This window comes from Ranitomeya variabilis, chromosome 1 (genome assembly GCF_051348905.1).
Source record: "Ranitomeya variabilis isolate aRanVar5 chromosome 1, aRanVar5.hap1, whole genome shotgun sequence".
Lineage (NCBI taxonomy): Eukaryota > Metazoa > Chordata > Amphibia > Anura > Dendrobatidae > Ranitomeya > Ranitomeya variabilis.
Window position 1 is genome coordinate 98,872,522 of NC_135232.1, and position 144,179 is coordinate 99,016,700.

Below are 144,179 nucleotides of genomic sequence, written 5' to 3' on the forward strand. Positions count from 1 at the left end.
TTTAGGCCTGGGAAGTCTGTCTGAGGTCCCTCCTTCCAATTGTCCTCCACTGACCACACCAATGCTGCCTGTGTACCTCTGTTACCAATTTAAAACTGCATAGAGCCTATTTTATTATTTTAGGCCTAGGAAGTATGTCTGCGGTCCCTCCTTCCAATTGTCCTCCACTGACCACACCAATGCTGCCTGTGTACCCCTGCCACCTAATGGAAGCTGCATAGAGCCTATTTTAATACTTTAGGCCTAGGAAGTCTGTCTGCGGTCCGTCCTTCCAATTGTCCTCCACTGACCACACCAATGCTGCCTGTGTACCCCTGCCACCTAATGGAAGCTGCATAGAGCCTATTTTATTATTTTAGGCCTAGGAAGTCTGTCTGCGGTCCCTCCTTCCGATTGTCCTCCACTGACCACACCAATGCTGCCTGTGTACCTCGGTTACCAATTTAAAATTGCATAGAGCCTATTTTATTATTTTAGGCCTAGGAAGTCTGTCTGCGGTCCCTCCTTCCAATTGTCCTCCACTGACCACACCAATGCTGCCTGTGTACCTCTGTTACCAATTTAAAACTGCATAGAGCCTATTTTATTATTTTAGGCCTAGGAAGTCTGTCTGTGGTCCCTCCTTCCAATTGTCCTCCACTGACCACACCAATGCTGCCTGTGTACCTCTGTTACCAATTTAAAACTGCATAGAGCCTATTTTATTATTTTAGGCCTAGGAAGTCTGTCTGCGGTCCCTCCTTCCATTTGTCCTCCACTGACCACACCAATGCTGCCTGTGTACCCCTGTTGCCAAATTTAAGCTGCATAGAGCCTATTTTATTATTTTAGGCCTAGGAAGTCTGTCTGCGGTCCCTCCTTCCAATTGTCCTCCACTGACCACACCAATGCTGCCTGTGTACCCCTGTAGTCAAATTAAAGCTGCATAGAGCGTATTTTAATATTTTGGGCCTAGAAAGTCTGTCTGCCGTCCCTCCTTCCAATTATCCTCCACTGACCACACCAATGCTGCCTGTGTACCCCTGCCACCTAATGGAAGCTGCATAGAGCCTATTTTATTATTTTAGGCCTAGGAAGTCTGTCTGCGGTCCCTCCTTCCAATTGTCCTCCACTGACCTCACCAATGCTGCCTGTGTACCCCTGTAACCAATTTAATACTGCATAGAGCCAACTTTTTTAGTTAGCACATACTACCATTGTCTGTCTGCGCCACTAAATCCCGCTGTCCTCCACTGAAAAAGCTGAGCTTCAACCTTCAGGCTCTCATTAAGTATTTTTAACTGTAACAATTTTGTTGCCCTACTACTTGGGTTGGGGCCTAGTAACAGTGTCTGCCTCTCCTTGGTGTTCTCCTCCTCCTTGGTGTTCTCCTCCAGGTTTCCTTGTCTGAGCTTCAACCTTCTGGCTCTCATTAAGTATTTTTAACTGTAACACTTTTGTTGCCCTACTACTTGGGTTGGGGCCTAGTAACGGTGTCTGCTGCTGCTTGGTGTTCACCTCCACTGAACAAAGCAGTGCCACCTGTTTCCTACTGTTAGCAATTTAGAACTGCATTTAGCCTAGTTACTTATTTGGCCCTACTCACTGTGTCAGCCTCTCATTACAGTTATCCTCCACTGAACAAAGCAATGCCGCCTAGTTAGTCCTGTTACCAATTTTGAACTGCATTTAGGCCACTTTATTATTTGGGCCTAGATCTGTGTTTCCTCCTCATCCTGCCCATTGCCCAGCCACTGCTAGATTAGCCCGCTGGTACATTGACCCAGACCACTACATTCCCCTTGCACTCTACACAGCCTGAATCTGACCCTGCTGAAAGTCTGGTTCCTGTTCCCGCATACTATACCACCTTACACGGGGACAAAGAGGAAGGTGCAGGTGAAAGTGCAGGTTACTTCATCAGGTGGGGGGGCCCACTCGTTGGCAACATCACTGGCACAGGGCCCCTCATAGTACGCAAAAGTGTCGCTGCCGGTGGGAGGCGCCCCGCCGTGCAAACACACCGCCGTACTGTGAGGGGCCCTGTGCCAGTGCCAATGCGAACGAGTGGGACCCCCTGCTTGCTCAGGATCACAGCACTTGCAACGTTGCAATACTTACCTCTAACTGCTCCACCGCCGTGACGTAGTCCACGTTTCCTGGGCCCACTAAAAACTTGAACCAGCCCTACCCCCCACAACTTTTACCAAATGACCCCCTAATTTTCAATGGCTACCTATTATTGTAAGGTAAATTAAGATTGACAAGCTTAAGTAACAAGAATTTATGTTTTTGGCATTAAAATGGGCACTGTAGGTGTTTTCCTGGCCTCCACTCACTGCCGACTATGCTTCCCCATTGACTTGCATTGGGTTTCATGTTTCGGCCGAACAACGACCCCGACTTTTCAAGAAGATCGGCCGATTTCACTCGACTCGACTTTTGACAAAGTCGGGTTTCGCAAAACCCGACTCGACCCCAAAAAAGTAAAAGTCGCTCAACCCTATCACCCACTCCTGGTTTTGGCTTACAAATACTGATGTAAAATACTGACCAAATACTGCTAGTGTGACGGCAGCCTCAGGGTTGGCGGATTGTGCTAAATAAATAAATAATAAAGCGCAATCGCAACCCGGGGTCCACCATGCAGAGATCGAAAACTGCTGCTAGAGAATAATGACGTAATACACATTGAGCGATTATCTGTACACACTGGGTTGAATGTCACTCAGTGTGAACAGCACTTAAACTGAACTCACACACAAATTAAAGAGATGCTCTGAAACTGAGCTGTGTCACTCACACACAGAAAAGAAAGAGATGCTCGGCAACAGAGCTGTGTCATTCACACACAGAAATGAAGGCGATGCTCTGCAACTGGGCTGTGTCACTCGCATGCAAAAAACAAAAGAGCTGCTCTGAAACTGAGCTGTGTCACTCGCACACAGAAATGGAACATGTGCTCAGTACAATACCATGACTAGGGTTGTGCTTGCTCTGGAACTCTACTGTGCTAACCGCGCACATGTAGGAACCAGATGCTAAGCCAACGGCTAATTGCCTCCACAGATGCTAGCTGCCTGCCTGTCTACAATCCCAAGGCTAAACAGACACACAACACATGCAGGCAGAGCGGTAGAGTATCTACTGGCAACAACCACACATAAATGACACTAGCACACCGGTGTGCACCTCTGAGAACCTTTTATACACAAGGTTCATGTCCAGTCGGACAGGACCTTGTCCGTGGTCCAATCCGGACCTGCCACCTCACCAGAGCAGCTGACGTCCGACCACCAATGGGGAGATGCCACATCATGGACAAGCTCAGTATGGGAATTTCTGGACTTAGCCTCCCAAGTACCAGGGTGCACCTGAATATTACTGGCTACAAAGGAGTTAGCTGGAAAGTCAGCAGAAACCAACCGAACACCACGAGCCTGAGCAAGATGCTGAGACCTACGTCTTTGCTGAGCAGCACCAGCAGCGCATGAACCTGAATGGGAGACCGCAGGGACAGATGAGGTCTGGGTGCTATCCCATGCAGGAGAAGAATCCCGTTGCCTAGCATAGAGATAGCTTGAATTAAAAATTAAAACTAATTTTAAAAGGCCCAAATTAAATTATGAATAAGGCGCAACTCACTATAAGACTACAGTCACACAATTGTTTTTCTCTCCATCAGAGAGATATAATTCGATTATTCTGTTCAGACTTTGATCAGGGCGGGATAAGTTTTTCTTGGATGTTGATAGAAAATAAAGAAAAAAATTTCGATCTTCTTCATTATGTCAATCTAGGAAAATTGGACCACACTCAGATGTCATTGATTGTGATCTGGTATTTTCCACTGATCCATAGACTTGGTTTGACAATTTTGATCTGACACGCGAATCAAAAAGAGACATGTGCACAGGCAGTAGAATAACAAGTGCTGTCCGTGAAAACCATGGATAGCGCTCATCTGCTTTAAATGGTCTTGTGCACCTGCCCGTAGAACCATTTTTATTCTTGAAAAAGAAGCAAGGAAAATCATGAATTGGGGCCTAAGTGTTAAAAAAAAAAACTAATCCAAACTGGTGGTGTGATAACTAAAGATGTCAAAAGGTATAATGTTCCTAGACAGAAAGCCGTGTTCCCAAACAATGCACTCCAATACGCATTCCACTTTCCTCACCCCATTTTAGAGACGTGATATTGACAATCTTAGGACGCTGTATCATTTTATTTACCTTCTGTCACGAACGTAATGACAGTGTTTTGAGAACATGTAGTTATTGAATGTACTAATGTAATGACGAAAGAACAAGTCTAAAAGGACAAGTTAACTTTTAACTTCTTATAATCTTTTTATGGTGCATTGAGTGCCCAGACGTAATAATATACAGAGAGGACGAGGGGCCTCAAAGTAACTTAAAAATCACTTTAAAAGCACTTTTCAAATGTTACTTGATTTAAGCAGATACAATGCAAATTCACAATACCCCCATCTCATTTCACTGACTTAAGAAAGTTTCCTTGTCTTCTACCATACCTGTGGATCATTTATGGGATTTCCCCAGCCATGAGATAAGACCATCCTGGAATGGGTGCTCTCCAGGTGCCCCAAAGTAGTCACATAGGTTGCCTTTTCTCAATGGAACTCACTATAACACCAAAGTTGCAAAGTTTTGGCTCAACCTCAAGTTGTGCAAACATTTTGTGACTTACTAAAGTCTTAAGAATGAGGGACAAAGTGCCATACAAGAGCTGAAATTTTGTAAGCAGTGCTACATGTTTATAGCAAAAAGGTGTATTAATTCATCATGTGAAATTTCAACTACAACATTAGCCTTTCTCAAGCATGACAGATAAAGGATAGGTGCACATAAATATATCAAATGATGACATGACATCATATGTCACAGACCGTGGCATCATTAAAAGATGTGCCATATGTCAGTATTTCACCCTAAATGTAAAAAAAATTGATACATTGCAATCCAGAATATGAAAAAGGGACTCTTCTGGTCCATTAGGCACATTGGTGTATACGGCGCTTTGAAAAAGTATTCATGAACTTTTCCACATTTTTTCACATTAGACCCACAAACTTAAATACATATTATTGGGATTCTATATGGTGCAAAAAGGAAATGATACATGGTTATCTAATTATTTAAAAAATATGAATCTGAAAATTGTGACGTGCATTTGTAATCAGCCCCCTGTAGTCTGATACCCCTAAATAAAATCCTGGCAACCAATTTTACTTTATACTTTGCAAATACTCTCTACTTTGTGTTGGTATATCACATCAAATCCCAATTAAAAAAAACATTTAAGTTTGTGGGTGTAACGTGAAAAAATGGGGAAAAGGTTACAGGCAATGAATAGTTTTTAAGGTACTGTACATCAGAGAGTTTTTCTCTTGCTTTAAGTCAAGTATTAGAGGCTAAAGCAACCTGTGCACTTCACATCCTGCAGAAAGGAGACACAACCCTGGGTTTAATAGTAATGTTTCTATTTTAGTTCCACTGAGTTTTATTTTGCTGACTTGTAATTGTAATTTGTAGCCCAATCATCTACCAGTGATTGCTGTCACTAGTAATCACCATGGAGTATGGGTTTGGTGTATTATATTGAGAAATAAACAGTGTCATGAAATGGTACTGTTATAGAGAATGACTATATATGTAGCCCACACACGCCTTCATATTTTGTTCTCTTTCTCCACCTTCCCTTTCTTTTCCTTTCCCATAGTGTGTCCACTTCCTTCTACTGTTATAAGTCTGTTAGTCTGCAGTATCATCTTGGCTCTTACTTAATACGATCGGCTCTCCCCACGTTTGTCTTTAAATATACTAGTCCTATAACAATTTTGGAGCATCTTTTCTTTTTACTGTGTATTTCCCCTGTTATTCTTTCTTGACATAGTTGAATAAATTGAAAATTGGGAGTTATCATTCTCAATGTCAATAGGGTGTGTTGCTTGACATAATAGCTTAGAACAAACACACTTAACGTGGAATCAGCTCACCGCCTGTGTTGCATCATGCTGTCCTTAGAAGCCGGCTGCTGACTATGTGCTTGGGTAGAAGTGCTGAGCTGATGAACATACACTGATATCGATAATGGTCTCTTGGTCAAGAAAATTGCCAAACTGTGTAATGTGAGCGCCATGACTGTTGGAATAATATTACATGAAGTCCATTCATCCATTCAAAAGCCATGAGGTTGTCACCCAGGCAAAATATCAGAGTCAACAAGTCTGCTCATCCCTAGGTCTATCAGTTCTGGCGCAACAAATATGGCAGTGGAGGTGGCACATCTGCTTCATAATAGTGAGATCACAGGTGTTCATGTAACATGTTCACACATACACCTGTGATCTCATTAAGTCTGGAATGGTGGCCCAAAAAAAAGGGAAGAAGACTCGACTTCAATATTGTCACATAAAGTGTTCAATCGAGTTTGCAAAAAAGTACAAACGGTGGACAGTAGAAGATTGGAAATGTTTGATATGGAGCAATGAGTCACAAGTCAGAGTAGTCACGCATGGGTGCAAATGAGTCTGGAAAAAACAAGGGAAAAAGAGGCTATCGGATCGAGAAATTGAAGGAACTGTGAACTTTGGTGGAGGAAGCCTGATGATATGAGGTTGTTTCAAAGCCAAAGGCATTGAATACTTGATCAGGATCGATGGTGGACTCAATGCTGAGCTACATGTGAGTTTCCTACAAGATGAGTTACTTCGTACACTCAAGTACTATGGGTATGAAAAAGACATCATAGTGTTCCAGCAGGATAATGACCTGAAGCATACGTCAAGATTGGTGAAGAAATGGTTCAATGACAATGGAGTAGACTTACTGGTTTTACCCCTTCAGACCTCAACCTAATTGAACACTTGTGGGTAGAGTTGAAGAAAAAGCTTTGTATATATCCAAATGAACCGACCAGCACCAACTTTGGGAACATGTTGAAGAGACCTGGGATCAGATTTCGGTTGAGACATGCTTGAATCTGATTGAGAGCTGCCCAGAATGATTTAGGCAGTGATGAAAGCCAAAGGTGGATTTACAAAATACTAACAAAATAATAAAAATTTAAATTTAAATTTTTAGGAGTAAAACAGTAAAAATGCAGTGACATGACAAGAATCTGCAAAACTAATCATAAGCTCAAAATTCAAATTTATGTATGAAATAGCCAAGATGATTGTCTATATAATGATGGTAGTCTCCTGTTCGAAGCAGAAGTGGATGGCGAGATATGGAGTCTGAAAGTCAAAAGTACAAAACATCTTTACAAGTGACAAGTAAACGTGCTCAGATATATAACATGTTATCTGAGCATGCTCCGGTGTTATCTGAATATCATGGGCGTGCTTGGATAATATGTTTGAGTCCCTGTGGCTGCATATTTTGCAGCTGTTAGACAGCCGCAACACATGTGGGGATTAACTAACAAACAGTCTACTAAATATAGTGAAAGAGACAGGAACAGACACACAAATTGAGATGGTATCTAGCAAGTATTTTATCTAACCTCAGAGAAGGATTTAGAGCTGCACAGCTGAGTACTGCTATATAATGTCTTCCATTCTGCTGATGATTCTGAAAGAATGCTACCTATAACCAAGACAGCAGTAATCCCTCCTGATTCTGTACACTGTGTAAAGAAGACACCATAGCAGCTAGTCTCCACTTGCTGCCTCAGAGACAAATAAAAATTAAGAGATAGAGCTTCTGCAGCACCCCAGAGTCCTGGTTGTTGCAGTACTGTGGCTCCGCCACTATGGGGAGCTATGGTACGTCTGATTGCACTAAGGAGTTTCTCTGACCAGGTACACTCACACCACACTTCACACTCCGGCCACCAGGGGGGGGTGGTCCTATCTAGTAGGCCACTCCTCACAACTCTGGTAAAACTGGGGGTTGGACAGGAAGACAGGGAGAAGTAGCTGGGAAGAGCTAGTGAGAGGACCTGTCAGGGATGGGATCCTGGCAGACTCCTCAGAGCAGAACTAACCAGTGCACAACGGGAATACAGTAAAGAAGTATTGGGACCAGAAGGAGTCATGCTGTTAGACCGAGGCAACATCCTTCTGAGGCGCAAACAGTCGGTGGCCGGAACGCCGAGCAAGTAAGAGACTTTAAGTACACTGCAAACCACGGCCGGACAGCTAATTACAGGTTGGCTGTCTCACTTAACACCTAAGCAGACAACGGAGGCAGCTGTGGGAGAGGGGCGACTCTAGGGTCCCGGAAGAACTCCAGGCCTACCCCGTCATACGGGTGCGTCCTACCATATCACCTGGAGGACGAAGAGAACGAACCATAGAGACAGACAGAAACAGTTGTGAGGACTATCCCGGGAGCTCAGCAGGGAAGAACTACAACACCCAGCGCTAGCAGGTAGACACTGATTCCCACCTGTAAAGGGAACTCCTGATGTGCCTTTGGACCGGCCGGTCTCTGACAACCCAGTTAACAGCGCTCTGGACTGAGGTCTCCAAAAACCTTCAGTAAAGAGGTAAAGAGACTGCAACCTGGTGTCCTTGTTATTTACCGCGACCTGCACCTCACAACTGCACCGTTACAACACCACTTATTGCACCGGACGTCCCCCACTGACAGGCAGGGCCACGGACCGGGTCTAGCCACCGTGACAACCCCAGGACTGAGACCCAGAGGCCCGGCTCCGGGTACCCCTCGGCCCTGCGGCAGTGTGGGGGCGCTCCACTTCCAGATGGGAAAACTGGTGAAAATACAGGATATAAGTCATATAATATCCAAATAAAGTGATATTCCTCATGTACTTAGGAGTATGGAGTGTACATCCATGATGTTTCACTTACGTTTTTGTACTAACCAATGGTTTCTAGCCCATAGCTATAAAAAAAAGAAGCATGAATTGCTTAGAAATGCATAAATGATTCTTCATGGCTGATTCACTTAGTGAAGTGAATATAAATATGCAATACATGACTCAATATTCAATTGAATGGCTGGCATGTAATAATGATACACTCTGGCAGATGCAGGTGATATAATCTTTAGACTCAACTCCCATGATAAATAGCAGATAGACTGTCATTATCTAACTGCTAAAGGTACCTTCACACTAAACGACTTTGCAGCGATAACGATAGCGATCCGTGACGTTGCAGCGTCCTGGATAGCGATCTCGTTGTGTTTGACACGCAGCAGCGATCTGGATCCTGCTGTGATATCGCTGGTCGTTGCTGAAAGTTCAGAACTTTATTTGGTCGTTAGATCGGCGTGTATCGTTGTGTTTGACAGCCAAAGCAACGATGCCAGCGATGTTTTACAGTGGTAACCAGGGTAAATATCGGGTTACTAAGCGCAGGGCCGCGCTTAGTAACCCGATGTTTACCCTGGTTACCATTGTAAATGTAAAAAAAACAAACACTACATACTCACCTTCTGCTGTCTGTCACACGTCCCCCGCCGTCTGCTTCCCGCACTGACTGTGAGCGCTGGCCGTAAAGTGAAAGCAGAGCACAGCAGTGACGTCAACGCTGTGCCCTGCTTTCCGGCCGGCACTCACAGTCAGTGCGGGAAGCAGACGGCGAGGGACGTGTGACAGACATCAGAGGGTGAGTATGTACTGTTTGTTTTTTTTACATTTACAATGGTAACCAGGGTAAACATCGGGTTACTAAGCGCGGCCCTGCGCTTAGTAACCCGATGTTTACCCTGGTTACCCGGGGACCTCGGCATCGTTGGTCGCTGGAGAACTGTCTGTGTGACAGCTCCCCAGCAACCAAACAGCGACGCTGCAGCGATCGGCATCGTTGTCGATATCGCTGCAGCGTCGTTTAGTGTGAAGGTACCTTAAGTGAGAAAGACTTTGACAAAATGAGATAACCCTTTTAAAGATAAACCTGCACTTTAATGATGTAGGGAAGAACTGGAAAGATGAGGCAGAGTAAGAGGTCATTTAGAGCTCCACTAGTGGAATAGACATAATTTATGGATTACCTTTGAACCTCTTTGAATAATCAAGGGCATAGTAATCATTAGAAGGTTGATTGTCCAAGTGAAGGTTATTATCCTTTAACTCAGGGACTGAGAGGGATGCGACACATTCTAAAATGTCTACCCCGGCCACCAAGAGACCTTTTCTCACTCATGTTGTCCCATGATACAGTGTGACATATGATATTTGTAGTAATGTCACCTGATATTACACAAGTGCATTGTTTTTAGCCTGTTTTTTCCATTACTGTGGTAACTCATCAAACTTCCCATTTGTAGCTCTATACGTCCAACAGTTACATTCAGGCTTCAATGGCAGATGGCAAAAATATGACCCATAAATTGGAGCCAGCCACAACTTTACAAACATTACTGGAGAATATGCATTAGTCACTTGCTGGAAAAAGGGCTGCATAGTCATTTGATCAGTCTCAGACCCAGTCACATGAACGTGACACTGTGATGCTTAGCACATGGTACTTTGTGATTAGTGATAGATCCTCTGCCATCATTCATCAAGTGTTTATCGGTGTGAGAACGTAAACCCATCACTAGAAATAGTAATTGTACGCATTTATTTATATTGTCCTTTACATTTGTGCTTTTCTTTGCATATTATTGGACATAATAGCCCAGATTCATCAAAGTAATTCTGGCGTAAATTGCTTTGAAAAGTTGCAAAATTTTAGTTCAAATTTTGACTTTTGGCATATTCATGCGAGTTTCCTGAGCTCTGCCGAAATGGGCAGAAATGGGGTGGGACATGGGTGTTACACTACAGCTTGTCTAATTCATAATGAGCGGTGGCATTCCTTACTCCAAAAATATTACTATAGTCTCAGACTGTACTAAGATTTGTGGGGAGGCGCACCCCACTCCTCAGATGTGCCGGATTCATTAAGAGTGAGAAAATTTAACTGGGAGCATAGATCGAAAATGGAATCTTAACCAAAGGAAGCATGCTGATTCGTGTTCATTAACTTTTGTAATTTTGCTTTTATTATTATTGCTTTTACTTTACTTCAAAAAGTCTTTTGAGTTACCCTTTTGTTTGAGTCTTTTTTTTTGGGGGGGGGGTTAGAAATGGCTATGAAAATGACTTTTATTTGTGCTTTATTCATTATTTAATTTACACTTTTTTTAAGTTAACTTTCCCTTGGTTTTGTCTGGGTTTTTTGTATGACAATATTGATGTGTTTTTTTGCAGCGCCCCAGAGTCCTGGTCGTTGCAGTAATGTCGCTCTTCCACCAGGGGGAGTGATGTTACGTCTGATGGTACTAAAGGAGTTCACCTTGCCAGGTATCACAGTCACACACTACACTTTACACTCCAGTCCACCAGGGGGAGCAAAGCTTCTATCTACTAGGGCACTCCTCACACACGGGTAAAACTGGTGGGTTGGATAGGAAGTTAGGAGAGAAGCAGACTGGGCTTCGACCAGATAACAACGAGGGAGAAGCAGCCTGGGATTGACCCAGAGTGGTCCTGTAGGGGTAGGATCCTGACAGAGGCCTAGCAAGAGATAGAACGTTACGTAGCTGCGCCTGCACATCATTGCGGCGGCATCCTAAGAAAGGACATGAAGCGAAGTAATATTGTGGAGAGTGAGAACCGAAGTCACAGCACAAGGAGATAATACCGGGAGGAGTCCTGCCCCGAGATCGACAGCCTCCTTCCGAGGCGCGTAGCCGGAGGCCGGAACACCGAGGGAGTACTGACTCTATGCATTACTCCAGACAACGGCAGGACAGTCAATTCCAAGTTGGCTGCCCAACCTAAATACCTAAGAAGACACGGAGGCAACTGTGGGAGAGGGGCGTCTCTAGGGTCCCTATAAATTAACTCCAGGCCTACCCCATCATACGGGTTGTCCTATCCATATCATCTGGGGGACAGAGAGAGAGAACATCAGAAACATCTACAAAGGTTGTGAGGACTTTCCCGTGGTGCTCAGCAGGGAGGTACTACAACACACAGGCGCTAGTAGGAAGGCTACTGATTTCCTCCTGGCTAAGGGAACTCTGGATGTGCCTTCGGACTGGCCGGATTCAGCCAGCCCCGTGAGCGGTACTCTGGACTGCGGACGCTGAAGTCTACAGTAAAAGGTAAAGAGACTGCAACCTTTGTGTCCTCGTTATTCATCGCGCCTTACAACGTCCACTATCATCATCCACAAACTTTGGGAAGCACTGGGGACATACTTCACCTGTGGGAAGGTATACCATCTGGCTGCCATTCCATCACCCCAGCGGACCCCCAGCAGCGTCGGTCACCCTGACCGAATACCACAGGTGGCGTCACGAACACCAGACAAACTTACACCTTTAATTGGGCGCCCCTCAGCAGGGCCACTGACCGGGTCGGGCCACCATGACATCCCCAGAACCGAGACCGAGGGATCCGATGCCGAGTACTCCATTGCCCTGCGCCTGGGGGCGATCCAACTTCTTGACCATATGTTTTACCCTAACTCATCAATTGTGACTTTTCAAAATGTCACAATAAAAATTCTCAATTGTAATCCAGTAGAGTACAAAATCTAATTTTATTTTGTGAAGTTGAAGATTCATTTGTGTCATTTTAAAGGATCAGAAGACTTTTTTCTCTAAAAATGGTGCATAAAAGGTAAAAGGTAGAAAGAGCATATGCTTTTGCAAAGAGTTCATCATCCTGAAGAATTAGGAGCATAAAACCGGCAACTAATACCAAAAGTGATAAAAGTCATTTTAAAAAAAATGCTTTCCACTGTCTGCTCAACACAGTCAAGCTACTAGCATAAGTCCACCACTGTTCAACACTCCCTACATTAAGGATTAGCAAAGGATAGGTGATAATTTTAAGATCAATGCGGTCCCAACTGCTGAGATATCCTCCAATCCTAAAATCGAGTTTTGAAATGCCATATGAGAATGAATCTCTGGTCAAATCGCATGCAAGCCATTGCTCCATTTATTGTCTATGGGTCTGACAGAAAAAGCAGACTGCTTTACTAGACTCTAGTGAACCTGGAAATTATAGACCAGTAAGTCTAACCTCTATTGTTGGTAAAATATGAAGAGGTTCTGAGGGATGTTATTCTGGATTATCTCAAAGAGACTAACTGTTTAACTCCATATCAGCATGGGTTTATGAGGAATCGCTCCTGCCCAACCAATCTAATCAGTTTTTATGAAGAGGTAACCTATAGACTGGACCAAGGTGAGTCTGGATGGGGAACTACAATACCAGAGAGATTAGCAAAATTAGGATTAGAAAAAAGACGACTGAGGGGCGATCTAATAACCATGTATAACTATATGGGACAATACAAATATCTCTCCGAGGATCTGTTTATACCAAGGAAGGTGACAGTCACAAGGGGGCATTCTCTGCGTCTGGAGAAGGAGAGAAGGTTTTTCCACCAACATAGAAGAGAATTCTTTACTGTTAGGGCAGTGATAACCTGGAATTTCTTGCCTGAGGAGGTGGTGATGGCGAACTCAGTCGAGGGGTTCAAGAGAGACCTAGATGTCTTCCTGGAGCGTAACAATATTGAATCTTACAGTGTGGTGCGGTCACCCACGTTACAGCCAGGGGGCGCTGTGTGTGTGCTTCAAGAGGCGCTTGGAGGCATAAATGTGATGAGACTAAGTTCGGCAGGAGTGTTAATGGCCGGTGTGTGTGTTGCAGAGGAAGACACTCTGTGCTGTCAATCTGAAGTTTGGTTGGTGTGCTGGGACCTGTAGTTCCACAAGTAGTTGTGTAATGCTAATGGGAGATTGGCAGGGCTAGTTATGAGAGATGGGAGGGTCAGACTAGCCACACACACCCACACTCCCACCCAGGGGAGTAGTTACAGGTATGTAATATGACCAGGGTGTGGGTCACATGTGCCTGTGTGGTTCCTGTGTATGGATCCGTTTGGTCCATGTGCAAGGTCCTGGACAGTCGGTGTTGGAGACTCCTGGTATTGGAGAAGTCCTGCAAGCACCTAAGACCGTGGACCTGATGTACGGTCAGTGTTGGATTGTCCTGGTATGGGCTGGAGTCCTGGAGGCACTGAGACCGTGAGTCCTGCAATAGCCTGGGTGTTGGATTGTCCTGAAGTGGGCTGGAGTCCTGGAAGCACTGCTGAGGCTATGGACTGAATGCTCAAGGGTGTTGGATTGTCCTGGTATGGGCTGGAGTCCTGCAAACACCTGGGAAGAGTGAGTCCTGCAATAGCCCGTGTGTTGGATTGTCCTGGGATGGACTGGAGTCCTGGAAGCACTGCTGAGGCTATGGACTGAATGCTTGAGGTGTTGGATTGTCCTTGTATGGGCTGGAGTCCTGGAAGCACCTGGTATGAGTGTGAGTCCTGGAATGGTCAGAGTGTTGGATTGTCCGCGGATGGACTGGAGTCCTGTAAGCACTTGGTAGATCATGGACTGATGGCCTGTGTGTTGGAAGTGCCTGTGATTGGTGTTCCTGTAAGCGCATGGAAAGGCTGCATCTACAGAGCCTGAGACGGTTTCTGTGTTGGGGAAGCTACAGTTCCTACTGTGGGTCTGGACTATCTGAGGTGCCCTGGTCACAAGGACGGTGATCCCAGTGAGGCAGTTTCCCTGTGAACCAGCACTGGCAGGAGTCAGTATATGAAGCCGAAGTTCCTGTGAGGTAATCCCTGGTGTGGGAAAAACCTGTGATATACGGCAGAGACGTATCTGCCATTGGAACAGACTGTCGGGGTTTAATATGTTCCGTTGATGCATGTAATGAACTGTAATGGAGAGAGATACCAGTGTGACCACTGAAGGCAATGTAAAACCGTATGTGATATGCTGATATGGCGGTATAATGAACTGTTTGTGTTATAGTTTATGACGTTTAATAAACCGGAATAGACTGTTTAAGTGGAGAAATCGTGCCTGAGTGCTTAAATCCCATGCCAAGCGAGTGTCCCCCAACACACTCAGGTAGCGTTTCGCCACACAGTTATTAGGTTCTTTAGAAGGACGTAGATCTGGGAATTTATTCTGAAGGAATATAGGCCTTGCTAGCTATGTTACTATGTTACTATGTAGACTATCACCGAGTGTACCATAGACACAATGACTGGAGACGTAGCGCAGATGTACAATCACAGTTCCATTGTGATTAAACATTTCATAGCCCCATTCTTGGGATTGGTGAGAATCTCAGTGGTGAGACTCCAACTGATCCAACTGATCCACAGGTAATAACTAGCCCCTTGTAGGTGTATTCTACTACTATTATATTCATGACAAGTCATCAATATTAGACCAGTGAGAGTCCAGCATTCCAATGAACAGGAGCTGATCTACAGTACCCAGGAGCAGACACCAAACAGCTTGATAGTGCGTTGGTGTTTCGCTACGTACACTATATGCATCCAGGCGCTACCTTAACTGGAAACAACTGATCGGTGCTATTGTCAGACTCTGACAATGTGATTCAAATGACGATTCAGGAAAACGCTGGTGATATATGTTCTGAAGCATCATACTACTTTTTTTTCCTTTATTTTAATATATAAGATAGTGGCAACTTTCAAGTGGAAGTCGCCAAAAGAATGGTCAAGTGACTTCTTTTAGCTGCTTGGCAGCTAAATGTTACAGAAAACAGAACATGTGCACAGCAAGTTGTTTTAACATTGCAGTGGATACAGTCATTGCGCTTTCTTTTTAAAAGCTTTTTTCAGGGGAGTTTCAGGCAGAATCCTCCTAAAAAAGATGTAGTGCACACACACTCCAAATTATCAGAATATGACTCCCATTTTGGTAGAGATCTGAGACACACATACATTAGAGCCAAAATTATAAGAAGCCAAGAAACAAACGTGTATGACGATATAGACCGAAAGTAATGGGGTGGGGGATGGTCAGAGACATTCATGGTCCTTACAAAGTCTGGAGCATTTATCCTACAGAGACAGTCTGCTATAAACTAGCTTGTAGACTGTCAGCTGCAGGAAAACATTTAGGACAAAATGTGTAATTAGCTAAGTTTTGTGATCCTCCTGCTCTACAATTAATGTAATAATCTTGCAATAAAAGAGCAACTTAATTACTGGGTTAATATAACAAAAAAAAAAGGCTTTTCAGTGGCAGACTTGTGCTAGTAACCCAATTACCATAGTGGAAACTCACAAGATAAAGGCAAACTACAAAATAAGCAGAAATGTTTGTAATTAGAGAAATGAACCCTCGAGTTTTAGTTTTTACTTGGAAGTCCAGTTGAATTTTAAATGATAAGTCTTTAAAATGAAGAGTTGTAGATAAATCATCCGTTATTTTAATAAGGACTCTTTTTACTATAGAACTCAGTTAAGAAATTTTAGGTTAAGGTCCCAACTAGTGATGAGCAAGCACTAAAATGCTCGGGTGCTCGTTGCTCGGGTCGAGCAAATTAGAATACTCGGGTACTTGGACAGAACAACAAGCCCAATGTAAGTCTATGGGAGACCTGAGCATTTTTACCACGATCCCCCCGGGGATCCTTTTAAGATCTAAAAACATCTGAAAATCATGGAAACACTGCTCAAATGACACGGGAACATCATGGGGATCGCCCCTGGAAGCATTTCTGACTCCTAGGTCACAGCTGTAAACAATGTTGTCAGAGTTTCATGCCGTTTTTGCAGGTGCACCAAAAAACATACAAAAACGAAACCAAAATGGATTTTGCTGGGAAATATGGTACATCCTTTCCAGGGTAATGACTTGTATATAAGGCAAAATAATTAACCCCAGACCAAAATGTTCCTCCACCACTTGGGCTATGTTCAAACGCAGCGTTTTTCAACTTTAACCCCTTAGTGACAGAGCCAATTTGGTACTTAATGACCGAGCCAATTTTTACAATTCTGACCAGTGTCACTTTATGAGGTTATAACTCTGGAACGCTTTATCGGATCCCGCTGATTCTGAGATTGTTTTTTCGTGACATGTTGTACTTCAAGTTAGTGGTAACATTTCTTCGATATTACTTGCGATTATTTATGAAAAAAATGGAAATATGGCGAAAATTTTTAAAATTTTGCAATTTTCAAACTTTGTATTTTTATGCCCTTAAATCAGAGAGATATGTCACAAAAAATAGTTAATAAATAACATTTCTCACATGTCTACTTTACATCAGCACAATTTTGGAATCAATTTTTTTTTTTGTTAGGGAGTTATAAGGGTTAAAAGTTGACCAGCAATTTCTCATTTTTACAACACCATGTTTTTTTTAGGGACCACATCACCTTTGAAGTGATTTTGAGGGGTCTATATGATAGAAAATAACCAAGTGTGACACCATTCTAAAAACTGCACCCCTCAAGCTGCTCAAAACCACATTCAAGAAGTTTATTAACCCTTTACGTACTTCACAGGAACTAAAACAATGTGGAAGAAAAAAATTAACATTTTACTTTTTTTTGCAAACATTTTACTTCAGAACCATTTTTTTTAATTTTCACAAGTGTAAAAACAGAAATTTAACCACAAATTTTGTTGTGCAATTTTTCCTGAGTACGCCGATACCCCATATGTGGAGGTAAACCACTGTTTGGGCGCACCGCAGAGCTTGGAAGTGAAGGAGCACCGTTTGACTGTTTCAATGCAGAATTGGCTGGAATTGAGATCGGACGCCATGTCGCGTTTGGAGAGCCCCTAATGTGCCTAAACAGTGGAAACCCCCCACAAGTGACACCATTTTGGAAACTAGACCCCCCAAGGAACTTATCTAGATGTGTGGTGAGCACTTTGAACCCCCAAGTGCTTCACAGAAGTTTATAACGTAGAGCCGTGAAAATAAAAAATCGCATTTGTTTTCACAAAAATGATTTTTTCGCCCACAAATTCTTATTTTCACAAGGGTAACAGGAGAAATTAGACCACAAAAGTTGTTGTGCAATTTCTCCTGAGTACGTCGATACCCCATATGTGGAGGTAAACCACTGTTTGGGCGCACCGCAGAGCTTGGAAGTGAAGGAGCACCGTTTGACTTTTTCAATGCAGAATTGGCTGGAATTGAGATCGGATGCCATGTCGCGTTTGGAGAGTCCCTGATGTGCCTAAACAGTGGAAACCCCCCACAAGTGATACCATTTTGGAAACTAGACCCCCCAAGGAACTTATCTAGATGTGTGGTGAGCACTTTGAACCCCCAAGTGCTTCACAGAAGTTTATAACGTAGAGCCGTGAAAATAAAAAATCTCATTTTTTCTACAAAAATGATCTTTTTGCCCCCAAATTTTTATTTTCACAGGGGTAACAGGAGAAATTAGACCACAAAAGTTGTTGTGCAATTTCTCCTGAGTACGTCGATACCCCATATATGGGGGTAAACCACTGTTTGGGCGCACCGCAGAGCTTGGAAGAGAAGGAGTGTCGTTTTACTTTTTCAATGTAGAATTGGCTGGAATTGAGATCGGACGCCATGTCACGTTTGGAGAGCCGCTGATGTGCCTAAACAGTAGAGACCCCCCACATATGACACCATTTTGGAAACTAGACCCCTTAAGGAACTTATCTAGATGTGTGGTGAGCACTTTAAACCCCCAGGTGCTTCACAGAAGTTTATAACGTAGAGCCGTGAAAATAAAAAAATCGCATTTTTTCTACAAAAATGATCTTTTTGCCTCCAAATTTTTATTTTACCAAGGGTAACAGGAGAAAATGGACCCCAGAAGCTGTTGTACAATTTGTCTTGAGTACGCCGACACCCCATATGTGGGGGTAAACCACTGTTTGGGCGCATGGCTGAGCTCGGAAGCAAAGGAGCGCCATTTGACTTTTCAATGCAAAATTGACTGGAATTGAGATCGGACGCCATGTCGCGTTTGGAGAGCCCCTGATGTGCCTAAACAGCAGAAACCCCCCAAAAGTGACCCCATTTTGGAAACTAGACCCCCCATGGAACTTATCTAGATGTGTAGTGAGAACTTTGAATGCCCAAGTGCATCACAGAAGTTTATAATGCAGAGTCGTGAAAATAAAAAATATATATTTTTTAACAATAAAGATTTTTTAGCCCCCAAGTTTTTATTTTCACAAGGGTAACAAGAGAAATTGGACCCCAAAAGTTGTTGTCCAATTTGTCCTGAGTATGCTGGTACCCCATATGTGGGGGTAAACCACTGTTTGGGCGCATGGCAGAGCTCGGAAGGGAAGGAGTGCCATTTTGGAATGCAGACTTTGATAGAATTGTCTGCGGGCGTTATGTTGCCTTTGCAGACCCCTAATGTACCTAAACAGTAGAAACCCCCAACAAGTGACCCCATTTTGGAAAATAGACCCCCCAAGGAACTTATCTAGATATGTGGTGAGAACTTTGAATGCCCAAGTGCTTCACAGAAGTTTATAATGCAGAGTAGTGAAAATAAAAAATATTTTTTTTCCCACAAAAAAGATTTTTTTAGCCCCCAAATTTTTATTTTCACAAGGGTAACAAGAGAAATTGGACCCCAAAAGTTGTTGTCCAATTTGTCCTGAGTATGCTGGTACCCCATATGTGGGGGTAAACCACTGTTTGGGCGCACGGCAGAGCTCGGAAGGGAAGGAGCGCCATTTTGCAATGCAGACTTTGATAGAATTGTCTGCGGGCGTTATGTTGCGTTTGCAGACCCCTAATGTACCTAAACAGTAGAAACCCCCACAAGTGACCAAATTTTGGAAACTAGACCCCCTAAGGAACTTATCTAGATATGTGGTGAGAACTTTGAAAGCTCAAGTGCTTCACAGAAATTTATAATGCAGAGTAGTGAAAATAAAAAAATATATTTTTTTCCAACAAAAAAGATTTTTAGCCCCCAAGTTTTTATTTTCACAAGGGTAACAGGAGAAATTGGACCCCAAAAGTTGTTGTCCAATTTATCCCGAGTACGCTGATGCCCCATATGTGGGGGTAAACCACTGTTTGGGCGCACGGCAGAGCTCAGAAGGGAGGGAGTACCATTTGACTTTTTTAGCGCAAAATTGGCTGTCGTGTTTGGAGACCCCCTGATGTACCTAAACAGTGGAAACCCCCCAATTCTAACTCCAACCCTAACCCCAACACAGCCCTAACCCTAATCTCAACCCGATCCATAATCCTAATCACAACCCTAACGATAATCACAACCCTAACCCCAAAACAGCCCTAATCTCAACCCTAACCATAACCCTAATCAAAACCCTAAATCCAACACACCCCTAACCCTAATCCCAACCCTAACCCTAATCCCAACCCTAATCCCAAACGTAACACTAATCCCAACCCTAATCCAAACCCTAACCCTAATCCCAACTCTAACCCTAACTTTAGCCCCAACCCTAACTTTAGCCCCAACCCTAACCATAACTTTAGCCCCCGTCGTCACAAAAAAGTTCAATGTAACCTTTTTTTTGTACGTCGCGTCCGCCATTTCCGCGGATGCGTGGCCGTTAGGGTTGAGCGAAACGGGTCGATCATTTTCAAAAGTCGCCGACTTTTGGCTAAGTCGGCGTCTCATGAAACCCGATCCGACCCCTGTGCTTGTCGGCCATGCGGTACGCGACTTTCGCGCCAAAGTCGCGTTTCAATGACGCGAAAAGCGCCATTTCTCAGCCAATGAAGGTGAACGCAGAGTGTGGGCAGCGTGATGACATAGATCCTGGTCCCCACCATCTTAGAGAAGGGCATTGCAGTGATTGGCTTGCTGTCTGCGGCGTCACAGGGGCTATAAAGGGGCGTTCCCGCCGACCGCCATCTTACTGCTGCTGATCTGAGCTTAGGGACAGGTTGCTGCCGCTTCATCAGAAGCAGGGAGAGCGTTAGGCAGGGTCCACTAACCACCAAACCGCTTGTGCTGCAGCGATTTCCACTGTCCAACACCACCTTCGGTGTGCAGGAACAGTGGAAGCTATTTTTTTTTTTTTTTCCCCTCAGCGCTGTAGCTCATTGGGCTGCCCTAGAAGGCTCCGTGATAGCTGTATTGCTGTGTGTACGCCACTGTGGAAACCAACTGCTTTTTTCAAAGCACATATCCTCTTGTTCCTTCCTTTCTGCACAGCTATCTTTTTTGTTTGTCCACACTTTTTATTTAATTTGTGCATCAGTCCACTCCTATTGCTGCCTGCCATACCTGGCTTACATTACTGCAGGGAGATAGTAATTGTAGGACAGTTTTTTTTTTTTTTTTGTTTTTTTTTTGTGGGAGATTAAGATTGGCATTTCTGCTACAGTGCCATCCCTGTGTGTGCCATCTCTCACTGAGTGGGCCATAGAAAGCCTATTTATTTTTTCCGTGATTTGTGTTCTAAAATCTACCTCAACACAGAAACACTACATCAATCAGTGGGAGAAAAATATTGGCCTCAGTCAGGGCTTGTGTGCCACTGCTGTGTGTGCGCTATCTCTCATTCAGTGGGCTATAGCAAGCCTATATTTTTTTTTTTTTTTTTTTTTTAATATTATTTGGTTTCAAAAGTCTCCCTGAAAAAAAAAAAAAACCTAAAAAAACAGTGGGAGAGTAATATTGCCCTTTCAGCTTGTGTGCCAGTCTTGACTCCTGGGTGTGCCACCTCTCTCCCTCTCATTCAGTGGGCCATAGAAAGCCTATTTATTTTTTTTTTTAAATATTATTGGGTTTCTAAAGTCTCCCTGAAAAAAACAAAAAATACATAAAAAAACAGTGGGAGAGTAATATTGCCCTTTCAGCTTGTGTGCCAGTCTTGACTCCTGGGTGTGCCACCTCTCTCCCTCTCATTCAGTGGGCCATAGAAAGCCTTTTTTTTTTTTGCTTTTTTTAATATTATTTGGTTTCTAAAGTCTCCCTGAAAAAAACAAAAAAAACATAAAAAACAGTGGGAGAGTAATATTGCCCTTTCAGCTTGTGCGCCAGTCTTGACTCCTGGTTGTGCCACCTCTCTCTCTCTAATTGTGGGCCATAGAAAGCCTTTTTTTTTTTTTAAAATATTATTGGGTTTCTAAAGTCTCCCTGAAAAAACAAAAAATACATAAAAAAACAGTGGGAGAGTAATATTGCCCTTTCAGCTTGTGTGCCAGTCTTGACTCCTGGGTGTGCCACCTCTCTCCCTTTCATTCAGTGGGCCATAGAAAGCCTATTTTTTTTTTTTTTAATATTATTTGGTTTCTAATTCTCCCTGAAAAAAAAAAAAAAACCTAAAAAAACAGTGGGAGAGTAATATTGCCCTTTCAGCTTGTGTGCCAGTCTTGACTCCTGGGTGTGCCACCTCTCTCCCTCTCATTCAGTGGGCCATAGAAAGCCTATTTATTTTTTTTTTTAAATATTATTGGGTTTCTAAAGTCTCCCTGAAAAAAAAAAAAAAACCTAAAAAAACAGTGGGAGAGTAATATTGCCCTTTCAGCTTGTGTGCCAGTCTTGACTCCTGGGTGTGCCACCTCTCTCCCTCTCATTCAGTGGGCCATAGAAAGCCTATTTATTTTTTTTTTAAAATATTATTGGGTTTCTAAAGTCTCCCTGAAAAAAACAAAAAATACATAAAAAAACAGTGGGAGAGTAATATTGCCCTTTCAGCTTGTGTGCCAGTCTTGACTCCTGGGTGTGCCACCTCTCTCCCTTTCATTCAGTGGGCCATAGAAAGCCTATTTATTTTTTTTTTTAAATATTATTGGGTTTCTAAAGTCTCCCTGAAAAAACAAAAAAAACCTAAAAAAACAGTGGGAGAGTAATATTGCCCTTTCAGCTTGTGTGCCAGTCTTGACTCCTGGGTGTGCCACCTCTCTCCCTCTCATTCAGTGGGCCATAGAAAGCCTATTTATTTTTTTTTTTAAATATTATTGGGTTTCTAAAGTCTCCCTGAAAAAAACAAAAAATACATAAAAAAACAGTGGGAGAGTAATATTGCCCTTTCAGCTTGTGTGCCAGTCTTGACTCCTGGGTGTGCCACCTCTCTCCCTCTCATTCAGTGGGCCATAGAAAGCCTTTTTTTTTTTTGGTTTTTTTAATATTATTTGGTTTCTAAAGTCTCCCTGAAAAAAACAAAAAAAACATAAAAAACAGTGGGAGAGTAATATTGCCCTTTCAGCTTGTGCGCCAGTCTTGACTCCTGGTTGTGCCACCTCTCTCTCTCTAATTGTGGGCCATAGAAAGCCTTTTTTTTTTTTTAAAATATTATTGGGTTTCTAAAGTCTCCCTGAAAAAACAAAAAATACATAAAAAAACAGTGGGAGAGTAATATTGCCCTTTCAGCTTGTGTGCCAGTCTTGACTCCTGGGTGTGCCACCTCTCTCCCTCTCATTCAGTGGGCCATAGAAAGCCTTTTTTTTTTTGGTTTTTTTAATATTATTTGGTTTCTAAAGTCTCCCTGAAAAAAACAAAAAAAACATAAAAAACAGTGGGAGAGTAATATTGCCCTTTCAGCTTGTGCGCCAGTCTTGACTCCTGGTTGTGCCACCTCTCTCTCTCTAATTGTGGGCCATAGAAAGCCTTTTTTTTTTTTTTTTTTAATATTATTTGGTTTCTAAAGTCTCCCTGAGAAAAAAAAATAAATAAATTAGGTGGGAGATTAATATTGACATTAGTGCTTGAGTGACAGTCCTGCGTGTGTGTCATCTCTGTGATTTTGTGCCACAGAAAACAGAGTGTGTAACATTGTGCCTGATTTTCCTTGTGGTCTCACCAACCTGTTAAGGGATATTGAAATCATACTGAAGTTATAGCTCACCGTGTAAGTTGTTTGATAGGAACAAATAAAGTTACTTTGGTTAAGATTTTAAAACAATGAGGAAGTCTGGTGCAAGAGGTCGTCGTGGGCGTTCATTGTCAGCTGGTAATGATGGTAGTGGTAGTGGAGCATCAGGTGGTCGTGGGGATAAAAATATTCCACCTAAGTCTGGAGCTGTGGAGCCAGTTTCGTCGTCAGGCTACACAAGGCCTCGAACGCTCTCTTTTCTGGGAGTAGGAAAACCGCTTTTAAAGGCGGAGCAGCAACAGCAAGTTTTGGCTTACATTGCAGACTCAGCCTCTAGCTCTTTTGCCTCCTCTTCCGAAACTGGTAAATGTAAAAGCAGCGCGTCGCTTGTGGATGTTCACGGTCAGGGACAAGTCGCTTCCTTGTCCTCCTCAGCAAAAACTACAACAAGAGAGAAGGATGCAGCAGGCGACACAACGGGTCACTCCATGGAGCTCTTTACACATACCGTCCCTGGCTTAGAAAGTGAAACATTTAACAGGCCATGCCCATTACAAGTATATTCTGACATGGAGTGCACTGATGCACAGCCACAGCCAGAGTACTATGCTGCTCCTTTGACTCAGACCACCACATTGCCCTCTCAGGGTACAGATCCACAATCAGACCCTGATGAGACTATGTTGCCCCGCCACGAACGCTATACCACCGACCGACACAGTGACACAGACGAAGTTGCACACGAGCTCGAAGAGGAGGTAATAGATGACCCAGTTATTGACCCCGATTGGCAGCCATTGGGGGAACAGGGTGCAGGCGGCAGTAGTTCAGAAGCGGAGGTGGAGGAGGGGCCGCAGCAGGCATCAACATCGCAACAGGTTCCATCTGCCGGGCCCGTATCTGGACCAAAACGCGTGTCAAAGCCAAAACCTGTTGGAGCACAGCGTTGCCATCCGGTTAAAGCTCAGTCTGCAATCCCTGAAAAGGGATCAGAGTCTAGGAAGAGTGCAGTCTGGCATTTTTTTAAACAACATCCAACTGATCAGCGCAAAGTCATCTGTCAAAAATGTTCAACTAGCTTAAGCAGAGGTCAGAATCTGAAAAGTCTAAATACTAGTTGCATGCATAGACACTTAACCACCATGCATTCTCAAGCCTGGACTAACTACCAAACGTCCCTCAAGGTTGTAGCACCCTCGGCCAATGAAGCTAGTCAGCAACGCAACATCCCTTCCGTCACTGTAAGGCCACCATTTTCCGCACCACCGGCAGTATCTGTGCAGGTTTCTTTGCCAGCCAAAAGCAGTCAGGGTCAGGGAATCACCAGTTTTGTAGGAGGAAATATTGCATGTAGGGCACCGGCGGAAACAATACCGTCTCCAACCGTCTCTCAGTCTGCCATGTCCACCGGCACACCCGAAAGTTCCACGATCTACAGCTCTCCAGTCCAGCTCACCCTACATGAGACTCTGGTTAGAAAAAGGAAGTACTTATCCTCGCATCCGCGTACACAGGGTTTTAACGCCCACATAGCTAGACTAATCTCGTTAGAGATGATGCCCTACCGGTTAGTTGAAAGCGAAGCTTTCAAAGCCCTGATGGAGTACGCTGAACCACGATACGAGCTACCCAGTCGACACTTTTTTTCCAGAAAAGCCATCCCAGCCCTGCACCAGCATGTTAAACAGCGCATCGTCCATGCACTCAGGCAATCTGTGAGTACAAAGGTGCACCTGACTACAGATGCATGGACCAGTAGGCATGGCCAGGGACGTTATGTGTCCATCACGGCACACTGGGTGAATGTGGTGGATGCAGGGTCCACAGGCGACATCAATTTAGGGACAGTTGTGCCTAGCCCACGGTCTAGGAAACAGTTGGCTGTAGGCGTTCGCACCCCCTCCTCCTCCTCCTCGTCCTCCTGCAGAAGCTACAGCTCTTCCACAGAACGCAGTCGGCCAACCACTCCATCGGCAGATGACACTGTTGCACACCAGTTGTCCCATTATGGGCCAGCTACTGCCAAGCGTCAGCAGGCTGTATTGGCTATGAAGTGTTTGGGCGACAACAGACACACCGCGGAAGTTCTGTCCGAGTTCTTGCAACAAGAAACGCAGTCGTGGCTGGGCACAGTAGATCTTGAGGCAGGCAAGGTAGTGAGTGATAACGGAAGGAATTTCATGGCTGCCATCTCCCTTTCCCAACTGAAACACATTCCTTGCCTGGCTCACACCTTAAACCTGGTGGTGCAGTGCTTATTGAAAACTTATCCTGGGTTCTCCGACCTGCTCCTCAAAGTGCGTGCACTTTGCTCACATATCCGACGTTCGCCTGTACACGCCAGCCGTATGCAGACCTATCAGCGGTCTTTGAACCTTCCCCAGCATCGCCTAATCATAGACGTTGCAACAAGGTGGAACTCAACACTGCACATGCTTCAGAGACTGTGCGAACAGAGGCGTGCTGTTATTTATTTGTGGGAGGATACACGGGCAGGCAGTAGGATGGCAGACATGGAGTTGTCAGGTGTGCAGTGGTCGAAGATACAAGACATGTGTCAAGTCCTTCAGTGTTTTGAGGAATGCACACGGCTGGTTAGTGCAGACAACGCCGTAATAAGCATGAGCATCCCCCTAATGCGTCTGCTGATGCAAAGTTTGACGCACATAAAGGAGCAGGCGTCTGCACCAGAGGAAGAGGGAAGCCTTGATGACAGTCAGCCATTGTCTGGTCAGGGCAGTGTACAGGACGAGGTAGCGGGCGAAGAGGAGGTGGAGGACGAGGAGGATGATGGGGATGAGTATATTTTTAATGCGGAAACTTTCACGGGGGCACAGGAAATTGGTTGCGTGTCACGGCCGGGTTCTGGTTTTTTGAGGGACACAAGTGACGTAGATTTGCCTGCAACTGCCCCTCAACCAATCACAACCGGAGATTTGACAAGTGGAACTTTGGCCCACATGGCGGATTATGCCTTACGTATCCTACAAAGGGACACACGCATTACGAAAATGATGAACGATGACGATTACTGGTTGGCCTGCCTCCTTGATCCACGCTATAAAGGCAAATTGCAAAATATTATGCCACATGAGAACTTGGAACTAATATTAGCAACCAAACAATCAACTCTTGTTGACCGTTTGCTTCAGGCATTCCCAGCACACAGCGCACGTGATCGTTCTCACACGAGCTCCAGGGGGCAGCAGACTAGGAGTGTTAGGGGTGCACACATCAGAAGTGGCGTTGGACAGAGGGGTTTTCTGACCAGGTTGTGGAGTGATTTTGCTATGACCGCAGACAGGACAGGTACTGCTGCATCAATTGAAAGTGACAGGAGACAACATTTGTCCAGTATGGTTACTAACTATTTTTCATCCCTTATCGATGTTCTCCCTCAACCGTCATTCCCATTTGATTACTGGGCCTCCAAATTAGACACCTGGCCAGAATTGGCAGAATATGCATTGCAGGAGCTTGCTTGCCCGGCAGCAAGTGTCCTATCAGAAAGAGTATTCAGTGCTGCAGGGTCAATATTAACCGAAAAAAGGACTCGTCTGGCTACCCAAAATGTTGACGATCTAACATTCATTAAAATGAACCACAACTGGATTTCAAAATCTTTTGCCCCACCTTGCCCGGCCGACACCTAGCTTTCCTATGAAAAGCTCTTGCCTGTGAATTACTTTTCTAATGTCTAATTTGCTGCTGCAGATTGTACAGCATACGACATGTTTACACCTCCCTAAATGGCCAAACTCCCCACACGGGGCCGTGGTATCGCGACTTGGCGCAAGCACCCGTGAGACTGCTGTTTGTCTGAAGAGGTGGGTGTGCTCGCTTTTGGTTGACGGCATTGCTACTGGGTCCCTCATAGTACAATGTAGTGTCTCTGGCGGTGGTGGTGCGCACCCAACGTCAGACACACCGTTGTAACATGAGTGGCCCTGGGGCGGTCCCGCCGGCCTCAAGAGAGTTCCCCCCTACCCCAGCTCAAACTGGGCTCTACTACGTGCAAAATTATGTCGCACAGCTCCACCAATCTTTAGTCTATTCGCTGACATCATTCAATGTCTGGCACTGACAATACAAATTTGTAGACATCTATGATGCAACTTAAAGTAGTCTGTGTCTGTGTCCTATATTGGCACCATTAAATAGTTACTGCCAAATTACTATGTCAGAAACACAGCAGATGAGCCCACCCCTGTACCTAAGTATGCCATCTTTTTTTTTGTTTTGGTTGTTTTGCGAGACATTAACATCTATTTATATTTTGGGAGTACTGGGACAGACACTCCTTGCACTACTCCTCCACTCAGCACCAAGCTGCCTGCCCGTGTATCCATGTAACCGCTGTAAAACTGCCATGAGCCTATTGTTTGTTATTTTAGGCCTTTGATAGCCTGTCTGCGGTCCCTACTCCTCCACTGACCACCAAGCTGCCTGCCCGTGTATCCATGTAACCGCTGTAAAACTGCCATGAGCCTATTGTTTGTTATTTTAGGCCTTTGAAGCCTTTCTGCGCTCCCTCCTTCCACTAGTCCTCCACTGACCAGACCACTGCTGCCCGTGTACCCCTGGAACCAATTTTAAAGTGCCTACAGCCAGCCCATTTTATTGTGTTAGGCCTTCGAAGCCTGTCTGCGGTCCCTCCTTCCACTAGGCCTCCACTGACCAGACCACTGCTGCCCGTGTACCCCTGGAACCAATTTTAAAGTGCCTACAGCCAGCCCATTTTATTGTGTTAGGCCTTCGAAGCCTGTCTGCGGTCCATACTTCCACTAGTCCTCCACTGACCAGACCACTGCTGCCCGTGTACCCCTGGAACCAATTTTAAAGTGCCTACAGCCAGCCCATTTTATTGTGTTAGGCCTTCGAAGCCTGTCTGCGGTCCATACTTCCACTAGGCCTCCACTGACCAGACCACTGCTGCCCGTGTACCCCTGGAACCAATTTTAAAGTGCCTACAGCCAGCCCATTTTATTGTGTTAGGCCTTCGAAGCCTGTCTGCGGTCCATACTTCCACTAGGCCTCCACTGACCAGACCACTGCTGCCCGTGTACCCCTGGAACCAATTTTAAAGTGCCTACAGCCAGCCCATTTTATTGTGTTAGGCCTTCGAAGCCTGTCTGCGGTCCATACTTTAAATACTCCTCCACTCACCACCAAGCTGCCTGCCCGTGTATCCATGTAACCGCTGTAAAACTGCCATGAGCCTATTGTTTGTTATGTTAGGCCTTTGATAGCCTGTCTGCGGTCCTTACTTTAAATACTCCTCCACTCACCACCTAGCTGCCTGTGTATCCATGTAACCGATGTAAAACTGCCATGACTGCCTACTGTTTGTTATTTTAGGCCTTTGATAGCCTGTCTGCGGCCCCTACTTGCAATACTCCTCCACTGACCACAATGCTGCCTGGAGTGCCTGCCTGTGTATCCATGTAACCGATGTAAAACTGCCATGACTGCCTACTGTTTGTTATTTTAGGCCTTTGATAGCCTGTCTGCGGCCCCTACTTGCAATACTCCTCCACTGAGCACAATGCTGCCTGGAGTGCCTGCCTGTGTATCCATGTAACCGATGTAAAACTGCCATGACTGCCTACTGTTTGTTATTTTAGGCCTTTGATAGCCTGTCTGCAGCCCCTACTTGCAATACTCCTCCACTGACCACACCAATGCTGCCCGTGTACCCCTGGAACCTATTTAAAAGTTCATAGAGCCTAGTTATATATTTTATTTACTATTAATAAGGCCATGATGGACTACGCTGTACCACGCTACAAGCTAACCAGTCGACACTTCTTTTGCGAGAAAAGCCATCCCAACCCTCCACCAGCATGTAGAAGACCGCATTGTCCATGCACTCTGGCAATCTGTGAGTACAAAGGTGCACCTGACAACAGACGCATGGACCTGTAGGCATGGCCACGGAAGATTACGTGTCCATTACGGCGCAATGGGTTAATGTGGTGGATGCATGGTCCACAGGGGACAGCCTACTAAGTCTGTCTGCAGTCCCTAATTCAAATTGTCCTCCACTGTCTAAATCGGAACTTCCACCTTCTGGCTTTCGGCCTATAGTATCAGAAATTAAACTGCATTTGGCCTTCAACTTTGGTTAGGGCCTACTAACGGCTTCTGCCCCTCCCTGGTGTTGCCCTCAACTAAATAAAGCTGAGCTTCAACCTTCCGGCTCTCATTATGTGGTTTTAAAAAAAAAAATGGTGGTTAGGGCCTACTAACGGCTTCTGCCCCTCCCTGGTGTTGTCCTCAACTAAATAAAGCTGAGCTTCAACCTTCCGGCTCTCATTATATGGTTTAAAAAAAAAAAATGGTGGTTAGGGCCTACTAACGGCTTCTGCCCCTCCCTGGTGTTGTCCTCAACTAAATAAAGCTGAGCTTCAACCTTCCGGCTCTCATTAAGTGGTTTTAAAAAAAAAATGGTGGTTAGGGCCTACTAACGGCTTCTGCCCCTCCCTGGTGTTGTCCTCAACTAAATAAAGCTGAGCTTCAACCTTCCGGCTCTCATTATGTGGTTTAAAAAAAAAAAATGGTGGTTAGGGCCTACTAACGGCTTCTGCCCCTCCCTGGTGTTGTCCTCAACTAAATAAAGCTGAGCTTCAACCTTCCGGCTCTCATTAAGTGGTTTTAAAAAAAAAATGGTGGTTAGGGCCTACTAACGGCTTCTGCCCCTCCCTGGTGTTGTCCTCAACTAAATAAAGCTGAGCTTCAACCTTCCGGCTCTCATTATGTGGTTTTAAAAAAAAAAATGGTGGTTAGGGCCTACTAACGGCTTCTGCCCCTCCCTGGTGTTGTCCTCAACTAAATAAAGCTGAGCTTCAACCTTCCGGCTCTCATTAAGTGGTTTTAAAAAAAAAATGGTGGTTAGGGCCTACTAACGGCTTCTGCCCCTCCCTGGTGTTGTCCTCAACTAAATAAAGCTGAGCTTCAACCTTCCGGCTCTCATTAAGTGGTTTTAAAAAAAAAAAAAATGGTGGTTAGGGCCTACTAACGGCTTCTGCCCCTCCCTGGTGTTGTCCTCAACTAAATAAAGCTGAGCTTCAACCTTCCGGCTCTCATTAAGTGGTTTTAAAAAAAAAATGGTGGTTAGGGCCTACTAACGGCTTCTGCCCCTCCCTGGTGTTGTCCTCAACTAAATAAAGCTGAGCTTCAACCTTCCGGCTCTCATTATGTGGTTTTAAAAAAAAAAAATGGTGGTTAGGGCCTACTAACGGCTTCTGCCCCTCCCTGGTGTTGTCCTCAACTAAATAAAGCTGAGCTTCAACCTTCCGGCTCTCATTAAGTGGTTTTAAAAAAAAAAAAAATGGTGGTTTGGGCCTACTAACGGCTTCTGCCCCTCCCTGGTGTTGTCCTCAACTAAATAAAGCTGAGCTTCAACCTTCCGGCTCTCATTAAGTGGTTTTAAAAAAAAAATGGTGGTTAGGGCCTACTAACGGCTTCTGCCCCTCCCTGGTGTTGTCCTCAACTAAATAAAGCTGAGCTTCAACCTTCCGGCTCTCATTAAGTGGTTTTAAAAAAAAAATGGTGGTTAGGGCCTACTAACGGCTTCTGCCCCTCCCTGGTGTTGTCCTCAACTAAATAAAGCTGAGCTTCAACCTTCCGGCTCTCATTAAGTGGTTTTAAAAAAAAAAAAAATGGTGGTTAGGGCCTACTAACGGCTTCTGCCCCTCCCTGGTGTTGCCCTCAACTAAATAAAGCTGAGCTTCAACCTTCTGCTCCAAATTACCATTTTAAAAAATGCAATAGGCTTTTCCGGCCTACTAAAGGTGTCTGCCCCTCCCTGGTGTTGTCCTCAACTGAACAAAGCTGAGCTTCCACATTCTGGCTTTCGCCCTATACTATCAGATATTAAACTGCATTTGGCCTACTAGTGTGGTTAGGCCCTTGAAACAGTGTCTGCTGCTCTTGGGTTTGCTACTCCACTGAACAAAGCAATGCCGCCTGTTTAGTCCTGTTACCAATTTTGAACTGCATGTAGCCTACTTTATTCTTTGGCCCTATATCTGTTTCCTCCTCATCCTGCCCATTGCCCAGCCACTGCTAAATGAGTCTGCTGGTACATTGACCTAGACCACTACATTCCCCTTGTACTCTACACAGCCAGAATCTGTCCCTGCTGAAAGTAAGGTTCCCCTTCCCGCATGTTATACCACCTTACACAGGGACAAAGAGGAAGGTGCAGATGAAAGTGCAGGTTCCTTCATCAGGTGGGGGGGCATACTCGTTGGCGACGTCACTGGCACAGGGCCCCTCAGAGTACGCAAAAGTGTCGCTGCTGGTGGGAGGCGCCCCCGCCATGCAAACACACCGCCGTACTTTGAGGGGCCCTGTGCCAGTGGCAATGCGAACGAGTGGGCCCCCCCTGCTTGCTCAGGATCACAGCACTTGCAACTTTTAAATACTTACCTTTCCCTGCAACACCGCCGTGACGTAGTCCGCATTTCCTGGGCCCACGAAAAACTTGAGCCAGCCCTACTCCCCCCACAACTTTCCCCCAATTCCCTATGCCCAACTATTATTATACAGTTAATTAAGATTGGCAAGCTTCAGAAACAAGAATGGATGTTTTTGGCATTAAAATGGGCACTGTAGGTGTTTTCCTGGCCTCCACTCACTGCCGACTATGCTTCCCCATTGACTTGCATTGGGTTTCGTGTTTCGGTCGATCCCCGACTTTTAGCGATAATCGGCCGACTGCACTCGACTCGACTCTGGACAAAATCGGGTTTCCCAAAACCCTACTCGATCTTAAAAAAATGAAAGTCGCTCAACCCTAGTGGCCGTAACTCTGCCCCCTCCTCCCCAGGACATAGACTGGGCAGCGGATGCGTTGAAAAACTGCATCCGCTGCCCACGTTGTGCACAATTTTCACAACGTGCGTCGGTACATCGGGCCGACGCATTGCGACCGCCCCGTACCGACGCAAGTGTGAAAGAAGCCTTAGGCTACTTTCAGACATAGCGCATTTTTGAGCGCTATTTTGCGGGCGCTTTTCAAAAATGCGCAATGTCATTTTCGTCTGCCGGCAAAGTGAATGAGAAATTCACTTTGCCGTTCAGACACACCGCAAAAAAACGTGGCGCTTTTGTCTGCAAACACGCCGGCGTAAAAAGAATTGACATGTCAATTCTTTACGCAGCGGCGTGTCTGCGTATCCCCCTAGGGCCCCATATTACCTTCCACACACAGCGCCTTTGTCCTGGGTGTCGGCGTCTTTGTACGGAGGGGTTGACACCCAGGACCGGACGTGACGTCGGACAGGAAGAGGGAAGCCCCCGCCCCCCAGTGAAGCAGCATGGAGTCCTTCTGTGTGCGTGTGTGTGCGTGTGTGTGCGTGTGTGTGCGTGTGTGTGTCCCCATGCGACGCTAGTGCCACCATTGTGCTAAGTCGCCGTATGGGACTACTACTCCCATCCGGTATTAGGATGGGAGAGTTGTCCCTGTGTCCGGCGACTTAGCACAATTGTAAAGTTACACAAAACACCTACACACAATACACATACATGACACACAGTACATACAACATATAACACAGAGTATATACTCACCAACAGCACACTTGTAGGCGAAGCCCTCGATCCTCCAGGAAAAAATCCAAAAATAATAAACCAAATTCATACTCCCTGTCCGCAGAATCCATAAAACGAGTGTCCCATGCCGATCGGCTGCTCTCCGGCGATACACTGCCAGGAGCGAAGCTCCTAGCAGTGTATCGCGTACTGTTCCGGAGTTCAATGACTCCGGCGTCTCGGTTAACAGCAGTACAGCTGCGTTGAACTTTCCCACGCAGCACTGCCGTTAAGCGAGAGTGCCGGGGTCAATAACCGCCGGTAAACTCGCTCGCGCATGCGCAGTGACACACCGACAGGAACTATGGCTCCTGTCAGTGTGTTGCTGCAGCCGTGGAGAGCAGACATATCTCTGGATGTGTCTGTTCTCCATGGAAAATCTTGATACGTGGCACTTAAATATGTGGCAATTAAATACGTGACACGTGGCACTTATATGTGATACGTGTCACTTAAATACGTGGCACTGAAATACGTGATACGTGGCACTTTGATACGTGGCACGTGTGTTGTGAATTTGGATTCTGGGCTCCCCCGGTGGCTACTGGTGGAATTGAACTGGTGTCTTCATCTTCTCTGTTCACCTGTTCCCATCAAGATGTGGGAGTCGCTATATAACCTTGCTGCTCTGTTAGTTGCTTGCCGGTCAACAATGTTATCAGAAGCCTCTCTGTGCTTGTTCCTGCTCCTAGACAACTACTAGATAAGTTGGACTCTTGTCCATGTTTGTTTTTGCATTTTTGTTCCAGTTCACAGCTGTAGTTTCGTTACTGTGTCTGGAAAGCTCTTGTGAACAGGAATTGCCACTCTGGTGTTATGAGTTAATGCCAGAGTTTTAAAGTAATTTCTGGATGGTGTTTTGATAGGGTTTTTAGTTGACCATGAAAGTGTCCTTTCTGTCTTCTGCTATGTAGTAAGTGGACCTCAAATTTGCTAAACCTATTTTCATACTACGTTTGTTATTTTCTCTTAATTCACCGCCAATACATGTGGGGGGCCTCTGTCTCCTTTCGGGGTATTTCTCTAGAGGTGAGCTAGGACTAATATTTTCCTCTGCTAGCATTATTTAGTCCTCCGGCTGGTGCTGGGCATCTAGAATCAACGTAGGCATGCTACCCGGCCACTGCTAGTTGTGTGTTAGGTTTAGTTCATGGTCAGCTCAGTTCCCATCTTCCAAGAGCTAGTTCCTATATATGCTGATGCTATGTTCTCTTGCCATTGAGAACATGACAGTTTGACCGGACCACTAAAGGGTTAAAATCCTTGGCTAGAAAGGAGAGAAATAAGAAGTCTGCTGAGATTTTTTTTTTTTTTTTTCTCCTTCTAATCTTTGAATGGCTCTGTGTCCACCTGTTTGTAATGGATCTTCAGAGTGTAACTGCAGGTTTGAATAATCTCGCCACGAAGGTACAAAATTTGCAAGACTTTGTTTGTCATGCACCTGTATCTGAGCCGAGAATTCCTTTGCCGGAATTTTTCTCGGGGAATAGATCTGGGTTTCAGAATTTTCGAAATAATTGCAAATTATTTTTGTCCCTGAAATTTCGCTCTGCCGGAGACCCTGCACAGCAGGTCAGGATTGTGATTTCCTTGCTCCGGGGCGACCCTCAAGACTGGGCTTTCTCATTGACACCAGGGGATCCTGCGTTGCTCAATGTGGATGCGTTTTTTCTGGCCTTGGGGTTGCTTTATGACGAACCTCATTTGGAGCTTCAGGCAGAAAAAACTTTGATGTCCCTATCTCAGGGGCAAGATGAAGCGGAAATTTACTGCCAAAGATTCCGTAAATGGTCTGTGCTTACTCAGTGGAATGAGTGCGCCTTGGCGGCGACTTTCAGAGAGGGTCTCTCTGATGCCATTAAGGATGTTATGGTGGGGTTCCCTGTGCCTGCGGGTCTGAATGAGTCCATGACAATGGCTATTCAGATCGATAGGCGTTTGCGGGAGCGCAAACCAGTGCACCATCTGGCGGTGTCCACTGAGAAGTCGCCAGAGAGTATGCAGTGTGATAGAATTCTGTCCCGAAGCGAGCGGCAGAATTTTAGACGGAAAAATGGGTTGTGTTTCTATTGTGGTGATTCTACTCATGTTATATCAGCATGCTCTAAGCGCACTAAAAAGCTTGATAAATCTGTTTCCATTTGCACCTTACCGTCTAAGTTTATTCTATCTGTGACCCTGATTTGCTCTTTGTCATCTATTACCACGGACGCCTATGTCGACTCTGGCGCCGCTTTGAGTCTTATGGATTGGTCCTTTGCCAAACACTGTGGGTATGATTTAGAGCCTTTGGAGACTCCTATTCCTCTGAAGGGGATTGACTCCACCCCATTGGCTAATAATAAACCACAATACTGGACACAAGTAACTATGCGTATTAATCCGGATCACCAGGAGATTGTTCGCTTTCTGGTGCTGTATAATCTATATGATGATTTGGTGCTAGGATTGCCTTGGCTGCAATCTCACAACCCAGTCCTCGACTGGAGAGCTATGTCTGTGTTGAGCTGGGGATGTAAGGGGGCTCATGGGGATGTACCTGTGGTTTCCATTTCATCATCTACTCCCTCTGAAATTCCTGAGTTCCTGTCTGATTATCGTGACGTCTTTGAAGAATCCAAGCTTGGTTCGTTACCTCCGCACCGAGAGTGCGATTGTGCCATAGATTTAATCCCGGGTAGTAAATACCCAAAGGGTCGTTTGTTTAATCTGTCTGTGCCTGAACATGCTGCTATGCGAGAATATATAAAGGAGTCCTTGGAAAAGGGACATATTCGTCCATCGTCATCTCCCTTAGGAGCCGGTTTTTTCTTTGTGTCAAAAAAAGACGGCTCTTTGAGACCATGTATCGATTATCGGCTTTTGAACAAAATCACTGTTAAATATCAATACCCATTGCCGTTGCTGACTGATTTGTTTGCTCGCATAAAGGGGGCCAAGTGGTTCTCTAAGATTGACCTTCGTGGGGCGTATAATTTGGTGCGAATCAGGCAGGGGGATGAGTGGAAGACCGCATTTAATACGCCCGAGGGCCACTTTGAGTATTTAGTGATGCCTTTTGGTCTTTCAAATGCTCCGTCAGTTTTCCAGTCCTTTATGCATGATATTTTTCGCGATTATTTGGATAAATTTATGATTGTGTATCTGGATGATATTCTGATTTTTTCGGATGACTGGGACTCTCATGTCCAGCAAGTCAGGAGGGTTTTCCAGGTTTTGCGGTCTAATACTTTGTGTGTGAAGGGTTCTAAGTGTGTTTTTGGGGTACAGAGAATTTCCTTTTTGGGATATATTTTTTCTCCCTCTTCCATTGAAATCGATCCTGTCAAGGTTCAAGCTATTTGTGATTGGACGCAGCCCTCTTCTCTTAAGAGTCTTCAGAAATTTTTGGGCTTTGCTAACTTTTATCGTCGATTTATTGCTGGTTTTTCGGATATTGCTAAGCCATTGACCGATTTGACTAAGAAGGGTGCTGATGTTGCTGATTGGTCCCCTGACGCTGTGGAGGCCTTTCGGGAGCTTAAGCGCCGTTTTTCCTCTGCCCCTGTGTTGCGTCAGCCTGATGTTGCTCTACCTTTTCAGGTTGAGGTCGACGCTTCTGAGATCGGAGCTGGGGCAGTGTTGTCGCAGAAAAGTTCTGACTGCTCCGTGATGAGGCCTTGTGCCTTCTTTTCCCGTAAATTTTCGCCCGCTGAGCGGAATTATGATGTTGGGAATCGGGAGCTTTTGGCCATGAAGTGGGCTTTTGAGGAGTGGCGCCATTGGCTTGAGGGGGCCAGACATCAGGTGGTGGTATTGACTGACCACAAAAATTTGATTTATCTTGAGACCGCCAGGCGCCTGAATCCTAGACAGGCGCGCTGGTCATTATTTTTCTCTCGGTTTAATTTTGTGGTGTCATACCTACCGGGTTCTAAGAATGTTAAGGCGGATGCCCTTTCTAGGAGTTTTGAGCCTGACTCGCCTGGTAACTCTGAGCCCACAGGTATCCTTAAGGATGGAGTGGTATTGTCAGCCGTTTCTCCAGACCTGCGGCGGGCCTTGCAGGAGTTTCAGGCGGATAGACCGGATCGTTGCCCACCTGATAAACTGTTTGTTCCTGATGATTGGACCAGTAGAGTCATCTCTGAGGTTCATTCCTCTGCGTTGGCAGGTCATCCTGGCATTTTTGGTACCAGGGATTTGGTGGCAAGGTCCTTCTGGTGGCCTTCCCTGTCACGAGATGTGCGAGGCTTTGTGCAGTCTTGTGACGTTTGTGCTCGGGCCAAGCCTTGTTGTTCTCGGGCTAGTGGATTATTGTTGCCCTTGCCTATTCCTAAGAGGCCTTGGACGCACATCTCGATGGATTTTATTTCAGATCTGCCTGTTTCTCAGAAGATGTCTGTCATCTGGGTGGTGTGTGACCGTTTCTCTAAGATGGTCCATTTGGTTCCTCTGCCCAAGTTGCCTTCTTCTTCCGAGTTGGTTCCTCTGTTTTTTCAAAATGTTGTTCGTTTGCATGGTATTCCTGAGAATATCATTTCTGACAGAGGGACCCAATTCGTGTCTAGATTTTGGCGGGCATTCTGTGCTAGGATGGGCATAGATTTATCTTTTTCGTCCGCTTTCCATCCTCAGACGAATGGCCAGACCGAGCGGACTAATCAGACCCTGGAGACATATCTGAGGTGTTTTGTGTCTGCTGACCAGGATGATTGGGTTGCTTTTTTGCCATTGGCAGAGTTCGCTCTCAATAATCGGGCCAGCTCTGCCACTTTGGTGTCCCCGTTTTTCTGTAATTCGGGGTTTCATCCTCGATTTTCCTCTGGTCAGGTGGAATCTTCGGATTGTCCTGGAGTGGATGCTGTGGTGGAGAGATTGCATCAGATCTGGGGGCAGGTGGTGGACAATTTGAGGTTGTCCCAGGAGAAGACTCAGCTTTTTGCCAACCGCCACCGTCGTGTTGGTCCTCGGCTTTGTGTTGGGGATTTGGTGTGGTTGTCTTCTCGTTTTGTCCCTATGAGGGTCTCTTCTCCTAAGTTTAAGCCTCGGTTCATCGGCCCGTATAAGATATTGGAGATTCTTAACCCTGTTTCCTTCCGTTTGGACCTCCCTGCATCCTTTTCTATTCATAACGTTTTTCATCGGTCATTATTGCGCAGGTATGAGGTACCGGTTGTGCCTTCCGTTGAGCCTCCTGCTCCGGTGTTGGTTGAGGGTGAGTTGGAGTACGTTGTGGAGAAAATCTTAGACTCTCGTGTTTCCAGACGGAGACTCCAGTATCTGGTCAAGTGGAAGGGATACGGCCAGGAGGATAATTCTTGGGTGAATGCATCTGATGTTCATGCCTCTGATTTGGTTCGTGCCTTTCATAGGGCCCATCCTGATCGCCCTGGTGGTTCTGGTGAGGGTTCGGTGCCTCCTCCTTGAGGGGGGGGTACTGTTGTGAATTTGGATTCTGGGCTCCCCCGGTGGCTACTGGTGGAATTGAACTGGTGTCTTCATCTTCTCTGTTCACCTGTTCCCATCAAGATGTGGGAGTCGCTATATAACCTTGCTGCTCTGTTAGTTGCTTGCCGGTCAACAATGTTATCAGAAGCCTCTCTGTGCTTGTTCCTGCTCCTAGACAACTACTAGATAAGTTGGACTCTTGTCCATGTTTGTTTTTGCATTTTTGTTCCAGTTCACAGCTGTAGTTTCGTTACTGTGTCTGGAAAGCTCTTGTGAACAGGAATTGCCACTCTGGTGTTATGAGTTAATGCCAGAGTTTTAAAGTAATTTCTGGATGGTGTTTTGATAGGGTTTTTAGTTGACCATGAAAGTGTCCTTTCTGTCTTCTGCTATGTAGTAAGTGGACCTCAAATTTGCTAAACCTATTTTCATACTACGTTTGTTATTTTCTCTTAATTCACCGCCAATACATGTGGGGGGCCTCTGTCTCCTTTCGGAGTATTTCTCTAGAGGTGAGCTAGGACTAATATTTTCCTCTGCTAGCATTATTTAGTCCTCCGGCTGGTGCTGGGCATCTAGAATCAACGTAGGCATGCTACCCGGCCACTGCTAGTTGTGTGTTAGGTTTAGTTCATGGTCAGCTCAGTTCCCATCTTCCAAGAGCTAGTTCCTATATATGCTGATGCTATGTTCTCTTGCCATTGAGAACATGACACACGTGGCACTTTGATACGTGGCACGTGGCACTGAAATATGTGGCACTTTGATACGTGGCACGTGGCACTTTGATACGTGGCACGTGGCACTTTGATACGTGGCACGTGGCACTTTGATACGTGGCACTGAAATATGTGGCACGTGGCACTTTGATACGTGGCACGTGTCACTTAAATACGTGGCACGTGGCACTGAAATATGTGGCACGTGGCACTTTGATACGTGGCACGTGTCTCTTAAATACGTGGCACGTGGCACTGAAAGATGTGGCACGTGGCACTTTGATACGTGGCACGTGGCACTTTGATACGTGGCACGTGGCACTGAAATATGTGGCACGTGGCACTTTGATACGTGGCACGTGGCACTTTGATACGTGGCACGTGGCACTTTGATACGTGGCACTGAAATATGTGGCACGTGGCACTTTGATACGTGGCACGTGTCACTTAAATACGTGGCACGTGGCACTGAAATATGTGGGACACGTCGCACAAAAAAGTTACATGTAGTTTTTTTTGTGTCGACGGTCCGCCGAAGCACGACGCATCCGTCGCACGACGGATGCGACATGTGGCAATCCGTCGCAATGCGTCGCTAATGCAAGCCAATGGAGAAAAAACGCATCCTGCAAGCACTTTTGCAGGATGCGTTTTTTCTCCAACGACGCATTGCGACGGAAGCAAAAAAATGCTAGTGTGAAATTAGCCTAACCCTAACCCTAGCCCTAACCCTAAATTTAGCCCCAACCCTAACCCTAACCCTAACCCTAACCTAACCCTAATTTTAGCCCCAACTTGTCTTCTCCTGCCGGCCGGCAGATGGCAGCAGATGGCGGGCGCACTGCGCATGCGCCCGCCATGATGAAAAAGCCGGCTGGCAGGAGAAGACAGAAGAGGACCCAGGGACCCCGGGTGAGTATGATAGGGTCCCCGAATCCCCCTATTTCTCTGTCCTCTGATGTGCGATCACATCAGAGGACAGAGAAATAACTGATCGCTTTTTTTTTTTTTTTTTTTGCGGTCGCCGGTAAACTGTTAATTACCGGCGATCGCAAAGCAGGGGTCGGTGCAAATCGACCCCGATCATGTTCTTTGGGGTCTCGGCTACCCCCGGCAGCCGAGACCCCAAAGAACATCCGGGTGCCGGGCGGCGGGCGCACTGCGCGTGCGCCCGCCATTTTTTCCCGGAAAAAAGATGGCGGCGCCCATGGGGAGACACGAGGAGCACCGGGGGAGGTAGGTAAGTATTGGGGGGCTATTGGGGGCCATCGGGGACCACATTTCTCTGTCCTCCGATGTGCGATCACATCGGAGGACAGAGAAATTAAACGGCAAATCGCGTTTTTTTTTTTTTTGTTGCGACCGCCGGTAAACGGTTAATTACCGGCGATCGCAACTCGGGGGTCGGTAAAAACCCCCCGAATCATGTTCTCTGGGGTCTCGGCTACCCTCGGCAACCGAGACCCCAGAGAAAATCCGACTCTGGGGGGCGCTATTCACTTTTTCCACAGCGCCGTTAATTAACGGCGCTGTGGTTTAAGTACCCTTAGCGGCCGCCGTTAAAAGGCGTATCGGCGGTCGTTAAGGGGTTAACTTTGCTTTCAACCAATACAAATGCATTCACTGGGAAATGTCATTGTAAAATTTAACAACCCTAGCTGGCCATGTGGTGTGTGACACATAAGCAGACCCATCTTGTTTCATTTTTGAAGAAGGGACTCTTAAAGTCACAAAGCCTATTTTTAAAGGGGCATCAGGCGGCATTAATATTCTTAAAGGGCCATTATTAAACAGTGGGTCTCCTATGCTGTTATTGCTTATGCAGTGAGTGGCTGGGCAGCCAAGAATTATGATGCACCCCAATACCCCTTTCATGAGAGGTACAGGAGGGCTTCCTGAAAAAATGTTGCATTGAATGCATGGCCTGCCCTGCTATCAAGTCATATGCACCCCAAGAAATCTTTGAACCCAGGTACTGGATGGCCACAGGGTAACCCACTTCACATTATTCTTTTTTTACTCCCATACTGTTTTCTTATGCATTGACTGCAAGGCCTGCCCTGCTACCAAGTCATATGCTCCCCAATAAGCCTTTGAACCCAGGTACTGGATGGTCGCAGGAAAATCCACTTCACTTTATTCATTTTGTACTCTCATACTGTTTTCTAATGCATTGACTGCAAGGCTTGCCCTGATGCCAAGTCATATGCATCTCAATAAGCCTTTGAAACCACATGCTGGATGGCCACAGGAAAATCCACTTCACATTATTCATTTTGTACTCCCATGCTGTTTTCTAATGTATTGACTGCAAGGCCTGCCCAGCTACAAAGTCATATGCACCCCAAGAATCCTTTGAACCCAGGTACTGGATGGCCACAGGAAACCCACTTCACATTCTTCAGTTGGTCCTGTCATACTGTTTCTTTTTGCATTGAATGCAAGGGCCGCCTTGACCCAAATTTGCACAAAACCCCAATCCCCTTTTGGAAGAAACATGGATGAGGGCCTCATAAAAGAACCTGTCCCATTACAAAGGAGCAGGTCTCTTAGACTTGTAATGCCCGTATGGACTTACAAACATTTTCTCCTGGGGGGACACATCAACATACTGTCTAAATATTTTTATTACAGGCATCATAAACACCCTTGCAAAAACTATAGTGGCTGTAGCAGCACGGAACACGTTAACCCTGATGATCTAGTGGCAGTGGATGATGAGACTTGGAGGAAGGCCTCATTAAAAACTAGGCCCAATTTAAAGGAGCGGGTCTCCTAGACATGTAATGCCCATACACTAAGTGCATAGGCTGAAAAACATTTTCCCCTGGGGGGACACATCAACCTACTGTGTAAATAATTGTTGTTACGGACATCCTAAACACCCTTGCAAAATGATGTAGTGGCTGTTTCATCATGGAACACGGTCACCCTGGTGATCTAGGGGTGGTGATGGAAGAGACGTGGAGTATGGCCTGTGAAAAAAGTCTTCCCAGTTTAAAGGAGCTGGTCTCCTATACTTGTAAGGCCCATACACTAAGTGCATTGGCTGACAAACATTTCCCGATGGGGGGTACAGTACATTTTTTAAAAAATTTCTATGGGGATCATAGACATCCTTGCCAAGAAATTGACTGGCTGTAGCAGCATAGAACACGTTCACCCTGGTGTTCTAGTGGTGGTGGATGACAAGGATGAGGACAAGGAGGAGGAGCACATCAAATAGCCAAAATCAGGAAGCGTATACCTATGTGTGGGTGTGAAGAGGTGCATGGGAATACACCTCCCAAAAAGACACTGTATTGGTGGTTATGTTTCGCTGTCATTTGGTGATGTGGAGAAGTCTGGCCCAATCCAGCCCTTGTTCATTTTTGTAAGAATCAGCCTGTCTGCATTTTCCACTAACAGGCGAATGCACTTATCTTTGATAATTCCACCAGCGGCACTAAGAACCCACTCTGACAAAATTCTAGCGGCAGGGCAGGCCAGGACCTCTAAGGTATAGAGAGACAGTTCATGCCACATGTCCAGCTTGGATACCCAATAATTAAAAGCACAGAGGACGTTGGTACGGTCAGCAAGGTACTCCCTCAGCATCTTAGAAAACATTCCATTCCTTGTGACATTACCCCTGCCTCAGGGCCAGGGCGATGGGCGGGTCTGAGTAAACTGTCCCAGAACTTTGCCAGTGTTCCTCTGCCTCTGCTGGATTGGAGTTGTGTTTCTCTAGCCTGTACTCCTTGGTTGTCCAATGAACTTTTATGTCTGCCGCCAGCGTTTTGAGATGGGATTTTTTTACTAATTCTGCAACAATAGCCCTCTGGTAATGCACCATTTTAGTACACCTGTCTGCCTCTGGAAGAAGAGATTGAAAGTTCTCCTTGTAGCATGGGTCTAAAAGTGTCACTACCCAGTAATGACTGTCACCCAAAATTTTTACAATATGAGGGTCACGGGAAAGGCAGGGCAACATAAAGTCAGCCATGCGTGCCAGACTGCTAACAGGCAAGCCTTCTGTGTCCTCACCAACAGGACGACTGACCAAGATGTCCTCCTCCTCCGCCTCTTCCTCCCTGTCCTCATGCCATCCACGCTGAACAGACGGTATGACAGTTGTGCTTGTAGTACTGTCTACAGCACATGAAAGTAGCTCCTGTTCTTCCTCCTCTTCCTCATTGTCAAACAATCCACATTGGGATGACATGAGGCTGGGCTGAGCTGTGTGTAATCACCCTGTATGGTTCCTTGCTCCATGTCCTCCTGCTCCGCCTGCAATGCATCCTCTTTCATTGTGAGCAAAGAGCTTTTCAGAATGCAGAGAAGCGGGATGGTGACGCTAATTATGGCGTCATCGTCGTTCACCATCTTGGTGGACTCCTCAACGTTTTGGAGGATGTTACATATCTCTGACCTCCATGTCAACTCCTGTGATCTTGTGTGGAGTCTGACCTGAATAATGATGGCCTTGTTGATGCTGGTATTCAACAACTGCCCTCTTCTGTTCACAAATAATTTCCAACATCTATAGTGTAGAGTTCCAATGCGTGTGGACATCACATACCAGTCTGTGAGCTGGAAGCTGCAAACACTGCTGAAGCATGGCAAGGGCGGCTGAAGCTGTAGCTGACTTTCTAAAATGGGCACACAGGCAGCATACTTTCACAAGCAGATCCGGCAGCTCCGGGTAGCTTTTTAGAAACCGTTAAACAACGAGGTTAAGCACATGGGCCAGGCATGTTACGTGTGTCAGTTCACCTCGCCTCAGAGCTGCCACCAAGTTCCTACCATTGTCACACACAACTATGACTGGCTGGAGGTTCAGCGGTGTCAGCCACAGATCTGCCTGCTGTTTCAGAGCTGTCCACAACTCTTCAGCATTGTGCAGTTTATCACCTAAGCATGTTTGCTTCAGCATAGCCTGTTGCTGCTTGGATTTGGCAGTGCTGCAGTGCTTCCAGTTTCGGACTGATGTGCTCATTTCAGAGATGGAGGCTGAAGAGGAGGAGGTGCAGGAGCTGTAGACTGTGGGGGCAACCCTGATTGACGTAGGGCCTGCAATCCTTGGCGTCGGGAGGACGTGTTCTGTCCCAAGGTCCTACTGGGTCCCAGTTTCCACTATGTTAACCCAGCGTGCTGTCAGCGAGATGTACCATCCCTGGCCACAAGCACTTGTCCACGTGTCCGTGGATAGGTGTATTTTCCCAGTAACTGCATTGTTGAGGGCATGGGTAATGCTGTGGGACAGGTGCTTCTGTAATGCCGAGACGGCACAGTGGGAGAAATAGTGGTGGCTGGGGACCGAGTACCTTGGGACAGCCGCAGTCATTACCTTGCGGAAAGATTCCATCTCCATGAGCTTAAAAGCCAACATTTCCAGTGCAAGTAGACGAGAAATGTGTGAATTTAGTACTGTGGCCTGTGGGGCATTGGCTGCGTAATTCCACTTGCGTTCCAATGACTGAGGTATGGACAACTGAAGGCTGCGCTGGAACAAGGATGTGGACGTGCTTGATGATGGTGCTATTTGAGTGTGGGCAAAGGCAGGTGCAGGGGCAGGAGTCATCTTCGCATGCACTATGAAAAGGGTATTGGCTTGCACGCACAAAAGTGGAAGAAGCAGTGGTGTCACCCGCAGACACTGTTCCTGGAGCCTGGGGTTGGGGCTTTGCTGCCATGTGCCTGATCATGCTGGTGGTGGTAAGGCTGGTAGTTTTGCTACCCCTGCTGATGCTGGCGCGACAGGTGTTGCAAATGGCCTGCTTTGGGTTATCGGCATGGTCTTTAAAAAATAACCAGACTTGGGAAGACCTAACAGATGGACTGGCAACGTCCGTCATGTTGGTGTTACGGGGAACGGTTGCCAACCTTCTGTCTGCAGCCACCACACTGCCTGAAGGGGTGCTACGCCTCCCTCCCCCTGTGTGCTGCTGTCCTCTCTCTGCAAGTCCTCCTGCCAGGTTGGGTCATCCACCACCTGATCTTCCACTTCCACACCCTGGTCCTCCTCCTGACTTTCTGGCAATTGTGTCTCATCATCTTCCACCTCTTGTGAGGCTGCTCAAATATTTGGTCATCACTACATGGAATCTCATCTTGCCCCGCTTCAAGTGTACTGGGTGAGAGGCCCGAATCTATAAATGGAAAAGTTAACAGCTCTTTGGAGTGTCCAAGTGTGGGATCAGTTGTCTCAGGGCACTCAGCATGGTGGGAGGAAGGAGTATCAGGGTGAGTAATATGTGTTCCAGATTCACGGCTACTCAGACTTGACTGTGTGGAAGACAGGGTGCTGGTGGTGGCCAAGTAACTGGAAGTATTATCCGCTATCCAACCAACAACCTTTTCACACTGCTCTGGCTTCAATAGTGCTGTCTTGCTGTGGTCCCCTAGGACTTCGGACACTAAGGTCCAGCGAGAAGATGTGGGTGTTTTTTGTGCCCCAATTTCAGCTTGCCCACGGCCTCAGCCTCAGCATGCACCATCATCATCACGTCCACTTCCCCATCCCTGCCACGGGTCTTGCCCATTGTAAATGGACTAGAATATTTTACACGTTCACTACAATTGGCTGAATTGGGAGTGAACTTGTATGTGATACGTGTGCAGAAAAACACACTTTAAACTATCTGGACTGTAGTTAAAAATGTTTTTTTTGGTTATCAAATTGGTGTCAATAAGTAGGGTAACAGACAGCAAAAACACTAGAATACGTGTGCCCAAATTTTTAGCACACATATATGAGGCCTGTCACGGAGATACCACATTGCCAAATATGTTGCCTGTATTTTTTGGTAGGTCTGCTAAATAGTGCTGTATAGAACTAGAGTAACAGACAGGAAAACGACTGGCATACCAGCCTAAAATGCCCAAACTTGGAGCACACAGATATATGAAGCCTGTCTTGGAGATACCACACTGCCAAATATGTGGCCTGTATTTTTTGGTAGGTCTGCTAAATAGTACTGTATATAACTAAAGTAATAGACAGGAAAAACACTGGAATACCGGCCTAAAATGCCCAAACTTGGAGCACACAGATATAAGAGACATGTCACAGAGATTCCACACTGCCAAATATGTGGCCTGTATTTTTTATTTTTTTTAAATGCAAAATAGTGCTGTATATAACTACAGTAACAGACAGTTAAAACACTGGAAAACCGGCCTGAAATGCCTAAACTTGGAGCACGCAGATATATGAGGCTTGTCACGGAGATACCACACTGCCAAATATGTTGCCTGTATTTTTTGGTAGGTCTGCTAAATAGTGCTGTATAGAACTAGAGTAACAGACAGGAAAACGACTGGCATACCAGCCTAAAATGCCCAAACTTGGAGCACACAGATATATGAAGCCCGTCTTGGAGATACCACACTGCCAAATGTGTGGCCTGTATTTTTAGTTTTTTATTGCAAAATAGTGCTGTATATAACTAGAGTAACAGACAGGAAAAAGGCTAGAATACCGGCCTAAAATGCCCAAACTTGGAGCACACAGATATATGAGGCCTGTCATGGACATACCACACTGCCAAATATGTGGCCTGTATTTATTTTTTTTTTTTTATGCAAAATAGTGCTGTGTATAACTAGAGTAACAGACAGGAAAAAGAATGGAATACCGGCCTTAAAATGCCCAAACTTGGAGCACTTAGATATGAGGTCTGTGACGGAGATACCACACTGCTAAATATGTGGCCTGTATTTTTGGGGGGGTCTGCTAAATAGTGCTGTATAGAACTAGAGTAACAGACAGGAAAAACACTGGAATACCAGCCTAAAATGCCCAAACTTGGAGCACACAGATACCGCACTGCCAAATATGTGGCCTGTATTTTTTATTTTTTTAATGCAAAATAGTGTTGTATATAATTAGAGTAACAGACAGGAAAAAGAATGGAATACCGGACTAAAATTCCCAAACTTGGAACACACAGATATATGAGGCCTGTCACAGAGATGCCACACTTCCAAATATGTGGCCTGCATTTTTTGAGGGGTCTGCAAAATAGTGCTGTATATAATTTTTTTTTTGGGGGGGGGGGTTCTGCAAAATGGTGTCTAGAAATTGTGTAAGACACTCAAAAAAAATTCTATTCTACCGTACCACAAAAAAAATGAAAAAAATTTCTGCGCACACATAAGTGATTTTTGTGACCCCTTTAAAATTGCTGGATTTTCACACTGTGCTAGGAAAAGGATCTGGCTGTATTGTGCAGTGTCAAAAAGCAAATGGAGAAAAAAATGGGCTCTTGATTGCTTGGCAATAAAATAATCTCTATTAACCCGGCAAAAAAATTTTTCCTAGCCAATTATACCTGGGGTCAGGCTCGGACTGGCCCACAGGGTAACAGGTGAATCCCCCAGTTGGCCCCTGTGCAGACCTGGGCCCCCAACCCCACTGTATGGGCATTACATGGCATAATTCACTTGATTCACCCTGTACGGAAAAAAGCATCATCTCATCATTCATTAACCAAACTACCCAGTTTATTTTTGTATAGAGACAGAGGCAAATTTGTGAATGAGGGAAATGTAATATTTGTATGCAGGTGAAAAGTGACCCCCCCCCCCCCCCAAAGTCAATGATACTGGTGGGCCCTTGTCACCCCAGTCCGACAATGATCGGGGATAATGGCTAAGTTATTTGCATATAGCTGTAGGGTGGGCCCCTTGGGTCAATTTCCCCTGTGGGCCCAGACACCACAGTCCAACCCTTCCTGGGGCTAGGTACTGTATATACGGTCAATGTATGCTATAGGTAGCAGCAGCAGCAAACAGTAATGGAATGGACTCTCTTGTTGTATGCAATGATATCTATATACATACAGTGCCTGCAGGCCTTGCACTGATATGTATAGAGCAATGTACACTCCCCTGCCTACCTAACACTGCAACCTATATACTCCAGAATTAGTCCATAGAAGGACTGTTTGTTCAGCTGGATTTGAGTACTTTACGATGGTAGACCCCACATTGACTAAGAAATCCCCAAATCTGACCCTATCTCAGCAGCAGCTCTCCCTACACTGTCTGATTCTGGATCAGAATGCGCCGAGTAGGGCAGCGCCAGGTCTCTTATACCCCTGATGATGCTGAGCTGCCAGCCAATCACTGCAAGACCACAACAAAGATGGCTGCGGTGTTACAGTGCCTGGCAGACAATCCCTGCATGTTGATTGGGTCTCTAAAGACCACCAAAAATGCTGGGTGGAGACCCCAGTTCATGCCGAATAATCCCGGAAATGCTTGGCGCTCGCCGAGTACACCAAGTACAGTGATACTCGGGTGAGTAACGAGTAGTGGCGAGCACGTTCGCTCATCACTAGTCCAAATAATGAGTTTTTAAAGCTACATATATTTGCTGCTCGAAAAGTGCAGCATCTTACAGTTACAGCAATGGGATTTAGAGAAATTGGATGAACACTGTGGTTTTTTTACACTGCTTAAATTGACAAACGGCGCATCTTTTTACTGTGTGCAATATAAGAGACTAAGGTCTGTCCTCTTATCAAGGCACCTCACATCCATTGACTGGCTCTGCATCTGTTGCCTCCTGATGAACCGTATGGACAGGGAAACGCGTCGAGGCTGGAAGCTAAAGGTACCATCACACTCAGCGACGCTGCGGCGATATAGACAACGAGCCGACCTAAACTAGAGCGCTGGAGCGTCGCTGTTTAGGTCGCTGTAGAGACGTCAAACACAGCAACTCCAGAACGATGCAGGAGCGATCCAGTGACGTAATGGCGACTCACTTCTCGTTCTCGCTGGTTGTTAGCTCCATGTCAAACAGCCGGAGTGTACCGACTGGCTAGAAGGAGACGCTGTGACGCCCCCTATGCTCGTTGCTGGCGTCATTGCTTTTGATGTCAAACATGACGATACACGCCGACCTGGCGACAAAATAAAGTTCTGGACTTCTAGCTCCGACCAGCAATAGCACAGCGGGATCCAGATCGCTGCTGCGTGTCAAACACAACGAGATCGCTATCCAGGGCGCTGCAACGTCACGAATTGTTGTCGTTCTCTTTGCAAAGTTGCTGAGTGTGACGGTACCTTAAGTTTGGGCTAAACCCCAACTGTGTTTGTTTATCTTCTTATCTGCCTTTTACATAGCCACAAACAGTGTAGTCATTTGCTTGTTTGCATCCAATGTGGCAGTTCTATTATGTATAAACTGTATTTGTAAGGCTAGTCATATGGCCCCTTGGTTTTTGTTCTTTGGCGTGCAGGCTCTGATTAACTAATAAGGGTCCATAAGGTCTATCTATGGTATATGGGTCCTATAAAAGCCGCCTGGTACGCAATATCTATGAATAAGGGTGTCAATTGGCACATAACCAACTCTGCTATCTAATAAGTACTATCCCTTCATTTCTTTAATTTGCTTGTTGTTTTCCCACCTATAGTACATCAGGGGATATCAGGGTTAGTTTGGGACAGCCGCCGTGGAGTGGGGGCGCCAAAAAATCATCTCTTCTAGGGCGCCAACCCCCGCTGATAGGAAGGGTTAGCATGCAAATATAGGGCTTTTGTAGGTTATGTTAGACAATATATATGTATTGTGAAATTTGCACTGGGAGGGTGTTTTTTAATAGTTTCGCGTAAAAGTTAACTTTTAATAAGGGATTACATGATTCACATTTTGATTTTTCTTCCTTGGTAATACATTTCTAATTTGAATTCAATATAAGAGATTGGATCCCCAACGGGTGACAATCCTACAGCTATCAGCTGTACACTATAGAGGATAACTTGCTGCATCAGCCATGATCAGGGTTGGCACTGGTTATGGCAGTTTAACCACTTAATTGCAGCTGTCAATAATGACTACAGAATCTAGAGGGTTAACTCCATTGGCATCATGAGAGCTTGATCGTGTGGTCCTGATGTTTGTTATGGCAATTTATCACCAAATAACGGCCTTAAAACCTGCTACAGCGGCCTGTTCAGAAGTTATCAACATTTAGGTGGTAAAAATAAACTTTTTCATTCCTGTCATGCCTCTTTGCATTAATTCCTGAAAAGCACTTGAAGAGTTAATAAGCTGCCCGACAGCAATCTTGGATACGTTGAGGGGTGCTGTTTTTTAAATAGTATCACTTTTGGGGGTTTGCAATATCTTGTACCCCCTTCACTTCAAAACTGAAAAGGTTCCTAAAAAATGTTTTGTAAATTTCCTTGAAAAAAATGAAAAATTGGTGCTAAACCTTCCAAAATGCTAACAAAATAAAACAACATTTATAAATGGTGCTGATGTTTTTGTATATTATGACTATCTGGATTAAAGGGATAATCATTCAAATTTAGAAAATCGCAAATTTTTTTAAATTTTTGTCAAATTTCTTATATTTTTATAAATAAATGCAAAACATATCAACATAAATTTACCATTATCATAATGTATTATGTGCCACAAAAAAAACCTGTTTCAATCAAAAGGATATGTTAAAGCATTTTAGAGTTATTACCACACAAAGAGACAAATGTCAGATATTTAAAAAATTGGCCTGTTCGCTAAAGGGTTAAAACACTCAAAATGTCAAGTTCTCTTGTGGGTGCCCTGAGTTTTATACGAACAATAGGCAAAAATGGCAGAGTTAAGAGCCAGGACAAAGGCAGTTTACTATCCCACCAAGAGTTGCCAACATACAACAAATCTTCCAACAGAGAATATTCTTGTAATACTTCAGCTAATGAAACATAGCACGTTTCTATGATTCCAACAAAAAAAAAACATCTTTATGAAATGGGAGGCAAAGATGGGGCCATAAGAGATCACAGACTTTTATCAGAGGTTGTAGGGAGCTGTGATATGGTCCTGTGCATCACTTTCTAGGGAAGTACTGCCAGGATTATTTGGCTATTCTTCCCAGATATCAAATTACTGACCTACTAGAAACTGGAGTTTTGGGTATATAGAATTCTTTGAGCACCACTGTACAGTGTAACTATATACTAGCTGAAGAGCCTGGCGTTGCCTAGGCATAGTAAATATCTGTGGTTAGTTATTGCACCTCACTTCTCTTATTTTTCCATCACGCCTCTTATTTAGCACCTCACTTCTCTCATTTTCCCATCACACCTCTCATTTTCCCCCCTCACATCTCTCATTTTCTCCCTCACACCTCTCATTTTCCCCTCACTCCTCTTATTTTCCCCCTCACTCCTTTCATTCCCCCCTCACTCTTCTCATTCCCCCCCTCACTCCTCTCATTCCCCCCTAACACTTGTCATTTCGACCTCACATCTGTCATTTTCCGATCACTCCACTATTTTCCCTCGCTCCTCTCATTTTGCACTCACACTTTTTCATTTTCACCTCACACCTCTCATTTTCACCTCACACCTCTCATTTTCACCTCACACCTCTCATTTTCACCTCACACCTCTCATTTTCCCCTCAGTATATATATGTTTGTCATCTCCCTTATATATAGTATACACCTGTATGTCATATCCTGTATATAGTATATACCTGTATGTCATCTCCCCTGTATATAGTATATACCTGTATGTCATTTCCCCTGTAAATAGTATATACCTGCTGTATATCATCTCCTCCTGTACATTGTATATACCTATGTGTCATCTCCTCTTTTATATAGTATATACCTGTATGTCATCTCCTCCTGTATATAGTATATACGTGTGTCATCTCCTCCTGTATATAGTATATGCCTGTATGTCATCTCCTCCTGTATATAGTATATATGTGTGTGTCATCTCCTCCTGTATATAGTATATACCTGTGTGTCATCTCCTCCTGTATATAGTATATACCTGTGTGTCATCTCTCCTATATATAGTATATATTTGTGTGTCATCTCCCCTGTATATAGTATATATCTGTATGTCATCTCCTCCTGTATTAGACCGCGTTCACACGTTATTTGGTCAGTATTTTTACCTCAGTATTTGTAAGCTAAATTGGCAGCCTGATAAATCCCCAGCCAACAGGAAGCCCTCCCCCTGGCAGTATATATTAGCTCACACATACACATAATAGACAGGTCATGTGACTGACAGCTGCCGTATTTCCTATACCATGGATCCCACCGCTGCCACCAATTTGTCATGAATCCACACCGCTGCCACCAATATGTCATGATTCACACTGTGATCGTCACCCCTACGTCACGGATCGGGGTGACTTTAGGCCAACAGACGGCTATCACATGTGCAGGGGGGCTTATCTTAGTTATCCCTCCACTGCTACAATGTGCTAAAAAAACACACACAAGGCTATTGACCTCTTAGTTTACAGCAGGGGCTTATTTTAGGTATCCCACTGCTCTTCAATATACCACGAACTGCAGGGATTTATGTATATCCCACTTACAGTTCCACTTGAAACTTGCAGCTCTCTGGCGCCCCCCTTACCCTCAGGTCAGATTAGGTACTACACCTAGAGTAACTAGTCGCCAGAAAGGCTGCCTGCTATGCACTGGTTATTGGGCACGCTGCAGCGAGGCAATATAAATACTCCCACTCAGGCAGGAACAATAATTATCAAAGCCGCAGTCGCTACGACACCCAAAGGCCCGCACACGGGATGCTGCCACCAGCTTCGATTAAACGGGTCCGAAGCTAACCCAAAACAGTAGCATAATTCCCTTCAGAAGGCTTAAGGTACGTTTTAGAACAGGAGAACGGAAATTAGTAATTTATATATTTTACTCCGAAAAAGGCAGTGTTTACAAAAGACATATAAAGATGTTACCATATGAGACAATTGAAAATGTACAAGGTAATTATAAAATAAAGGGATTAAATGAGAAAGGTAAAACTCACATGTTCTCAGTCCATTTCAGGCAAAACCATGCTGGTGGGCGGGACCCCAAATGTCCCAGTGCATCAGGAGGTCTGAATAGGAACAGCTCCTTCAGTAAGACTCTCTAAGACTCCAGGCTGGGTTAAGAGTAAAGACTTTTAACCTCCAGCCTGGTGACATCACTAAAGGGGTTGAGTTAGGATCGCCCTCCTCCTTCAGCTGTACAGTTTTCTCCAACCATTCTTATGACTGTCATATCTTCGCTGGAGAATCTGGCAGAGTCATAACACACCCCTCATTCAACTTGTATTAAGATTTGCTCTCTATAGATACTAAATTCGGGCTAGTAGAGACACTCAGTTCCAGAGAAATCCGTATTTTGTCCCTGTTTGAACTAGAAGCCCGCATTTATCGTGGCCGATAGATCCGCCGATGGAGATTCCCAAACTGGACATATTACTTTCCTAGACAAAACCGTTGGCCCAATATCTTACTATAACAGAACAAAGAGCCTCATGTTTTAAAAGGGAGATCAGACCAGTTCTAGCTTATTCTAGATGGAGGAGGGATGAGTAAGTTGCCCAAAGCAAGGAATTTACGACTAGAGCAATAAAACCTTTTCTACACATCCACATCTCAGCAAACACAAACACACAGAGAAGGGGGGTTTTTAGCCCACAGCAAAGCTACGAAAATCATATTACATTTCATACAATATCGTGACACCTCCCCTTTTTGGTCTGCGCTACGGAGGCAGAACCCCTTGGTATGCCACCATGCGCACCTCAGTAGGTTCATTCGGCGGGACAGTCCATCTGCATTTCCATGCTCCCTGCCCGCTTTGTGTTCAATGGTGAAGTCAAACTGCTGAAGGGCAAGGCTCCAGCGTAGCAACCTGCCGTTGGTTCCACACATGGCGTTTAACCAGAGCAGAGGGTTGTGGTCAGTCACCACCGTGAAGGCACGGCCGTACAAGTAGGGCTGCAAGCACTGCAGGGCCAAGACTATGGCCAGGCACTCCTTCTCAATGGTGGAGTAGGCCACTTCCCTCGGCAAAAGTTTCTGGCACAGGTACAACACGGGGTGCTCTTGATCCTCCAAGTCAACCTGGCTGAGCACAGCACCATGGCCAAACTCGCTGGCATCAGTCTGTGCCAAGAACGGTCGACTGCTGTTGACTGCTTTCAACACAGGGGCGTTGCACAGTGCTGTTTTCAACGCCTGGAAAGCCCCCTCACAGCCGTCGGTCCAGTTGACGATGTGGGGTAGCTTCTTTCTGGTGAGGTCCATCAAGGGTTTTGCCAGGCTACTATAGTGCTGTACGAAGCGCCTATAGTACCCTGCAGTGCCCAGGAAGGACATCACCTGTTTCTTGGTCCTGGGAGTGGGCCAGTCCATGATCGCTCCCATGTTCTCAGGCTCTGGCTTTAGGGTGCCTCTGCCTACCCGGTGCTCCAGGTAGTGGACCTCCCTCATGCCCATCTGGCACTTTCCCGGCTTGTTAGTCAGTCCTGCTTGGTGAATTCGCCTGAGCACCTCCTCGAGATGCTGCAGGTGTTCCTTCCGGGAGGGACTGAAGATGGCAATTGTTATGGACCTGGTGGTTAGGAGCACCCGGAATGACCTGATTAGTAAACTAGTAATCGGAACAAGCTCTGGGAAAGTGGGAACTCTGCTGACCGCAAATCCTACTCCTATCACACACACTAGAAATAGCTGTGGAGCGTACCTAACTCTCCATAGACGCCTCTTCACAGCCAAAGAGCTAACTACCCCTAAAGATAGAAATAGAGCCTAACCTTGCCTCAGAGAAATTCCCCAAAGGTAAAGTCAGCCCCCACATATATTGACTGTGAGTTAAGAGGAAAGTCACAAACACAGGAATGAAACAGGTTTTAGCATAGGAGGCCAGACTACACTAAATAGTCAGAGGATAGCAAAGGGAACTATGCGGTCAGCACAAAAAGACTACAAAAAACCACGCAGAGTAAGCAAAAAGACTCCCCACACCGACTTACGGTGTGGAGGTGCCACTCTGCACCCCAGAGCTTCCAGCTAGCAAGGAAATATCATGATAGCAAGCTGGACTAGAAATTAGCAGCACTAAGAAATATATTCAGGAAGCAGTAACAACAAATGAACTAGCTAAGACTTAGCTTCTGCTGGAGTAGACAGGTCCTCAGAGAAGTCCAAGAGAGATCTGAACCAATACTGAAACATTGACAGCTGGCATCAAGTAACGATCTGAGTGGAGTTAAATAGGGAAGCCAGCAGCAATAAACGAGAGCAGCTGACAAAGCCAACCTCAGTGACCAGCAGTTCCGCTCAAAGCCACCAGAGGGAGTCCAAGAGCAGAACTAACCAAAGTACCATTCATGACCACAGGAGGGAGTCCGAGAACGGAATTCACAACAGGCAATGTCATCCAAGTACGCCTCGGCGTACTCCTCCAGTCCCTGAAGCAGGAGGTTGACCATCCACTGGAAAGTGGCCGGGGCATTCTTCATGCCGGAGGGCATGACCGTGGACTCGTACAGTCCAAAGGGTGTGATAAAGGCGGACTTCTCCTGCGCCTCGGGGCTCAGGGGAATCTGCCAGTATCCTCAACTCAGATCCATTATTGTCAGGTATTTTGGGCCAGCTAATTTCCCAAGCAGCTCCTCGATGTGCAGCATTGGGTGCGCATCAGAGCCTGTAATGGGATTGAGCCCCCTGTAGTCCATGCAGAACCGGGTGGTCCGGTCCTTCTTTGGCACGAGAACTACGGGTGAGGCCCACGTGCTCTTTGACCGTCGAATCACCCCCAGCTGTAACATCTCATCGATCTCCTGGCGCATAACCTGCTGCACCTGGTCGGAGATTCGATAGGGTGTTCGCCGTAGTGGGGCATGATTCCCGGTGTCCACCTCGTGGACTGCTAACTCAGTCCTTCCAGGTCGGTTGGAGAACACGACCCAGAAGGGTTCCAGTGTGGTTTGCAACTGCAACCGCTGTGGTTCAGTTAGCGAGGCGCTTACCTCCACGTCCTCAATGGACCCACCGGCCTTGGCTTGGGCCAGCATGTCCAGGAGGGTGTCTTCCTCCCCGTCTTCGGGTAAGCTGCAGACCGGTAGGACGAAAGGTTCACGTTCGTGATGAGCCTTCATCATGTTGACGTGAAAGGCCTTTCGCCTACCCCAAGCGTGGTCAAGCGTGACCACGTAGGTGACCGGGTTGAGCTGTTGGTGGATGACGTACGGGCCCTCCCAGGCTGCCTGAAGCTTATCCGTTGGCACGGGGACCAGCACCCACACCTTTTGACCCACGTGGTAGGTCTGCTCCCGGGCGTTCTGGTCAGACCAGTGCTTCTGGTCAGCCTGAGCCTGCGTCATGTTGTCATGCACCAACTGCATCAATGTCTGCATCTTGTCACGGAAGCGCATGACATACTCCACTATGGACACTTCCCAGGATTCTCTTACCAATAGTGTTGAGCATTCCGATACCGCAAGTATCGGGTATCGGATGATACTTGCGGGTATCAGAATTCCGATACCGAGATCCGATACTTTTGTGATATCGGGTATCGGTATCGAAACAACATTAATGTGTAAAAGAAAGAATTAAAATAAAAAATATTGCTATACTCACCTCTCCGACGCAGCCTGGACCTTACCGAGGGAACCGGCAGCGTTCTTTGCTTAAAATGCGCGCGTTTACTGCCTTCCATGACGTCACGGCTTGTGATTGGTCGCGTGCCGCCCATGTGGCCGCGACGCGACCAATCACAGCAAGCCGTGACATAATTTTCAGGTCCTGAATGCCTAATTCTAGGCATTCAGGATTTGAAAATGACGTTACGGCTTGTGATTGGTCGCGTCGCGGTCACATGGGCGACGCGACCAATCACAAGCCGTGACGTCACGGGAGGCAGGAAACGCGTGCATTTTAAAATTACGTCACGGCTTGTGATTGGTTGCATGCCGCCCATGTGACCGCGACGCGACCAATCACAGCAAGCCGTGACGTAATTTCAGGTCCTGAATACCTAATTCTGCATTCAGGACATGAAAATTACGTCACGGCTTGCTGTGATTGGTCGCGTCGCGGTCACATGGGTGGCACGCGACCAATCACAAGCCGTGACGTCACGGAAGGCAGTAAACGCGCGCATTTTAAGCAAAGAACGCTGCCGGTTCCCTCGGTAAGGTCCAGGCTGCGTCGGAGAGGTGAGTATAGCAATATTTTTAATTTTAATTCTTTCTTTTACACATTATTATGGATCCCAGGGCCTGAAGGAGAGTTTCCTCTCCTTCAGACCCTGGGAACCATCAGGGATACCGTCTGATACTTGAGTCCCATTGACTTGTATTGGTATCGGGTATCGGTATCGGATTAGATCCGATACTTTGCCGGTATCGGCCGATACTTTCCGATACCGATACTTTCAAGTATCGGACGGTATCGCTCAACACTACTTACCAACCCAAGGGATCCCCGGACTCGCCTGCTGTACAGGAGCTCGAAGGGGGAGCATGGATCACCTCTATGCTGATGACACAAAGATATACATCTCTGGATCAGATATCACCTCCCTACTAACCAGAATCCCTCAATGTCTGTCCACTATTTCATCCTTCTTCTCCGCTAGATTTCTGAAATTTAACATGGACAAAACAGAATTCATCATCTTTCCCCCATCTCACACGACCCCCCCAACGAACCTATCCATTACAGTACATGGCTGCCCACTCTCCCCAGTCCCACAAGCTCGCTGCCTCGGGGTAATCCTTGACGCTGATCTCTCCTTCAAACCACATATCCAAGCCCTTTCCACTTCCTGCCAACTTCAACTCAAAAATATTTCACGAATCCGTACATTCCTTAACCAAGAATCTGCAAAAACCCTAGTCCAGGCCCTCATCATCTCTCGCCTTGACTACTGCAACCTCCTGCTCTGTGGCCTCCCCTCTAACACTCTCGCACCCCTCCAATCTATTCTAAACTCTGCTGCCCAACTAATCCACCTGTCCCCCCGCTATTCCCCGGCCTCTCCCCTCTGTCAATCCCTTCACTGGCTCCCCATTGCCCAGAGACTCCACTACAAAACCGTAACCATGATGTACAAAGCCATCCACAACCTGTCTCCTCCATACATCTGTGACCTGGTTTCCCGGTACTTACCTACACGCAACCTCCGATCCTCACAAGATCTCCTTCTCTACTCCCCTCTTATCTCCTCTTCCCACAGTCGTATACAAGATTTCTCTCGCGTATCACCCCTACTCTGGAACCCTCTACCACAACACATCAGACTCTCGCCTACCATCGAAACCTTCAAAAAGAGCCTGAAGACCCACCTCTTCCGACAAGCCTACAACCTGCAGTGTTGTGAATTCCACTCTTGGGCTCCCTCCGGTGGTTGTAAGTGGCATTTTTGTGAATTCTGTTCTTGGGCTCCCTCCTGTGGTTTTGAGTGGTATGGCTGCTTCTGGGATTTAGCATCAGCACCTGTTTTCACTGATCGTCTTTCTGGCTCGGCTATATTAGTCTGGCCTGTTTCCTCATTCAATGCCAGTTGTCAATTGTTCCAGCCTGGAGTCACGGCTCTTTGGATTTCCCTGACACTCTGACCAGTTCAGCAAGTCCTTGCTTGTCCTTTTGCAGTTCACTTGTTGTGGACTTTGTTGTTCAGCACTTTCTATGTTTTGCTCATTTGTCCAGCTTATCAGTATGAACCTATTAAGCTAAGCTGGAAGCTGTGGGCAGCAGAGTTTGCCCTCCACACCTTTAGTCAGGTGTGGAGATTTTTGCATTTCTCTGCGGTGGACTTTTTCTAGTTTTTATTACTGACCGCACAGTGTTCTGTCCTGTACTAATTCTATCTAGCTAGAAGTGGCCTCCTTTGCTAAATCTTGTTTCATACTACGTATGTCATTTCCTTCTCCTCTCACAGTCATTATTTGTGGGGGGCTGTCCTATCCTTTGGGGATTTTCTCTGAGGCAAGATAGCTTTCCTGTTTCTACCTCTAGGGGTAGCTAGTTCTCCGGCTGTGACGAGGTGTCCAGGGAGTGACAGGAACATCCCACGGCTACTGCTAGTGTCTGTGTTAAGATCAGGAACTGCGGTCTGTATAGTTATCACCTGCTAAGAGCTAGTCGCATGTTGCTCCTACATCACCAGACCATAACACTGCAGTAACCACCGATCAACCAAACCGCTGCATGACCAGCTCTATCCTCACCTACTGTACTCTCACCCATCCCTTGTAGATTGTGAGCCTTCGCGGGCAGGGTCCTCTCTCCTCCTGTACCAGTTATGACTTGTATTGTTTAAGATTATTGTACTTGTTTTTACTATGTATACCCCTCCTCACATGTAATGCGCCATGGAATAAATGGCGCTATAACAAGAAATAATAATAATAATAATATGGTACACTTGTAGCTCTTGTAGTTTGTCTGCTTATTAATCAGATTTTTATTTTTGAAGGATAATACCAGACTTGTGTGTGCTTTAGGGCGAGTTTCATGTGTCACGTTGTGTGTGTTGAGTTGCATGTGGCTACATACATGTAGTGACTTTTGTGAGATGAGTTTTGTGTGACACTGCCAGTTGGTGCTCGGAAGTGCTGTCTGCACAGTTAACAGTTGCTCCTCTGTTATTGGGGTTCAGTAACGCCAGCTGCTCCCCTGCTGTGTTGCGGCAATAACTCTAGCCTGCTTCTCCTGCTATCCCTGGGCTCTAACACCGCCAGTTGGTGCTCAGAAGTGCTGTCTGCACAGTTAACAGTTGCTCCTCTGTTATTGGGGTTCAGTAACGCCAGCTGCTCCCCTGCTGTGTTGCGGCAATAACTCTAGCCTGCTCCTCCTGCTATCCCTGGGCTCTAACACTGCCAGTTGGTGCTCGGAAGTGCTGTCTGCACAGTTAACAGTTGCTCCTATGTTATTGGGGTTCAGCAACGCCAGCTGCTCCCCTGCTGTGTTGCGGCAATGTGTCCTGCGACCGCCACGCTGACACAACAACTTAAATGTAAGGGAACCTGTCCCCCCCAGGCGTTTGTTACTGAAAGAGCCACCTTGTGCAGCTGTAATGCTGCACAAGGAAAAGGTAGCTCTTTCAGTTTTGCTCCTTGCACACGCTGAACTTAACACTTATAAAATGTGTCCCCTGATACCGTAAAACCGTCCCAGAGGTGGGACTTTCCTTCGTAATGGGACGCAGCACAACCGTTATTCCTACCCCCTTGGCGCAGTGCGCCACCTCCTCAGCGTTGTTTGTATCCGTCCTGTAGCCTGCGCTGTTTTGTTCAACCTTGGCCATGCGCAGTTTGCGCTGCCCGTCTTCTGACATCATTTGGTGTCAGGCGGACTGGGCCTGTGCGGACGCGCTGCCCGAGATCCCACCTCGCAGTCTCTTCTGATTTAATCATACTGCAGGCCTGGGATCCATGGGCATGTGCAGTGCATATCTTCACCTCAGGCTCTCACTCATCTCCCTCCGCCTTCTTCAGACTGTGCGCCGTCAGCTGATCCCTACTAGCATGCCACGGCCGTGACGCCGCACAGTCTGAAGAATCCAAAAGGAGATGAGTGAGAGGCGAAGATATGCACTGCCCAACAGACACTAAGCTGCCTCCAGTGCAGGCTTCGGCCTACACTCTGCTCCTCCTGCTGACCCTGGGCTCCAACACTGCTAGTTGCTGCTCGGAAGTGTTGGCTGCACAGAGAAAAACACTCGCCACTGTGTCAGTGGGGTTCAGTAACGTCAGCTGTTCCCCTGCTGTGTAGCCAGCAACGTGTCCTGCAAACGCCATGCAGACACATCAGACACTAAGCTGCCTCCAATGCAGGCTTCGGCCTACACTCTGCTCCTCTGCTCCTTTTTGATTCCCTGGGCTCTAACACCGCCAGTTGGTGCTCGGAAGTGCTGGCTGCACAGAGAAAAACACTCGCCACTGTGTCAGTGGGGTTCAGTAACGCCAGCTGTTCCCCTGCTGTGTAGCCAGCAACGTGTCCTGCAAATGCCACGCAGACACAAAAGACACTAAGCTGCCTTCAGTGCAGGCTTCGGCCTACAATCTACTCCTCTGCTCTTCTTTGATTCCCTGGGCTCTAACACCGCCAGTTTGTGCTTGGAAGTGCTGGCTGCACAGAGAAAAACACTCGCCACTGTGTCAGTGGGGTTCAGTAACATCAGCTGTTCCCCTGCTGTGTAGCCGGCAACGTGTCCTGCAAACGCCATGCAGACACAACAGACAATAAGCTGACTCCAGTGCAGGCTTCGGTCTACACTCTGCTCCTTTGCTTCTCCTTGATTCCCTGGGCTCTAACACCGCCAGTTGGTGCTCGGAAGTGCTGGCTACACAGAGAAAAACACTCGCCTCGTCACTGTGTCAGTGGGGTTCAGCAACGCCAGCTGTTCCCCTGCTGTGTAGCCGGCAACGTGTCCTGCAAACGCAACACAGACACAACAGACAATAACCTGCCTCCAGTGCAGGCTTCGGCCTACACTTGCTCCTCTGCTCCTAATTGATTCCCTGGGCTCTAACACCACCAGTTGGTGCTTGGAAGTGCTGGCTACACAGAGAAAAACACTCGCCTTGCCACTGTGTCAGTGGGATTCAGTAATGTCAGCTGTTCCCCTACTGTGTAGCCGGCAACGTGTCCTGCAAATCCCATGCAGACACAACAGACAATAAGCTGCCTCCAGTGCAGGCTTCGGCCTACACTCTGCTCCTCTGCTCCTCCTTGATTCCCTGGGCTCTAACACCGCCAGTTGGTGCTCGGAAGTGCTGGCTACACAGAGAAAAACGCTCGCCTCGCCTCTGTGTCAGTGGGGTTCAGTAACATCAGCTGTTCTCCTGCTGTGTAGCTGGCAAAGTGTCCTGCAAACGCCACGCAGACACAACAGGCAATAAGCTGCCTCCAGTGCAGGCTCCGGCCTACACTCTGCTCCTCTGCTCCTCCTTGATTCCCTGGGCTCTAACACCGCCAGTTGGTGCTCGGAAGTGCTTGCTACACAGAGAAAAACACTCGCCACTGTGTCAGTGGGGTTCAGCGACACCAGCTGTTCCCCTGCTGTGTAGCCGGCAACGTGTCCTGCAAATGCCACGCAGACACAACAGATATTAAACTGCCTCCAGTGCAGGCTTCGGCCTACACTCTGCTCCTCTTCTCCTCCTTGATTCTCTGGGCTCTAACACCGCCAGTTGGTGCTCGGAAGTGCTGGCTGCACAGAGAAAAACACTGGCTTCCCCACTGTGTCAGTGGGGTTCAGCAACGCCAGCTGTTCCCCTGCTGTGTAGCCGGCAACGTGTCCTGCAAACGCCACGCGGACACAACAGATATTAAACTGCTTCCAGTGCAGGCTTTGGCCTACACGCTGCTCCTCTGCTCCTCCTTGATACCCTGGGCTCTAACACAGCCAGTTGGTGCTCGGAAGTGCTGGCTACACAGAGAAAAACACTCGACTCGCCACTGTGTCAGTGGGGTTCAGTAACGTCAGCTGTTCCCCTGCTGTGTAGCCGGCAACGTGTCCTGCAAACGCCACGCAGACACAACAGACAATAAGCTGCCTCCAGTGCAGGCTTCGGCCTACACTCTGCTCCTCTGCTCCTCCTTGATTCCCTGGGCTCTAACACCGCCAGTTGGTGCTCAGAAGAGCTGGCCACACAGAGAAAAACCCTCGCCTCTCCACTCTGTCAGTGGGGTTCAGCAACGCCAGCTGTTCCCCTGCTGTGTAGCCGGCAACGTGTCCTGCAAATGCCACGCAGACCCAACAGATATTAAACTGCCTCCAGTGCAGGCTTCGGCCTACACTCTGCTCCTCTGCTCCTCCTTGATTCCCTGGGCTCTAACACTGCCAGTTGGTGCTCGGAAGTGCTGGCTACACAGAGAAAAACGCTCGCCTCGCCTCTGTGTCAGTGGGGTTCAGTAACATCAGCTGTTCTCCTGCTGAGTAGCTGGCAAAGTGTCCTGCAAACGCCACGCAGACACAACAGACAATAAGCTGCCTCCAGTGCAGGCTCCGGCCTACACTCTGCTCCTCTGCTCCTCCTTGATTCCCTGGGCTCTAACACCACCAGTTGGTGCTCGGAAGTGCTTGCTACACAGAGAAAAACACTCGCCACTGTGTCAGTGGGGTTCAGCGACACCAGCTGTTCCCCTGCTGTGTAGCCGGCAATGTGTCCTGCAAACGCCACGCAGACACAACAGATATTAAACTGCCTCCAGTGCAGGCTTCGGCCTACACTCTGCTCCTCTTCTCCTCCTTGATTCTCTGGGCTCTAACACCGCCAGTTGGTGCTCGGAAGTGCTGGCTGCACAGAGAAAAACACTGGCTTCGCCACTGTGTCAGTGGGGTTCAGCAACGCCAGCTGTTCCCCTGCTGTGTAGCCGGCAACGTGTCCTGCAAACGCCACGCAGACACAACAGACAATAAGCTGCCTCCAGTGCAGGCTTCGGCCTACACTCTGCTCCTCTGCTCCTCCTTGATTCCCTGGGCTCTAACACCGCCAGTTGGTGCTCAGAAGAGCTGGCTACACAGAGAAAAACACTCGCCTCTCCACTCTGTCAGTGGGGTTCAGCAACGCCAGCTGTTCCCCTGCTGTGTAGCCGGCAACGTGTCCTGCAAATGCCACGCAGACCCAACAGATATTAAACTGCCTCCAGTGCAGGCTTCGGCCTACACTCTGCTCCTCTGCTCCTCCTTGATTCCCTGGGCTCTAACACCGCCAGTTGGTGCTCGGAAGTGCTGGCTACACAGAGAAAAACACTCACCTCGCCACTGTGTCAGTGGGGTTCAGTAACGTCAGCTGTTCCCCTGCTGTGTAGCCGGCAACGTGTCCTGCAAACGCCACGCAGACACAACAGACAATAAGCTGCCTCCAGTGCAGGTTTCGAACTACACTCTGCTCCTCCTTGATTCCCTGGGATCTAACACCGCCAGTTGGTGCTCAGAAGTGCTGGCTGCACAGAGAAAAACACTCGCCTCGCCACTGTGTCAGTGGGGTTCAGCAACGCCAGCTGTTCCCCTGCTGTGTAGCCGGCAACGTGTCCTGCAAACGCCACCCAGACCCAACAGATATTAAACTGCCTCTAGTGCAGGCTTCGGCCCACACTCTGCTCCTCTGCTCCTCCTTGATTCCCTGGGCTCTAACACTGCAAGTTGGTGCTCGGAAGTGCTGGCTACACAGACAAAAACACTGGCCTCGCCACTGTGTCAGTGGGGTTTAGTAACGCCAGCTGTTCCCCTGCTGTGTAGCCGGCAACGTGTCCTGCAAACGCCACGCAGACTCAACCGACACTAAGCTGCCTCCAGTACAGGCTTCGGCTTACACTCTGCTCCTCCTTGATTCCCTGGGCTCTAACACCGCCAGTTGGTGCTCAGAAGTGCTGGCTACACAGACAAAAACACTCGCCTCGCCACTGTGTCAGTGAGGTTTAGTAACGTCAGCTGTTCCCCTGCTGTGTAGCCGGCAACGTGTCCTGCAAACGCCAGGCAGACACAACAGACAATACGATGCCTCCAGTGCAGGCTTCGGCCTACACTCTGCTCCTCTGCTCCTCCTTGATTCCCTGGGATCTAACACTGCCAGTTGGTGTTCGGAAGTGCTGGCTGCACAGAGAAAAACACTCGCCTTGCCACTGTGTCAGTGGGGTTCAGCATCGCCAGCTGTTCCCCTGCTGTGTAGCCGGCAACGTGTCCTGCAAACGCCACGCAGACACAACAGACACTAAGCTGCCTCCAGTGCAGGCTTCGGCGTACACTCTGCTACTCTGGTCCCCTTTGATTCCCTGGGCTCTAACACCTCCAGTTGGTGCTTGGAAGTGCAGGCTGCACAGAGAAAAACACTCGCCACTGTGTCAGTGGGGTTCAGCAACGCCAGCTGTTCCCCTGCTGTGTAGCCGGCAACGTGTCCTGCAAACGCCACGCAGACACAACAGAAAATAAGCTGCCTCCAGTGCAGGCTTCGGCCTACACTCTGCTCCTCTGGTCCTCTTTGATTCCCTGGGCTCTAACACCTCCAGTTGGTGCTCGGAAGTGCTGGCTACACAGACAAAAACACTTGCCTCGCCACTGTGTCAGTGGGGTTCAGTAACGTCAGCTGCTCCCCTGCTGTGTAGCCGGCAACGTGTCCTGCAAACGCCACGCAGACACAACAGACAATAAGCTGCCTCCAGTTCTGGCTTCGGCCTACACTCTGCTCCTCCGGCTGACCCTGGGCTCCAAAACTGCTAGCTGCTGCTCGGAAGGGCTGGCTGCACAGAGAAAAACACTCGCCACTGTGTCAGTGGGGTTCAGTAACGCCAGCTGTTCCCCTGCTGTGTAGCCGGCAATGAGTTCTGCAAATGCCACGCAGACACAACAGACTCTAAGCTGCCTCCAGTGCAGGCTTCGGCCTACACTCTGCTCCTCCTTGTTTCCCTGGGCTCTAACACCACCAGTTGGTGCTCAGAAGTGCTGGCTACACAGAGAAAAACACTCGCCTCGCCACTGTGTCAGTGGGGTTCAGTAAAGTCAGCTGTTGCCCTGCTGTGTAGCCGGCAACGTGTCCTGCAAACGCCACACAGACACAACAGACAATAAGCTGCCTCCAGTGCAGGTTCGGCCTACACTCTGCTCCTCTGCTCCTCCTTGATTCCCTGGGCTCTAACACTGCCAGTTGGTACTTGAAAGTGCTGGCTACACAGAGAAAAACACTCGCCTCGCCACTGTGTCAGTGGGGTTCAGCAACGCCAGCTGTTCCCCTGCTGTGTAGCCGGCAACATGTCCTGCAAATGCCACGCAGACACAACAGATATTAAACTGCCTCCAGTGCAAGCTTCGGCCTACACTCTGCTCCTCTGCTCCTCCTTGATTCCCTGGGCTCTAACATCGCCAATTGGTGCTCGGAAGTGCTGGCTACACAGAGAAAAACACTCGCCTCGCCACTGTGTCAGTGGGGTTCAGTAACGTCAGCTGTTCCCCTGCTGTGTAGCCAGCAACGTGTCCTGCAAATGCCACGCAGATACAACAGACAATAAGCTGCCTCCAGTGCAGGCTTCGGCCTACACTCTGCTACTCTGCTCCTCCTTTATTCCTTGGGCTCTAACACCACCAGATGGTGCTCGGAAGTGCTTGCTGCACAGAGAAAAACACTGGCTTCGCCACTGTGTCAGTGGGGTTCAGCAATGCCAGCTGTTCCCCTGCTGTGTAGCTGGCAACGTGTCCTGCAAATGTCACGCAGACACAACAGATATTAAACTGCCTCCAGTGCAGGCTTCGGCCTACACTCTGCTCCTCTGCTCCTCCTTAATTCCCTGGGCTCTTACACCGCTAGTTGGTGCTCGGAAGTGCTGGCTACACAGAGAAAAACACTCGCCTCGCCACTGTGTCAGTGGGGTTCAGTAACGTCAGCTGTTCCCCTGCTGTGTAGCCGGCAACGTGTCGTGCAAACACCACGCCGACACAACAGACAATAAGCTGCCTCCAGTGCAGGCTTCGGCCTACACTCTGCTCCTCTTCTCCTCCTTGATTCCCTGGGCTCTAACACCGCCAGTTGGTGCTCGGAAGTGCTGGCTGCACAGAGAAAAACACTCGCCTCGCCACTGTGTCAGTGGGGTTCAGCAACGCCAGCTGTTCCCCTGCTGTGTAGCCGGCAATGTGTCCTGCAAACGCCACGAAGACACAACAGATATTAAACTGCCTCCAGTGCAGGCTTTGGCCTACACTCTGCTCCTCTGCTCCTCCTTGATTCCCTGGGCTCTAACACAGCCAGTTGGTGCTCGGAAGTGCTGGCTACACAGAGAAAAACACTCGCCTCGCCACTGTGTAAGTGGGGTTCAGTAACGTCAGCTGTTCCCCTGCTGTGTAGCCGGCAACGTGTCTGTTATGATCCTGGTGGCAAGGATCGCAAACTGACCTGCTAAGTAACAGAAATCCTTAGGACAAGCTCTGGGGATGTGGGAGCTATACTGACCGCAACCCTGATTCTATCAATACACACTATAGGCAGCCGTGTAGCGTTACCTAAAATCCTAGACGCCTCGTCACAGCCTGAGAAACTAGCTACCCCTAGAGAGAAAGCAAGCCTCACTTGCCTCCGAGAAATCACCCCAAAGTTTTAGACAGCCCCCCACAAATAATAACGGTGAGTTAAGGGGAAAACACAAACGTAGAAATGAAAACAGGTTTTTTTAGCAAATGAGGCCCGGTAACACTAAATAGACAGAAGACAGCAAGGGATCTGTGCGGTCAGTATAAAATGCTATAAAAAATAATCCACGCAGAGATAACAAGAACCCCCACACCGACTCACGATGTGAGGGGCGCAACTCTGCACCCCAGAACTTCCAGCAAGCGAGAATATTACATATAAGCAAGCTGGACAGAACTCATCATATACAGAGAAACATTTTCAAGGAAATAATGAGCAAACATGAACTAGCAAGACTTAGCTTCTCAGTAGGAGACAGGTCACAAGGAAAGTCCAGAGAGATCAGAACCAGTACTAAATACAACGACAGCAGGCAAAAAGTGAAGGTCCAGGTGGAGTTAAATAGAGGCCAGACTAGCAGAAAATGAGGCAGCTGGATTCCAGCTACAGACCCGCAGTAAGCACTAAAGGCCACCAGAGGGAGCCCAAGAACAGAACTCACACAATACCACTCATGACCACTGGAGGGAGCCCGAGAACAGAATTCACAACAGTACCCCCCCCTTGAGGAGGGGTCACCGAACCCTCACCAGAGCCCCCAGGCCGATCCGGACGAGCCAGATGAAAGGCACGAACCAAATCAGCCGCATGGACATCAGAGGCGACAACCCAGAAATTATCCTCCTGACCATAGCCCTTCCACTTAACCAAGTACTGAAGCTTCCGTCTCGAAATACGAGAATCCAAGATCTTCTCCACCACATACTCCAATTCTCCCTCAACCAACACCGGAGCAGGAGGATCAACAGAAGGAACCACAGGCACCACAAACCTCCGCAATAATGACCTATGGAACACATTATGAATGGCAAACGATGCTGGGAGGTCCAATGACACAGGGTTAAGGATTTCTAAAATCTTATAAGGACCGATGAAACGATGCTTGAACTTAGGAGAGGAAACCTTCATAGGAACGAAACGAGAAGACAGCCATACCAAATTCCCCACACGAAGTCGGGGACCCACACAGCGACGGCGGTTAGCAAAGCGCTGAGCCTTCTCTTGTGACAATGTCAAATTGTCCACTACATGGTTCCAAATCTGTTGCAACCTATCCACCACAGAATCCACCCCAGGACAGTCCGAAGGCTCAACCTGACCTGAGGAAAAACGAGGATGAAAACCAGAATTGCAAAAAAAAGGTGAAACCAAAGTAGCAGAACTAGACCGAGTATTGAGGGCAAACTCAGCCAATGGCAAAAAGGACACCCAATCATCCTGATCAGCCGAAACAAAACATCTCAGATAAGTTTCCAAGGTCTGATTAGTTCGTTCAGTTTGGCCATTCGTCTGAGGATGGAAGGCCGACGAAAACGACAAATCAATGCCCATCTTAGCACAAAAGGACCGCCAAAATCTGGACACAAACTGGGATCCTCTGTCAGACACAATGTTCTCCGGAATACCATGCAAACGAACCACATTCTGAAAAAACAGCGGCACCAAATCGGAGGAGGAAGGCAGCTTAGGCAAGGGCACCAAATGGACCATTTTAGAAAAACGATCACAAACCACCCAGATGACAGACATCCTCTGAGAGACTGGAAGATCCGAAATAAAATCCATGGAAATATGCGTCCAAGGCCTCTTTGGGACAGGCAAAGGCAAAAGCAAACCACTGGCACGAGAACAGCAAGGCTTGGCCCGAGCACAAATCCCACAGGACTGCACAAAGGAACGCACATCCCACGACAAGGACAGCCACCAAAAGGACCTAGCCACCAAATCCCTGGTACTAAAAATTCCAGGGTGACCCGCCAACACCGAAGAATGAACCTCGGAAATAACTCTACTGGTCCATCTATCCGGGACAAACAGTCTCTCCGGTGGACAACGGTCAGGTTTATTGGCCTGAAATTCCTGCAGCACCCGCCGCAAATCAGGGGAGATGGCAGACAGAATCACCCCCTCTCTGAGGATACCAGCTGGTTCAGAAACTCCCAGAGAGTCAGGCACAAAACTCCTAGAAAGGGCATCAGCCTTCACGTTCTTTGAACCCGGAAGGTATGAAACCACGAAATTGAAACAGGAGAAAAACAGCGACCATCGAGCCTGTCTAGGATTTAACCATTTGGCAGACTCGAGATAAGTCAAATTCTTGTGATCCGTCAAGACACCACACGATGTTTGGCTCCCTCAAGCCAATGTCGCCACTCCTCAAATGCCCACTTCATTGCCAACAACTCCCGATTACCAACATCATAATTCCGCTCGGCAGGCGAAAACTTTCTTGAAAAGAAAGCACATGGCCTCATCATAGAGCCATCAGAGTTTTTCTGCAACAAGACAGCCCCTGCTCCTATCTCAGAGGCATCAACCTCGACCTGGAAAGGGAGAGAGACATCTGGCTGACGCAAGACAGGAGCCGAAGAAAACCGACATTTCAGCTCCTGAAAGGCCTCCACGGCCGCAGGAGACCAATTGGTCACATCAGCACCCTTCTTGGTCAAATCCGTCAAAGGCTTAACCACACTAGAGAAATTAGTGATGAAGCGACTGTAAAAATTAGCAAAGCCCAAGAACTTCTGAAGACTCTTCACTGATGTAGATTGAGTCCAGTCATAAATAGCCTGGACTAGGGTTGAGCGAAACGGATCGTTCATTTTCATAAGTCGCCACTTTTGGCAAAGTCGGCGTCTCATGAAACCGAGCCGATCCCTGTGTGGGGTCTGCCATGCGGTACGCGACTTTCGCGCCAAAGTCGCGTTTCAATGACGCTAAAAGCGCCATTTCTCAGCCAATGAAGGTGGACGCAGAGTGTGGGCAGCGTGATGACATAGATCTCAGTCCCCACCATCTTAGAGAAGGGCATTGCAGTGATTGGCTTGCTTTCTGCGGCATCACAGGGGCTATAAAGGGGCGTTCCCGCTGACCGCCATCTTACTGCTGCTGATCTAAGCGTAGGGAGAGGTTGCTGCAGCTTCTTCGGAAGCAGGGATAGTGATAGGCAGGGTACATAAAGCCACAAACCGCTTGTGCTGTAGCGATTTCCACTGTCCAATACCACCTTTTGTTTGCAGGACAGTGGAAGCTACATTTTTTTTTCCTCAGCGCTGTAGCTCATTGGGCTGCCCTAGAAGGCTCCCTGATAGCTGCGTTGCTTTGTGTGTACGCCGCTGTGTAAACCAACTGCTTTTTTCAAAGCACAAATCATGTTTTTCCTTCCTTTCTGCACAGCTATCTTGTGTGTTTGTCCACACTTTTGTGTGCAGCAGTCCTTTTACAGCTACCTGCCATACTTTTCTGAGATAACTGCAGGGAGATAAATATTGGCAAGTCTGCCTCCGTGCCATTGCTGTGTGTGGCATCTCTCTCTCATTGTGTGCCACTGAAAACACTGTGTAATACTTGTCCTTTTTTTTTTTTTTTCTAAATTCTCCCTTTTCCCCAAAAAAAATTAGTGGGAGATAAATATTGTCAAGTCTGACTCCGTGCCATTGCTGTGTGTGGCATCTCTCTCTCATTGTGTGCCACTGAAAACACTGTGTAATACTTGGCCATTTTTTTAGGGGGGTACATTCTCCCTTTTCAAAAAAAAAAAATTATTGGGAGATAAATATTGGCAAGTCTGCCTCCGTGCCATTGCTGTGTGTGGCATCTCTCTCATTGTGTGCCACTGAAAACACTGTGTAATACTTGGCCTTTTTTTTTTTTTTCTAAATTCTCCCTTTTCCAAAAAAAAAATTAGTGGGAGATAAACATTGGCAAGTCTGCCTCCGTGCCATTGCTGTGTGTGGCATCTCTCTCTCATTGTGTGCCATTGAAAACACTGTGTAATAGTTGGCCATTTTTTTTGGGGGGGGTACATTCTCCCTTTTCAAAGAAAAAAAAAATATTGGGAGATAAATATTGTCAAGTCTGCCTCCGTGCCATTGCTGTGTGTGGCATCTCTCTCTCATTGTGTGCCACTGAAAACACTGTGTAATACTTGGCCTTTTTTTTTTTCTAAATTCTCCCTTTTCCAAAAAAAAATTAGTGGGAGATAAATATTGGCAAGTCTGCCTCCGTGCCATTGCTGTGTGTGGCATCTCTCTCATTGTGTGCCACTGAAAACACTGTGTAATAGTTGGCCATTTTTTTGGGGGGGTACATTCTCCCTTTTCAAAAAAAAAAAAATAATATTGGGAGATAAATATTGTCAAGTCTGCCTCCGTGCCATTGCTGTGTGTGGCATCTCTCTCTCATTGTGTGCCACTGAAAACACTGTGTAATACTTGGCCATTTTTTGGGGGGGTACATTCTCCCTTTTAAAAAAAAAAAAATTATTGGGAGATAAATATTGGCAAGTCTGCCTCCGTGCCATTGCTGTGTGTGGCATCTCTCACTCATTGTGTGCCACTGAAAACACTGTGTAATAGTTGGCCATTTTTTTTTGGGGGGGGGTACATTCTCCCTTTTCCAAAAAAAAAAAAAATATTGGGAGATAAATATTGTCAAGTCTGCCTCCGTGCCATTGCTGTGTGTGGCATCTCTCTCTCATTGTGTGCCACTGAAAACACTGCGTAATACTTGGCCATTTTTTTGGGGGGGGTACATTCTCCCTTTTCAAAAAAAAAAAAATATTGGGAGATAAATATTGGCAAGTCTGCCTCAGTGCCATTGCTGTGTGTGGCATCTCTCTCTCATTGTGTGCCACTGAAAACACTGTGTAATAGTTGGCCATTTTTTTTTGGGGGGGTGCATTCTCCCTTTTCAAAAAAAATAAAAAATATTGGGAGATAAATATTGTCAAGTCTGCCTCCGTGCCATTGCTGTGTGTGGCATCTCTCTCTCATTGTGTGCCACTGAAAACACTGTGTAATACTTGGCCATTTTTTTTGGTGGGGGGGTACATTCTCCGTTTAAAAAAAAAAAAATTATTGGGAGATAAATATTGGCAAGTCTGCCTCCGTGCCATTGCTGTGTGTGGCATCTCTCTCTCATTGTGTGCCACTGAAAACACTGTGTAATAGTTGGCCATTTTTTTTGGGGGGGGTACATTCTCCCTTTTCAAAAAAAAAAAAAAATATTGGGAGATAAATATTGTCAAGTCTGCCTCCGTGCCATTGCTGTGTGTGGCATCTCTCTCTCATTGTGTGCCACTGAAAACACTGTGTAATACTTGGCCATTTTTTGGGGGGAGTACATTCTCCCTTTTCAAAAAAAAAAAAATATTGGGAGATAAATATTGGCAAGTCTGCCTCCGTGCCATTGCTGTGTGTGGCATCTCTCTCTCATTGTGTGCCACTGAAAACACTGTGTAATAGTTGGCCATTTTTTTTGGGGGGGGTACATTCTCCCTTTTCAAAAAAAAAAATATATATTGGGAGATAAATATTGTCAAGTCTGCCTCCGTGCCATTGCTGTGTGTGGCATCTCTCTCTCATTGTGGGCCACTGAAAACACTGTGTAATACTTGGCCATTTTTTTGTGGGGGGTACATTCTCCCTTTTCAAAAAAAAAAAATTATTGGGAGATAAATATTGGCAAGTCTGCCTCCGTGCGATTGCTGTGTGTGGCATCTCTCTCTCATTGTGTGCCACTGAAAACACTGTGTAATACTTGGCCTTTTTTTTTTTTCTAAATTCTCCCTTTTCCAAAAAAAAAATTAGTGGGAGATAAATATTGGCAAGTCTGCCTCCGTGCCATTGCTGTGTGTGGCATCTCTCTCTCATTGTGTGCCACTGAAAACACTGTGTAATAGTTGGCCATTTTATTTTTTTTTAGGGTGAATTCTCCCAGAAAAAAAAAAAATAGTGGGAGATTAAGATTGGCATTTCTACTTGAGTGCTGGGCCTGTGTGTGCCATCTGTCTCAAATTATTGGGCCACAGAAAACCTAGTGTGTAACATTGGGCCTGATTTTCCTTTCAGTGTCAGGCACCTATAAAGGTATATATAAATCCTACAGAAGTTTGAGTTCACCTTATAAGTTGTTTTACAGTAACAAATAGTGTTACTTTGGTTACGTTTTGCAAGCAATGAGGAAGTCTAGTGGAAGAGGTCGTGGCCGTGGGCAGTCATTGTCAGCTGGTAATGATGGTAGTGGTGGTGGAGCATCAGGTGCTCGTGGTAAAAGCAGTACAGCACCTAAGTCTCGAGTTGTTGAGCCAGGTTCCTTGTCTGGCGACACAAGGCCTCGAACGCTTTCTTTTCTGGGAGTAGGAAAACCACTTTTGAAGTCGGAGCAGCAGGAACAAGTATTGGCTTTCATTGCTGACTCTGCCTCTAGCTCTTTCGCCTCCTCCTCGGAAAGTGCCAAATGTCAGAGCAGTGCATCGTCAGTGGATGCTCCCGGTCAGGGACAAGTCGCTTCCTTGTCTTCTTCACCCAGAACAAGAGAGAAGGATGCGTCAGGAGACACAACGGGTTACTCCATGGAGCTCTTTACACATACCGTTCCTGGATTAGACAGTGAAACAGTTAACAGGCCATGTCCATTAGAAGTTGAATCAGACATGGAGTGCACAGATGCACAGCCACAGCCAGATTACTATGCTGTTCCTTTCACTCAGACCAGAACATTGCCCTCGCAGTGTACTGAGGCAGAATAAAACCCAGCGGAGACTATGGTGCCCCGTCACGGACGCTATACCACTGGCTTACACGGTGACACAGATGAAATCGCACACGACATAGAAGAGGAGGTCATAGATGACCCAGTTGTGGACCCCGATTGGCAGCCATTGGGGGAACAGGGAGCAGGTGGCAGTAGTTCTGAAGCGGAGGAGGAGGAGCCGCAGCAGGCATCAACATCACAACAGGTTCCATCTACCGGGCCCGTATCTGGCCAAAAACGCGTGGCAAAACCAAAACCAGTTGGAGGACAGCGTGGCCATCCGGTTAAAGAAGCTCAGTCTGCAATGCCTGAAAAGGTATCCGATAGTAGAAAGAGTGCAGTCTGGCATTTTTTTAAACAACATCCAAATGATCAGCGCAAAGTCATCTGTCAAAAATGTTCAACAACCTTAAGCAGAGGTCAGAATCTTAAAAGTCTAAATACAAGTTGCATGCATAGACATTTATCCACCATGCATTTGCAAGCCTGGACTAACTACCAAACGTCCCTAAAGGTTGCAGCACCCTCGGCCAATGAAGCTAGTCAGCAACGCTACATCCCTTACCTCCCTGTAAGCCGACCATTTCCCACACCACCTGCAGTATCTGTGCAGCTTTCGTTGCCAGGCCAAAGCAGTCAGTGAATCACCAGGTTAGTAGTAGGAAACACTGCATGTAGGGCACCGGCAAGAATACCATCTCCAACCCTCTCTCAGTCACCCATGTCCACCGACACCACCGCTAGTTCCACGATCTCCGGCTCTCCAGTCCAGCTCACCCTACATGAGACTCTTGTTAGGAAAAGGAAGTACTCATCCTCGCATCCGCGTACACAGGGTTTGAACGCCCACATTGCTAGACTAATCTCATTAGAGATGATGCCCTACCGGTTAGTTGAAAGCGAAGCTTTCAAAGCGCTGATGGACTACGCTGTACCACGCTACGAGCTACCCAGTCGGCACTTCTTTTCTGGAAAAGCCATCCCAGCCCTCCAACAGCATGTTAAAGACCGCATCGTCCATGCACTCAGGCAGTCTGTGACTACAAAGGTGCACCTGACAACAGATGCATGGACCAGTAGGCATGGCCAGGGACGTTACGTGTCCATCACGGCACACTGGGTGAATGTGGTGGATGCAGGGTCCACAGGGGACAGCAATATTGGGACAGTTTTGCCTAGTCCACGGTCAAGGAAAGAGTTGGCTGTAGGCGTTCGCCCCCCCTCCTCCTCTTCCAACTTCTCATGCAGAAGCGAGAGCTCGTCCACACACCCCAGTCGCACATCCACTCCATCCGCAGCTGCCACTGTTGCACACCAGGTGTGCCATTATGGGACAGCTAGTGGCAAGCGTCAGCAGGCTGTATTGGCAATGAAGTGTTTGGGCGACAACAGACACACCGCGGAAGTTCTGTCCGAGTTCTTGCAGAATGAAACTCAGTCATGGCTGGGCACTGTACATCTTGAGGCAGGCAAGGTTGTGAGTGATAACGGAAGGAATTTCATGGCTGCCATAGCCCTTTCCCAACTGAAACACATTCCTTGCCTGGCTCACACCTTAAACCTGGTGGTGCAGTGCTTCCTGAAAAGTTATCCGGGGTTACCCGACCTGCTCCTCAAAGTGCGCAGACTTTGCTCGCATATCCGCCGTTCGCCCGTACACTCCAGCCGTATGCAGAACTATCAGCGGTCTTTGAACCTTCCCCAGCATCGCCTAATCATCGACATTTCAACAAGGTGGAACTCCACACTGCACATGCTTCAGAGACTGTGCGAACAGAGGCGTGCTGTTATGTTTTTGTGGGAGGATACACATACACGGGCAGGCAGTTGGATGGCAGACATGGAGTTGTCAGGTGTGCAGTGGTCGAAGCTACAAGACCTGTGTCAAGTCCTTCAGTGTTTTGAGGAATGCACACGGCTGGTTAGTGCAGACAACGCCATAATAAGCATGAGCATCCCCCTAATGCGTCTACTGATGCAAAGTTTGACGCACATAAAGGAGCAGGCGTCTGCAGCCGAGGAAGAGGAAAGCCTTGATGACAGTCAGCCATTGTCTGGTCAGGGCCGTGTAGAGGATGCGGTAGCGGGCGAAGAGGAGGAGGAGGACGAGGAGGATGATGGGGATGAGTACTTTTTTAATGAGGAAGCTTCTCCTGGGCCAACAGAAATTAGTGGCGTTGCAAGGCCGGGTTCTGTTTTTTTAAGGGAGACAAGTGACGTAGATTTGCCTGTAACTGCCCCTCAAACCAGCACAACCGCAGATTTGCCAACAGGAACTTTGGCCCACATGGCGGATTATGCCTTACGTATCCTCAAAAAGGACCCACGCATTACTAAAATGATGAGCGATGACGATTACTGGTTGGCCTGCATCCTTGACCCTCGCTATAAAGGCAAATTGCAAAATATTATGCCACATGAGAACCTCGAACAAATCTTAGCAACCAAACAAGCTACTCTTGTAGGCCGTTTGATTCAGGCATTCCCAGCACACAGCGCCGGTGATGGTTCTCACACAAGCTGCAGGGGGCTACATGGCAGAGGTGTTAGGGGTGCACAGATCAGAAGTGGCGTTGGACAGAGGGGTTTTCTGACCAGGTTGTGAAGTGATTTCGCAATGACCGCAGACAGGACAGGTACTGCAGCATCTATTCAAAGTGACAGGAGACAACATTTGTCCAGTATGGTTACTAACTATTTTTCTTCCCTTATCGATGTTCTCCCTCAACCGTCATTCCCATTTGATTACTGGGCATCAAAATTAGACACCTGGCCTGAATTGGCAGAATATGCGTTGCAGGAGCTTGCTTGCCCAGCAGCTAGTGTGCTATCAGAAAGAGTATTCAGTGCTGCTGGTTCAATATTAACCGAAAAAAGGACTCGTCTGGCTACCCAAAATGTGGATGATCTCACCTTCATTAAAATGAACCACTCCTGGATTTCAAATTATTTTGCCCCACCTTTCCCGGCTGACACCTAGCTTTCCTATAAAAAGGTCTTGCTTGTGGACTGGTCTTACTGAGTGTTCCAATCTGTTAATTTGCAGCAGCTGTTTGTCCAGCATACGACATGTTTACACCTCCCCCAATGGGAAAAATCCCCCCACGGGGCCGTTGTCTCGCCACTTGGCGCAAGCACCCGTTACAGTGCTGATTGTCTGAAGAGGCGGGTGTGCCCACTTTTGGTCGACGGCATTGCCACTGGGTCCCTCATAGTACAATATAGTGTCTCTGGCGGTGGTGGTGCGCACCCAACGTCAGACACACCGTTGTAACATGAGGGGCCCTGGGGCGGTACCGCCGGCCACAAGACAGTTCCCCCCCCAGCTCAAACTGTGCTGTACCACGTGCAAAATTATCTCGCACAGCTCCACCAATGTTTAGTCTATGCACTGACATCATTCAATGCCTGGCACTGACAAACAATACCAATTTGTTTGCATCTATGATGCTAGTTAAAGTAGTCTGGGTCAGTGTCCTATATTGACACCAGTAAATACTAATTTACTGCCAAATTACTTTGTCATAAACTCTGCAGATGAGCCCATCCCTGTACCTAAGCATGCCACCCTTTTTTTACTTATAGTTGTTTTGTGAGACATTAACATCTATTTATTTTTTTGGAGTACTAACTGTGTCAGACACTCCTTGCAATACTCCTCCACTGACCACAATGCTGCCTGCCTGTGTATCCATGTAACCGATGTAAAACTGCCATGAGCCTATTGTTGGTTATTTTAGGCCTTTGATAGCCTGTCTGCTGTCCCTACTTGCATTACTCCTCCACTGACCACAATGCTGCCTGCCTGTGTATCCATGTAACCGATATAAAACTGCCATGACTGCCTACTGTTTGTTATGTTATGCCTTTGTGAGCCTGTCTGCAGCCCCTACTTGCAATACTCCTCCACTGACCACAATGCTGCCTGCCCGTGTATCCATGTAACCGATATAAAACTGCCATGAGCCTATTGTTTGTTATTTTAGGCCTTTGATAGCCTGTCTGCGGCCCCTACTTGCAATACTCCTCCACTGACCACAATGCTGCCTGGAGTGCCTGCCTGTGTATCCATGTAACCGATGTAAAACTGCCATGACTGCCTACTGTTTGTTATGTTAGGCCTTTGTGAGCCTGTCTGCGTACCCTACTTGCAATACTCCTCCACTGACCACAATGCTGCCTGCCTGTGTATCCATGTAACCGATGTAAAACTGCCATGACTGCCTACTGTTTGTTATTTTAGGCCTTTGATAGCCTGTCTGCGGCCCCTACTTGCAATACTCCTCCACTGACCACAATGCTGCCTGGAGTGCCTGCCTGTGTATCCATGTAACCGATGTAAAACTGCCATGACTGCCTACTGTTTGTTATTTTAGACCTTTGTGAGCCTGTCTGCGGCCCCTACTTGCAATACTCCTCCACTGACCACAATGCTGCCTGCCCGTGTATCCATGTAACCGATATAAAACTGCCATGAGCCTATTGTTTGTTATTTTAGGCCTTTGATAGCCTGTCTGCGGCCCCTACTTGCAATACTCCTCCACTGACCACAATGCTGCCTGGAGTGCCTGCCTGTGTATCCATGTAACCGATGTAAATCTGCCATGACTGCCTACTGTTTGTTATTTTAGGCCTTTGTGAGCCTGTCTGCGGCCCCTACTTGCAATACTCCTCCACTGACCACAATGCTGCCTGCCTGTGTATCCATGTAACCGATTTCAAACTGCCATGACTGCCTACTGTTTGTTATTTTAGGCCTTTGTGAGCCTGTCTGCGGCCCCTACTTGCAATACTCCTCCACTGACCACACCAATGCTGCCCGTGTACCCCTGGAACCTATTTAAAAGTTCATAGAGCCTAGTTATATATTTTATTTACTATTAATAAGGCCAATGATGGACTACGCTGTACCATGCTACAAGCTAACCAGTCGACACTTCTTTTGCGAGAAAAGCCATCCCAACCCTCCACCAGCATGTAGAAGACCGCATTGTCCATGCACTCTGGCAATCTGTGAGTACAAAGGTGCACCTGACAACAGACGCATGGACCTGTAGGCATGGCCACGGAAGATTACGTGTCCATTACGGCGCAATGGGTTAATGTGTTGGATGCATGGTCCACAGGGGACAGCCTACTAAGTCTGTCGGTAGTCCCTAATTCAAATTGTCCTCCACTGTCTAAATCGGAGCTTCCACCTTCTGGCTTTCGGCCTATAGTATCAGAAATTAAACTGCATTTGGCCTTCAACTTTGGTTACGGCCTACTAACGGTGTCTGCCCCTGCCTGGTGTTTTTCCTCAACTGAATAAAGCTGAGCTGCAACCTTCTGGCTCTCATTAAGTGCTGTTATTTTAAAAATTGGTGGTTAGGGCCTATTAATGGTGTCTGCCCCTCCCTAGTGTTTGCCCTCAACTGAATAAAGCTGAGCTTCAACCTTCTGGCTCTCATTAAGTGCTGTTATTTTAAAAATTGGTGGTTAGGGCCTACTAACGGTGTCTGCCCCTCCCTGGTGTTTGCCCTCAACTGAATAAAGCTGAGCTTCAACCTTCCGACTCTCATTAAGTGCTGTGTTTTTAAAAATTGGTGGTTAGGGCCTACTAACGGTGTCTGCCCCTGCCTGGTGTTTTTCCTCAACTGAATAAAGCTGAGCTTCAACCTTCTGGCTCTCATTAAGTGCTGTGTTTTTAAAAATTGGTGGTTAGGGCCTACTAACGGTGTCTGCCCCTCCCTGGTGTTTGCCCTCAACTGAATAAAGCTGAGCTTCAACCTTCTGGCTCTCATTAAGTGCTGTGTTTTTAAAAATTGGTGGTTAGGGCCTACTAACGGTGTCTGCCCCTCCCTGGTGTTTTTCCTCAACTGAATAAAGCTGAGCTTCAACCTTCTGGCTCTCATTAAGTGCTGTGTTTTCAAAAATTGGTGGTTAGGGCCTACTAACGGTGTCTGCCCCTGCCTGGTGTTTTTCCTCAACTGAATAAAGCTGAGCTTCAACCTTCTGGCTCTCATTAAGTGCTGTATTTTTTAAAATTGGTGGTTAGGGCCTACTAACGGTGTCTGCCCCTCCCTGGTGTTGTTCCTCAACTGAATAAAGCTGAGCTTCAACCTTCTGGCTCTCATTAAGTGCTGTGTTTTTTAAAATTGGTGGTTAGGGCCTACTAACGGTGTCTGCCCCTCCCTGGTGTTTTTCCTCAACTGAATAAAGCTGAGCTTCAACCTTCTGGCTTTGGGCCTATAGTATCAGATATTAAACTGCATTTGGCCTACTAGTGTGGTTGGGCCCTTAAAACAGTGTCTGCTGCTCCTGGGTTTGCTACTCCACTGAACAAAGCAATGCCGCCTGTTTAGTCCTGTCCTGTTACCAATTTTGAACTGCATTTAGCCTACTTTATTCTTTGGCCCTATATCTGTTTCCTCCTCATCCTGCCCATTGCCCAGCCACTGCTAGATGAGTCTGCTGGTACATTGACCTAGACCACTACATTCCCCTTGCACTCTACACAGCCAGAATCTGACCCTGCTGAAAGTAAGGTTCCCCTTCCCGCATGTTATACCACCTTACACAGGGACAAAGAGGAAGGTGCAGATGAAAGTGCAGGTTCCTTCATCAGGTGGGGGGGCATACTCATTGGCGACGTCACTGGCACAGGGCCCCTCAGAGTACGCAAAAGTGTCGCTGCTGGTGGGAGGCGCCCCCGCCGTGCAAACACACCGCTGTACTTTGAGGGGCCCTGTGCCAGTGCCAATGCGAACAAGTGTGCCCCCCTGCTTGCTCAGGATCACAGCACTTGCAACGTTGAAATACTTTCATCTCCCTGCTCCACCGCCGTGATGTAGTCCACGATTCCTGGGCCCACTAAAACCTTGAACCAGCCCTACCCCCCACAAATTTGCCAAATGACCCCCAAGTTCCATTGAACAACTATTATTATAAAGTTAATTAAGATTGACAAGCTTCAGAAACAAGAATGGATGTTTTTGGCATTAAAATGGGCACTGTAGGTGTTTTCCTGGCCACCACTCACTGCCGACTATGCTTCCCCATTGACTTGCATTGGGTTTCGTGTTTCGGTCGATCCCCGACTTTTAGCGATAATCGGCCGACTGCACTCGACTCGACTCTGGACAAAGTCGGGTTTCACAAAACCCGACTCGATCTTAAAAAAATGAAAGTCGCTCAACCCTAGCCTGGACCTTAACTGGATCCATCTCAATAGTGGAAGGAGAAAAAATAAAGCCCAAAAAGGAAACTTTCTGGACTCCGAAGAGACATTTAGAGCCCTTCACAAATAAGGCATTGGCACGCAGGACCTGAAATACCATCCTGACCTGCTTCACATGGGATTCCCAATCGTCAGAAAATACCAAAATATCATCCAGGTACACAATCATAAATCTATCCAGATACTCTCGGAAGATGTCGTGCATGAAGGACTGAAACACGGAAGGTGCATTAGAGAGCCCAAAAGGCATCACCAAGTACTCAAAATGGCCTTCGGGCGTATTAAATGCCGTTTTCCATTCATCGCCCTGTTTTATACGCACAAGATTATACGCTCCTTGAAGATCTATCTTGGTGAACCAACTAGCCCCCTTAATCCGAGCAAACAGATCAGACAGCAATGGCAAAGGATACTGAAATTTGACCGTGATGTTATTTAGAAGGCGATAATCTATACAAGGTCTCAGAGAACCATCCTTCTTGGCCACAAAAAAGAACCCCGCACCCAAAGGGGACGATGACGGGCGAATATGCCCCTTCTCCAGAGACTCCTTTATATAACTCCGCATAGCAGTATGTTCTGGCACAGATAAATTGAAAAGTCGTCCCTTAGGGAACTTACTACCAGGAATCAAATTTATAGCACAATCACAATCCCTATGAGGAGGTAGGGCACTGGATTTGGGCTCATCAAATACATCCTGGTAGTCCGACAGAAATTCAGGGACTTCAGAAGGAGTAGAAGCAGCAATTGACACCAAAGGAGCATCGCCATGAATCCCCTGGCAACCCCAACTTGACACAGACATTGCTTTCCAATCCAGGACTGCATTATGAGCCTGCAGCCATGGCAGACCCAACACGACAACGTCATGCAAATTATGTAACACAAGAAAACGAATCACCTCCTGATGTGCAGGAGTCATGCACATAGTCACTTGAGTCCAGTACTGAGGCTTATTCTTGGCCAATGGCGTAGCATCAATTCCCTTTAGTGGAATAGGAAATTGCAAAGGCTCCAAGATAAAACCACAGCGCCTGGCAAATGACAAATCCATCAAGTTCAGGGCAGCACCTGAATCCACAAAAGCCATAACTGAGTAGGATGACAGGGAGCAAATCAAAGTAACAGACAAAATGAATTTGGGCTGTACAGTACCAATGGTGACAGATTTAGTGAACCTATTTGTGCGCTTAGAACAATCAGAGATAACATGAGTAGAATCACCACAGTAAAAGCACAACCCATTCTGATGTCTGTGATTCTGCCGTTCAATTCTGGTCAGAATCCTGTCACATTGCATAGACTCAGGCTTCTGCTCAGAAAATACCGCCAGATGGTGCACAGGTTTGCGCTCCCGCAAACGCCGATCAATCTGAATGGCCAACGACATAGACTCATTCAGACACGCAGGCGTGGGGAACCCCACCATAACATCCTTAACGGCTTCAGAAAGACCTTTTCTGAAAATTGCTGCCAGGGCACACTCATTCCACTGAGTGAGCACAGACCATTTCCTAAACTTCTGACAGTAAACCTCTGCTTCATCCAGACCCTGAGAGAGAGCCAGCAAAACCTTTTCTGCCTGGTCTAATAGATTAGGTTCCTCATAAAGCAATCCAAGCGCCAGAAAAAATGCATCCACATTTAGTAATGCAGGATCTCCTGGCGGCAGAGAGAATGCCCAATCTTGAGGGTCACCACGTAACAAAGAAATAATAATTTTAACTTGCTGAACAGGGTCACCAGAGGAACGAGGTCTCAGAGAAAGGAATAATTTACAATTATTTTTGAAATTCAAAAACCTAGATCTATCTCCAGAGAATAACTCAGGAATTGGTATTTTAGGCTCTGACATAGGACTGTGAACTACATAATCCTGGATACCTTGTACCCTTGCAGTGAGATGATCCAGACTAGAGGACAGACTCTGAATGTCCATGTCTGCAGCTGAATTCTGAACCACCCAGAAATTAAGGGGAGGAGAGAGGCTAGCCACACTGCAGAGGGGGAAAAAAAAAGAACTCAGGATCTCTCTTATCCCTCTTTTGCGATGCATTAACTCTTTTTTGGGCCTGCTGTACTGTTATGATCCTGGTGGCAAGGATCGCAAACTGACCTGCTAAGTAACAGAAATCCTTAGGACAAGCTCTGGGGATGTGGGAGCTATACTGACCGCAACCCTGATTCTATCAATACACACTATAGGCAGCCGTGGAGCGTTACCTAAAATCCTAGACGCCTCGTCACAGCCTGAGAAACTAGCTACCCCTAGAGAGAAAGCAAGCCTCACTTGCCTCAGAGAAATCACCCCAAAGTTTTAGACAGCCCCCCACAAATAATAACGGTGAGTTAAGGGGAAAACACAAACGTAGAAATGAAAACAGGTTTTTTAGCAAATGAGGCCCGGTAACACTAAATAGACAGAAGACAGCAAGGGATCTGTGCGGTCAGTATAAAATGCTATCAAAAATAATCCATGCAGAGATTACAACCGACACTAAGCTTCCTCCAGTACAGGCTTCGGCTTACACTCTGCTCCTCTGCTCCTCCTTGATTCCCTGGGATCTAACACTGCCAGTTGGTGTTCAGAAGTGCTGGCTGCACAGAGAAAAACACTGGCCTCGCCACTGTGTCAGTGGGGTTCAGCATCGCCAGCTGTTCCCCTGCTGTGCAGCCGGCAACGTGTCCTGCAAACGCCACGCAGACCCAACAGTGTTGTGAATTTGGATTCTGGGCTCCCCCGGTGGCCGCTTGTGGAATTGGACTTGTCATCCTCTTTCCTGTTTCACCTGATTCCATCAGTAGTGGGTGTCGCTATTTAAGCTCATTTCTCTGGTGGTTTCTTGCCGGTCAACAATGTTATCTGATGCCTCTCAGTGCTTGTTCCTGCTTCTAGACAACTACTAGATAAGTTGGACTTTTGTCCATGTTTTGTTTTGCCTATTTGTTCCAGTTCACAGCTGAAGTTTTGTTACTGTGTCTGGAAAGCTCTCGTTGATCAGGGATTGCTACTCTGGCGTTATGAGTTAATGCCAGAGTTTAAGGTAATCTCTGGATGGTGTTTTGTTAGTGTTTTTCTGCTGACCATGAAAGTATACTATCTGTCTTCTGCTATCTAGTAAGCGGACCTCAAATTTGCTAAGACTATTTTCCTGCTGCGTTTGTTGTTTCATCTGAACTCACCGTCATTATATGTGGGGGGCTACTGTCTTCTTTGGAATATTTCTCTAGAGGTGAGCCAGGTCTTATATTTCCCTCTGCTAGCTATTTAGGTCTTAGGCCAGAGCTGGGCATCTAGCGATAAATAGGAAATGCTACCTGGCTATTTCTAGTTGCGCGGCAGGCTTAGTTCATGGTCAGTATAGTTCCATCTTCCGAGAGCTTGTCCTTCTATAGGCTTGCTATGATCTCTGCCTGCAGAGATCAGGACAGTTTGACCGGCCATTAAAGTGTTAAAGACCCAGGTTGAGAAAGAAGTCTGCTGGAATTTTTTTTTTTTTTTTTCTTCCTCCAGTCTGCCTTGCTGCAGTCTTTTTTCTCTCTCTCCTCCTAATCTCTGTATGCTCTGTGTGCACCTGACAATAATGGATCTCCAGAGTGTAACTGCGGGTTTGAATAATCTCATCACGAAAGTACAAAATTTACAAGATTTTGTGGTACATGCTCCGGTATCTGAGCCGAGAATTCCTTTGCCGGAGTTCTTCACAGGGAATAGAGCTAGCTTCCAGAATTTCCGAAATAATTGTAAGCTTTATTTGTCCCTGAAGTCTCGTTCAGCTGGAGACCCTGCTCAGCAGGTTAGGATTGTGATTTCCTTGCTCAGGGGTGACCCTCAAGATTGGGCCTTCTCATTGCCAGCAGGGGATCCTGCGTTACGCGATGTGGATGCGTTTTTTCTGGCCTTGGGCTTGCTTTATGAGGAACCTCATTTGGAACTTCAGGCAGAAAAAACTTTGATGGCACTATCTCAGGGGCAAGACGAGGCTGAAGTTTTCTGCCAAAAATTCCGTAAATGGTCTGTGCTTACTCAGTGGAATGAGTGCGCCTTGGCGGCAACTTTCAGAGAAGGTCTCTCTGATGCCGTTAAGGATGTTATGGTGGGGTTCCCTTTGCCTGCAGGTCTGAATGAGTCCATGACAATGGCTATTCAGATTGATAGGCGTCTGCGGGAGCGCAAACCGGTGCACCATCTGGCGGTGTCTATGGAAAAGACGCCAGAAAGTATGCAGTGTGATAGAATTCTGTCCAGGAGCGAGCGACAGAATTTTAGACGGAAGAATGGATTGTGTTTCTATTGTGGGGATTCTACTCATGTTATATCGGCATGCTCTAGGCGTGCAAAGAAGCTTGATAAGTCTGTTTCCATTGGCACCATTCAGTCTAAGTTTATTTTGTCTGTAACCCTGATTTGCTCTTTGTCATCCATTGCCACGGACGCCTATGTTGATTCTGGCGCCGCTCTGAGTCTTATGGATTGGTCCTTTGCCAATCGTTGCGGTTTTGATTTAGAGCCTTTGGAGACTCTTATTCCTCTGAAGGGGATTGACTCCACCCCATTGGCTAATAATAAACCACAATACTGGACACAAGTAACCATGCGTATCAATCCGGATCACCAGGAGATTATTCGTTTCCTGGTGCTGTATAATTTACATGACGATTTGGTACTGGGATTGCCATGGTTGCAGTCTCACAACCCAGTCTTGGACTGGAGAGCAATGTCTGTGTTGAGCTGGGGATGTAAGGGTATTCATGGGGACGTACCTTTGGTTTCTATTTCGTCGTCCATTCCCTCTGAAGTCCCTGAGTTCCTCTCTGATTATCAAGACGTCTTTGACGAACCCAAGCTTGGGTCGTTACCTCCGCACCGTGAGTGCGATTGTGCCATAGATTTGATACCGGGTTGTAAATATCCAAAGGGTCGTTTGTTTAATTTGTCTGTGCCGGAACATGCTGCTATGCGGGAATATATAAAGGAGTCTTTGGAAAAGGGACATATTCGTCCATCTTCTTCTCCCTTGGGAGCTGGGTTTTTCTTTGTCTCAAAAAAAGACGGCTCTTTGAGACCATGTATTGATTATCGGCTTCTGAATAAGATCACTGTTAAGTATCAATACCCATTGCCATTGCTTACTGATTTGTTTGCTCGTATAGAGGGTGCTAAGTGGTTCTCTAAAATTGATCTTCGTGGGGCGTATAATTTGGTGCGGATCAGGCAGGGGGATGAGTGGAAGACCGCATTTAATACGCCCGAGGGCCACTTTGAGTATTTGGTCATGCCTTTTGGTCTTTCTAATGCCCCTTCAGTTTTCCAGTCTTTTATGCATGATATTTTCCGCGATTTTCTGGATAAATTTATGATAATATATCTGGATGATATTCTGATTTTTTCTGATGACTGGGACTCTCATGTCCAGCAGGTCAGGAGAGTTTTTCAGGTTCTGCGGTCTAATTCTTTATGTGTGAAGGGGTCTAAGTGCGTTTTTGGGGTCCAGAAAATTTCCTTTTTGGGGTATATTTTTTCTCCCTCTTCCATTGAGATGGATCCCGTCAAGGTGCAAGCTATTTGTGACTGGACTCAGCCCTCCTCTCTTAAGGGTCTTCAGAGATTTTTGGGCTTTGCCAACTTTTACCGCCGATTTATTGCTGGTTTTTCGGATGTCGTTAAACCACTGACTGATTTGACCAGACAAGGCGCTGATGTTGCTAATTGGTCCCCTCATGCTGTAGAGGCCTTTCAGGAGCTTAAGCGCCGTTTTGCCTCTGCCCCTGTGTTGCGTCAGCCTGATGTGAATCTGCCTTTTCAGGTTGAGGTTGACGCTTCGGAGATCGGAGCTGGGGCAGTGTTGTCGCAGAAAGGTTCCGACTGCTCCGTCATTAGGCCTTGTGCCTTCTTTTCTCGCAAATTTTCGCTTGCAGAGCGGAATTATGATGTTGGGAATCGGGAGCTTTTGGCCATGAAGTGGGCGTTTGAGGAGTGGCGCCATTGGCTCGAGGGGGCTAGGCATCAGGTGGTGGTATTGACTGACCACAAAAATTTGATTTATCTTGAGACGGCCAGACGTCTGAATCCTAGACAGGCGCGCTGGTCTTTATTTTTTTCTCGCTTTAATTTTGTGGTGTCATACCTACCGGGTTCTAAGAATGTTAAGGCAGATGCCCTTTCTAGGAGTTTTGACCCGGACTCTCCTGGTAATTCTGAACCCATAGGTATCCTTAGGGAGGGAGTAATTTTGTCGGCCGTTTCTCCTGATCTGCGGCGGTCCTTGCAAGAGTTTCAGGCGGATAGACCGGATCGTTGTCCGCCTGATAGACTGTTTGTTCCGGATGATTGGACCAGCAGAGTCATCTCTGAGGTACATTCTTCTGCATTGGCAGGTCATCCCGGAATTTTTGGTACCAGGGATTTGGTGGCAAGATCCTTCTGGTGGCCTTCTCTGTCACGAGATGTGCGAGTCTTTGTGCAGTCATGTGACGTTTGTGCTCGGGCCAAGTCCTGTAGTTCTCGGGCTAGCGGACTGCTGTTGCCCTTGCCTATTCCTAAGAGGCCTTGGACACACATCTCGATGGATTTTATTTCAGATCTGCCTGTTTCCCAGAAGATGTCTGTCATCTGGGTGGTCTGTGACCGTTTCTCTAAAATGGTCCATTTGGTTCCTCTGCCCAAGTTGCCTTCTTCTTCTGAGTTGGTTCCTCTGTTTTTTCAGAATGTTGTCCGATTGCACGGTATTCCTGAGAATATTGTTTCTGACAGAGGTACCCAATTTGTGTCCAGATTTTGGCGGGCATTCTGTGCTAGGATGGGCATAGATTTGTCTTTTTCATCTGCTTTTCACCCTCAGACTAATGGCCAGACCGAGCGGACTAATCAGACCCTTGAGACATATCTGAGGTGTTTTGTCTCTGCTGACCAGGATGATTGGGTTGCTTTTTTGCCATTGGCAGAGTTCGCCCTCAATAATCGGGCCAGTTCTTCCACCTTGGTGTCCCCGTTTTTCTGTAATTCGGGGTTTCACCCTCGATTTTCCTCCGGTCAGGTGGAATCCTCGGATTGTCCTGGAGTGGATGCGGTGGTGGAGAGATTGCATCACATCTGGGGGCAGGTTATGGACAATTTGAAGTTGTCCCAGGAGAAGACTCAGCGTTTTGCCAACCGTCATCGTCGTGTTGGTTCTCGGCTTTGTGTTGGAGATTTAGTGTGGTTGTCTTCTCGTTTTGTCCCTATGAGGGTCTCTTCTCCTAAGTTTAAACCTCGGTTCATCGGCCCTTATAGAATATTGGAGATTCTTAATCCTGTTTCTTTCCGTTTGGACCTCCCTGCGTCCTTTTCCATTCATAACGTTTTTCATCGGTCGTTATTGCGCAGGTATGAGGTACCTGTTGTACCTTCAGTTGAGCCTCCTGCTCCGGTGTTGGTTGAGGGTGAGTTGGAGTACGTTGTGGAGAAAATTTTGGACTCTCGTGTTTCCAGACGGAAACTCCAGTATCTGGTCAACTGGAAGGGTTACGGCCAGGAGGATAATTCTTGGGTCAATGCATCTGATGTTCATGCTTCTGATCTTGTTCGTGCCTTCCATAGGGCTCATCCTGGTCGCCCTGGTGGATCTGGTGAGGGTTCGGTGCCCCCTCCTTGAGGGGGGGGTACTGTTGTGAATTTGGATTCTGGGCTCCCCCGGTGGCCGCTTGTGGAATTGGACTTGTCATCCTCTTTCCTGTTTCACCTGATTCCATCAGTAGTGGGTGTCGCTATTTAAGCTCATTTCTCTGGTGGTTTCTTGCCGGTCAACAATGTTATCTGATGCCTCTCAGTGCTTGTTCCTGCTTCTAGACAACTACTAGATAAGTTGGACTTTTGTCCATGTTTTGTTTTGCCTATTTGTTCCAGTTCACAGCTGAAGTTTTGTTACTGTGTCTGGAAAGCTCTCGTTGATCAGGGATTGCTACTCTGGCGTTATGAGTTAATGCCAGAGTTTAAGGTAATCTCTGGATGGTGTTTTGTTAGTGTTTTTCTGCTGACCATGAAAGTATACTATCTGTCTTCTGCTATCTAGTAAGCGGACCTCAAATTTGCTAAGACTATTTTCCTGCTGCGTTTGTTGTTTCATCTGAACTCACCGTCATTATATGTGGGGGGCTACTGTCTTCTTTGGAATATTTCTCTAGAGGTGAGCCAGGTCTTATATTTCCCTCTGCTAGCTATTTAGGTCTTAGGCCAGAGCTGGGCATCTAGCGATAAATAGGAAATGCTACCTGGCTATTTCTAGTTGCGCGGCAGGCTTAGTTCATGGTCAGTATAGTTCCATCTTCCGAGAGCTTGTCCTTCTATAGGCTTGCTATGATCTCTGCCTGCAGAGATCAGGACACAACAGATATCAAACTGCCTCTAGTGCAGGCTTCGGCCTACACTCTGCTCCTCTGCTCCTCCTTGATTCCCTGGGCTCTAACACCGCCAGTTGGTGCTCGGAAGTGCTGGCTACACAGAGAAAAACACGCGCCTCGACACTGTATCAGTGGGGTTCAGTAACGTCAGCTGTTCCCCTGCTGTGTAGCCGGCAACGTGTCCTGCAAACACCACGCAGACACAACAGACAATAAGCTGCCTCCAGTGCAGGCTTCGGCCTACACTCTGCTCCTCTGCTCCTCCTTGATTCCCTGGGCTCTAACACCGCCAGTTGGTGCTCGGAAGTGCTGGCTACACAGACAAAAACACTCGCCTTGCCACTGTGTCAGTGGGGTTCAGTAACGTCAGCTGTTCCCCTGCTGTGTAGTCGGCAATATGTCCTGCAAACGCCACGCAGACACAACAGACACTAAGCTGCCTCCAGTGTAGGCTTCGGCCTACACTCTGCTACTCTGCTCCTTTTTGATTCCCTGGGCTCTAACACCTCCAGTTGGTGCTCGGAAGTGCAGGCTGCACAGAGAAAAACACTCGCCACTGTGTCAGTGGGGTTCAGCAACGCCAGCTGTTCCCCTGCTGTGTAGCTGGCAACGTGTCCTGCAAACACCACGCAGACACAACAGAAAATAAGCTGCCTCCAGTGCAGGCTTCGGCCTACACTCTGCTCCTCTGCTCCTCTTTGATTCCCTGGGCTCTAACACCTCCAGTTGGTGCTCGGAAGTGCAGGCTGCACAGAGAAAAACACTCGCCACTGTGTCAGTGGGGTTCAGCAACGCCAGCTGTTCGCCTGCTGTGTAGCCGGCAACGTGTCCTGCAAATGCCACGCAGACACAACAGACAATAAGCTGCCTCCAGTTCTGGCTTCGGCCTACACTCTGCTCCTCCGGCTGACCCTGGGCTCCAACACCGCTAGCTGCTGCTCGGAAGTGCTGGCAGCACAGAGAAAAACACTCGCTACTGTGTCAGTGGGGTTCAGTAACGCCAGCTGTTCCCCTGCTGTGTAGCCGGCAATGTGTTCTGCAAATGCCACGCAGACACAACAGACTCTAAGCTGCCTCCAGTGCAGGCTTCGGCCTACACTCTGCTCCTCCTTGTTTCCCTGGGCTCTAACACCGCCAGTTGGTGCTCAGAAGTGCTGGCTACACAGAGAAAAACACTCGCCTCGCCACTGTGTCAGTGGGGTTCAGTAACGTCAGCTGTTGCCCTGCTGTGTAGCCGGCAATATGTCCTGCAAACGCCACACAGACACAACAGACAATGAGCTGCCTCCAGTGCAGGTTCGGCCTACACTCTGCTCCTCTGCTCCTCCTTGATTCCCTGGGCTCTAACACTGCCAGTTGGTACTTGGAAGTGCTGGCTACACAGATAAAAACACTCGCCTCGCCACTCTGTCAGTGGGGTTCAGCAACGCCAGCTGTTCCCCTGCTGTGTAGCCAGCAACGTGTCCTGCAAATGCCACGCAGACACAACAGATATTAAAATGCCTCCAGTGCAAGCTTCGGCCTACACTCTGCTCCTCTGCTCCTCCTTGATTCCCTGGGCTCTAACATCGCCAATTGGTGCTCGGAAGTGCTGGCTACACAGAGAAAAACACTCGCCTCGCCACTGTGTCAGTGGGGTTCAGTAACATCAGCTGTTCCCCTGCTGTGTAGCCGGCAATGTGTTCTGCAAATGCCACGCAGACACAACAGACTCTAAGCTGCCTCCTGTGCAGGCTTCCGCCTACACTCTGCTCCTCCTTGTTTCCCTGGGCTCTAACACTGCCAGTTGGTGCTCAGAAGTGCTGGCTACACAGAGAAAAACACTCGCCTCGCCACTGTGTCAGTTGGGTTCAGTAACGTCAGCTGTTGCCCTGCTGTGTAGCCGGCAACATGTCCTGCAAACGCCACACAGACACAACAGACAATAAGCTGCCTCCAGTGCAGGCTTCGGCCTACACTCTGCTCCTCTGCTCCTCCTTTATTCCTTGGGCTCTAAAACCACCAGATGGTGCTCGGAAGTGCTGGCTGCACAGAGAAAAACACTGGCTCCGCCACTGTGTCAGTGGGGTTCAGCAATGCCAGCTGTTCCCCTGCTGTGTAGCCGGCAACGTGTCGTGCAAACACCACGCAGACACAACAGACAATAAGCTGCCTCCAGTGCAGGCTTCGGCCTACACTCTGCTCCTCTTCTCCTCCTTGATTCCCTGGGCTCTAACACCACCAGTTGGTGCTCGGAAGTGCTGGCTGCACAGAGAAAAACACTCGCCTCGCCACTGTGTCAGTGGGGTTCAGCAACGCCAGCTGTTCCCCTGCTGTGTAGCCGGCAACGTGTCCTGCAAACGCCACGTGGACACAACAGATATTAAACTGCCTCCAGTGCAGGCTTTGGCCTACACTCTGCTCCTCTGCTCCTCCTTAATTCCCTGGGCTCTAACTCAGCCAGTTGGTGCTCGGAAGTGCTGACTACACAGAGAAAAACACTCGACTCGCCACTATGTCAGTGAGGTTCAGTAACGTCAGCTGTTCCCCTGCTGTGTAGCCGGCAACGTGTTCTGCAAACGCCACGCAGACACAACAGACAATAAGCTGCCTCCAGTGCAGGCTTCGGCCTACACTCTGCTCCTCTGCTCCTCCTTAATTCCCAGGGCTCTAACTCAGCCAGTTGGTGCTCGGAAGTGCTGGCTGCACAGAGAAAAACACTCGCCTCACCACTGTGTCAGTGGGGTTCAGCAACGCCAGCTGTTACCCTGCTGTGTAGCCGGCAACGTGTCCTGCAAACGCCACGCGGACACAACAGATATTAAACTGCCTCCAGTGCAGGCTTTGGCCTACACTCTGCTCCTCTGCTCCTCCTTAATTCCCTGGCCTCTAACTCAGCCAGTTGGTGCTCGGAAGTGCTGGCTACACAGAGAAAAACACTCGACTCGCCACTGTGTCAGTGAGGTTCAGTAACGTCAGCTGTTCCCCTGCTGTGTAGCCGGCAACGTGTTCTGCAAATGCCACGCAGACACAACAGACAATAAGCTGCCTCCAGTGCAGGCTTCGGCCTACACTCTGCTCCTCTGCTCCTCCTTGATTCCCTGGGCTCTAACACCGCCAGTTGGTGCTCAGAAGTGCTGGCAACACAGAGAAAAACACTCGCCTCTCCACTCTGTCAGTGGGGTTCAGCAACCCCAACTGTTCCCCTGCTGTGTAGCCGGCAACGTGTCCTGCAAACGCCACACAGACCCAACAGATATTAAACTGCCTCCAGTGCAGGCTTCGGCCTACACTCTGCTCCTCTGCTCCTCCTTGATTCCCTGGGCTCTAACATCGCCAATTGGTGCTCGGAAGTGCTGGCTACACAGAGAAAAACACTCGCCTCGCCACTGTGTCAGTGGGGTTCAGTAACATCAGCTGTTCCCCTGCTGTGTAGCCGGCAATGTGTTCTGCAAATGCCACGCAGACACAACAGACTCTAAGCTGCCTCCTGTGCAGGCTTCCGCCTACACTCTGCTCCTCCTTGTTTCCCTGGGCTCTAACACTGCCAGTTGGTGCTAAGAAGTGCTGGCTACACAGAGAAAAACACTCGCCTCGCCACTGTGTCAGTTGGGTTCAGTAACGTCAGCTGTTGCCCTGCTGTGTAGCCGGCAACATGTCCTGCAAACGCCACACAGACACAACAGACAATAAGCTGCCTCCAGTGCAGGCTTCGGCCTACACTCTGCTCCTCTGCTCCTCCTTTATTCCTTGGGCTCTAAAACCACCAGATGGTGCTCGGAAGTGCTGGCTGCACAGAGAAAAACACTGGCTCCGCCACTGTGTCAGTGGGGTTCAGCAATGCCAGCTGTTCCCCTGCTGTGTAGCCGGCAACGTGTCGTGCAAACACCACGCAGACACAACAGACAATAAGCTGCCTCCAGTGCAGGCTTCGGCCTACACTCTGCTCCTCTTCTCCTCCTTGATTCCCTGGGCTCTAACACCACCAGTTGGTGCTCGGAAGTGCTGGCTGCACAGAGAAAAACACTCGCCTCGCCACTGTGTCAGTGGGGTTCAGCAATGCCAGCTGTTCCCCTGCTGTGTAGCCGGCAACGTGTCCTGCAAACGCCACGTGGACACAACAGATATTAAACTGCCTCCAGTGCAGGCTTTGGCCTACACTCTGCTCCTCTGCTCCTCCTTAATTCCCTGGGCTCTAACTCAGCCAGTTGGTGCTCGGAAGTGCTGACTACACAGAGAAAAACACTCGACTCGCCACTATGTCAGTGAGGTTCAGTAACGTCAGCTGTTCCCCTGCTGTGTAGCCGGCAACGTGTTCTGCAAACGCCACGCAGACACAACAGACAATAAGCTTCCTCCAGTGCAGGCTTCGGCCTACACTCTGCTCCTCTGCTCCTCCTTAATTCCCAGGGCTCTAACTCAGCCAGTTGGTGCTCGGAAGTGCTGGCTGCACAGAGAAAAACACTCGCCTCACCACTGTGTCAGTGGGGTTCAGCAACGCCAGCTGTTACCCTGCTGTGTAGCCGGCAACGTGTCCTGCAAACGCCACGCGGACACAACAGATATTAAACTGCCTCCAGTGCAGGCTTTGGCCTACACTCTGCTCCTCTGCTCCTCCTTAATTCCCTGGCCTCTAACTCAGCCAGTTGGTGCTCGGAAGTGCTGGCTACACAGAGAAAAACACTCGACTCGCCACTGTGTCAGTGAGGTTCAGTAACGTCAGCTGTTCCCCTGCTGTGTAGCCGGCAACGTGTTCTGCAAATGCCACGCAGACACAACAGACAATAAGCTGCCTCCAGTGCAGGCTTCGGCCTACACTCTGCTCCTCTGCTCCTCCTTGATTCCCTGGGCTCTAACACCGCCAGTTGGTGCTCAGAAGTGCTGGCAACACAGAGAAAAACACTCGCCTCTCCACTCTGTCAGTGGGGTTCAGCAACCCCAACTGTTCCCCTGCTGTGTAGCCGGCAACGTGTCCTGCAAACGCCACACAGACCCAACAGATATTAAACTGCCTCCAGTGCAGGCTTCGGCCTACACTCTGCTCCTCTGCTCCTCCTTGATTCCCTGGGCTCTAACACCGCCAGTTGGTGCTCGGAAGTGCTGGCTACACAGAGAAAAACACTCGCCTCGCCACTGTGTCAGTGTGGGTTCAGTAACGTCAGCTGTTCCCCTGCTGTGTAGCCGGCAATGTGTCCTGCAAACGCCACGCAGACACAACAGACAATAAGCTGCCTCCAGTGCAGGTTTTGAACTACACTCTGCTCCTCTGCTCCTCCTTGATTCCCTGGGATCCAACACCGCCAATTGGTGCTCGGAAGTGCTGGCTGCACAGAGAAAAACACTCGCCTCGCCACTATGTCAGTGGGGTTCAGCAACGCCAGCTGTTCCCCTGCTGTGTAGCCGGCAACGTGTCCTGCAAACGCCACGCAGACCCAACAGATATTAAACTGCCTCCAGTGCAGGCTTCGGCCTACACTCTGCTCCTCTGCTCCTCCTTGATTCCCTGGGCTCTAACACCACCAGTTGGTGCTCGGAAGTGCTGGCTACACAGAGAAAAACACTCGCCTCGCCACTGTGTCAGTGGGGTTTAGTAATGTCAGCTGTTCCCCTGCTGTGTAGCCGGCAACGTGTTCTGCAAACAACACGCAAACACAACAGACAATACGATGCCTCCAGTGCAGGCTTCGGCCTACACTCTGCTCCTCTGCTCCTCCTTGATTCCCTGGGCTCTAACACCGCCAGTTGGTGCCCGGAAGTGCTGGCTACACAGATAAAAACACTCGCCTCGCCACTGTGTCAGTGTGGTTTAGTAACGTCAGCTGTTCCCCTGCTGTGTAGCCAGCAACGTCTCCTGCAAACACCACGCAGACACAACAGACAATAAGCTGCCTCCAGTGCAGGATTCAGCCTACACTCTGCTCCTCTGCTCCTCCTTGATTCCCTGGGCTCTAACACCGCCAGTTGGTGCCCGGAAGTGCTGGCTACACAGATAAAAACACTCGCTTCGCCACTGTGTCAGTGTGGTTTAGTAACGTCAGCTGTTCCCCTGCTGTGTAGCCAGCAACGTGTCCTGCAAACACCACGCAGACACAACAGACAATAAGCTGCCTCCAGGTCAGGCTTCGGCCTACACTTTGCTACTCTGCTCCTCTTTGATTCCCTGGGCTCTAACACCTCCAGTTGATGCTCGGAAGTGCAGGCTGCACAGAGAAAAACACTCACCACTGTGTCAGTGGGATTCAGTAACGCCAGCTGTTCTCCGGCTGTGTAGCCGGCAATGTGTCCTGCAAACGCCACGCAGACACAACAGACAATAAGCTTCCTCCAGTGCAGGCTTCGGCCTACACTCTGCTCCTCTGCTGTTGTGAATTCCGTTCTCGGACTCCCTCCTGTGGTCATTAGGGTTGAGCGACTTTTATTTTTATAGGATCGGGTCGGGTTTCACGAAACCCGACTTTCTCAAAAGTCCGGTCGAGTGAAATCGGCCGATCCTATAAAAAAGTCGGGGTCGGGGTCGGCCGAAACGCGAAACCCAATGCAGTGCAATAGGATACTATGGTTCCCAGGGTCTGAAGGAGAGGAAACTCTCCTTCAGGCCCTGGGATCCATATTTACGTGTAAAATAAAGAATTAAAATAAAAAAAATTGATATACTCACACTCTGACGCGCCCTGGTAGTAACCGGCATCTTCCGTTCCTAAAAATGGCGCTTGAAAGACCTTTCGAATGCTTCACGGCTTGTGATTGGTCGCGGCGGCCCACGTGACCGCTGAGCGACCAATCACAAGCCGGTGACGTTATTCTCAGGTCCTGTTCTGGTTCTCAGGTACATAAGAATTAGGTCACGGCTTGTGATTGGTCGCTGAGCGGTCACGTGGGCCGTCGCGACCAATCACAAAGCCGTGACGTCATCGGAAGGTCCTTCACGCGTTCATTCTTAAGAAGGAAGGCTGCCGGAAAGAAGCAGGGCACGTACGAGGGTGAGTATATACCTAATAGGAATATTCTTACCCTCGGCTTCTTTCCGGCAGCCTTCCTTCTTAAGAATGAACGCGTGAAGGACCTTCCGATGACGTCACGGCTTTGTGATTGGTCGCGGCGGCCCACGTGACTGCTCAGCGACCAATCACAAGCCGTGACCTAATTCTCATGTACCTGAGAACCAGAACAGGACCTGAGAATAACGTCACCGGCTTGTGATTGGTCGCTCAGCGGTCACGTGGGCCGCCGCGACCAATCACAAGCCGTGAAGCATTCGAAAGGTCTTTCAAGCTCCATTTTTAGGAACGGAAGATGCCGGTTACCAGCGGTGATGTCCAGGCTGCGTCGGAGAGGTGAGCATATCAATATTTTTTATTTAAATTCTTTATTTTACAATTAAATGTGGATTCTGATACCGATTTCCGATATCGCAAACATATCGGAACTCGGTATCGGAATCCCGATACCAGATTCAGAAGATCGCCGACCTCATGGCCGACCCCACACAGGGGTCGGGTTTCATGAAACCCGACTTTTCCAAAAGTCGGAGACTTCTGAAAATGGTCGACCCCTTTCGCTCAACCCTAGTGGTCATGAATAGTGTTGAGCGATACCGTCCGATACTTGAAAGTATCGGTATCGGAAAGTATCGGCCGATACCGGCAAAGTATCGGATCCAATCCGATACCGATACCCGATACCAATACAAGTCAATGGGACTCAAGTATCGGACGGTATTCCTGATGGTTTCCAGGGTCTGAAGGAGAGGAAACTCTCCTTCAGGCCCTGGGATCCATATAAATGTGTAAAAGAAAGAATTAAAATAAAAAATATCGCTATACTCACCCTCCGACGCAGCCTGGACCTCAGCGAGGGAACCGGCAGCGTTGTTTGTTTAAAATTCGCGCTTTTACTTGGTTACGTGAAGTCCCGGCTTGTGATTGGTCAGGGCGGCCATGTTGCCGGGACGCGGACCAATCACAGCAAGCCGTGACGAAATTACGTCACGGCTTGCTGTGATTGGTCCGCGTCCCGGCAACATGGCCGCCATTAACCAATCACAAGCCGTGACGTCACGGGAGGCTGGACACGCGCGCTTTCTAAAATGGGCGCGTGTCCAGCCTCCCGTGACGTCCCGGCTTGTGATTGGTTGCGCCGCGGTCAACCAATCACAAGCAGGGAGGCTGGACACGCGCGCATTTTAAAATTTTAAAATGGGCGCGTGTCCAGCCTCCCGGCTTGTGATTGGTTGATCGCGGCGCAACCAATCACAAGCCGGGACGTCACGGGAGGCTGGACACGCGCCCATTTTAAAATGCGCGTGTGTCCAGCCTCCCGTGACGTCACGGCTTGTGATTGGTTGCGTGTCCCATGTGACTGCGACGCAACCAATCACAAAGCCGGGACGTAATTTTAAAATCCTTAAGGACCTGAAATTACGTCACGGCTTGCTGTGATTGGTTGCGTCTCCCATGTGACTGCGACGCAACCAATCACAACGCCGGAACGTAATTTTAAAATCCTGAAGGACCTGAAATTACGTCACGGCTTGCTGTGATTGGTTGCGTGCCGGTCACATGGGCGGCACGCAACCAATCACAAGCCGGGACTCACGTAAAGGAAAGAAAAGCGCGAATTTTAAACAAAGAACGCTGCCGCTTCCCTCGGTAAGGTGCAGGCTGCGTCGGAGAGGTGAGTATAGCAATATTTTTTATTTTAATTCTCTCTTTTACACATTTTTACATTAATGTTGTTTCGATACCGATACCCGATATCACAAAAATATCGGATCTCGGTATCGGAATTCCGATACAGCAAGTATCGGCCGATACCCGATACTTGCAGTATCGGAATGCTCAACACTAGTCATGAATGGTACTTTGGTTAGTTCTGCTCTTGAACTCCCTCTGGTGGCTTTGAGCGGAACTGCTGGTCACTGAGGTTGATTTTGTCAGCTGCTCTCGTTTATTGCTATGCTGGCTTCCCTATTTAACTCCACTCAGATCGTTACTTCATGCCAGCTGTCAATGTTTTAGTATTGGTTCAGATCTCACTTGGACTTCTCTGAGGACCTGTCTACTCCAGCAGAAGCTAAGTCTTTGCTAGTTCATTTGTTGTTACTGCTTCCTAAATATATTTCTTAGTACTGCTAATTTCTAGTCCATATAAACCTATAAAGAACCTGCTGGGTTGCAACCCAGCAGGTTCTTTATAGGTTTATATGTTATGGCTTAGAGGTAGGCCCTCTGCTGGCCGAGAGGGTATTTTCGGTTTAGGTAATTTCTAGTTCAGCTTGCTATCATGATATTCCCTTGCTAGCTGGAAGCTCTGGGGTGCAGAGTGGCACCTCCAAACCGTGAGTCGGTGTGGGGAGTCTTTTTGCTTACTCTGCGTGGTTTTTTGTAGTCTTTTGTGCTGACCGCATAGTTCCCTTTTCTATCCTCTGACTATTTAGTGAAGTCTGGCCTCCTTTGCTAAAACCTGTTTCATTCCTGTGTTTGTGACTTTCCTCTTAACTTACAGTCAATATATGTGGGGGGCTGCCTTTACCTTTGGGGAATTTCTCTGAGGCAAGGTTAAGCTTCTATTTCTATCTTTAGGGATAGTTAGCTCTTAGGCTGTGAAGAGGCGTCTAGGGAGAGTTAGGTACGCTCCACGGCTATTTCTAGTGAGTGTGATAGGAGTAGAGTTTGCGGTCAGCAGAGTTCCCACTTTCCCAGAGCTTGTTCCGATTACTAGTTTACTCATCAGGTCATTCCGGGTGCTCCTAACCACCAGGTCCATAACAGTACAGCTGGCCAACAAAGTGTTAATGCATCTCAAAAGAGGGATAAGAGAAGTTCTGAACCCATTTTTTTTTCTTTGCAGTGTGTTTTGTCTCTCTTTCCCCCTTAATCTCTGGGTGGTTCAGGACTCAGGTGTAGATATGGATATTCAAGGTCTGTCCTCTTGTGTGGATCATCTCACTGCAAGAGTACAAAGCATTCAAGATTATGTAGTTCAGAATCCGATGTTAGAGCCTAGAATTCCAATTCCTGATTTGTTTTCTGGGGATAGATCTAAGTTTCTGAATTTCAAAAATAATTGTAAACTGTTTCTTGCTTTGAAACCCCGCTCCTCTGGTGACCCCATTCAGCAAGTAAAAATTATTATTTCTTTGTTGCGTGGCGACCCTCAAGACTGGGCATTCTCCCTTGCGCCAGGAGATCCTGCATTGCTTAATGTAGATGCGTTTTTTCTGGCGCTTGGATTGCTTTATGACGAACCGAATTCAGTGGATCAGGCAGAGAAAATCTTGCTAGCTTTGTGTCAGGGTCAGGATGAAGCAGAGATATATTGTCAGAAGTTTAGAAAATGGTCTGTGCTTACTCAATGGAATGAGTGTGCCCTGGCAGCAATTTTTAGAAAGGGTCTTTCTGAAGCCCTTAAGGATGTTATGGTGGGATTCCCCACGCCTGCTGGTCTGAATGAATCAATGTCCTTGGCCATCCAAATTGATCGGCGTTTGCGTGAGCGCAAAATTGTGCACCATTTGGCGGTGTCCTCTGAGCAGAGGCCTGAGCTTATGCAATGTGATAGAACTTTGACCAGAACTGAACGGCAAGAACACAGACGTCAGAATAGGCTGTGTTTTTACTGTGGTGACCCCACTCATGCTATCTCTGATTGTCCTAAGCGCACTAAGCGGTTCGCTAGGTCTGTCACCATTGGTACTGTACAGCCTAAATTTCTTTTGTCTGTTACTCTGATTTGCTCTTTGTCATCCTACTCGGTTATGGCATTTGTGGATTCAGGCGCTGCCCTGAATTTGATGGACTTGCAGTTTGCCAGGCGCTGTGGTTTTTTCTTGGAGCCTTTGCAGTATCCTATTCCATTAAGGGGAATTGATGCCACGCCGTTGGCCAAGAATAAACCTCAGTACTGGACTCAGTTGACCATGTGCATGGCTCCTGCACATCAGGAAGATATTCGCCTTTTGGTGTTGCATAATTTGCATGATGTGGTCATGTTGGGTTTGCCTTGGCTACAGGTTCATAATCCAGTATTGGATTGGAAATCATTGTCTGTGTGTAGTTGGGGTTGTCAAGGGGTACATGGCGATGTTCCGTTGGTGTCAATTTCTGCTTCCACTCCTTCTGAAGTCCCTGAGTTTCTGTCGGATTACCAGGATGTATTTGATGAGCCCAAATCCAGTGTCCTACCCCCTCATAGGGATTGTGATTGTGCTATAAATTTGATTCCTGGTAGTAAGTTTCCTAAGGGCCGACTTTTCAATTTATCTGTGCCAGAGCACGCCGCTATGTGGAGTTATATAAAGGAGTCCTTGGAGAAAGGGCATATTCGCCGTCTTCATCACCGTTGGGAGCAGGGTTCTTTTTTGTGGCCAAGAAGGATGGTTCTCTGAGACCCTGTATAGATTACCGCCTTCTCAATAAGATCACGGTCAAATTTCAGTACCCTTTGCCTCTGCTGTCTGATTTGTTTGCTCGGATTTAGGGGGCTAGTTGGTTCACCAAGATAGATCTTCGAGGGGCGTATATCCTTGTGCGTATTAAACAGGGCGATGAATGAAAAACAGCATTTAATACGCCCGAGGGCCATTTTGAGTACCTGGTAATGCCATTCGGGCTTTCAAATGCTCCATCTATGTTTCAGTCCTTTATGCATGACATCTTCCGAAAGTATCTGGATAGATTCATGATTGTATATTTGGATGATATTTTGGTCTTTTCGAATGATTGGGAGTCTCATGTGAAACAGGTCAGAATGGTATTCCAGGTCCTTCGTGCTAATTCCTTGTTTGTGAAGGGGTCTAAATGTCTCTTTGGAGTTCAGAAGGTTTCTTTTTTGGGCTTCATTTTTTCCCCTTCTACTATTGAGATGGACCCCGTTAAAGTTCAGGCCATTTATGATTGGACTCAACCTACATCTGTGAAGAGCCTCCAGAAATTCCTGGGCTTTGCTAATTCTTACCGTCGCTTCATCACTAATTTTTCTAGTGTGGTTAAACCTTTGACTGATTTGACAAAGAAAGGTGCTGATGTGGTGAATTGGTCCTCTGCGGCCGTTGAGGCTTTTCAGGAGCTGAAACGTCGTTTTTCTTCGGCCCCTGTGTTGCGTCAGCCAGATGTTTCGCTCCCTTTTCAGGTCGAGGTTGATGCTTCTGAGATTGGAGCAGGGGCTGTTTTGTCTCAAAGAAGTTCTGATGGCTCTGTGATGAAGCCATGTGCCTTCTTTTCTAGAAAGTTTTTGCCTGCTGAGCGTAATTATGATGTTGGCAATCGGGAGCTGCTAGATATGAAGTGGGCATTCGAGGAGTGGCGACATTGGCTTGAGGGAGGCAAGCACCGCGTGGTGGTCTTGACGGATCACTAAAATCTGACTTATCTCGAGTCTGCCAAGCGGTTGAATCCTAGACAGGCTCGATGGTCGCTGTTTTTCTCCCGTTTCGATTTTGTGGTCTCATACCTTCCAGGTTCTAAGAATGTGAAGGCGGATGCCCTTTCTAGGAGTTTTGTGCCTGATTCTCCGGGAGTCCCTGAGCCGGCTGGTATTCTCAAAGAGGGGGTAATTCTGTCTGCCATCTCCCCTGATTTGCGGCGGGTGCTGCAGGAGTTTCAGGCTGATAGACCTGACCGTTGTCCAGCGGAGAAACTATTTGTCCCTGATAGATGGACTAGCAGAGTTATTTCTGAGGTTCATTGCTCAGTGTTGGCTGGTCATCCTGGGATTTTTGGGACCAGAGATTTGGTGGCTAGGTCCTTTTGGCGGCCTTCCTTGTCTCGGGATGTGCGTTCTTTTGTGCAGTCCTGTGGGACTTGTGCTCGGGCTAAGCCCTGCTGTTCTCGTGCCAGTGGGTTGCTTTTGCCCTTGCCAGTCCAGAAAAGGCCTTGGACGCATGTTTCCATGGATTTTATTTCAGATCTTCCTGTCTCTCAAAGGATGTCTGTCATCTGGGTGGTTTGTGATCGCTTTTCTAAGATGGTCCATTTGGTACCCTTGCCTAAATTACCTTCCTCCTCTGATTTGGTGCCATTATTTTTTCAACATGTGGTTCGTTTGCATGGCATTCCGGAGAACATTGTGTCGGACAGAGGTTCCCAGTTTGTCTCTAGGTTTTGGCAGTCTTTTTGTGCTAAGATGGGCATTGATTTGTCTTTTTCTTCGGCTTTCCATCCTCAAACAAATGGCCAAACCGAACGAACCAACCAGACTTTGGAAACCTATCTGAGATACTTTGTTTCTGCTGATCAGGATGATTGGGTGACCTTCTTGCCATTGGCTGAGTTCGCCCTTAATAATCGGGCTAGTTCGGCTACTTTGGTTTCGCCTTTTTTTTGCAATTCTGGTTTTCATCCTCGTTTTTCTTCGGGGCAGGTTGAGCCTTCTGACTGTCCTGGTGTGGATTCTGTGGTGGACAGGTTGCAGGAAATTTGGACTCACGTAGTGGACAATCTGACGTTGTCCCAGGAGAAGGCTCAACGTTTCGCTAACCGCCGTCGTTGTGTTGGTCCCCGACTTCGTGTTGGGGATTTGGTTTGGTTGTCTTCTCGTTATGTTCCTATGAAGGTTTCTTCTCCTAAGTTTAAGCCTCGTTTCATTGGTCCTTATAAGATTTCTGAAATTCTCAACCCTGTCTCATTTCGTTTGGTCCTTCCATCTTCTTTTGCCATCCATAATGTGTTCCATAGGTCGTTGTTGTGGAGGTACGTGGCGCCTATGGTTCCCTCCGTTGATCCTCCTGCCCCGGTGTTGGTTGAGGGGGAGTTGGAGTATGTGGTGGAAAAAATTTTGGATTCTCGTATTTCGAGACGGAAGCTTCAGTACCTGGTTAAGTGGAAGGGCTATGGTCAGGAGGATAATTCCTGGGTTGTTGCCTCCGATGTCCACGCTGCCGATTTAGTTCGTGCTTTTCATTTGGCTCGTCCTGATCGGCCTGGGGGCCCTGGTGAGGGTTCGGTGACCCCTCCTCAGGGAGGGGGTACTGTTGTGAATTCCGTTCTCGGACTCCCTCCTGTGGTCATGAATGGTACTTTGGTTAGTTCTGCTCTTGGACTCCCTCTGGTGGCTTTGAGCGGAACTGCTGGTCACTGAGGTTGGTTTTGTCAGCTGCTCTCGTTTATTGCTATGCTGGCTTCCCTATTTAACTCCACTCTGATTGTTACTTCATGCCAGCTGTCAATGTTTCAGTATTGGTTCAGATCTCTCTTGGACTTCTCTGAGGACCTGTCTACTTCAGCAAAAGCTAAGTCTTTGCTAGTTCATTTGTTGTTACTGCTTCCTGAATATATTTCTTAGTACTGCTAATTTCTAGTCCAGCTTGCTATCATGATATTCCCTTGCTAGCTGGAAGCTCTGGGGTGCAGAGTGGCACCTCCACACCGTGAGGCGGTGTGGGGAGTCTTTTTGCTTACTCTGCGTGGTTTTTTGTAGTCTTTTGTGCTGACCGCATAGTTCCCTTTTCTATCCTCTGACTATTTAGTGAAGTCTGGCCTCCTTTGCTAAAACCTGTTTCATTCCTGTGTTTGTGACTTTCCTCTTAACTCACAGTCAATATATGTGGGGGGCTGCCTTTACCTTTGGGGAATTTCTCTGAGGCAAGGTTAGGCTTCTATTTCTATCTTTAGGGGTAGTTAGCTCTTAGGCTGTAAAGAGGTGTCTAGGGAGAGTTAGGTACGCTCCACGGCTATTTCTAGTGTGTGTGATAGGAGTAGAGTTTGCGGTCAGCAGAGTTCCCACTTTCCCAGAGCTTGTTCCGATTACTAGTTTACTCATCAGGTCATTCCGGGTGCTCCTAACCACCAGGTCCATAACAGTACAGCTGGCCAACAAAGTGTTAATGCATCTCAAAAGAGGGATAAGAGAAGTTCTGAACCCATTTTTTTTTCTTTGCAGTGTGTTTTGTCTCTCTTTTCCCCTTAATCTCTGGGTGGTTCAGGACTCAGGTGTAGATATGGATATTCAAGGTCTGTCCTCTTGTGTGGATCATCTCACTGCAAGAGTACAAAGCATTCAAGATTATGTAGTTCAAAATCCGATGTTAGAGCCTAGAATTCCAATTCCTGATTTGTTTTCTGGGGATAGATCTAAGTTTCTGAATTTCAAAAATAATTGTAAACTGTTTCTTGCTTTGAAACCCCGCTCCTCTGGTGACCCCATTCAGCAAGTAAAAATTATTATTTCTTTGTTGCGTGGCGACCCTCAAGACTGGGCATTCTCCCTTGCGCCAGGAGATCCTGCACTGCTTAATGTAGATGCGTTTTTTCTGGTGCTTGGATTGCTTTATGACGAACCGAATTCAGTGGATCAGGCAGAGAAAATCTTGCTAGCTTTGTGTCAGGGTCAGGATGAAGCAAAGATATATTGTCAGAAGTTTAGAAAATTGTCTGTGCTTACTCAATGGAATGAGTGTGCCCTGGCAGCAATTTTTAGAAAGGGTCTTTCTGAAGCCCTTAAGGATGTTATGGTGGGATTCCCCACGCCTGCTGGTCTGAATGAATCAATGTCATTGGCCATCCAAATTGTTCGGCGTTTGCGTGAGCGCAAAATTGTGCACCATTTGGCGGTGTCCTCTGAGCAGAGGCCTGAGCTTATGCAATGTGATAGAACTTTGACCAGAACTGAACGGCAAGAACACAGATGTCAGAATAGGCTGTGTTTTTACTGTGGTGACCCCACTCATGCTATCTCTGATTGTCCTAAGCGCACTAAGCGGTTCGCTAGGTCTGTCACCATTGGTACTGTACAGCCTAAATTTCTTTTGTCTGTTACTCTGATTTGCTCTTTGTCATCCTACTCGGTTATGGCATTTGTGGATTCAGGCGCTGCCCTGAATTTGATGGACTTGGAGTTTGCCAGGCGCTGTGGTTTTTTCTTGGAGCCTTTGCAGTATCCTATTCCATTAAGGGGAATTGATGCCACGCCGTTGGCCAAGAATAAACCTCAGTACTGGACTCAGTTGACCATGTGCATGGCTCCTGCACATCAGGAAGATATTCGCTTTTTGGTGTTGCATAATTTGCATGATGTGGTCATGTTGGGTTTGCCTTGGCTACAGGTTCATAATCCAGTATTGGATTGGAAATCAATGTCTGTGTCTAGTTGGGGTTGTCAAGGGGTACATGGCGATGTTCCGTTGGTGTCAATTTCTGCTTCCACTCCTTCTGAAGTCCCTGAGTTTCTGTTGGATTACCAGGATGTATTTGATGAGCCCAAATCCAGTGTCCTACCCCCTCATAGGGATTGTGATTGTGCTATAAATTTGATTCCTGGTAGTAAGTTTCCTAAGGGCCAACTTTTCAATTTATCTGTGCCAGAGCACGCCGCTATGTGGAGTTATATAAAGGAGTCCTTGGAGAAAGGGCATATTCGCCCGTCTTCATCACCGTTGGGAGCAGGGTTCTTTTTTGTGGCCAAGAAGGATGGTCCTCTGAGACCCTGTATAGATTACCGCCTTCTCAATAAGATCACGGTCAAATTTCAGTACCCTTTGCCTCTGCTGCCTGATTTGTTTGCTTGGATTAAGGGGGCTAGTTGGTTCACCAAGATAGATCTTCGAGGGGCGTATAACCTTGTGCGTATTAAACAGGGCGATGAATGGAAAACAGCATTTAATACGCCCGAGGGCCATTTTGAGTACCTGGTAATGCCATTCGGGCTTTCAAATGCTCCATCTGTGTTTCAGTCCTTTATGCATGACATCTTCCGAAAGTATCTGGATAGATTCATGATTGTATATTTGGATGATATTTTGGTCTTTTCGAATGATTGGGAGTCTCATGTGAAACAGGTCAGAATGGTATTCCAGGTCCTTCGTGCTAATTCCTTGTTTATGAAGGGGTCTAAATGTCTCTTTGGAGTTCAGAAGGTTTCCTTTTTGGGCTTCATTTTTTCCCCTTCTACTATTGAGATGGACCCCGTTAAAGTTCAGGCCATTTATGATTGGACTCAACCTACATCTGTGAAGAGCCTCCAGAAATTCCTGGGCTTTGCTAATTCTTACCGTCGCTTCATCGCTAATTTTTCTAGTGTGGTTAAACCTTTGACTGATTTGACAAAGAAAGGTGCTGATGTGGTGAATTGGTCCTCTGCGGCCATTGAGGCTTTTCAGGAGCTGAAACGTCGTTTTTCTTCGGCCCCTGTGTTGCGTCAGCCAGATGTTTCGCTCCCTTTTCAGGTCGAGGTTGATGCTTCTGAGATTGGAGCAGGGGCTGTTTTGTCTCAAAGAAGATCTGATGGCTCTGTGATGAAGCCATGTGCCTTCTTTTCTAGAAAGTTTTCACCTGCTGAGCGTAATTATGATGTTGGCAATCGGGAGCTGCTAGCTATGAAGTGGGCATTCGAGGAGTGGCGACATTGGCTTGAGGGAGGCAAGCACCGCGTGGTGGTCTTGACGGATCACAAAAATCTGACTTATCTCGAGTCTGCCAAGCGGTTGAATCCTAGACAGGCTCGATGGTCGCTGTTTTTCTCCCGTTTCGATTTTGTGGTCTCATACCTTCCAGGTTCTAAGAATGTGAAGGCGGATGCCCTTTCTAGGAGTTTTGTGCCTGATTCTCCGGGAGTCCCTGAGCCGGCTGGTATTCTCAAAGAGGGGGTAATTCTGTCTGCCATCTCCCCTGATTTGCGGCGGGTGCTGTAGGAGTTTCAGGCTGATAAACCTGACCGTTGTCCAGCGGAGAAACTATTTGTCCCTGATAGATGGACTAGCAGAGTTATTTCTGAGGTTCATTGCTCAGTGTTGGCTGGTCATCCTGGGATTTTTGGGACCAGAGATTTGGTGGCTAGGTCCTTTTGGCAGCCTTCCTTGTCTCGGGATGTGCGTTCTTTTGTGCAGTCCTGTGGAACTTGTGCTCGGGCTAAGCCCTGCTGTTCTCGTGCCAGTGGGTTGCTTTTGCCCTTGCCAGTCCCGAAAAGGCCTTGGACGCATGTTTCCATGGATTTTATTTCAGATCTTCCTGTCTCTCAAAGGATGTCTGTCATCTGGGTGGTTTGTGATCGCTTTTCTAAGATGGTCCATTTGGTACCCTTGCCTAAATTACCTTCCTCCTCTGATTTGGTGCCATTATTTTTTCAACATGTGGTTCGTTTGCATGGCATTCCGGAGAACATTGTGTCGGACAGAGGTTCCCAGTTTGTCTCTAGGTTTTGGCAGTCCTTTTGTGCTAAGATGGGCATTGATTTGTCTTTTTCTTCGGCTTTCCATCCTCAAACAAATGGCCAAACCGAACGAACCAACCAGACTTTGGAAACCTATCTGAGATACTTTGTTTCTGCTGATCAGGATGATTGGGTGACCTTCTTGCCATTGGCTGAGTTCGCCCTTAATAATCGGGCTAGTTCGGCTACTTTGGTTTCACCTTTTTTTTGCAATTCTGGTTTTCATCCTCGTTTTTCTTCGGGGCAGGTTGAGCCTTCTGACTGTCCTGGTGTGGATTCTGTGGTGGACAGGTTGCAGCAAATTTGGACTCACGTAGTGGACAATCTGGCGTTGTCCCAGGAGAAGGCTCAACGTTTCGCTAACCGCCGTCGTTGTGTTGGTCCCCGACTTCGTGTTGGGGATTTGGTTTGGTTGTCTTCTCGTTATGTTCCTATGAAGGTTTCTTCTCCTAAGTTTAAGCCTCGTTTCATTGGTCCTTATAAGATTTCTGAAATTCTCAACCCTGTCTCATTTCGTTTGGTCCTTCCAGCTTCTTTTGCCATCCATAATGTGTTCCATAGGTCGTTGTTGCGGAGGTACGTGGCGCCTATGGTTCCCTCCGTTGATCCTCCTGCCCCGGTGTTGGTTGAGGGGGAGTTGGAGTATGTGGTGGAAAAAATTTTGGATTCTCGTATTTCGAGATGGAAGCTTCAGTACCTGGTTAAGTGGAAGGGCTATGGTCAGGAGGATAATTCCTGGGTTGTTGCCTCCGATGTCCACGCTGCCGATTTAGTTCGTGCTTTTCATTTGGCTCGTCCTGATCGGCCTGGGGGCCCTGGTGAGGGTTCGGTGACCCCTCCTCAAGGGGGGGGGTACTTTTGTGATCTCCGTTCTCGGACTCCCTCCTGTGGTCATGAATGGTACTTTGGTTAGTTCTGCTCTTGGACTCCCTCTGGTGGCTTTGAGCGGAACTGCTGGTCACTAAGGTTGGTTTTGTCAGCTGCTCTTGTTTATTGCTATGCTGGCTTCCCTATTTAACTCCACTCAGATCGTTACTTCATGCCAGCTGTCAATGTTTCAGTATTGGTTCAGATCTCTCTTGGACTTCTCTGAGGACCTGTCTACTCCAGCAGAAGCTAAGTCTTTGCTAGTTCATTTGTTGTTACTGCTTCCTGAATATATTTCTTAGTACTGCTAATTTCTAGTCCAGCTTGCTATCATGATATTCCCTTGCTAGCTGGAAGCTCTGGGGTGCAGAGTGGCACCTCCACACCGTGAGTCGGTGTGGGGAGTCTTTTTGCTTACTCTGCGTGGTTTTTTGTAGTCTTTTGTGCTGACCGCATAGTTCCCTTTTCTATCCTCTGACTATTTAGTGAAGTCTGGCCTCCTTTGCTAAAACCTGTTTCATTCCTGTGTTTGTGACTTTCCTCTTAACTCACAGTCAATATATGTGGGGGGCTGCCTTTACCTTTGGGGAATTTCTCTGAGGCAAGGTTAGGCTTCTATTTCTATCTTTAGGGGTAGTTAGCTCTTAGGCTGTGTAGAGGCGTCTAGGGAGAGTTAGGTACGCTCCACGGCTATTTCTAGTGTGTGTGATAGGAGTAGAGTTTGCGGTCAGCAGAGTTCCCACTTTCCCAGAGCTTGTTCCGATTACTAGTTTACTCATCAGGTCATTCCGGGTGCTCCTAACCACCAGGTCAATAACACTCTGCTCCTCCTTGATTCCCTGGGCTCTAACCCTGCCAGTTGGTGCTCGGAAGTGCTGGCTACACAGAGAAAAACACTCGCCTCGCCTGTTATGACCCCAATGGCGAGGGTCTCAGAGGAACGTGGAAGTCTGCAGAATACAAAAATCCAGCTCATAGGGCAGTGGTAACTGGGTTGACCATATATCTACTCCTAACGCCAACACTAGAAGTAGCCGGGGATCATTCCTACGTTGATTCTAGATGACACGCGCCAGCCGGAGAATCTAGCTACCCCTAGTAGAGGAAAACAAAGACCTTTCTTGCCTCCAGAGAAGGGGACCCCAAAGCTGGATAGAAGCCCCCCACAAATAATGACGGTGAGGTAAGAGGAAATGACAAACACAGAAATGAACCAGGTTTAGCACAGAGAGGCCCGCTTACTGATAGCAGAATAAAGAAAGGTAACTTATATGGTCAACAAAAACCCTATCAAAATCCACACTGGAAATTCAAGAACCCCCGAACCGTCTAACGGTCCGGGGGGAGAACACCAGCCCCCTAGAGCTTCCAGCAAAGGTCAGGATGTAGATTTGGAACAAGCTGGACAAAAATACAAAACCAAAACAAATAGCAAAAAGCAAAAGGCAGACTTAGCTGATATAACTGGAACCAGGATCAGTAGACAAGAGCACAGCAGACTAGCTCTGATAACTACGTTGCCAGGCATTGAACTGAAGGTCCAGGGAGCTTATATAGCAACACCCCTAACTAACGACCCAGGTGCGGATAAAAGGAATGACAGAAAAACCAGAGTCAAAAAACTAGTAACCACTAGAGGGAGCAAAAAGCAAATTCACAACAGTACCCCCCCCTTAGTGAGGGGTCACCGAACCCTCACCACGACCATCAGGGCGATCAGGATGAGCGGCATGAAAGGCACGAACTAAATCGGCCGCATGAACATCAGAGGCGACCACCCAGGAATTATCCTCCTGACCATAGCCCTTCCACTTGACCAGGTACTGAAGCCTCCGCCTGGAGAGGCGAGAATCCAAGATCTTCTCCACCACGTACTCCAACTCGCCCTCAACCAACACCGGAGCAGGAGGCTCAGCAGAAGGAACTACAGGCACAATGTACCGCCGCAACAAGGACCTATGAAATACATTGTGAATAGCAAACGACACAGGAAGATCCAGACGAAAAGATACAGGATTAAGGATTTCCAATATCTTGTAAGGCCCAATAAAACGAGGTTTAAATTTGGGAGAGGAGACCTTCATAGGAACAAAGCGGGAAGAAAGCCATACCAAATCCCCAACGTGTAGTCGGGGACCCACACCGCGGCGGCGGTTGGCAAAGCGCTGAGCCTTCTCCTGTGACAACTTCAAGTTGTCCACCACATGATTCCAGATCTGCTGCAACCTATCCACCACAGAATCCACCCCAGGACAGTCAGAAGGCTCCACATGACCCGAAGAAAAGCGAGGATGGAAACCAGAGTTGCAGAAAAAAGGCGAAACCAAGGTGGCGGAACTAGCCCGATTATTAAGGGCAAACTCAGCCAACGGCAAGAATGTCACCCAATCGTCCTGATCAGCAGAGACAAAACACCTCAAATAAGCCTCCAAAGTCTGATTGGTTCGCTCCGTCTGTCCATTAGTCTGAGGATGGAAAGCAGACGAAAACGACAAATCAATGCCCATCCTACTACAAAAGGATCGCCAGAACCTGGAAACGAACTGGGATCCTCTGTCTGACACAATATTCTCAGGGATGCCGTGCAAACGAACCACGTTCTGGAAAAACACAGGAACCAGATCGGAAGAGGAAGGCAGCTTAGGCAAAGGAACCAAATGGACCATCTTGGAGAAGCGATCACATATCACCCAGATAACGGACATGCCCTGAGATAGCGGAAGATCAGAAATGAAATCCATGGAGATATGTGTCCAAGGTCTCTTCGGGACAGGCAAGGGCAAGAGCAAACCGCTGGCACGAGAACAGCAAGGCTTAGCTCGAGCACAAGTCCCACAGGACTGCACAAATGACCGCACATCTCTTGACAAGGAAGGCCACCAAAAGGACCTGGCCACCAGATCTCTGGTGCCAAAAATTCCCGGGTGACCTGCCAACACCGAGGAATGAACCTCGGAAATGACTCTGCTGGTCCACTTATCCGGGACAAACAGTCTGTCAGGTGGACAAGACTCAGGCCTATCAGCCTGAAATCTCTGCAACACACGTCGCAGATCCGGAGAAATAGCTGACAAGATAACTCCATCTTTAAGAATACCAACAGGATCAGCGACTCCAGGAGCATCAGGCACAAAGCTCCTAGAAAGAGCATCGGCCTTCACATTCTTTGAACCTGGTAAATACGAGACAACAAAATCAAAGCGGGAGAAAAACAATGACCAGCGGGCCTGTCTCGGATTAAGGCGTTTAGCAGACTCGAGATACATCAGATTTTTGTGATCAGTCAAGACCACCACACGATGCTTAGCACCCTCGAGCCAATGACGCCACTCCTCAAATGCCCATTTCATGGCCAACAACTCCCGATTGCCCACATCATAATTTCGCTCGGCAGGCGAAAACTTCCTAGAGAAAAAGGCACAAGGCTTCATAACAGAGCAACCAGGGCCTCTCTGCGACAAAACGGCCCCTGCCCCAATCTCCGAAGCATCCACCTCAACCTGAAAGGGAAGAGAGACGTCAGGCTGGCACAAAACAGGCGCCGAAGTAAACCGGCGTTTCAACTCCTGGAAAGCCTCCACGGCAGCAGGAGCCCAGTTAGCTACATCGGAGCCCTTCTTGGTCATATCCGTCAAAGGTTTCACAATGCTAGAAAAATTAGCGATAAAACGACGGTAGAAGTTAGCGAAGCCCAAGAACTTCTGAAGACTCTTAACTGACGAGGGCTGAGTCCAATCAAGAATAGCTCGGACCTTGACTGGGTCCATCTCCACAGCAGAAGGGGAAAAAATGAACCCCAAAAAGGGAACCTTCTGTACACCAAAGAGACACTTTGAGCCCTTGACAAACAAAGAATTTTCACGCAATATTTTAAAGACCAACCTGACCTGCTCCACATGCGAATCCCAATTATCAGAAAAAACCAAAATATCATCCAGATAAACAATCAAAAATTTATCCAGATACTTCCGGAAAATGTCATGCATAAAGGACTGAAAAACTGAAGGCGCATTGGAGAGCCCAAAAGGCATCACCAAGTACTCAAAATGACCTTCGGGCGTATTGAATGCGGTTTTCCATTCATCACCTTGCTTAATGCGCACAAGGTTGTACGCACCACGAAGGTCTATCTTGGTGAACCACTTGGCACCCTTAATCCGGGCAAACAAGTCAGACAACAGCGGTAAAGGATACTGAAATTTGACAGTGATCTTATTTAAAAGCCGATAATCAATACAAGGTCTCAAAGATCCGTCCTTTTTTGCCACAAAAAAGAATCCCGCACCAAGAGGGGAAGAAGACGGACGAATATGTCCTTTCTCCAGAGACTCCTTGATATATGAACGCATAGCGGTATGTTCAGGTACCGACAGATTAAACAGTCTTCCCTTAGGAAATTTACTGCCTGGGATCAAATCTATAGCACAGTCACAGTCCCTATGAGGAGGCAGTGCACTGGACTCAGACTCACTGAAGACATCCTGATAATCAGACAAATACTCCGGGACTTCCGAAGGCGTAGAAGAAGCAATAGACACAGGCAGGGAATCCCCATGAATACCACGACAGCCCCAACTTGAGACTGACATAGCCTTCCAGTCCAGGACTGGATTATGGGTCTGTAACCATGGCAGCCCTAAAACAACCAAATCATGCATTTTATGTAAAACCAGGAAACGTATCACCTCGCGGTGTTCAGGAGTCATGCACATGGTAACCTGTGTCCAATACTGCGGTTTATTTGCTGCCAATGGTGTAGCATCAATACCCCTAAGAGGGATAGGATTTTCTAATGGTTCAAGAGTAAAACCACAGCGCTTAGCAAATGAGAGATCCATGAGACTCAGGGCAGCACCTGAATCTACAAACGCCATGACAGGATAAGATGACAGTGAGCAAATCAAAGTTACAGACAGAATAAATTTAGGTTGCAAATTACCAACGGTGACAGGACTAACAACCTTAGCTATACGTTTAGAGCATGCTGAGATAACATGTGTAGAATCACCACAGTAGTAGCACAAGCCATTCCGGCGTCTATGAATTTTCCGCTCATTTCTAGTCAGGATTCTATCACATTGCATTAAATCAGGTGTCTGTTCAGACAACACCATGAGGGAATTTGCGGTTTTTCTATCACATTGCACCGAATTAGGTGTCTGTTCAGACAACACCATGAGGGAATTTGCGGTTTTGCGCTCCCGCAACCGCCGGTCAATTTGAATAGCCAGTGCCATAGTATCATTCAGACCTGTGGGAATGGGAAAACCCACCATAACATTCTTAATGCTTCAGAAAGGCCATTTCTAAAATTAGCGGCCAGTGCACACTCGTTCCAATGTGTCAGCACGGACCATTTCCGAAATTTTTGGCAATACACTTCAGCCTCGTCCTGCCCCTGAGACATAGCCAGCAAGGCCTTTTCTGCCTGAATCTCAAGATTGGGTTCCTCATAAAGTAAACCGAGCGCCAGAAAAAACGCATCAAGATCAGCCAATGCCGGATCTCCTGGTGCCAGCGAAAAAGCCCAATCCTGAGGGTCGCCCCGTAAGAACGAAATAACAATTTTTACTTGCTGAGCAGAATCTCCAGATGAACAGGGTCTCAGGGACAAAAACAATTTACAATTATTCACGAAATTCCTAAACCTAAACCTGTCTCCGGAAAACAGTTCAGGAATCGGTATTTTAGGTTCTGACATAGGATTTCTGATAACATAGTCTTGTATGCCCTGCACACGAGTAGCCAGCTGGTCCACACTTGTAATCAAGGTCTGGACATTCATGTCTGCAGCAAGCATAGCCACTCTGAGGTAAAGGGGAAGAAGAAAAAAAAAAAAAAAAAACTCAGAATCTTCTTTCTTATAATCCCTCTTCTGCAATGCATTAAACATTTAATACTGGCCTGGCAAACTGTTATGACCCCAATGGCGAGGGTCTCAGAGGAACGTGGAAGTCTGCAGAATACAAAAATCCAGCTCATAGGGCAGTGGTAACTGGGTTGACCATATATCTACTCCTAACGCCAACACTATAAGTAGCCGGGGATCATTCCTACGTTGATTCTAGATGACACGCGCCAGCCGGAGAATCTAGCTACCCCTAGTAGAGGAAAACAAAGACCTTTCTTGCCTCCAGAGAAGGGGACCCCAAAGCTGGATAGAAGCCCCCCACAAATAATGACGGTGAGGTAAGAGGAAATGACAAACACAGAAATGAACCAGGTTTAGCACAGAGAGGCCCGCTTACTGATAGCAGAATAAAGAAAGGTAACTTATATGGTCAACAAAAACCCTATCAAAATCCACACTGGAAATTCAAGAACCCCCGAACCGTCTAACGGTCCGGGGGGAGAACACCAGCCCCCTAGAGCTTCCAGCAAAGGTCAGGATGTAGATTTGGAACAAGCTGGACAAAAATACAAAACCAAAACAAATAGCAAAAAGCAAAAGGCAGACTTAGCTGATATAACTGGAAACAGGATCAGTAGACAAGAGCACAGCAGACTAGCTCTGATAACTACGTTGCCAGGCATTGAACTGAAGGTCCAGGGAGCTTATATAGCAACACCCCTAACTAACGACCCAGGTGCGGATAAAAGGAATGACAGAAAAACCAGAGTCAAAAAACTAGTAACCACTAGAGGGAGCAAAAAGCAAATTCACAACACTCGCCACTGTGTCAGTGGGGTTCAGTAACGTCAGCTGTTCCCCTGCTGTGTAGTCGGCAACGTGTCCTGCAAACGCCACGCAGACACAACAGACAATAAGCTGCCTCCAGTGCTGGCTTCGGCCTACACTCTGCTCCTCCTGCTGACCCTGGGCTTCAACACCGCTAGTTGCTGCTCGGAAGTTCTGGCTGCACAGAGAAAAACACTCGCCACTGTGTCAATGGGGTTTAGTAATGCCAGCTGTTCCCCTGCTGTGTAGCCGGCAATGTGTCTTGCAAATGCCACGCAGACACAACAGACACTAAGCTGCCTCCAGTGCAGGCTTTGGCCTACACTCTGCTCCCCCTGCTGACCCTTGGCTCCAACACCGCTAGTTGGGGCTCTAGGAAGACAATCTTGAATAGGTCCCCATCCTGGTTCCAGTACCGTCAGTTGGTTCTGGGCAGAGCCTTTGGCTTAGGTGCCTCCTTCTGGGTATCCGAGTTCCACCATCAGGTGGTCCTTGGTAGTGCTTTCTGGCACGGGTACCTCCTGCTTAGTAACCGGGTTCCAGTAACATCAGCTGGTCCTCGGAAGTTCCATTGGCTCTTGCACCTTCGGCTACCCATCCAGGTTCCAGTACCATCAGCTGGTTCTCGGCAGTGTCTTTTGCTCTTGTACCTTCTGCTCCCCATCCTGGTTCCAGTACCGTCAGCTGGTTCCGGGCAGAGCCTTTGGCTTAGGTGCCTCCTTCTGGGTATCCGAGTTCCACCAACGTCAGGTGGTCCTTGGTAGTGCTTTTTGGCACGGGTACCTCCTGCTTAGTAACGTCAGCTGGTCCTCGGTTGTTCCATTGGCTCTTGGACCTTTGGGTAACCATCCGAGTTCCAGTTCCATCAGCTGGTTCTCGGCATTTTCTCAGCCTTCTTGTACCTTCTGCTACATTTCCAAGTTCAAGTCCCTAAAGACGACGACCCGGAAGACCGAGAAGCAGAAGAACAAGAGGCTGCAGAACAAAGAGCAGAAGAACATTAAGCATAAGACTAAACATCAGAGCAAAAGATATTATCTAAATTATAAGCAGAAGAAGACTAAGCAGTGTATGGGGGTGAGTCCGTTCCTCCTCGTGGTGCCCCTGGAAAAAGCCTGCTGCTGCAGGCCTAACTGAACGCGAACAAATCCTGTTGTAACTCTTTTGTGACAGGCAGAACGAAAGGTGTAATCTTCAAACTTTTATAGATAACAACTACAGGAATGCCTGTCACAAATAAGAATATGATGAAGAAGTAGAATATGAAGAAGAATAGTTTAATAAAAAGAATATGAAGAATGTAACAAAAAAAATAATAGGTAGAAGATGAAGAAGAAGATGAATAAGGTGAAGAAGAAGTTGATGTCAAAGATGCTGCTGCTGAGGATGATGACGAAGAAAGTGTCGGAGAAGTAAAAAAGAAGGTGAAGGGCATGGAAGTAGTGAAACATCAATATATGACAAAATAAAAAAAATCTTAGCATAGTCAATATCTTTGTAACTCCGAACGTCTTAAAAAAATAAAATAAAATTCCTGCTATTCTATTTGATTGGGCTAAACCTCTATGCCTTTAATGTCTCCGCCACCTCCCCTAATACATCCTACATTATTCTTAGTTGTTTTCCTTCATGTAGAATGAACCTACAAGGAAAGAAAAGGTTTATTTTAATTCCGATATTTTGGTCCCATTGACTTGCATTGGTATCGGGTATCGGTATCGGCGATATCCGATATTTTTTGAATATCGGCCGATCCAATCCGATACCGATACTTTCCGATATCGGAAGGTATCGCTCAACACTACTCACTACTATTTGTCATCTTCCTGTATATTAATTGAATGCTGTCTAATTCAATATGTATTTACCACATATTAGGAAGGTGTGGGCACCCGTTTTCTAAAGTGCCACCATGTAGCCAACTGTTGCTAAATAAAGGTTTTTTATGTTTATGGCTTCACTTCATTATGACCTTTTTGTGCCCACCTGTTTGGTGTCCTCTCTTTTGGGTTTTGCCTCCTATTAAAGCCAAATATTTCAAAGTGTACCTACATTAAAAAATTATAGATCTCTCCATTCTTTTTAGGTGTGAAAACTTGCAAAATCGGCAGTGTATCAAATACTTATTTTGCCCACTATATAAATATATTACTGCTGTTATTGTATTAACATATGTTTCCAATGGAGTTGTCTGAAACACAAGAGTTGTTTCATTCCAGCATATAAGACACTATTCTAATGTCTCTGCCGGACAAGCAGTAGGTGTATATTACATGTTTGCAACATCTGCTAAACTCAAATTCCATTGAACCCAATGATTTCTCACTCTTGTATCTCTTCCAGTTTAAAACTAGGCAATTGTCAAACACCAAATTTAATCCCAAAAACAGAAAGCCAAAAATCAAAGATATTTTTAGCCTCTGTGGTCTGCTCATGAAACCACATGTTTACAAGTGCTAGAGATGTGAAAGATGAGAAGAGCAGCATGGAATTAGACGTTAAACTAGACATTAGTAGACAGAGTGTTCCTTGACAATAACTAGCAATAAGTAAGCCTATCTCTGTGGGTTCTAAAATGTTGTGTATCTACATATGTGCATTACCTTACCGAGAATTTGGGGAAACATTTCAATTTTTCACAATACAAACTGAATATAGTCTCATGCAGACACACATAGTGGCCAAAATCATCAAAGCTTTCAAGCCAGAATTCTGGCATAAAAGCTTTGAAAAGTCGCAAATTTAGGAACCACTTGGAAACCGGTGACTTCTCAAGCTACTGTAGCTTTTCCCAGCTATGATGAAATGGGTTGCCACAGCTCAGCTAATTCATCATGAGCATGTTGTTCTTTACAACAGAAATCTCACTTCACTACCTGACTAAAACAAGTTTCCTGGCTTATCGCACAGCGGTACACGCCACTCGTCATGTGCTCCAGATTCATGAGAAGACCTATAGAATAAACACCACCACTCAAAGTAGGTCTATTTCTTTTTCTACCTGAAATCTCACTTTTGATATTACTCATCTCCCCTTGACCCAGCACTAAGTGCTCTGTCCTCCATCTTCAGACACCAGCGCTTTCACCTCCCTTGACAACCTGCCACACTCCTGTGTTGTTGCTCACCTAAGCAATTTAGTCTGGCTCTCCAACTCTTTCTCTCTGTGTCTGGAGCGCCCCCAGACACAGGGCCGCGGGGTACTCGGTATCGGGCCTCTCTGTTTCGGTCCTGGGGTTGTTACGGTGGCTAGACCCGGTCCGTGACCCTGCTAAGGGGCGTCCAATGAAAGGTGTGATGGTGGTGCGTGGTGCAAGTCGCGATGAATAACGAGGACACAGGGTTGCAGTCTGTTTACCTCTTTACTGAAGGCTTCAGGGTCCGCAATCCAGAGCACTGCTAACAGGGCTGGCTGAGACCGGCCGGTCCGAAGGCACATCCAGAGTTCCCTTTGCAGGTGGAAATCAGTGCCTACCTTCTAGCGCCTGTGTGTTGTAGTACCTCCCTGCTGAGCACCACGGGATAGTCCTCACAACTGTTGTGTCTGTTTCTGATGTTCTTTCTCACAACTCTCGTTTCTGTTCTGATGTTCTTCTCCGTCCCCCAGATGATATGGCTAGGACGCACCCGAATGACGGGTAGGCCTGGAGTTCTTCCGGGACCCTAGAGTCGCCCCTCTCCCACAATTGCCTCCTATGTCTGCTTAGGTGATTTAGGTGAGACAGCCAACCTAAAGTCAACTGCCCTGCCGCTGTTTGAAGTAATGCTTGGAGCCCAATACTTCCTCGGCGTTCCGGCCACCGGCTATGCGCCTCAGTAGGATGTTGCCACGATCTTAAGGCACGACTCCTACTGGTTCTATTCTCCTTTGTGCTGTGATCTCGTTTCTCACTTCTCCACAATAAACCTTGCTTCTTATCCTTTCTTAAGATACCGTCACAATCAGGTGCAGGCGCGGTTCCGTAACATTCTGTCCTTTTCGCTAGGCCTCCGTCAGGATTTCACCCCTGACAGGGACCCCTCTGAATCTTCCCCTGCAACACCCTCTGCCACAGGATGTTGCCTGGATCAAACCCAGTCAGCTTCTCCCTAACTTCCTACCCAACCCCCAGTTTTACCAGATTGTGAGGAGTGGCCTAATACATACAACCCTTTGCTCCCCCTGGAGGCCAGAGTGTGAAGTGTAATGTGTGACTGTGATACCTGGTCAGGTGAACTCCTTAAGTGCCATCAGACGTACCATCACTCCCATAAGTGGCGGAGCGTCAGTACTGCAACGTCCAGGACTCTGGGGCGCTGCATCTCTGCTGGCATTGGGCTCTGCCACTTCAACTCTGTGTGCCTTTCTGACATACCAAACTTTACTCACCACTGTTTTCTACTTTATTGCCAAAGCATATATGTAGGGGGAGTGGAAGTGTCAAAGAAGACGCCGTTGTAACAAGGGGTTACATAATGATGTTTGCTGTTTTAATGTGTGATAAAAATGTTTTACTGTATTCATATAGCCGGTTTTGTGTTTCAGTTCTCCTCTAGGTTTTGCCTTAAGGACGTCCCTGAGAATGCGGGAGACCTGTCCACTAGGGGAACCACACTAAATATAGGAATATAGCTTGCATTACACAGATAATAAATAGTGTTGGGATTAGCCCATAGTTTGGTAAGGGTTAGATGTGTCTTTATAAGAAAAGGTTTCCAGGTTAGGGGAGTTCTGGAGGTGTAGAGGAGAAAAGAGTCAAGTCAGGTGTCAGGGAGAATATGCAAAGCTAGACAAGTCAGTTTCATCAGGTGCAAAGAGAAGCAGATGCAGCAGAGCGGAACATGTGCTGTCAGTCCAGGTTTCAGTCCATGAGAACACGTCCAAAGTTTTGTCTGGTCGCTGGAACAGACCTGGGCTTGAGGTCCTTAAGAGGTATTGAGAGCCATACCCATGTCCCCCCTGTGAGGAAGATGTTGGCCAGGTCGCAGAGAAAGTGAAGGAAGGTGGTCCACAGGGAAGCTGTTAAGCCAGAAAAAGGGTCCCTAGGGCTGGCTAGGCCAGTTGGGCTAGGAACAAGTCGGGCAGAAAGGAGACGAAGACTGACAGGCCAGGAAACAAAAAGAACATCACTAAAATGGGACTCTGTCTTATTCTGTATGCTGCAGCCGTGGGTAGCCGAATTGCACAGTAAAGCTGAAACTGTTAACCAGGACCCAAGGTCTCCTGTCTTGTCTGAAGCTACAGCCAAACCTGATCCCATGGACGTGGAGGTAGAAAGAACTCCTGAAGGAACAGTGAGTAAGGAACAAACTCCACAGCATTGACATTCTACACCTCTCAGACTCCTGTTTAGAAGAGTGGTTTCAGGGCAACTAGAACTAAGTTCTGGCCCACAGCAAACCGTCCCTGTCCTCTACTTCATATATTCTGACATACTCAACTCTTCTATATCACTGGACTGTACAACATTGATATAGTGTGACTTTGGACCTAGTCATCTCCACTATGGTAGATCTCTATATACAGTGGTGTGAAAAAATGTTTGCCCCTTTCCTGATTTCCTATTCTTTTGCATGTTTGTCACACTTAAAGGGAACCTGTCACCCCCTCCTGGCATTTTTAACTAAAAGAGCCACCTTGTACAGCACTAATGCTGCATTCTGTGAAGGTGGCTCTTCTTTTTGTGCTCAGTACCCGGTGCCTGCGCTGTGCTTTCCTTTTTTGGGCATGCGCCGTTTGCGCTGCCCTTTGACTCACATCACCTGATGGAATTCTTATCGCGCCTGCATGTACCTGAGGCCCGAGATCCCGCCCCACAGTGTGTTCTGATTTATTACCTGAAAAAGGAAAGCACAGCGCAGGCGCTGGGAATGTTACTGAAGACAGAGGAGGTGGCGCACGGTGGGGCTGACTGATGGCTGGGAGGCGGTTTATTTCCCCTTTTATTTCATTAACTCTTTCATTGAACACCCAGAGCCACGGACCGGGTCACTGCTGCCGTGACACATCCCCTTTATGAACCGCCGGACCCGGCCCGAGTACCCCCCAGTCATGGCGGGCACTCCATTTTTTGGCATCACGAACAGGATGGACTGACCCAGCGAGCTGGGTCCCATGCGCCTATTTTGGACTGTATTTCTAAACGGTACAAAAGCTGTACTCGCTGAGTGTACAGTTACAATGCAAAAAGAAGAGGCCCATTGGCCAAAGGGATACGCCTCATAGCTAGAAATGGTGGACCAAAGAAAAGGAACAACCCATGAAGGAAGAGGAACCGCCCACGGAGACTGGTGTGGTGGAGAGAACGTGTGGGAAACTGTGCTGAAGCCGAAGTAGCAGCACACCCGGGTGACATGATGGTGGAAGGAGGTAAGCCAATGCCGGTTCATGGGGTGAGGACTCCTCCAGCCAACAGGAAGAAGGTCTGGGCCATCAGCTACTTGTCACATATCCAGAGTTCCTGGATGCAGAGGTGGAGGAGCTGGCCTGCCAGCTCATGCAGACGCAGATGGCGGCAGTGAGCAGGTGGAAATTAGCCCTGCGGAAGAAGATCAGGCTGGAGGAGCAGCATCCCGTTCTGCGGCCAACGTCTTCAACCACAGCGGAGGAGGAGATCGGCACCGGTGAGACACCAGCAGCAGGTACTGTGACCGACCCTGCCCCGGTGACCGACCGCACTCCGGCGACCGACCCTGCTCTGGTGACCGATGGCACTTCAGTAGGCCTACTTCCCACCCGGACAACTCCTATGCCTGGCTGGGTGTCCAGAAATGCGTCCTGGAACCAGACGCCAGACATCTTAGGCGAGATTGAAAAAATGAAGAAGAAACAACAGCAGCCATAATGTCCCATATAAAATATAACCTTTATTGAATAATGTAAAAACCGCCAAATACAGTGAAATAATGCATAGAAGGGGAGAAGAGAGGTGTGCACCTAGTAGCCAAAACGGGCAAGATCACCCATTCTGCACCTGCCTGCACCTAATGAAAAACAAATACCCCCAGCTGCTCTCTGTAACAATGTAGGCGAAATGCCACAGCATAGGGAATGATATTAATGACACAATATGACATGTCTATAAAATATATATAAAGTCGCAGCTCATGACAAGCTCATACCTGCAATGTACCAGGCTGGCAGGACCAATGGGTGACCAAGCCCGACCCCGACGCGCGTTTCGGAGCGGGCAGCTCCTTCCTCAGGGGGTATCGATCTTTTTGTCCGGGTGGTCTCGAATGAGTTTCTAGAGATCCCTAAATTTTGTAGTAACGACAATCTCACTAGGAAAGAGAGAACTCGTTTGAAGGTTTTACAAGAATTGCCTGATGTGGTGCTGAAGCCAGCTGATAAGGGTGGTAACGTCGTTGTCTGGCCTAAGCAAATGTATGAGAGGGAAGCCTTTAAGCAACTTAATAACACCATGTGCTATAGGAAATTAACATATAATCCCCTCTTGGCTTTTGCTTCTAAATTGGAATGTATCATTAAAAGGGCCCTTGACGGCGACGTTATCACCAGGGATCTGGCTTCGGCACTACTGGTAAAAGAACCTACAATTGCTACCTTATACTTGTTACCTAAGGTGCACAAAGATGCCCTTATACCACCCGGCAGACCGATCGTGTCTGGGAGGGGAAACTATCTTGAGCGGGTTAACGGATGGATTGACTATTATTTACAACCATTGGTCTCTACCTTACCATCGTTCCTCAAAGATACTGGCGATTTGCTGCGCAGGGTCGATGGACTGTGTTTGGACAGTGATACTCTGTTAGTTTCCATGGATGTAGAATCCCTCTATACCAGTATTAGACATCATGATGGTATAAGGGCGGTTAGATTTTTTCTGGCTACATCTACACTACCACCAGCCTTGAGGGATCTCTTCCTGGAGCTGCTAGAGTTCACCTTGACTCACAATTTTTTTGTGTTTAACCCCTTCACCCCCAAGGGTGGTTTGCACGTTAATGACCGGGCCAATTTTTACAATTCTGACCACTGTCCCTTTATGAGGTTATAACTCTGGAACGCTTCAACGGATCTTGGCGATTCTGACACTGTTTTCTCGTGACATATTGTACTTCATGATAGTGGTAAAATTTCTTCGATATAACTTGCGTTTATTTGTGAAAAAAACGAATATTTGGCGAAAATTTTGAAAATTTCGCAATTTTCCAACTTTGAATTTTTATGCCCTTAAATCACAGACATATGTCACGCAAAATACTTAATAAGTAACATTTCCCACATGTCTACTTTACATCAGCACAATTTTGGAACCAAAATTTTTTTTTGTGATGGAGTTATAAGGGTTAAAAGTTGACCAGCAATTTCTCATTTTTACAACACCATTTTTTTTTAGGGACCACATCTCATTTGAAGTCATTTTGAGGGGTCTATATGATAGAAAATACCCAAGTGTGACACCATTCTAAAAACTGCACCCCTCAAGGTACTCAAAACCACTTTCAAGAAGTTTATTAACCCTTCAGGTGTTTCACAGGAATTTTTGGAATGTTTAAATAAAAATGAACATTTAACTTTTTTTCACACAAAATTTATTTCAGATCCAATTTGTTTTATTTTACCAAGGGTAACAGGAGAAAATAGACCCCAAAATTTGTTGTACAATTTGTCCTGAGTACGCTGATACCCCATATGTGGGGGTAATCCACTGTTTGGGCGCATGGCAGAGCTCGGAAGGAAAGGAGCGCCATTTGACTTTTCAATGCAAAATTGACTGGAATTGAGATGGGACGCCATGTTGCATTTGGAGAGCCCCTGATGTGCCTAAACATTGAAACCCCCCACAAGTGACACCATTTTGGAAAGTAGACCCCCTAAGGAACTTATCTAGATGTGTGGTGAGCACTTTGACCCAACAAGTGCTTCACAGACGTTTATAATGCAGAGCGGTAAAAATAAAAAATCATATTTTTTCACAAAAATGATCTTTTCGCCCCCAATTTTTTATTTTCCCAAGGGTAAGAGAAGAAATTGGACCCCAAAAATTGTTGTGCAATTTGTCCTGAGTACGCTGATACCCCATATGTGGGTGTAAACCATTGTTTGGGCGCAGGGCAGAGCTCGGAAGGGAAGGAGCGCCATTTGACTTTTCAATGCAAAATTGACTGGAATTGAGATGGGACACCATGTTGCATTTGGAGAGCCCCTGATGTGCCTAAACATTGAAACCCCCCACAAGTGACACCATTTTGGAAAGTAGACCCCCTAAGGAACTTATCTAGATGTGTGGTGAGCACTTTGACCCAACAAGTGCTTCACAGAAGTTTATAATGCAAAGCGGTAAAAATAAAAAATCATATTTTTTCACAAAAATGATCTTTTCGCCCCCAATTTTTTATTTTCCCAAGGGTAAGAGAAGAAATTGGACCCCAAAAATTGTTGTGCAATTTGTCCTGAGTACGCTGATACCCCATATGTGGGTGTAAACCATTGTTTGGGCGCAGGGCAGAGCTCGGAAGGGAAGGAGCGCCATTTGACTTTTCAATGCAAAATTGACTGGAATTGAGATGGGACGTCATGTTGCGTTTGGAGAGCTCCTGATGTGCCTAAACATTGAAACCCCCCACAAGTGACAACATTTTGGAAAGTAGACCCCCTAAGGAACTTATCTAGATGTGTGGTGAGCACTTTGACCCAACAAGTGCTTCACAGAAGTTTATAATGCAGAGCCGTAAAAATAAAAAATCATATTTTTTCACAAAAATGATCTTTTCGCCCCCATTTTTTTATTTCCCCAAGGGTAAGAGAAGAAATTAGAGCACAAAAGTTGTTGTGCAATTTGTCCTGAGTACGACGATACCCCATATGTGGGGGTAAACCACTGTTTGGGCGCATAGCAGAGCTCGGAAGGGAAGGAGCGCTATTTTACTTTTCAATGCAAAATTGACTGGAATTAAGATGGGATGCCATGTTGCGTTTGCAGAGCCCCTGATGTGCCTAAACATTAAAAACCCCCACAAGTGACACCATTTTGGAAAGTAGACCCCCTAAGGAACTTATCTAGATGTGTTTTGAGAGCTTTGAACCCCCAAGTGTTTCACTACAGTTTATAACGCAGAGCCGTGAAAATAAATTCTTTTTTTTTTTTCACAAAAATGATTTTTTAGCCCCCAGTTTTGTATTTTCACAAGGGTAACAGGATAAATTGGACCCCAAAATTTGTTGTCCAATTTGTCCTGAGTATGCTGATACCCGATATGTGGGGGGGAACCACTGTTTGGGCGCATGACAGAGCTCGGAAGGGAAGGAGCGCCATTTGGAATGCAGACTTAAATGGATTGGTCTGCAGGCGTCACGTTGCATTTGCAGAGCCCCTGATGTACCCAAACAGTACAAACCCCCCACAAGTGACCCCATATTGGAAACTAGACCCCCCAAGGAACTTATCTAGATGTGTTGTGAGAACTTTGAACCCCCAAGTGTTTCACTACAGTTTATAACGCAGAGCCGTGAAAATAAATTCTTTTTTTTTTTTCACAAAAATGATTTTTTAGCCCCCAGTTTTGTATTTTCACAAGGGTAACAGGATAAATTGGACCCCAAAATTTGTTGTCCAATTTGTCCTGAGTATGCTGATACCCGATATGTGGGGGGGAACCACTGTTTGGGCGCATGACAGAGCTCGGAAGGGAAGGAGCGCCATTTGGAATGCAGACTTAAATGGATTGGTCTGCAGGCGTCACGTTGCATTTGCAGAGCCCCTGATGTACGCAAACAGTACAAACCCCCCACAAGTGACCCCATATCGGAAACTAGACCCCCCAAGGAACTTATCTAGATGTGTTGTGAGAACTTTGAACCCCCAAGTGTTTCACTACAGTTTACAACGCAGGGCCGTGAAAATAAAAAATCTTTTTTTTCCCACAAAACTTATTTTTTGGCCCCCAGTTTTGTATTTTCACAAGGGTAGCAGGAGAAATTGGACCCCAAAAGATGATGTCCAATTTGTCCTGAGTACGCTGATACCCCATATGTTGGGGTAAACCCCTGTTTGGGCACACGGGAGAGCTCGGAAGGGAAGGAGCACTGTTTTCCTTTTTCAAAGCAGAATTGGCTGGAATTCAGATCGGATGCCATATCCCGTTTGGAAAGCCCCTGATGTGCCCGAACAGTGGAAACCCCCCAATTATAACTGAAACCCTAATCCAAAAACACCCCTTACCCTAATCCCAACAGTAACCCTAACCACTCCTCTAACCCAGACACACCCAACCCTATTCCCAACCGTAAATGTAATCCAAACCCTAACCCTATCTTTAGCCCCAACCCTAACTGTAGCCCCAACCCTAGCCCTAACCCTAGCAATAACCCTAGCCCTAACTCTATTCCTAACTCTAGCCCTAACCCTAACCCTAATGGGAAAATGGAAATAAATACATTTTTTAATTTTTTTATTTTTCCCTAACTAAGGGGGTGATGAAGGGGGGTTTGATTTACTTTTATAGCGGGTTTTTTAGCGGATTTTTATGATTGGCAGCCGTCACACACTGAAAGACGCTTTTCATTGCAAAAAATATTTTTTGCGTTACCACATTTTGAGAGCTGTAATTTTTCCATATTTGAGTCCACAGAGTCATGTGAGATCTTGTTTTTTGCGGGATGCGTTGACGTTTTTATTGGTAACATTTTCGGACACGTGACATTTTTTGATCGCTTTTTATTCCGATTTTTGTGAGGCAGAGTGATCAAAAACCAGCTATTCATGAATTTCTTTTTGGGGAGGCGTTTATACCGTTCCGCGTTTGGTAAAATTGATAAAGCAGTTTTATTCATCGGGTCAGTACGATTACAGCGATATCTCATTTATATCATTTTTTTTATGTTTTGGCGCTTTTATACGATAAAAACTATTTTATAGAAAAAATAATTATTTTGGTATTGCTTTATTCTCAGGACTATAACTTTTTTATTTTTTTGCTGATGATGCTGTATGGCGGCTCGTTTTTTGCGGGACAAGATGACGTTTTCAGCGGTACCATGGTTATTTATATCAGTCTTTTTGATCGCGTGTTATTCCACTTTTTGTTCGGCGGTATGATAATAAAGCGTTGTTTTTTGCCTCGTTTTTTTTTTTTTTTCTTACGGTGTTTACTGAAGGGGTTAACTAGTGGGCCAGTTTTATAGGTCGGGTCGTTACGGACGCGGCGATACTAAATATGTGTACTTTTATTGTTTTTTTTATTTTATTTAGATAAAGAAATGTATTTATGGGAATAATATATTTTTTTTTTTTCATTATTTTGGATTTTTTTTTTTTTTTTTTTTTACACATTTGGAAATTTTTTTTTTAACTTTTTTACTTTGCCCCAGGGGGGGACAATACAGATCGGTGATCTGTCAGTTTGCATAGCACTCTGACAGATCACCGATCTGCGAGAAGTGCAGGCTGCTTCACAGTGCCTGCTCTGAGCAGGCTTCTGTGAAGCCACCTCCCTCCCTGCAGGACCCGGATCCGCGGCCATCTTGGATCCGGGTCTGGAGCAGGCAGGGAGGGAGGTAAGACCCTCGCAGCAACGCGATCGCATCGCGTTGCTGCGGGGGGCTCAGGGAAGCCCGCAGGGAGCCCCCTCCCTGCGCGATGCTTCCCTGCACCGCCGGCACATCGCGATCATGTTTGATCGCGGTGTGCCGGGGGTTAATGTGCCGGGGGCGGTCCGTGACCGCTCCTGGCACATAGTGCCGGATGTCAGCTGCGATATGCAGCTGACACCCGGCCGCGATCGGCCGCGCTCCCCCCGTGAGCGCCGCTGATCGGTGATGACGTACTATCCCGTCGGCGGTCATACGGGCCCACCCCACCTCGACGGGATAGTACGTCCGATGTCAGGAAGGGGTTAAGGGTTCGTTCTACCTGCAGATCCAGGGGACGGCCATGGGAGCAGCCTTCGCGCCCTCCTATGCTTGCCTTTTCCTGGGCCTGTGGGAGAGGGACCTTTTCCTGTCTGACAAACAGGGGTTGGTTGATCGTGTCCCTTTATGGACACGCTATATCGACGACATCTTCTTTGTCTGGCAGGGCACCTCCACCGACCTTGCGCAGTTTGTAGCTAGTTTGAATTACAACGATCTTAATATACGCTTGACCCCGGTGTGGGATGATAAAAGGATTGACTTCCTGGATGTCACGATTTGGAGGGGTGAGGGGGGTATGGTTCGGACGGATATATTCCGTAAACCGACCTCTACAAATACCCTCCTGCATGCCTCATCATGCCATCCCTCTCATGTGGTTAAAGCTATACCTGTGGGTCAGTTTTTGCGTTTGAGGCGTATTTGTTCGGATATAAAAGACTTTGAGATTCAGTCCAAGGACCTTGTGTCTCGGTTTCTGTCTAGGGGGTACAGCAGAAGAGCTATAAAAAAAGCGTATCATAGGGCCAAGCATTCAGACCGGAATAGGCTTTTGTACAACAACACTATTGATCGATCTAGAGGAGTTAATCAGATTAGGTTTGTTACGTCCTATCATTCTCAACATGCGGGGGTACGTTTGGCAATTAAAAAGGCATGGCCAATTTTACAGGCGGATCCAGTGATCAAGAAGTTTCTTCCAGCCCAACCACTTATTTCATATCGACGGGCGAGGAATCTGAGAGATCAGCTTACTAGGAGTCATTATGTTGGCCAGCCCGTACCCACATTTCTCAGTGGCACTGCTGCGCAGGGCGGGTGTTTTCCATGTGGTAGGTGCGTTGCATGCCCTAACATTGAACGTTGCTCTTCTTTCTCCAACTCCGAGGGTACAAAGGACTTTGTTATCAGGAAGCGTATTACGTGTATCTCTAGATACGTTATTTACTACGCCACCTGTCCTTGCAATTTAATATACGTCGGGTTGACTACAAGACAACTAAAAGTCCGAGTGAGAGAGCACGTTTTAGGTATACTGGCTGCAGCTGAATGCAAGGATACTACCATTCTGAAAACAATACCCAGACATTTTAGAGAACACCACTCCTGCGATGCACGGCTACTGAGGGTGCGGGGTATTGATCTCCTTTATGTTAGGGGTGGTAATATGTCCAAACGCCTTGCACAATTGGAGACAAGGTGGATATGGACACTGCGTACTATTCACCCGTACGGGTTGAATGAAAATATTTCGTTCGCCCCATTTCTGTGATCCGCATGTTTTTCTGCGCATATATAATAGTTGGTGGCTCCAGTGTCATGTTTATATATGTTTTTAATTGCATATGTTTTTAATTGCACATGTTTTATCCTGTTTTTATTCCGTTTTTTTGCCAGTATTATCCTATTGGATTGATCAATGCATAAATTTGGATGTGATTGAACTTGCACACGTTTCTGGATTGAGGATTTTTACGAGTCAACATTTCATATTATTTATTTATTGTACATTGTACATAATGTTACTGTTGTATACATATGGTAGAGGTTTGTGTTATTGTGTGTATGTACACATGTATATATATGTATACATATGTTAATTTGTTGGACCCCCTGAGGAAGGAGCTGCCCGCTCCGAAACGCGCGTCGGGGTCGGGCTTGGTCACCCATTGGTCCTGCCAGCCTGGTACATTGCAGGTATGAGCTTGTCATGAGCTGCGACTTTATATATATTTTATAGACATGTCATATTGTGTCATTAATATCATTCCCTATGCTGTGGCATTTCGCCTACATTGTTACAGAGAGCAGCTGGGGGTATTTGTTTTTCATTAGGTGCAGGCAGGTGCAGAATGGGTGATCTTGCCCGTTTTGGCTACTAGGTGCACACCTCTCTTCTCCCCTTCTATGCATTATTTCACTGTATTTGGCGGTTTTTACATTATTCAATAAAGGTTATATTTTATATGGGACATTATGGCTGCTGTTGTTTCTTCTTCATTTTTTCAGTTTCTGTCTGGTAGCTAGTCCCTACTTGGTCCCCATGCATATTTGATATTGATTTATACTTTCTACCTGTTTTATGTTCACAATATGCTGGCTTTAATAACGTTTCTATCTTAGGCGAGATGCCAGCCCCACTGACACCAACGAGTGGGCCTCAGGAGGTGCGCGCTGAGCCAGTGGTAATTAATGGGGGACCCCAGGGGGCTGATATGATCGAGCTCCAGGGGGAAACCCCAGCCATCACGTGGGAAGAATATCGCAGGCAGCGGGCAGCAAAATATGTTGCAGAAAGGTGGGCCCGGCAGGAGGAGAGGGAGAAGAGGAACCTGCAGGCTAAGGCCCAAGCCCGTAAGAGCAAAAGCATTGACCAAGGCCCACTGAAGCAAGGGGTGGTGATTACCTTGTATCAGAAAAAGGGATGGGGCTTTAATAAGGTGCCGAGCATGATAAATGACATTTTCGTTACACGGCGGAATGTCAAATCCCACCTATTGGAGGGCCATCCCTTTAGAGACTTGCAGCTGGGAGACCAGGTCACTTACACCCACCTCCTCGGTGAAAGGGGTGGTATGCTTTGAATGTCCGAAAATGTACCTCTATGTCAGAGGAACCAACAGCTTCGGACCAGGCAGAAACCCCAGCCACTGAAGGCACGGCCAGGCCAGTCACCCAGTGCACTCAAGCCACTCAGATACCAGTGGTAGAGTCAACTTTACTTGCACTGTATGGCGCACCCATTGCGCTATTTGATCCTAGACTTCCCTGGCCAGGGGAGGGCAGCCGTCAGTACCTGCCCTGGAAGAGAAAGTAAAAGAAGAAACGGCGGAAAATTAATGTCAATAGTTATGCTACCTGGTTAGGTATGTTTATTACCGTTTACTGAAGTTTAAAGAGACAGTGAGGTCATGAACGGTGAATGATCCAAAAACTTTTATTGTAAAATAGTTAGCACCTTATGTGCTCCTCATTGGTTTTACATCTACATCGGTAGAGTGTGAATGGGACACTCTATTTTGTATAACTGACCAAAGAACAAAAACCGTCTGGCGTGTCTGAAGAAGTGGTCCAACGTGGAGACCAGATATGCCCTGTAGCCACGCCCACGGCCTACTTTGGTGGTTTGAGACGGTCCTCCCATGTTGCACTAAGAATAGTGAGAAGGACAACTAGTATGGGATCTCACTGAAAATCTGCTGAATTTGATTGCTGCTGAATTTGATTGAAAGTGTAATATTGTAATGTTAATTTAATTCTTATAGGAAATAAGGTTCTCTTTTATAGTACTTGATAGGAAATGTTTTGCTGCACTTAATATAGAATGCTTTATTGGAAATAACTGAAAGTAATATTAATGTTTTATAGAGAGAAATAGTATATTCTAAGCTTGTGTTATGTTGGTTATGCAACGTTCAAGAAAAAGTGCCTCCCATAAAGGGAAGAAAAAGTTATTTAATTGTTTGTCCTTGTTGAGATCTCAGCAAAAAGGATTTGCATGCTTTCTGTAACACCTGTTTTACTCTCTTCCAGCCTGAGGATGTGCTGTGTTTAACAGGGTGGCACCCCTGAGGGTTTAGTCACCACAGAGGTACTGCACCTCATCCAGAGGTGTGCTATCCCACTCTTAGGTAAGGAGGGGCACTACCCAGGACTCTAACAATAGCATCCAACACCTCACCATTCCAGTCAGGGCACCTGGGCATACCCTATGGGAGGATGGCCTCATCCCAGTCTGGAGAGGGTTACTAGGTAGAGGATGTGGGTGGAGAGAGCAGAGATGTCATGGAAACAGTAGGAGGAGTCAGGAAAGGTTTAGTAAGTCAGTCTGAGGAGAACAGAGCAGACGTGCAGAAAGGAGCTCCCAGAGAAGGAGCTAGAAAAAGGTGAAGCTACCTAAGAAAAAAAGAGAGAGAAAGGGTCCTAGGGGCACGGGTAGTGAGCAATTCACCTGTGGTGCCCGCATCCATGCTGACCATGGCCAGGTGGAGGGACCAAGTCGCAGTGGGGAACCGGTCCCCAAGACTAGTGGAGAACTACAAGACTCAGCTAGCCAACTGGAGGCTGTGGTATCTGTATGTGCCACAGCCACATCCACACACATTCGCTGAAAAGGCAGCCACATAGGAGCCAGGGGACTAGAGAGACATTGCCTGACAAGATCCGGGGCTGCTGGCTTGGGACACTGTGTGTGAAGGCGCAGGGCAGGAGAGATGGGAGCCAGTGCATTGAGACGGCCAGGAAAGGAACATAAGAGAGGAGTCCTGAGAAATGTACACCAAATCATCTGGGGGTTCGCTGGACCACAGACCCGGAGGACACAGCACACGGCTGGAGACAGTAATCTGCAGAACTGTGAGTATAGCATTGAAAACTGCAGCCATCTGTGTCCTCTGAATTATTCCTGCGTCACTTGCCCTGCACTACAACTATCACAACCACCATCATCACAATTAACAGCTAAATGTGCCCTGGGGACTAGCGCTACCGTGGAGAGCTGAAACATCTTAGCTGTGTCAACAATTGCCCGAGTGGATCTGAACAGCAGCATCGGCCATATTTACTGAACACCACGGGTGGCATCACAAACATTCCCCTTTTCCCATAAACTTTATTTCCCCTTTTATTTCATTAACTCTTTTATTGGATGCCCAGGGTAATGGACCGGGTCACTGCTGCTGTGACACATCACCTTTAAGAACCGCCGGACCTGGCCCAAGTACCCCACGGTTCTGGCGAGCGCTCCATTTACTTTTGTTATCTTTGTCTAATATTGAAATTTGTTTGGTGATCTGAAACATTTAAGTGTGACAAACATGCAAAACAAATAGGAAATCAGGAAGGGTCAAACACTATTTCACACCATTGAATATTTAGATGACTCACGGGAGCAGCGGGATTAAAATAAGTGCAACCTCCTCTTTGCATGTCAATGAACTAGTGATAAACATGTATGTTACAACCATTCAGTGGATGTAAAAAAAAAAGTATCTATTATGTTTTGTTTACATTTTTTGATACAAAAAATCCTAATATTGAGTATTAGGTTTAGCTAAGCTCAATACTAGGTAACTAAAACTTCCCATATTTTGGAATCAATAATGAGAGTGACATAGCTCATTCTTATTATTTCTAATGAAAACTGCATTGTTCCTAGGACCAGCCAAAGGACATGGTCCTCATGGACCACCCTCCATCTATAAAGATCATGTGCATCTCCTCTTTTTTTGTCTTTTATGTTTGTCTTTCAACAATCAGGACATAACTTCTAAAGGTACCTTCACACTAAGCGACTTTGCAGCGAGAACGACGACGATCCGTGACGTTGCAGCGTCCTGGATAGCGATCTCGTTGTGTTTGACACGCAGCAGCGATCTGGATCCCGATGTGATATCGTTGGTCGGAGCTAGAAGTCCAGAACTTTATTTCGTCGCTGATCATCGCTGGATCGGTGTGTGTGACACCGATCCAGCGATGTGTTCACTTGTAACCAGGGTAAATATCGGGTTACTAAGCGCAGGGCCGCGCTTAGTAACCCGATATTTACCCTGGTTACCATTGTAAAAGTTAAAAAAAACACTACATATTCACCTTGTGATGTCTGTCACGTCCCCCGCCGGCGGCTAACCTGCACTGAATGTGTCAGCGCCGGCCGGCCGTAAAGCAGAGCACAGCGGTGACGTCACCGCTGTGCTCTGCTTTACGGCCGGCCGGCGCTGACACATTCAGTGCAGGTTAGCCGCCGGCGGGGGACGTGACAGACATCACAAGGTGAATATGTAGTGTTTTTTTTAACTTTTACAATGGTAACCAGGGTAAATATCGGGTTACTAAGCGTGGCCCTGCGCTTAGTAACCCGATGTTTACCCTGGTTACCCGGGTGCTGCAGGGGGACTTCGGCATCGTTGAAGACAGTTTCAACGATGCCGAAGTCGTTCCCCTGATCGTTGGTCACTGGAGAGAGCTGTCTGTGTGACAGCTCCCCAGCGACCACACAACGACTTACCAACGATCGCATCGCTGGTCGTGATCGTTGGTAAGTCGTTTAGTGTAACGGTACCTTTATACATCAGCTGTTAATTGGAGTAGACCCTAGTGGCAAGTTATTGGCTCTAGAGTCACCTCCAAGTGGGATTGTCTTCTGCTGGACAGGTGAAGCACATTCTCTGTAGCTCGGATGGGCCAATCTGACCATATACTGAGTGTCATACCAAAAACAAACTAAACTGAGTCAAAGTGTCTCCCATCTGCCATAAACCAGATTTGGCTCTATCGTATTGCTTAGGATTCCATTTTAGCTATGTGACAGCTCCAATTTACCAAAGGACAAGAATTTCTTAGCAGTAATATTATCAGGGAAGTTCGTAGTTCAGCACAAATTGAATTCTAACATTTATATTCAGGGTTGTGCTTTCATGTTTGCAGATAATTCTGGTCTATTTTCCCAAAAGTCTCCCAGAAAGTCAGCACTTCATAACAAATTAACCTAGAGGGGAAACTACTTGCCATTAGTTATCAAGCAATAAAGGCAAAGTGAATACAGATTGTCTCAGCTAATGTGGGAATGTTCCACTGGAAAATATCTCCAGGAAATCTTTATTTGGGTTCAAAATACTGTCCAAAGAAAATCTTTGTTGCAGATATACACAGCATGTGTATGAACAGGAGACATATACTGTATATATAGCACTAGAACATATTTTTCTATTTAAGAGTCAGACGTTGTATACTGCTTGCATTGTAACTTTGGCATGTTTTTATATTTTCCTGCTATGGCATTTTTATGCGGCTTCATTCTTGCACAGAGGTATGAAAATAACACAAAAAGAATTTAGCTTTTTGCTACTTACACATATTATACAGAATTATGCTCTTGTTGAATCTATTTTTTATGGTTTATTACTTATTTCTTGAGATATATTAATATTCCATTGTGGACATAATTATGGCAGTACCAATCTTGCCTATGTAGCTGTAGGTACACACCGAATCGGACTGGCGGGGTATCGGGGAAATCCCCAGTGGGCCCATGTCTCTGGGGTAGGAGAGAAGAAGAAGAAGAAGGGGAAAAAAGTCTGTGGTTTTTAGGGGCACGGGCCCTTTAAAAGCGCAGTTCAGAAAGTGCAGGGGCGCGCGCACACAGCGGTCATTACCTGAACCGTGGCATCGCAAGTGCCCGATAGTAGCTGTCAAGTGTTGCGCCCGTCGTCACCGGCGTATGACGTTAGCCTCTGCTAGGTCAGCGGCCATTTTACTATGTGCGCACCGACCTGCAGAGAGGAGGAGGAGAACGCTGCCCGGCACTGGGAGCGCAGGACGGTAAGAGGAATCTTCTGTCTGTCTGTCTCTCTGTCTATCTGTATGTCTGTCTGTCTTTCCATGAAGCCAGGATAAAGGGTCAAGATGGATATATGGGGGCAAGAAAAAAGGACCAGGATGGATATAAGAGGGGGGGTGGCAGGATGGATATATGGGGGCAGGAAAAAAGGAGCAGGATGGATGTAAGGGGGTGGCAGGATGGACATATGGGCAGGAAAAAAGGATCAGGATGGATAAAGGGGGGCAGCAGGACAAAGGACTAGGATGGATACATATTGGGGGCCAGGATGCAAATATATGGTAGAGCCAGGATGCATACAAATTATATGGGGGGCCAGGGTCGATATATGGGGGGCCAGGATGGATTTATGGGAGGGGGCAGGACAAGGAAACAGGATGCATATACAGTGCCTACAAGTAGTATTCAACCCCCTGCAGATTTAGCAGGTTTAATAAGATGCAAATAAGTTAGAGCCTTCAAACTTCAAACAAGAGCAGGATTTATTAACAGATGCATAAATCTTACAAACCAAAAAGTTTTGTTGCTCAGTTAAATTTTTATAAATTTTAAACATAAAAGTGTGGGTCAATTATTATTCAACCCCTAGGTTTAATATTTTGTGGAATAACCTTTGTTTGCAATTACAGCTAATAATCGTCTTTTATAAGACCTGATCAGGCCGGCACAGGTCTCTGGAGTTATCTTGGCCCACTCCTCCATGCAGATCTTCTCCAAGTTATCTAGGTTCTTTGGGTGTCTCATGTGGACTTTAATCTTGAGCTCCTTCCACAAGTTTTCAATTGGGTTAAGGTCAGGAGACTGACTAGGCCACTGCAACACCTTGATTTTTTGCCTCTTGAACCAGGCCTTGGTTTTCTTGGCTGTGTGCTTTGGGTCGTTGTCTTGTTGGAAGATGAAATGACGACCCATCTTAAGATCCTTGATGGAGGAGCGGAGGTTCTTGGCCAAAATCTCCAGGTAGGCCGTGCTATCCATCTTCCCATGGATGCGGACCAGATGGCCAGGCCCCTTGGCTGAGAAACAGCCCCACAGCATGATGCTGCCACCACCATGCTTGACTGTAGGGATGGTATTCTTGGGGTCGTATGCAGTGCCATCCAATCTCCAAACGTCACGTGTGTGGTTGGCACCAAAGATCTCGATCTTGGTCTCATCAGACCAGAGAACCTTGAACCAGTCAGTCTCAGAGTCCTCCAAGTGATCATAAGCAAACTGTAGACGAGCCTTGACATGACGCTTTGAAAGTAAAGGTACCTTACGGGCTCGTCTGGAACGGAGACCATTGCGGTGGAGTACGTTACTTATGGTATTGACTGAAACCAATGTCCCCACTGCCATGAGATCTTCCCGGAGCTCCTTCCTTGTTGTCCTTGGGTTAGCCTTGACTCTTCGGACAAGCCTGGCCTCGGCACGGGAGGAAACTTTCAAAGGCTGTCCAGGCCGTGGAAGGCTAACAGTAGTTCCATAAGCCTTCCACTTCCGGATGATGCTCTCAACAGTGGAGACAGGTAGGCCCAACTCCTTGGAAAGGGTTTTGTACCCCTTGCCAGCCTTGTGACCCTCCACGATCTTGTCTCTGATGGCCTTGGAATGCTCCTTTGTCTTTCCCATGTTGACCATGTATGAGTGCTGTTCACAAGTTTGGGGAGTGTCTTAAATAGTCAGAAAAGGCTGGAAAAAGAGATAATTAATCAAAACATGTGAAGCTCATTGTTCTTTGTGCCTGAACTACTTCTTAATACTTTAGGGGAACCAAACAGAATTCTGGTGGGTTGAGGGGTTGAATAATAAATGACCCTCTGAAACAACTTTTCACAATTTAAAAAAAAAATAAACAAAGAAATAACATTCTTTTTTGCTGCAGTGCATTTCACACTTCCAGGCTGATCTACAGTCCAAATGTCACAATGCCAAGTTAATTCCAAATGTGTAAACCTGCTAAATCTGCAGGGGGTTGAATACTACTTGTAGGCACTGTATATGGGGGGCCAGGATGCAGATATATGGGGGAGCCAGTATGCATGTAAATGGGGAGCCAGGATAGATATATTGTAGAGCCAGGATGCATATGCATATACAGTATATGGGGGGCCAGGATCGATATATGGGGGGCCAGGATGGATTTATGGGGGGGGGGGGGGCAGGACAAGAGAACAGGATGTATTTATATGGGAGGCCAGAATGGATATATATGGGGGCCAGGAGGATATATGAGGGGCAGGATAAGGATGGATATATATGGTGGAGCCAGGATGGATATATGGTAGAGCCAGGATTCATATATATTGGGGGCAGGATGGATTTATGGGGGGCAGGACAAGGGACCAGGATGCAAATATATGGGGGACCAGGATGCATATATATGGGGGTGCAGATGCATATATGGGGGGGGCAAGATGGATATATATGGGGAGCCAGGATGGATATATATTGGGGAGCCAGGATGGATATATATTGGGGAGCCAGGATGGATATATATTGGGGAGCCAGAATGCATATATATATGGGGAGCCAGGATGTATATATATATATATATATATAGATGTATATATATATATATATATATATATATATATATATATATGGCAGCGAGGATAGTTATATATGGGAGAGCCATGATAGTTACATATGGGGAGCCAGGATGGCTATATGGGGGAGCGAGGATGCATATATAAGTGGGATCAGGATGGATATATGGGGGGAGCCAGGATGGATTAATCGGGGGGAGGCCCGGACAATGGACCAGGATGGATATATGGGGGTCCAGGAGAGATATATAGGGGGAGCAGAACAAGGGACATATGGAGGCCAGTATGGATAGCTGGGGGCAGGATGGATATCTGGGGCCAGGCTGCACAAGGACATAGAGGGCTAAACTGTGGCATATTATAAAATAAAGGGGACCAGGCTGAGTGAGATTATTAAATAAAGGGTGCCAGGATGAGGGACTTAATTACTGTTTGGGGGTCAGAATGAGGAACATGCTATTTTAGTTTATGGTGACAAGTGGGGAGCATAATTTCCTTAGGGTCCAATTAGGGACATTATTACTACTGTATTATAATTAACTTTTTAGGAAACTGTTTTACATGGAGGGAACAAAATGGGGGTCCTGTTACTGTGCAGGACGGCACTACGTCACTTTTTTTCTTCATCTGATGTAGTGTAGAAGTCTGGGAAAAAGTGGGGAAAGTGCTCTGGAAGCGATCAGCAATTGATGACTGTGTGTTATTTTTTGCAGAGATGATTCCTAGCTAGACGAAATGATGGCGGTCTGTGCTGGCTGAAGAAGAAAAGCGAAGAAGGACTGCAACTAGAGATGTCACCGGTGACTGTGTATTACATGTACACACACTATACACTATATACTGTGTACAGAGTTCCTGTGTATAATGTCACTGGTGATCACTGTATTACCTGTACACTGACACTATATACAAAGCTCCTGTGTATAATGTCACTGGTGATCACTGTATTACCTGCACACTATACACTATAAACAAAGCTCCTGTGTATAATGTCACTGGTGGTCACTGTATTACCTATACACCGACACTATATACAGAGCTACTGTGTATAAAGTCACTGGTGATCACTGTATTACCTGTACACTGACACTATATACAGAGCTCTTGTGCATAATGTCACTGGTGATCACTGTATTACCTGCACACTATACACTATAAACAAAGCTCCTGTGTATAATGTCACTGGTGGTCACTGTATTACCTATACACCGACACTATATACAGAGATACTGAGTATAAAGTCACCGGAGGTCACTGTATTACCTATACACTGACACTATATACAGAGCTACTGTGTATCAAGTCACTGGTGATCACTGTATTACCTGTACACTGACACTATATATAGAGCTCCTGTGTATAATGTCACCTGTGATCACTGTATTACCTGTACACTGACATTATATACAGAGCTCCTGTGTATAATGTCACTGGTGACCACTGTATTACCTGTACACTGACACTATATACAGGACACCTGTGTATAATGTCACTGGTGGTAATAACAGTGTTGTGTACAATGTCACTCTTAGTAAAAAAAAATGTTGTTAGTATTGTGGTTTGTATTCATTATCAGTATTGTAGTATTCAGTCACTATGTGATGGTAATATGTAATCTGGTCATTGTGTGGTGGTATTTATTGTTGTGAATTCTGTTCTCGAGCTCCCTCCTGCGGTTATGAATGGTACTTTGGCGAGTTCTGTTCATGGACTCCCTCTGGTGGCTGTGAGTGGAGCTGCTGGTTCTGAGATTCCTTCTCCAGCTGATCTCGTTCAGGTCTTGGCTGGCTGCTCTATTTAACTCCACTCAGATCATTACTTGATGCCAGCTGTCAATGTCCTAGTACTGGTTCAGTTCACTTGGATCTTTCAGATGGATGACCTGTCTACTTCAGCAAAAGCTAAGTCCCTGCTAGCTTATTTGTTACCACTGTGTTTTTGTCCAGCTTGCTATTATGATTAGTGTTGAGCATTCCGATACCGCAAGTATCGGGTATCGGCCGATACTTGCGGGTATCGGAATTCCGATACCGAGATCCGATACTTTTGTGGTATCGGGAATCGGTATCGGGATTAATATCAATGTGTAAAAGAAAGAATTAAAATAAAAAATAAGGATATACTCACCTCTCCGACGCAGCCTGAACTTTACCGCCGTAACCGGGAGCCGTTGTACCTAAAAATGCGCGCTTGATGGGCCTTAGATGACGTCACGGCACTCTGATTGGTCCGTAGCGGTCGCGTGACCGCTACGCGACCAATCACAAAGCAGTGACGTCACCTAAGGTCTTTCAAGCGCTTGAAAGACCTTAGGTGACGTCACTGCTTTGTGATTGGTTGCGTAGTGGTCACGCGACCGCTACGCGACCAATCAGAAGCTGCGGACGTCTTCTAAGGTATTTCAAGCGCTTGAAAGACCTTAGGTGACGTCACTGCTTCAAGCGCGCATTCTTAGGTACAACGGCTCCCGGTTACGGCGGTAAAGTCCAGGCTGCGTCGGAGAGGTGAGTATATCCCTATTTTTTATTTTAATTCTTTCTTTTACACATTGATATGGATCCCAGGGCCTGAAGGAGAGTTTCCTCTCCTTCAGACCCTGGGAACCATACAGGATACCGTCCGATACTTGGTGTCCCATTGACTTGTATTGGTATCGGGCATCGGTATCGGATTAGATCCGATACTTTGCCGGTATCGGCCGATACTTTCCGATACCGATACTTTCAAGTATCGGACGGTATAGCTCAACACTAATTATGATCAAATCTTGTGAGCTGGAAGCTCTGGGATGCAGAGTGGCACCACCGCGCCGTGAGTCGGTGCGGTGGTTTCTTTTGCACACTCTGCGTGGTTTTTTGTTAGTTTTTTATGCTGACCGCAAAGATACCTTTTCTATCCTCAGTCTGTTTAGTAAGTCTGGCTTCCTATGCTGAAACCTATTTCATTCCTGTGTTTGTGACTTCCATCTTAACTCACAGTCAATATATGTGGGGGCTGCCTATTTCTTTGGGGAATTTCTCTGAGGCAAGGTAGGCTGTATTTTCTATCTTTAGGGTTAGTTAGCTCTTAGGCTGTGAAGAGGCGTCTAGGCAGAGTCAGGAACGCTCCACGGCTATTTCTAGTTGTTGTGATAGGATTAGGGGTTGCAGTCAGCAGAGCTCCCACTTCCCAGAGCTCGTCCTGTATTGCTAGTTTGCTCATCTGGTCATTTCTAGTGCTCCTAACCACCAGCCCAACATAACAGTACAGCTGGCCGCAAAGTGTTAATGCATCTCAATAGAGGGATAAGAGAAGTTCTGAGACCATTTTTTTTTTCTCGGCAGTGTGTTTTGTATTTCTTTTCCCCTTAAACTCTGGGTGGCTCAGGACACAGGTGTAGATATGGACATTCAAGGTCTGTCCTCTTGTGTGGATCAACTCACTGCAAGGGTACAAAGCATTCAAGATTACACTATGTTCCAAATTATTATGCAAATGACATTTTTCTCTGATTTTCCTAAATGGTTGGTGCAAATGACAGTCAGTCTAATAAAAGTAATCACCCGTTAGAGTATACATCGAATTTTATTGAATAAACCTCCCAAAGATGACAGTATAATCTCCAAAATGAATAAAAACTTAAAATGCACTGTTCCAAATTATTAGGCACAGTAGAATTTCTAAACATTTGATATGTGTTAAAGAACTGAAAATGCTCATTTGTTGAATTTGCAGCATTAGGAGGTCACATTCACTGAACAAAAAGCTATTTAACTCAAAAACCTCCTAACAGGCCAAGTTACATGTTACCATAGGAACCCTTCTTTGATATCACCTTCACAATTCCTGCATCCATTGAGTTTCTGCTTGTATTTCTTTGCATGAAGTCAGAATAGCCTCCCAGAGCTGCTGTTTTGATGTGAACTGCCTCCCACCCTCATAGATCTTTTGCTTGATGATACTCCAAAGGTTCTGTATAGGGTTGAGGTCAGGGGAAGATGGTGGCCACACCATGAGTTTATCTCCTTTTATGCCCATAGCAGCCAATGACTCAGGTTTTCTTTGCAGCATGAGATGGGGCATTGTCATGCATGAAGATGATTTTGCTCCTGAAGGCACACTTCTGCTTTTTATACCATGGAGGAAAGTTGTCAGTCAGAAACTCTATATACTTTTCAGAGGTCATTTTCACACCTTCAGGAACCTTAAAGGGCCCTACCAGCTGTTTCTCCATGATTCCGGCCCAAAACATGACTCCTCCACCTCCTTGCTGTTGTTGTAGCCTTGTTGGGACATGGTGGCCATACACCAACCATCCACTACTCCATCCATTTGGACCATCCAGGGTTGCTCAACACTTATCAGTAAACAAGAATGTTTGGAAATTAGTCTTCATGTATGTGTGGGCCCAACACAACCGTTTCTGCTTGTGAACACTGTTTAAGGGTGGATAAAAGAAAATACACTGGCGCTCGGAAGAAAAAAAGGTGAGGGGGAAGGGCGGGGGATAGAAAGGGATAGCTGCTGGTGATGGGAACGGGGTCTGTGCGTACCCTGTAGACTAGAATGAGAAAAGCAGTAATATATCACCTGCGCTGGTATGTGGGGGCTAACAGTTCCCCTACGGATTGTGCTACAGTGTAAATGGTAGGCAAATACAGGGCTTGCAGTGTTGTGTACTTACTGCGTGCCAGTAAGATGGTGTGGCTGCAGGTCCTCCTGTTACTTTGGAGTCCGGTTCACTGCTGCAAGGTTTGTGGGCTTAGGGAAGCTTGACTCGCTGCGCACGAGGTTTGTTGGAAGGACGCAGGAGTCAGATGAAAGCCACTCACTTCAGGCGTGCCCCGGCCGGAAGCAACGCTAAAGCGGTAGCGGCGTTGAGAAGGGGCGTGGTAAGCAGCGTGACGTCACAGCTAGTGGGCGGGCGCGTATGTGGATTAACCAATCCAACGCGTTTCGAAGGATGCGATCCTTCTTCGTCAGGGCTGGAGTCCTCATAGAGCCCTGCCTCTTATATAGCCACTGCTGTGCCATCCCCTTCTAGAAAAAATGCCCAGCATCCTTAATTTACGTGACTCGCAAAGGATATTTGGAGTTGCAGCAGCAATTAGTGTGCTTAATAGTGGAATGTGATTGGCGATGTGTTCCTTGAATGGTGCAGACTGCATTGAGGCCATATGTGGAACTGCCATAACAAAGAGGGTTTACATGATGGGGGTTATGGTTGGAGACCCTGATGTGGCATTGCCAGAAACAACATTTCAATGTGTACAAATAAATAAAAAATAATTATAAAAACTCCGACAACTTTATTAATGGAGTAATAAAATATGAAATATAAAAATGGAAAGAAACCGTTATATTCTGATAACGTTTTTTTAAAAGGAAGCAAAAAACTCAAACCTAAAATTGACTAAAAGATTGACTCAAAATATATAGATTGAAAACGCTCGCTCAAAAATAGAGAGCGAATTTAGTGATTAATAACCCAGGATGGAATAAAACTGTAAATAGGTCACTAAAACAATCCTATATAAAAGGGGGGTTTTAAAAGGTTGATTAAAAAGCATATAGCTCAATTTCATAATTAAGTCCTTTAGGGGCCAAGCTGTCCAGAGTATAAATCCATTTGGACTCGACCCTGGACATTGCTTTAAGAAAATCACCACCCCTTGGATTTTGCTGGACTATTTGAATTCCAAAAAAACGAATACCTCCACACGATTTATTGTGTTTATCTAAAAAGTGGCGGGAAAGAGGGTGGCCTTTGAAGCCCTTTTGAATATTATCAAGGTGCTCCTTGATCCTGACCTTAAGAGGTCTTTTAGTACGACCCACATAAATCTTGTTGCAGGGGCACTGCAGTATATAGATTACTCCTGTCGATTCACATGTTATGGAGTTTTTAATTTGAAATTGCATAGTGCCACTGGAGTCTGTAAATGTGGTTTGGGCTCAACAAGTTGTTAGCCGTATACCTAGAGCAAGTCTCATTCATAAAACCAAAAGTACTAACAATCCTCAAGATATCCAAGTACAAATAAAGAATCTACCCATAATTACTCAATTCCATGCAGGACACTATAAATTTATTAATATAATTAAAAAACACTGGCCCATTCTTCAATGTGACAAGACCATTGGGGGCCTAATACCTAATAACCCCAGATTTGTGTATACCAAGGCGCAGAATTTGGGCCTCCTTTTAGCGCCAACAACAAAACCAGTCCTCGCTAGACAAGGGGCACTTGCCAAATCATCAGACCCCCTAAGGTGGGGTTTCAGGCCATGTGGCAGATGTTCATGCTGCAAACGTACATCTAGTGGTAAGCTAGCCCAAACCACATTTACAGACTCCAGTGGCACTATGCAATTTCAAATTAAAAACACCAGTGTA